This window comes from Passer montanus, unplaced genomic scaffold (assembly GCF_014805655.1).
Source record: "Passer montanus isolate IOZ18808 unplaced genomic scaffold, ASM1480565v1 scaffold130, whole genome shotgun sequence".
Classification (NCBI taxonomy): Eukaryota; Metazoa; Chordata; class Aves; order Passeriformes; family Passeridae; genus Passer; species Passer montanus.
In genome coordinates this window covers 576,126-720,304 of record NW_024359833.1, presented here as the reverse complement: position 1 = coordinate 720,304, position 144,179 = coordinate 576,126, and the positions used below count along the sequence as shown (strand labels likewise).

The window sequence follows — 144,179 nt, the reverse complement described above, 5'->3', positions numbered from 1 at the left end:
CTTATTTTCTTTTTTTTTTTCCTTTTAATAACCTTGAACTGCTCTAAGGACTACATCAGTGCTGCATCTGGCAGTGTGTCACACAGACCACACAGAGAGAAGGGGTCAGCCTGGGGCAAGCACCAAAATTCTTGCACAGCATCAGCTGAGGCTGATGGGGAAATGCATTGGCAGAGCTCAATCCCCCCCTGTCTCACTCTGAGCCTCCAGCTCCCGTGCCTGTGGAGCTCAGGTGACTCTCCCCAGCCCCTCCAGCCGGGAAAGGGCTCCTTGCCCTGGCAAGCAGGGATGGGTGTCCTTGGTGTCCTACCTTGAGCCATCAGCTGGAAGCAGCTGTGGGGGTCTGAGCCAGCAGATTGCCTCTGCATGGGCAGATGTGGCAGCTCAAAAGTTCATGGGGGGCCTGTCCAGCACCTCCAGAGAGGGGGACATCAGTCAGCAAGCCCCATGCAGCAAAATGATGAGCACCAGCTGCTGCAGTGTTGGAACCCAGGACATATCCCTGGGTGCCCTGGATGGCTCGAAACCCTGGCAGGGGCTCGGAGACCCTGGCAGGAAGCCAAAGACACCTGGGAATCTGATCTCAACTCATGGAGCAAATTACCAATCTTATAGGAAGAATTACAGGTCACAAAAGTTTAAGTAGCATAGTAGCAATCACAGGGTGAAAGGGAAAAATTTTGGAGCACTGTACAGGTGGGGTTTGGAACTCTGTGCATGGGGGTCAGGGGTTCTAAGATGGAGGGATTTGGGTGTGCCCTGTCCTTCTTCTTTCTTCTCCCTGGCATCCATGTTCAGGATGATGTTGGCATTCACAGATTGGTTTAGAGTAGTCACTGTCTAACATAGGTGATAGGTATTGGAAAATAACTGTAAACATCGTATGGGTAGTTTTTAGTATAAAAGACAGCACCAGCCCAAGAGGTGGAGAGTGTGCCTCAGACAGAGTGTGCCTCAGACTGACCTGCAGAACAGACCTTGGCAGGCCAGACAGAAAATTTTTGAGATAAAGAAATAATAAACAACCTTGAGAACGTGAACCGAAGGCTTCTCGTCTCCTTCTTCAGCTGCTGGATTGGGGAAAAGGGACTTTTAACAGAGACACACCTTGGGATCTTCTCAACCAGACCAGACCAGAGCAGATCCCGAGACTGCAGGAGGTGCCCCAGTGGGTCCTGACTAGAATTATGCCAGCCAACCCTTTGGTCCTCTGTCTTTGGTGCTTCACTGAGGAAATGGTCTGAATTTTATCAGTTTCCCTGTTGTAGTGGATCGAAGTAATTTCTTTCTGTTTGCACCAGAATAATTGTCATCTTCAAGTCTATATCAAAGTTCCTCCAAGGGTTTTGGCTTCTTCTACAACAGTTGGACATTTTGTTTATTCTAGGCATGCCCAAGGGTTCCTTCTTCAGTTGCTGATTGACTCTGGCCAAACCAAGAAAAAACCCACAGGCTTTATCTTTGAACTGTACAGTGGAGTGATCAGGACTGTGGCAAAAATTTACTCCACTGTAAAGTGAAGTAAATTTTTTTATTTGTAATTAAGATCGTCTTTCCCTGGTGGGTGACATTTGGCAAATCACTTCACCTGCCTTGTCTCCTCTTAAACTGTATTAACTCATACTCTCTCTTTTTTTTTTGCTGTAAGGTCAGCAAAACAGATTATGTGCTTTGGTTGCCCAAACCTTATCTCCACCTTGCCTTCAAATAGTAAGAATATAGAAATGAAAATATTCAGGCAGGACCAGGACATTTCTACAAAGTAGAAATGTGTTACTTTGTCTGTGTAGTTTGTATTTCCACCATCCTGCTCTGTCCAGCAGATCTCCCAGGGACTTTCTTACTAAACAATAACTGAAGTGGGTACTTTCTTGGGTCTAAATGTTGAAGCATTTAGAAATAAATTATTAAAGGTGCAGCACTCCAGAGAAAGAGTCTGATTGCGTTGTTTACAGTGGGTTGTATTCTTGCCTTACTGCAAAGAGCAGTAGAAAATTATTTGTTTTGGGATCCTGGCGTAGATATTTTCCAGAGGGACTCAGCTGTCATAGCAATCCTGCAACGTGCACCCAGGAGCAAAGGGCTCTGGTGTCAGGGTGACCTGGTGGGTACATGGCACACTGCAGGGAGCAAAGGGGTTCAGCTAACCAAACAGCTAAACTTTCATGAGGCAGAAGTTGTGAGATAAGTCATTCTGCTCTGGAGGGGGAAAAAAAAAATGATCTTCTTGAAAGCACAGCTGAAAGTACGCAGCATCATTAAAATGTGTCCCATTTAATTGCTGTGTGGGTGGGATGGTCTACCAACAATCTGCTGGAACGACATCTTGCACTTATCTGAAGCAGATAAGCTCTTGCCTCTGTCTTTTTTATTTTTATTTTTTTCACTGTAAAACAAGGCGAGTAACTCAGCTAGAGAGTCTTTTAATTACTCAGTGCTGGGGCTTGAGCAGTGTGCTGCTGTCTGACAACCTTTCTTTCGACTCTAAAAACCAGGGACTTTTATTTCATTTTTCACCTCACAAGTGCAGAGCCTTGAGCCGACTTGTGGTTTCAGGTGTGACTGTTACAGAAGTCCTGTCTCTGGGATTTGTTTGTTTTTATCTCTGTGCTGCAATCTTCTGGCACAGAACAGGCAGAGGACACTTGCATCCTGTCCCCTTGCACCAGGGTAATTCAGCTGTATGAGGGAAATTCAGCTGTATGTGGGTCACTTCAGCACAAGTTGTCAAAGTGGGAGCTTTGTCAAAGTGGGTTTGAGTGAGGAGTCTCAGCCCAGCATGAAACAGGACAGCAAGAGCTTAAAGGGTAATTTTTTTTTTTTTTGAAAGACTAAAATATTGGGTTTATGCTGTCTTTTTTTTTCTCCACTGGCAGAAGGTCTATGCTGCAAGCTATCACATTTTCCGTGGTGCCTGACTTCATGGGATAGGAACATACCTTTCCCTCCACTTAAATCCAAAAAAAAGAAAAAAGGCTGGCAAACTACAAGTGCAACAAAAACACAGGAGCAATTGCATGTAGATGAAGAAAACACTACACTGCAGTAAGCTGCAGAATCAAAATAGCCTCTTTTGTACCCCAGAAAGAGTAAAGAATCAGACTTCTTCTCCTTTCTCTCTCTTCTGTGCTGTTTTCTTTGTGATGCATATTCTTATGCCTGTGGTTAAGAAAAACCCAACAAAACCAAGTCACTGGACAGGCATGCACCAGCAACCCTTATTTCTAAATCTCACATTCTCTCTTTAGCAGCTGTTTCTGCCGCAGATATTAAAGTTCTGCTGAGTGAACCATGAAGGGGAAGCACTCTCTCTCATGGGCAGTGTGTGTTTTGCAAGTTGGTGAGGAGCTTTCTGAGGCTCTTCTTCTCCTCATAATGTGAATTTCTGGTGGTGTGGTGGGAATGCTAAAGGCTTGTCCAGGCTGAGAAACAAGGTGTTTAATGTTAGAGCAGTGAAACACATATCTTCCAAATTGCATCTTTCAGTGCACACAGCAGCTGGGAGAAATTCCTGTCTTGCTATCTTCTTTATATTTAATTGCGGTTCCTGGGGTATCAAGGACTCAGTGACTCACTAGGTTCAGGAGTTATGTGAGTTCATGAGTTCAGGGAATCATAGAATCACATGTGTTGGGAAAGGCCTTTCAGATCAGCGAGTCCAACCATTAACCCAGCACTGCCAAGCCCAGCGCTAAACCACATCCCCAGGAGCCACATCTACACATCTTTTAAATCCCTCCAAGGATGGTGACTCCTCCACCTCCCTGGACACCCTGTTCCAATGCTTAATAGCCCTTTCTGGGAAGAAATTTTTCCTTATATCCACTCAGCAGGGCCAGCACAGGGCCGGGCACTGCCCCGCTCCCGCTGCCACCCACGGCTGGCACAGCCCAGGGGCCATCGGCTCTTGGCCGCCTGGGCACCCCTGGGCTCTGTCCGGCCCCTCTTGGCAAACCACCCCTCAGGAAGCCCTACAAAGAAGCCAAAATGCAGACAGAAAAAGATTCAGCTGCACCATGGTAATTTTATTTTTCTCTGAGCTCCTTGGAGACCCTGAGCTGCTCTCTGGTCACAGCTGCTGGATAAGTTGGTGTTGTTAGTGCTGAGTGGAAGTCACACTGGAGATCAAGGAGCTCCCACCACACCAGCTCTGTTTGCCATTGATGGCAGGCCTGAACACAAGCCGGCTCCCAGTGTCCTCACTGGCTAGGCTGAGCAGAGTTCCCTTTTAAACCTGGTTTTAAAAGTGAAATAAAAGAATTTCAGACCTTTGCCTTCTTGGCATGACATTTGGAGACCCTGAGCTGCTCTCTGGTCACAGCTGCTGGATAAGTTGGTGTTGTTAGTGCTGAGTGGAAGTCACACTGGAGATCAAGGAGCTCCCACCACGCCAGCTCTGTTTGCCATTGATGGCAGGCCTGAACACAAGCCGGCTCCCAGTGTCCTCACTGGCTAGGCTGAGCAGAATTCCCTTTTAAACCTGGTTTTAAAAAGTGAAATAAAAGAGTTTCAGACCTTTGCCTTCCTGGCATGACACGCTGAAGCAGAGATGGAGCTGCTCATTTGGTGGAGCTGTATTTAGCCCACCACCAGGCAGAGCAACCAGCTAGAACTCAGCCCTGCCCTGCAGCACTTCACAGCCTTCAGCTCCCTCAAGAGTGCTGAAACTCAGGCAGACCTGGTGGAAACTCTGGAGATGGCTTTCCACCACCTGAAAGGCCCAGGAAACAGGGAGCCACAATTGATCAGGTCTAGCAGAGCCAGAGGGGAGGTGGCAGTGGTTTGCTGCTGTGGGAAAAGCAAGGAAAAACAAGGTTGTCAGGTGTACAAACAGGAGTTTTATGTACAACACACCCAGAGCAATTCCCTTCTCTGCATGGCAGCTGTGTCCCAATTTGGAAATCATTTCCAGTCTGTGGTGGGAATGGTGAGAAATCGGGAAAGTGATGGATTTGGAGAAAGATTGTGAAGTGATTCAAGAAGACCATGAGAGAGATTTTCAAATACTTAAGAAGGAGAGGTAGAAAAATAATGGAAATCTCCACAGCTGGAGGGGTGATGAGCTCAAGCTGTGGTGTAGAAGCTTGGGCAATCCTGCAGCAATGAGGCACTGGGAGAGGAGGTGGATACATCCTTATTCTTATAACCTGCTCTTAAATACATCCCCTCTGTCAGGGGATGTATTTAGGAGCAGGTTATGAGAAAACATTCACTGGGAATAACCTAGACACAGCTTGGACCCAGAAAATGGACTTGATGGTCTCCTGAGGTCTGTTCTGGTAGACTTGCCTGCCTTTAGTAATGGGTGATGGCAAGAAGTGTGAAAATTTGGATAGGACCAGTTGCTAGGCTGAGTTTGGAGGTCAGTGTCAAATATGCCCTTCCCACACCTACCCCTTGTGTTGGAAAGCCTGCTGGTTTTGCACTCACAGGGGCTGCTTTCTTCTGTTTCCAGGAGATGGATGCTCATCCCTGGATTAATCCATGAATTCACAGCTCACACCACCACAGCTTTGTGCTCTGCCAGAGGGGCCAAGGATGTGCCCACCCTCCTGCTCTGAGTGCATGACAAAATCAGAGTAGGACTTATATGCATGAAGGTCTCCTTGACCTAGATAAACCCATTTTTTTCCACAAACATAGTGAATTTGCCCTTTCTTCTAAGTGCAGGTTAGCACTGGGCACAGAGAGCTAAAAAACCATTTTGTGCTCACACAGTCTGGGGTGCAGTGGCCTTTATGCCCTTGAGTGATCAGCTCTCATGAAATGTCCAGAGCACTGGAAGGACTCAGCAATCTGGACATGCTGGAGCTTCTCACCAGTGTGTCATTCCAGTGGCATTCACCAGTGACTCACCAGCAGCATGACAGTGGTGGCAGCTGCACTAATGCCTGTGGCTTCCCTCACACTGCAGCACAAACATTTTTACAGTTATTATCTTGAAAATAATGTTTGAAGTGCATGAGCTCTCTCTGGAGAAGCTGCTGCCTTGTTGCAGCAAAAAGCACATTGCTGCAATATCTGCTGCAAAAAAGCACACTGAGCTTGCCTCCTCTGATGCACAGTGCCCTGTCAGATGGGGATAAATACTGGTGACTTCCACAATAACTTCCTAATGCCTGAGAAGCCTCTTCAAGGTTCATTTCCACAAGCTCTGCAAGGCAGCAGAGAGGATAATCCAGGGGGAAAATGGAAAGGCAGACCTGACAGAAGAGCAGGGGTAACACTTCAGTGCCAAAAGTGCAGAAAGTCCTCGATGCTGCTGTTCTGCTTTCTGTCTCACAGCCCTGGCTCATTCCAGCTACCACACCTCATCCAGCCACTCCTGGAGCATGCAGACTTGTGTCTCTCTGCTTTTTTCCCTGAAAAGCCATTTCAGGAACTGCTTGCTCAGAACAGCAAGGAATACCTGTCTCTCCCAAGGGAGGGGAATGACACTGAGCACCCTGGAGGCAGCACCTCTCTGGAAAAAGCCCAGCATTATGTGAATTCATGAGGAACTTCAGGGAATCGTAGAATCATGTGTTGGAAAAGGCCTTTAAGATCAGTGAGCTGCTTTTGGGAATCTCTGAGGCTCCAGATGGAGCTTCCTGAGGTACCACTTCCACCCAGGGGAGCCTGCAGCCACAACCCCCTTCTCCACAGATCCAGCTGGGCTGGGAGCTGCCTCTGAGGTCTCACAGCTCACCTTGCAGGGGAGCCTCAGCACCTCATGGTCACCTTTCCCAAGAGGATGTGACAGTAATGTGAGCAGCATCACCTCCCCTGATCTTCTGCAAATTAGGACTTCAGTTCCCTAAACCATTAGAGCAGCTTGCCCTTTTTTTTTTTCAGCCTGGGTGATGGAATCTGAAATGCAGGGAACTCTCAGAACTCTGGGCCTGTGAGCCAAAGCTTAGAATTAAACACAGGATTGGATCTGAGACCTTGGAAAAGGCTTCCAAACTTAGGTGCTAGCAGTGAGAATGTGGGTTTATAGCTTAAAGCAGAGACACATTAAATTAAGTGGAAGAAAGTTTAGAGTTTTACAGTTTCAGATATAAAAATTAAAGTAATTACAGAGGTAAAGAAGGAGTTTAGAATGCACCACTGTAGGTTTGTGTGTCATAACATGATTGGCTAAGAAAGCTTACACTGTAACATGGGTCCATAAGATGAAATATTTCAGTATTGGGTCAAAACCAAAAACATCCTCATTGGCAGTGTTTTATTGGTCAATAACTCCTTAAAACGTCTTGTAACTCAGGGTCTTGTGGCCTTCTGAACTATGGGGTAAAGATGTGAGCTGAACTCACCCTTCCTGTCTAGGTAGAAGATAAGAGCAATAAACCACATCATCAAAAACAACTGAGGTCCCATCTCTAACTCATTCAAAAGCCCTTCAAAAATACCCATAACTGGGTGCTTTGCTGTTATTAATTCATTGTAGATCACAATCCCACCAAAAAATAGCACTAATCTTCTTTAACTCTGCCAGTGAAGAACCTTTATGGAGAGAGAAACAAATACAGGTAAAAAGTTGGAAGGTTGGTCTATTTCTTTGTTGTTTGTTTTCTGGAAAACAACCTAGGCAGAAGAACATCACTTTAAAAAAATACCCAGTCTTGCTGGCTGAAATCTGATTTTGATTCTCAAAATGCCAATTTTCAAAGTAAAACATCTTATTTTCTGCGTGAAGTCACACAGTGTGCTGCTCTCATTCATACCACTGCAAAGTGTGGAGGGCTTATTTTTTGTTTCCTTTGACTATTGCAAAGTAAATCTAAGTTTTCTTCAACTCTTCAAGGAGAATAAAAAAAAATAAACCTGCTTCCATAACATCTATCCAGGCCTCCTATAATTACAATATCAACTGGCTCTTTTAACTTTTGTGTTTACTGCATTAACATAATGAATTGCAGTCTGACTCCCCTATGGGAACAGTGAAGTATTATTGCAGTATAAAATAATTAATTTTTTGTTAATTAACAGTAAGCTGGAGGCAGGTCCACACAGTTCAAACCCTGAGGAAGAGCCACCAGGGAGCAGGTGGAGGTGCCACTGTCACCTGCAAGAGGTGGCAGCTGCCCCCAAGCCTTCCTTCCCCCATTTCCTCAGGGACTCTTACTCCCATTTTGAGGCTGGGAGTGGACATTATCCCTCCTTCCTGCCTGAGAGGTTGGAAAATCCCTCACCTGTAATACAAAAGCTGGAGGAATTTCCAGCAGCATCAGTGCCAGCAAAAAAAAAAGAGGGCTGGGGCAGCGTGTGTGTGTGTGCAAAAATCAATGTTGTGCTACTCGGCTCTGCATTTTGCAAGGATAAAAACCCACACTTGCTTGCTGATGGGAGTTTCTCTTGGCCTTTTTGCAAAAGCAACACCACCACACACTGGTGGCCGGGGTTGTGCTGAGACAGCAGAGCAGCTGGGCACAGTGCTGACAGACACAGTGTGCCCGAGGGGCAGCATCTTCCCTGCAGAGAATGTGGAGGGGAATCTTCATTCAGGGAATCTTCTTCAGGAAGCCAGCAAGTCATTTTCAAAGCCAGACTGAATTCTGACCTCTAAACCAGTTCCCCCCTCTTCATCTCATCCTGGTGCAGAGCAAATGAGGGTTGCATTAACCCTCAGTGCTCATGAGGGTTGCATTAACCTTGAAAGAGGAGCCCACTAAAAGATTTGATCCTGCCATGGTGGGCTGACCCTGGCTGGCTCTCAGGAGCCCACCAATATTCCCTGTAACTCTGCCTCCTCGAGTGAAGGGGGAAAATGAAGTGACAAAAGGGTCATGGGTTGAGTTAAGGACAGGGAGGGATTACTCACAAATTGCCATCATGGTCAAAACAGACTCAGCTTGCGGGAATTAATTCAATTTATTGCCAATCAAACAGATTAGTATCATGAGAAATGAGAAAACCCCAAAACCACCTTCCTTGTGCTCTTCCCTTCCTTCAGCTTCGCTCCAGATTTTTTCCTACCTCCTCTCCCCCAGGTGGGATGGGAATGGGGCTTTGGCCACTTCATCACACATTTCCTCTGCCACTGCTTTCTCTCACCCTGCTCCACCTTCTCCTGAGTGCTTCAGTTCTTCATGGACTGCTCCAGCGTGAATCCTTTCCACAGGGAACAAACTGCTCCACCATCCCTTAATCCAAAAACACCTGTTCAAAATGCTTCCAGTTCCTGTGATATTTATCTTAAAGCTTGTCCCAAGGATGTCCAGTCTACCATTCCTCTGTCAGATGTCAACTGGAAGGTTCTAGGTCCTCCAAATTTACCCAGCTGTAGACAACGGTTCATTTAACCAAAAAATCCCTCTCCCCCCGCCAAAAAAAAGAAACAAAACAAAAATCTAGTCCTATTACTTGCAGAGAGAAAAGACAGAACATGAAAGTTCACACAATAATGAAAAAGAAACAACTAGTGTCTAGGTATTAAGCTAGACATGGTAGCTAATGACCTGCCCCAAAATCTTTGAATTCCCACTCTGTCCTCATCCTCTTTGTATTATTCTTGTATTTCCTACACTGCCTGCAAATGATTAGGAAAAGCAGCAAGCTGTCAAGAGAAAATGGGCTGAGGATATCAAGAGGCCATGAAGGAAAGAAAAATGTCTGAGGGCTCAGATTTCTGCTTTAGATATCATCATTCAGGACCTTTCACTAAATCAGGACAATTACACCTTTTCCCTCGAAAAAAGCAAAACCCCCAGCTCACAGCCTGGTGGAATAGCTGAGGAGCAGACAGATGGTGTTCTCTGCTGTTACAGTTAATAATAGGCTGTCAAGCCTAAAACCAGTAAACAGCTCCAGCATTGAGGCCAGCGGGATTTCTTCTAAACCTCTGGATGTGGAGCAAAGTGTGTCAGGAGGAGTGCCCTGCTTTCTTTCACTGGGCTGCTCCCCTTTGGGGCAAACCCCCCCTCTCCTGATGGCTCACATGGAGAGAAGATGTGACCCTTTCACCACCTCATTCCTACCAAGCTTTTTTGGAGCACGGAGGCAAAGAAGATTATCATTCCAGATCAGGAAAATTGCCTGGTTTTACCTCCATCAGGCAGAAAGCCCTTAAGTCACAGATTAGTGGCGTGGCCCAAGGCGGAGCAGTGGGTGGTTTTTTTGTTTTTTTTTGGTGTCCACACAGGCTTTCCAGATCAGGAAAATTGCCTGGTTTTACCTCCATCAGGCAGAAAGCCCTTAAGTCACAGATTAGTGGCATGGCCCAAGGCAGAGCAGTGGGTGTTTTTTGGTTTTTTTTGTGTCCACACAGGCCCACAAAAGGGGTGCACACCTCTCATTTTGCATTGGTCCTGGCCAGCAGCACGAGGCCTGCCCTGGTTTGGATTTGTGTCTTTTTGGTCAGGTGAAGAGCAAAGCCAAAGTGTTCCAAGGAGTGGCAAAAAAAGGAAAAAAAAAAGTGTTGGCATGGAGTTTCTCTTTTCCACTGAGGGGCACAACCAGGAGCCCCACTCTGAAGCCTCTGCCATGTTCAGGCCTTGATGCACTGTGCAAAATCCCAAATCACGCTTAAAGACAGTGAAGATTTGAGGGGAGTGGGAGGAATTTTGTATTCTTTTTGTTCATCTTCTGGAAATTGCAGCTACATCCCCTAATCTTCACCTGTATTACTGTCCAGGTTTACACTTCTCCATCTCTCTGCTGTGTCCCAGAGCTGAGTGGAAAGCATCTTTCTGTCCACCCTTGGAGAGCTGAGCCATGATAAAACCTGTAAAACCTGTATGTCGCTGTAATCTAACCCAGGCTGGGTTAACAGGACTCAGAAACACTGCTCTAGATTGAAAGCTCCTCAGAGCAGCACATTTCTCTTTGATCAGGGGTGTAAAATGGCTTAGCCTGTTGGTGCTGTGACATTGTTTTGGACCTTCAGGTAGGGCTGATATAAAAATAATGGGTGGTTTTCATTCTAGGTCTGTCCTGTTCAAACAGGTAGGATACTGGGGGGGAAAAAAAACCCCAAGAAACCTCGAAACCAAACCAAAAAAACCCCATAAGCAAATAAACAGACAAACAAACAAACAAAAAAAGCACATCAAAAAAAAGCAACCCAAAAAGAGTAAAAAAATACCCAAACAAAACCCGCAAAAAAAAACCCCAAAAACCACAAAACAACAACAACAAAACCCCCAAACCCCAAAAAACCACAAAAACCCCACCAAGACCAAACAACCAAAAATACCCCCCAAAACCCCAGAAAAACATTATTGGCAAAAGGAGTGGCAAAAAAAGGCAAACAAAAAAAACCAACAAAAAACAAACAAAAAAAAACCACCAAACCCACACATGCAAAAAAAATCTTCACAAAACTCCCACTGTAAATCTGGAGAACTGTGCTGATGTAAGGCAAGGATAAAACTGCTCATCTTTCCTGCAGAGCAGCTCTCTGTATCTTTGCTGTACTTAAATGTGTTTCCTTTCTGCTACGCTCCTATTTCAAGTATCAATTGCTAATTTCTGTCCCAGCAGTAACAGAATAAAAAGTGGAGCTTGGAATTCACAATGGAAAAAAAAAAACCCAAAAAAACCAAAAAACAAAGCAAACAAGGTCCTTAAACTGGACAAACTCAATGTCAGTGTTAAAAATCTCTGTGTGTGGAGGCTTCTACCATTTTGATGCAGATTTAAATAGAAAATATTTCACATATATGAGTGTGTGTTTTCTTTTGCCATTCAACTAACAGAACTTTGCCCCTTACATGCAGCTCAGATTTTCTTCTGCTGGAATTTGAAGTTATCACTCATGCACAGCTAGAGAACAGGACTAGGAGCAGAATCACAGAGTTATTACAGCTGGAAAAGAGCTTTGAGGTTGAGTCCAGCCTGTGGCTGATCCCCACCTTGTCACCCAGGCCACAACACTGAGTGCCACATCCAGTCATTCCTTGGACACCTCCAGGGATGGGGACTCCAACACCTCCCTGGCAGCCCCTTCCAGTGCCTGACCATCCTTTCCATGGAAAAATTCCTCCTGATGTCCACCCTGAACATCCCCTGGAGCAGTGTGAGGCAGTTTCCTCCTCCTGTCAATTGCCTGGGGGAAGGAAGCCAAGGTTTAGATCCTAAAGGAATGATTGCACAAATCAGCATTTCAGGGCAGGATTTTCCTCACTGTTCACTCACATGGGCCAAGGCAGGCCTGTGAAAAACAGAGGGGGAGCAATTTTGTGAGTGCTGCAGAAGGAAAGGGAGCAGGGTCAAATATTAGAAATGTGTGCCCACCACAGTGCTGTGAAAAATCAGGAAAGGAAAGGAAAGGAAAGGAACGGAAAGGAAAGGAAAGGAAAGGAAAGGAAAGGAAAGGAAAGGAAAGGAAAGGAAAGGAAAGGAAGAGAGGGCTGTGTACAATCACACGGAAGAGGATATAAGACAGCAGCATCTTCCTTGAGTTACATCTTAGGGATCACCCACTGCCAGGGATTGTTCATCTCACCATTTTCTGTGCCAGCCAAGTGCCTGAGCAAACGAGAGGTCTCTGTGCAGAGCACCAAGCCTCCCCTGTTTTGCACAGGTGAATTATGAAAACACTCATCCTGAGGTGACCTCCCTGCCAGGGCTCAGCTTCGTTACCAATCCCCACTGGCGGAGGAAGAGGAAACTTGGAAATTCAATTGTAAAATGCCCACAGGTGGACTGTTGACTGATTCATTCAAAATGATGTTTTGTTCGATCAGTCAAATAATTGGGAGCCTACATGAGCAGGTACTCGAAGAATTAAACTTCCTGATATCCATGGGCCTGGCAGGCAGCTTGAGTAAAAGTGAGTTGTCTCTCCAAAGAGTTTTTTCCAAGCTTTTGTGGTCCACAGGACAAAAAAAACCAAGGAATGGGTCCAGGGAAGGAAAAGGCTGAGGCATGAGGACAGTGTGGGGCTGGAAGGCGTGCCAGACATTGGCTCTGGTGACAAATAGAAGAGCCAGCCCTGTGCTCTTGATTCCTGAGAGGTGCAAGGAAAAGTGCTTCAGGGCTCTCTATTCCATATGAGATTTCCTCCCTCCACTTCTCCCGAGGTGGGACATGATCCTGTCCTGTGCTGAGAGGGATCATCCACACAGGCTGAAGGGGAAAGGATGGACAGGCAGGACAGCTGTTTAACCCACCAGAGAAAACTGGTGGAGTTCAGTGAGTTCAGTTCAATGACCTTCTAATTTTGGTCCTTCAGAAAAACAGACCCAGAGGATGCAAGGAGGAGATTCTCAAAAGCCACGAGCTTCAGCCCAGCTTTGGTCTGACTGCAGGAATTTTACTCCTGACTACCAGGGGAACAGAATAAAGCCAGGAGTGAGCAAACCCCACCTTTGAGAGCAGCACTGTTCCTCCCCTCCAGGGCTGAGCAGAGACACGTTTCTGATGATCAGCAAAATGCCTGCATTTAATGCCAGCCCAAGGGGGGGAGAGTGCTGGAAACCTCACAGACACCCTGGGATGTCACAGGTGAGCAGGAGGCTGTGCTGAGCCAGGGATGAAAGGATAAATGGGGCAAAGGCAGCGCTCACAGGGACTCTGACAAAGACAGGAGGAGGGAAGGAGGGAGCAGGAGAGCTCAGGGAACAAAAGGATGGACTCTGCTCTTACCCAGGCTGAAGCAAACGCTGCTGCAGTTTGTGATAACTGAGCGTGGAGCTCAGGGGGAGAGGGGGGAACACTCCGCTTTTGTTTTTTTGTTTATCACAGGTGGGTGTGCTTACACAGCAGGTGTGCTAACCTGGGCAGCACAGACCTGGGTGCAGCACCTGAGGAAACAGAAAATAAAACCCAAGAAGTCCCAAACCAAAAGGATGGCACCAGTAGGATCAAATTGTACAACAATTTGAGGCACTGCCTGACTTCTCCTCTGCTGCTATGAGGTGCCCACAGTCATCATCCTTTAGATCATTAGCCCAAGGCTAACACTGAACAGTGATTTAAATAAATAAATTCTGGAGAAGAAAATGCATTGCTTTCCTCTTTCTTCTATATTTGTAGTGGTGAATGGACCTCTAGTGGCAACAGCAAAAATCTCCGATCAAGGAGAAATAAGTTTTGGTTAAGGGGATATGGTGTAGATAGAAACCACCTGAACGAAGTTCAGAATGAAGAACAGGTACCTTGGGTAGTCAGGCACAAGATTTTAACTTGTGAATAGCAAGGCCATAATTATCTCTGTATTGCCGTTAACTGTGCAGTGGTCTTTGCTGGTTTTGCCAGAGCAAATAATAGTAATTATTTGTGAATTAGCCATGAAAAACAATAACAAAATTCCCCCTCAGAGCTGCAATTTATTTCTAATTATTTATAAACTAAAGAATGCATTAGCTTGTTTGGGGTTTCTTGGTTGTGGGGTTTTTTTGTTTGTTTGGTTGGTTGGTGGGTTTGTTGTTTTTTTGTTGTTGTTGTTGTTGTTGTTGTTGTTGTTTTTTGTGTGTGCATTGTTTTAGTTTGGTTTGGTTTTGTTTAAGTGGTTTTTTGGGGGGATTGTTTGGTTTTGGGGTGTTTGTTTTGGGTGGTTTTTTTTGCAGTTACATTGAGATTAGCTTTTCTTCTTGAAGCGTCAATTTTTACCTTTGAAATATGAAAGAGTCTGGAACAGTGCAGAAGATCAATAAACACTCAAATCATATTCATGACAGTGGAACAGCATTGCAGAGGTGCCCAGCTAAAAGATATTGTGTGCTTTACAAACTCAGGTGAGTGCAGGGGGGAAAGGCTGAGCTCAAAATCCAGATTAAACCACTTTTCCTCCAGCTAATTCTCTTGCCTATCATTGCAGTTACCCTTGAACTTCTCATTAGAAATGGGGCTGGCCCATGAATTCATGGCAAGTAGATGATATGCAGTTTATGTGTCGTATCCAAAAGAGAATCAGAAATTTAATATCCTAAGTCCTATTAATTTTCAATAAATCATTAGGTTTCCAAGAGGTTAAGTTAGATTTGAAAATTACAGCAAGGCAACTGAGATTGCTGGTTAAACCTCCAGCCATCAGAATTCACCATTTTGCCAGAGTAGAAGAAACAAAATTGTTAAAAAAACACTGTTGCAGCAAGGTTTTTTGGGGTCAAGAAAGGGAAGGAAGAATGAGCAAACATAAAGGAAAGATGGAGAAAATAACTAAAATAAAAATATAAATCCAGCTATATATACACATACCCATACTCTAAATAAAAGTGCCCATTTGTGCCAATTTGGGATAGGCTGAGGCGTGTTGTCCATCACTAATATCAACCACAGGTTTCAGTTTTGCTTAAAAATTGCACTTTGGGCTCAGGTTACAAGCTGCCTCCCACCTATGACCAATGAAATCTTGTGCACGGGGCTCTCTGACCCTCAGTGGTGTCCCCACAAGTGGCTTGAACCTGTCCCCCCACCTGCTTTTAATGCCACTGGAACAGGGACTGGGGTTCCCAGGGCTTTGTAGACAGCACAACAAAAAGGTTTGAAGCACTATTCCTCCAGATTCCCTTCCTCAAGGCCCCTCTCTGGGTTTCTGGCATCTTCTTCTCTTTGGCTGCAAAGTCTTTGCTTGTCAGAGGTTTTATTTCTGGTGTTGACCTCAAAAACCAGATCCCCGCCTGAAATAAAGCTCCTTTGTGCTCCCACAGAAGGACTGAGCACATGAGATGTTGTGGGGGGTCCTGCTGCAGCTCAGCTCTGCATAAAGCACTGCTGTGCCTCCACAGAAGGATCTGAGTACTTCACTCTTCCCTTCTCCTTTCATTTTCACCGGAATGGGGCAGGGGCAATACTCCTTTTCTTTTCAGGTAAGGAACTGTTGGACCAGAGAAAAAAAAAAAAAAAACCAAATCTCATGGAAAACACCCACCAAAGAACCAAAAAAAACCCCAAACCTCATGGAAAACACCCACAGCAAAGAGCTGAGGGGCTGTGCTTGTCCTGCTTCCCCAGTGCCACCACCCTGTCCATCCCTCACCCCTGGAGGGCACTGACGTGTGTCACCCACCTGCAGTGACACCACCCAAAAGAGAATCAGAAATTCAACAACCTCTTAATGGCTCCTCCAGCCAGTGGGTGGCTTTTGGAGCCATTATTTGCGTGGCTGAATTGCAGAGTGGAGCCTTGATGGTGCTGCCTCTGTCCATGTCCTTGGACATGGAGAAGTGCTGGGTCTCTCTGGGCGTGGGAAGCAGCACTGGAAGTGGGCAAGTGTCCAGCATGGGCGAATGTCCCCCTCTCCAAGGGCTATTGGTTCACTTTATCTGGCTGCAGACACGAGGAGTCAGTCTGTGTTTTCATTTTAAGTCATCTTTGCAGCTCACACATCGTGTCCTCCTTGCTGGCGTCCTCTCCCAGGGAATATTCTGGGGGCAGAGAGAGCAGTGCCAAAGAGCAGGCACCCCAGCTCAGCTCCAGCAATATTCTGCTCCTCTCTTAGACTTGACATTTGTCTTTTTTTTTTTTTTGGCCCTTTTTCACTGCTGACACAGCATGAAGGGGTGGGAGGGAAGCATGGCTGCCCTGGTGTTACACACCCTGCTGTCCACATCTTCCCCATCTCTCCCAGCCCATCACTGAAAACACAAAACCTACACAATGAGAACATCCTAAAATGTAACTCACTAAGAAATAAAATTTTTAGGAGGAAGACAGAGAGCTGAAGCAACAGGAAACCTACTGCTGGTCCACTACTGCCTAAACATCACATTTCTCATTTCAATGTAGCGTCTCTTGCCAAAACTCTTCCTTCTTATGTGTGTACTTTTAAAACTTAAGGCTCATCTGAACGTAAATGTTTTTCTTCAAACCTAAAGATTATCTTGACTCTAAAGGAGTTATTTTTTCCCCACTGGTTTTTTTTCGTTTTATAAGGGAAAAATCAAAAAAAAAAAGGGAAAAAAAATTGATGTCAAAATTGTCACATGGCCAGAAGAACTAAGTGCAAAGATGTGGTTCTCACAATGTTCCAGGCTTATTAATCTGAAATACAAGTAAGACACTGTGAGTTCCAGCAGCTCTTGTCCTCTCCCTTGTCTTTCACCACACACCTTATTGGGAGGTGCTAAAATACACACGGAGGAGAGGCAGATTCAACAGCAGCAAAGTGGTGTGGGAGGACCAGCCCCACTGAATGCCAATGGCAGCTCGGAAACCAGAGCCTTCTTTGGTGTCTTGAGGTTTTTTAAACTCAATTTAAATCTGCAGCTACCTGGCTAAATGTGATTTGCAGGGCTTCTGTGGCCCTCCACACTTCAGGAACGTAACAAAATGAGACAATCACTCCTCCTCTTCACCAGTTTGTGCTGCTCTGGGCATGTCAGGCATCCTTGTGGGAGTGGTGGCATCACCAGATGCATTCCAGTACCCAAATCAAGCTTCTGAGCCTCTGAAATTATCAGGAGGTCACCATAATCAGAAAAATATCCTGTTTTGTATCTGTTTGATGATACAAGTTGGCTGAACCCTCTGGTGTGTTAATAAGCTATTAAAGACCATATTTGCAGTGTAATAATAATTCAAATATCACCAGTGGGAATCTGACCCTGTGTGTACAAATCCTTGTATGACAATTAATGTAGTAGGGAGATGTGCTCCTAAAAACAATTAAGATATAATTGGATGAGTTGATCCAGAAAACATATGGTTGATTTATAAGAAGGCAGAGGTGGAAGAAGCAGCCACTTTCAACATGGCACAAATTAGAGCACGAGAAGAGAGTACACTGTGGCACGCTAATTAACTGAACTATTTAATGTTATATTTAATTTTGTTGTTATCACGGGGAGAAAACCACCTAATTACACGAGTTCACAGCCTCATTTTCACCTTCACAACTCCTCATGTGGTCAAATGATCTCACCCCCAAGTAGATGGCAAAGCAACCCCTCATTTTTTTTTATGTGCAAGGATGCCACCACTCTGCCCTTTCTCTCTGTGTGGCTTTGTTTGTAATTTTTTTTTAAATTATTTTTGTGGGATTGGGTTCTCGTGGAATAATTTAGCACAAGTGAGAGCTCATCAGGTGGTGGCAGGGGTATGGTTTGGCAGCACTCAAGAGCTGCTGGAGATCACACAAAAGATGCCTGGGGGACAGCCAGCTACTAGATTACACACTTAAGCCTTCCTCCCCTCTGCCTGGCCAAAAGTTGTCTCCAAAAAAAAGCTGACAGGAAGAATAGCCTGGGGATTAACCTGCTCTTCTGGGAGAGAACCCATTTCATCTCCCCTGCCCTGCTGTGGGCATCCCTCCTGTTCAGGGCTGGATCCCTCCTGCTGGCTGTGAAGTGAGGTGGCCATGAAACCCAGAGCTGGGCCAATGTCTGTCTCATCTCAGGTGCATCGTGGGGTTTTCTTGTCTGTGAAATAGCAGGAGAAGCATTTCCTGCTTCCAAGCAGTTCCTGAAGAGAAGAAAGAAAGAAAGACGAAAGAAAGAAAGAAAGAAAGAAAGAGAAAGAAAGAAAGAAAGAAAGAAAGAGAAAGAAAGAAAGAAAGAAAGAAAGAGAAAGAAAGAAAGAAAGAAAGAAAGAGAAAGAAAGAAAGAAAGAAAGAAAGAGAAAGAAAGAAAGAAAGAAAGAAAGCTCATCACGTGCACAAACTCCACCATAAAAATGCAGTAAGGATAAAAAGTAAATACTCCAAGAGGCCTAGAAAGAAAGAAAGAAAGAAAGAAAGAAAGAAAGAAAGAAAGAAAGAAAGAAAGAAAGAAAGGTCATCACGTGCACAAACTCCACCATAAAAATGCAGTAAGGATAAAAAGTAAATAAGGTCTCCAAGAGGCCTGAAATAATTTGTTTGAGGAGTGAGTATATCCTGGAGGAATGGGAAGTAGGTGCAGTGGAAACACCTGTGGGTCTCCTGTAGCTGGGAGATGCCTGACACTGTGCAGAGGCAGTGCTAAAACATGACAAGCACTGGTCTTAAAAACCTCGTGCCAGCTGTGTTTGGACCTCTTGGAGTTAAGAACAGGATTGTTTTTGGGGCTTGGGGGTTATCCAAAAAAGGGCAACACCATCAGGGCTGTAAGAGCCCTTCCAAGAAAACCCCAAATCCCAGCGAGCAGTGGGCTGGGCAGTGAAGGCTGCACTCCCTGAGAAGCACAGGATGAGCTCAGCACACCTGGAGAAATCATCATGTCCATGATGGGCAGAAAAACACCTGGGTCCCAAGAAATCCCATCCTCTTTTGACATCCTCTCCCTGGCAGGAAAACAAACTGGGACCACGAGGCGCTGGATCCACGCTGGTGTGGTGCCTCCACCCTGGGCAGTCTGTGTCTGGAAACCACTGGGGACAGAGGCAAACTTCACTCAGAATCTGCTGATTTTGGCTGCCTGGTGTCTCCTGACACCTGTCTGGGCTGCAGGAGAGCAGCCAGAGGTGTGGATTCCTGTTGGGCACAGCAGCTTCTCCTCACGAATCCTTCTCTCCTGAATCCCAGGCAGATTTCCCCCTCAGGAGCAGCATGTCCTGTCTCAGTCATCCAGAAAAATTTGGGTTGCTGCAAACAAAACTTTAGATAGGGTCTATTTGTCCTCCCTGTGTCTCTAGCCACTTCTTCCAGCTGCACTGGGTGTGACATGAGGAAATTGTGCAGATTTAGCAGTGCTGGCATCAGGTTCCCAAGAAACATCACAGTGCAGTTTTTCCAGCCTGGATTGCCATAAAGGACAGAAATCTTGCCTTTCCTAGGGGAGTGATTTACAAGCCCAGAGGAGACAAATTCCAGCATACACCAAAACTGGGACTCTTGGAACACACCTGAATGCATGCAAAGTGCATTTAATTGAGTCAGTGTCCCTTTGGAAATCAATTAACTGCTTAAGGGGCTTGACTGCTGTTGCATGAGGAAGAAAATTCTAAAATTAACATGTACTTTGGAGCTGAATCAGCCACACAATTTCGTATTGGCAGGGCAAGCTGTGTTTGCAACTTGGTGCATTATATTAAAAAAGTGAGCTAAAACATAGGTACCACAGCAAAAGAAGTTCTGAAGCTGAGCAAACTCATTTCAAGCCCTGAAAAAGTTGGAGTTTTCTTATATAACAAAGCAGCAGCTGAAAGAATCAGTAATAAATAGGTGTCTTAGCCCATATCTTTGGCTGGTAGAACATGCAGACACATCCATTATCACCTTTTCTCTTTTTATATGAGCCCTTCCACCTCTGGCTGTTGCATCAAGAATGGATTCAAGAATCAGAGGAATTCACAGGAGCTGCTGGGAACATAGAGCCCTGCATTTTGCATATGAAATACCCTTGGTAACAGATAGTCCTGGGCAGTCTGTGTAATTGCTGGTGAGTGTTATAGGAAGTTTTGGACCACTGTCAAGTAGTAAATGCAAGTGAAGGAATAATACTTTTAGGAGTTTTGTCCCTTTTCAGTGCCGAGGAGTGAGTCAGTGTAGTCTGGCAGCCTGTGAAAGTCACATTCCTGATTATATTGCTTGGTGAAGAAGAGATTCCTGATGTCATTCCCAAGTTTGGTGAGACCCAAAGCCAGCGTGAAACCTTGGCCACCAACCAGGTCTGCCTCCAAACTCTGCCTCCTTTCCCTACACACATCTCTGGTGTCTCAAATTGCATTTTCCTAAATGAGGCTTCCTCTGTGTGCTTCCTTTTAGGGAGACATTGCTCAGTGAAGCAGAGATTACCTGGGCATAATAAAAAGTCAATTTGCAGCAATATTCAGATAAAGACTGCGTTCAACATTTTTTATTCAATATTTTTATTGATTTGAGGGACTTGAAAGTCTGTTCATTAGTCTGTAGGTTGTAAGTGAGTGGGCCTGTGAGCTTTGAAAAACAGGCTGAGGAATTCAATCTGCTCTTGACAGAGTAGGAAATTAACCTGGGAAAAGGATGAAGAAAGTAAATTAACTGTCTCAAAAAAAAAACCAAAAAAAAAAAATCTGGAAGGAATAACCAATCGTGCAAATACAGGATAAATATATCTGGGGCTTTTAGGTGGTCACAAATTACACGTAAGCCAAGAGTGATACAGACAAGTTATGTCTGGTTGCAGGAATACAGCACTTAAGTCTAACACATCTGAAGTCATCCCTCTGCTTCTTCACACAGAGGTTTTGCCTGTAAAGTACCTATTTGGTCGTTTTGTGGGCATCAGATTCCAAGGAAAATGAGGGTCCACAGCAGCAAATGCAAAGGAGAGCAGCAGTGAGATTGAGAGTCTGGAAATGCTGACCTGCAAAGACAGAAAAGCCTTGGTGGCTGTCCAGCTCCGAGGACAGCAAAGGGAGGTGTGGGAGATGTCCTCAGCTGCTCTGAGGGGGAATGGAATAACCTGCCTCCCATTTCCATTGCAGATGGGACACGAAATTATGCTGCCTGCTGCAGGAAAAGGTTATTAGCTCAGGAAACAAAACATCCAGGCAGCAGGAGCAGCTGAGCCCCAGGGCAGGGTGTCACACCTCCACCTCTGCAGGGATTGAAGAAGAGATTAAACAAACATCCACAACTCCAGCCAGCCTTGGGGCATGGCCGTGGAGCAGACATCTCTTCCAGGCCTGTTCTCCGGTTTCCTGTTGAGGAAAAAAATTGATTTTTTAAAAATAAAGCACCTCCATCAGAGGATTACTTTGCTCCTCTGTTGTGTGAATGGGTTGCTGATGCTCAGGTTCACTGCCTGCGTTTTCCTCGGGATCCTTTGTGGATGTGGCATGGCAGAGAGCCCCTGAGCAGGGTTTCCTGGCTGTCTGACCACTGTGAGCACCTCCCTTGTTCGCCCCTGAGTTACCACAGCTCAGCTGGAGCCTTGGCTGGAGCCCCATCCATCCTCCCCAGCTCTGCCTACTGATAAAGAACCTCGGGGAAAGTACACTTTTGGAAAGACCACACTCCTCTCAACCCCTTGGTGTTGAAAGTCTACATGGAAGCAGAACGCTTAATTACACTTACATTAACTTCTAATTAATGAGTCTTTATTTCCCTCACTAAATACTCTCACATTATTCAATTCCTACTGCCAGTTCTTGTGAAATTAGTAACTGGGAGTGCCCAAGTTGGAAATCAGGGGCTGGCTTGCCAATTGCAGGGAAATCAGTGTGAAATCAACAGTTTGGAGCCCTGTGGTTTGTGTTCCTGCAATGGATTGTTTCCTCTGTGCTGGGCGTTCAGATGCAAGACCACAAAAGCCAATTTAGATAAGAGGGAGCTTTGCAGCAGTTGTGATAAAAGGATCCAGAAACCAGGGCTGGGGAGACAAGAACAGTCAGGAGAAGGAGGAGGGGGCAGGGGGAATTTCCTGTTTTACACACACGAAACAAAGCAGCATAAAAGCTGCATGTCTCACCCCAAAGCTGATAAACATTTTTCCTGCTCTTTGAGCAGCAGGAGGAGGCACAGACACATTGCAGGGAAGGATGGCAAACCATCACTCCGTCCAAAGACACTGCTGTTAACAGGATGACACCTGTCCACTCCGGTAGCAGTGGTGTTTTTAAGGACTTTGTTGGAATTGTTGGGTAGGAAAACTCCTGTTCCATCCATCAGTCTGGGTGGATAAGGGCCCACATCCTCAGCTGCTGTCCAAAACCATGATTGTCTATACAGATATGCTTCCCCAAAACAAAGCTTAGCTGCCTGCCAGCAAAGTTCCTTCACTCTAATTTTGGACTGGAGATAGGAGAAACATTCCCAACAATGTTGCTGTGGCACTTGGATCAAAATCAATGTAATCAGGGGGAGTGGAACAAGGAATTAAACAGGTTGTTTTTTGTTTTTTTTCCCTGGCATTTCTTCTTTTCCTTATCTCTCTGACTCACAGCCTGAAAAAAAAGTTGTAGTTAGAATATCTTTGGGTTTGGTAAGGTTTGGGATTTTTTAATAAAAAGATATGCAGGTGGAGAAAAACTCCAAACCACCAGCCTGGAAAGCACAGCAAACCTTCTGCTTTGGTATTTTCTTCAGGAATAAAAAAAAATAAAAAAAAAAAAAAAAAAAAAAAAAAAGTTTTCAGGAAGCCAGCTTAGTTCAGAAAAGCAGGCAGCAGCTCCTGCTTCCCCTTCTACCACAGCATTTCTCATGGCCAAAGCAGCTACCAAGGACGACCCCAAAAGTGTTATATTTTTTTTTCCCCCCCTAAGGATTTCAAGTCTTTGAGGTTCTCCTTGCGCCACTTTTGATAGAATCACTGTTACCTCACTTCTCTGGCAGCAGCACCTAGCAACCTCAATCATTCTGGCAGATGTTATGCAAACACACAGGTCCATTTGCACCCTCCTGCATGTCAGCCCCTGAGCTCTCCGATTATTGCCGGGACTTATTTGCGTAGCTGGTGAGTGTTACTGAGCTACCTGCCTTTCAAACACCCTCCTCTCAGCCAGATCTCTCAGAGAGCTCCTCCAAGTGTAAGCAAGCCAAGACTTGGTGGAATCTCTCTTCTTCAAACTCTCGTATTCCCTGAGAGAGTGTTGGGTTGGTTTTTTTTTTTGGGATTTTTCCCCCTTGCCTCTTTTCAAAAGTGGAGGCACCAGGGCAGATAGATGAGGAGAGCTCAGCTCCCTCTGAGCACTTGCCCATCAGTGTGTCGTTTATATTCCCCTCGCTTTTAGAAACCCTTCTCAGGGCTTTGTTTGCTTTTCAACTGCTGCCAAACATTGTCCAGATGGTCTTAATGTCACATCACTGTAGGTCTTTTATTTTCTAGTCTGTGCCCTGTTTTGTCCTTCCTTCCAAGCCAATGTCTCTAAGACTATTTTGGGCCCCTTACTTCATTTCCCCTCCCTTCTGTCCATCAAGCTGGGTGAGTCACACTCATCTGTCCAGGAAACCTCATCTATTACCCCAATTGTTCTGGGCTGAAAGGAGGAGAGGAGCAGCCATCTCCAGATGACATTGTTTATGCCACCCCAAAGCAGCTCACCAAGGGTTTAGGTACTTAATACCAAGCAGTTGCTCCACACACACACACAAAAGGCTGCCCTAGCAGCACTGACTGAACCTCCAGGAATGTGCTTTGGAGGGGGAGCATCCTGCCAGGAGCCTGCAGTTATCACATGCCAGTGTGTTTTTCAGCAGTACCAGGAGGTCCAGTTCTCACCTACACACGCACGCAGGAGGAGCCCACGTGTGCCAGCAGAGATGTCCAAGCACAAACACTGGGCTGAGATTCAGCTCCTCGTACAGGGTGGGTAAAGAGAGATGCACACAACCCTTGGGTCTTAAATTCAGGGAAATTTCCTCAGTTTTCCTCACCAAGATGATCATTAGAAACCTTCGTTTCCCTCCTGGGTTTTTCTCTTGCACTGCAAGTAACTGTCTGCCCTGGATATAACTCCATCACAATGAACATTTGTCCATGCCTTCAGTCCCATTCTCAGGGAAGAAAGCTCTCCTGACTTCTGCCACTTCCTTCCAAATTCTGAGGACATTTTCCCAAGGCTATTGGTTTCATCATTGTCCTTAGTTCTGATGCTCTCCTGCCTGCTCGGTTTTGAAATCGAATCCTGGCCAAACATTGCATTCCTCCAGAACAGGCAGCTCTTTCTCTGTAATGTAACCATCAATATCAGCAAACAAGAAGGAAAATAAATTATCTAAGCCTCAAGGAACAGCCACTCCTGCCCTTCAGAGGCACAGTAGAGGAGACATTTGAGTTTTGGAAACAAGGCTGTGCAGGGTGACAGTGCAAAGCTGTAGAGCCCATTGCAACCTTTAGATTAACACTGCTCATTTTTAAAAGAATGGGAAGTATTTCTGATTTTAAAAAGAAGGGGGGGAAAAGCCTAACCTCACCTGTGTCATAACGAGCTAAAACAATCAAGGGAGCTGAAAACTTAATAAATAAAGGACTTGACTGACAGCATCTTGGGAGTGCCCAGGTTGTGTTCAACCCATCAGACTTTGTGAGACATGAAGCCAAATTCTCACATTGCTTACCTACCAGTGCGGGTAAAATCCCTCCTAGTGCCAGAGAAATAACTCTGGAACCACACACTGGCAGCTTCCAGGAGGTGAGCCTGGTGTTTTCTCTCCCATCCAGTTCCAGGGTTATGAAAGCACTGCAGAACCTCCCGTGGGGGGCCTTTGTGTGCTTACCAACCTGTGCAGCAAAAAGTGCTGCAACCAGCAAGTTAACAAGACAGCAAGGTGCTGGGGGTCATAAGGTCTGCATAGAAATTAATTTTGGGAAGGAAGGAAGTTTTCTTTTTCCATAAAAAAAAAAAAAAAAGAAAAAAAAAAGGAAGAAATCTAGTTCACAGACACTTCAGGTCGACCTCATTTTTTTTTTCCTAATAGCACACAATTCCAAAAAATAAAAAGCACCTGCAATCATTCAACACCTCTGTGAAATCAGGGCAAATCTTGGGCTTTTCTTATTTTCCAGAGTAATATAATACAGCAAGTTCAGACCAAAAGATCCTTCCCAGCCTGCCTAGTAATCTCCTGAGAGCCATCCCATACATCCTAACACAATGCTGTCAGTTGGATGATGGGATTAAATAGCATCCAGGTTAAAGCCAATGCAATCCAGAGAACAATGATTTCAAACTCAGCAGTCCTGGAAGTGGAATGTGTGGTGTTACTCCCTTTTTTTTTTTTTTTTTTTTGTGCCTTCAGGAATATTCTTCCATGCTGAGAAAATGAGAGTGAAACTCTCAAAAGCCACCCTGCCTGCCTGCCCACCAGCAGGAAGATCTGGGTGGGATGTAACAGCAATGGTGTCAGGAGCCATTTAGGACCATATTTTAAGCAGAGATGTATTTTACAAGGTTTTAATTAAAGGAAACTGAATTTATTTTTTTAATAAATCTCTCCAACCTTCATTTCTTGCCATGTTATAATGATAGAGGCTTGAGACTGCAGAAACCAAAATACTCAGGCACAAACAACTGGCTTTGGACTTTTCACTCCCTTCTAACTCTGTAACACAACTTTCATTTTTAGAAGACAGAGTCAAAAATCCTGAAAATTTTGGTGAAATCCTTACACTCTGTAAATGGCACTGTGTTCTGCTGGGCACCTGCCTCAGGGTCCTGGATCCAGCCAGGATCCAGGGCTCTGTGGCAGGGTTGCAGACAGCCTGTCCTGCAGTAAGGATCAATATCAGTGCAGCAGAGGAGAAGCATTTATAGACAGGAGAATGTACAGAAACAACAAAGACTTTGGCCAGCACAGGTCAGCCAGTGATCTTGGGACAGCAGCAGCAACCTGCAAGGGTTTTACGTGCATGGGTTGGAAGGAAAAGCTGATTTTTGAGGCGTTACCCACACACTGAATAGGGAAAGCTGAAGCGTGGCTCAAACAGACAAATCTGGTGAGAAACCCAAATCAGAAATTCCTGTGAGCAGTTTTCCCTCCACCTCCACAAGCCCATCATTACGGTTGCTACTGTAATTATTGTGGTTGTTGTTATTATTTCACCAGTTCTGGTGTTTACAGTTAATCTCCATCTGCCAGGCAGCTGCTGCGGAGCTGGGATGCACAACTGCTTTGGTGACCCCAGTAATTACAGAAGCACTTCCATGGCTTCTCCCTTCCCCAGACACCCCGGAGATGACATCCCCGAGACAGCAGGCGACGAGGTTTGCTCTGTGGCTGTGGATCATCACGGAATTGTTTCCCCAGCTCCTGTCACCGCCCTGCAGAGATCGATGCGAGCGGAATGAGAAGCAGAGCTCTCCTCTCAGACCCTTCCACTCCTGCTGCTCACAAAGGAGGATGAGCACACCCCACGTGCTCCCGGCACTTGAGGCAGGGCTCGGGGAGCCTGGCAGGCGAGGAGGAAGGGGCAGGTGATGGCACACGGGTGGGGAGGTCACCAGCAAACTGAGCCTGCACTTCTCCAGGCGCTTCTGAGAGCGGAGCCGAGCTCACTCAGGGGCAGCTCTTTGTCAGGAAATACAGGGTTTTTTTCCCCTGAAGGACACCTTGCATTGTGCTGCCTTGTGCTGAATCCCTTGGGCCAAGCAGCACTCAACCCCAGGAGGCAGAGCTGGGGCACAGGTCCCCCATCCCTCAGAACTCTCAGCCCTGCCGGGTGAGGCCACTCAGCTGAGCAGCAGCTCCAGTGGTCAGCCACACTTCTGAAATCATGCACACACTGAGCTCCTAGAGGTTCTTTCTTCAGGTTTTTTTTTGCTCTCCAGGCAATAGCAGCAGTAACTCCCAGAGCTCCACAAATTTATGAGGCGCAGCTCACGTCGCTGCAGCCACGGCTAGAAATGTTGGGGAGCTGGATCCAGACAGCTATTTACAGAGGGACACAGGAGCACCTTCCAAATCGCTGGAAATGCTCCAGGCTGACTCGTTTTGTCACTGGAAGAGAAGTGGCAAATCCCAAAAGATGGGATTTCAAATAACCTGGGCATGTTAATCTGCACTTCTGAGTACCCAACAGGGCTGCAAAAAACAGTGGCCAGAGCCTCTGGTCAGATTTTTTGGGGGGTACAAAGGGAGGTAAACCCATCACTCAGGGGAGGGGTGGTGATCCGTGCCAGAGGAAGAGCTGTTGCCTTGGGGGAAACTTCACAAACACTTCAGTCACACGTTCCAGTTCATCAGGAAATTGCTCTTGCAGACACTGCAAGATGCATGTGTGTGCATGTGTGAAGCTAGCAAGATTTTTCTCCTTTTTTTTTTTTTTTTTTCCCTGCAACTGGGTGGGAACAGCTTCATCCAAACTCTTTATGGACTGTGTGGCAGCTACCCAAAACCAGATCTTCACACACCTTCCAGCTCCATGCTCTGGTGTTCCCGTCTTTCCACGTTCATGGTTCTCACTAAGCCTGTCCTTGCAGGGCCACCACCTTTCCCACTTCTTCATGCCCAGTGCATCCCAATAACTTTGTGTCCTGCACCACAACTCTGCCAGGCAGCATTTGTCCTGGCAACAGAACCAAAATTTAGTGCCACAGCTGCCCCCACAAGGGACCAGCACCCTTGCTGTCACTGCCATAGGCTGGGAAATACTCAGGAGGTGACCTTCCATTGTGTTATTTTTTTTCTCATTATGAAAAATATTTTTAATAGTCTTGTTGTATTCAATAAATCCTTCTGGGGGTAATTTGACAGAGTTAATAATCTTCTTTTTCTGCAGCAGCATGAAGTGCTGGAGGAAACAAGGGTTGACCAGTGTGGGTGAGAAAGGAGAAGCTAACAAAAGTTCTGTGGTTTTCTTTTTTTTTTTGCAGTCCCCTTGACGGAGAGGAACAAGCCACAGATGTGCAGTTGAGCAAAATAGGTGTTTTTGTAAGAGAGGGAGCATCACAGCTCTGGGCATCATGTGAGACTCAACCTTTTCTAAACTAAGGTTCAGGAAAACCTGTAACAAGGCTTTGTGCAACAAGAAAAAATATTGAACCAGTGCAAGTCCACTGACAGTTGAAAACTCTTTTTTTTTTTTTGCTGTGGTTATATCTCTGGAAAGGCACAGAGAGGGGAAAATACTCCAGTTTTCAGGCAGCAGCTGGTGGTAGGATAAAATAGGGAAACAACACAGCTACTGTTGGATGCTTGCAAGTCCAAAGGCACGATCCAGTTCTCTGGCACGGGGGAATTTTTCACCAGGAGCGTGCAAAGTGCATGCCCTTCTTTAGGATCCACAGTTAGTGAGGCTCCTGGGCTTCAGAAGGTGAGAAACCAAGCCTGGTGAGGTCATGGAAAAACACCAGGGAAACGCTGCCTGACATGCTCTGCCTTTCCTCAGCCTGTGCTGTTTCTGTAATCCTGACCTCATCCTTTTCTCCAGTGTCCAGCCTGGATCCAGGCACGGTAACTGAAGCTTCCCATCCCAGCTGGCTGCCTCTTTACCAAGCTCCAGAGGAGCTGTCAGTGAAGGCATTGACCCCCTGGCACTTCTGCTGCCTGGCTGAGATGCCACCAGTCTGTAAAGCCCCCTTCCCTCTGCATCCCTGCTCCACAGGGATAACTCAGCTTTAATCCCTCTTTGGCCACTGTGCCACTGTCTGACAGCCCAGCCTGCAGCTCTAGGTTTAAGAGAAGTTGGAAAGCATGGATTCCCCATTCCAAGGTGTCCTCTGAGCTGGCAGGGGTGGGTTTGAGGGGCTTGGTGGAGCAGGAATGCTGCAGGTTCCAACCAAAACTAAACCCTTCCCTCTCAAATCCAGCTCTTAGCAGCACTTTGTCCCTAAACAAAGGCCATCCCTGTCAGGACCTTGAGCAAGTGGCACCCACTGGCTTTGATTTTCCAGGAGATTCCAGACACAGCAAAGCTCCTGCCTGGCAGGTTTTGCATCCATGGAGTCAGCACCTCCCAGCAGAAAACCTCAGCCTCGCCTGTGGAAAGTTTCCAGCCATCATTGCTTTGGAAACAGTGCTTAGGGCAAATCACACTGCCACATCAACACTGAATCATACCTCAGATGCAGATAGAGGCCTACAGGGTTTCCAGAACAAGCTTTCTTTTTTTTTTTTTTTTTCTTTTTTTTTTTCCCACCACGCCTTTAATTTAAAAAAAATCCTTTTTTCACTTCCAGTTCTTCCCAGGGCAATGAGCATTGTTAGAAGTGTTTACATTGCTGCTCTCTGCCAAATCAGCATTATCACTCTCACCTCCACAGGAGCTTCTAGGTGATGCTAGCTACTCACAGGCAGCAATTTCAGAAGCACTAAAAGCAAACAGGATGCATGGCTACATTGAACTATCACTCTGCTGCAACAGGCAAGAATCCTAAATGCTAACTCAGCTTTGTGAAGAAGCCAGAATATCAGATGCCCCCAACCAACTTGCTTTGAACACATATTTTGTTGCTTTTTGCTCTTTCAGGTATCTTTCCCCAGCCACTGTCGTATCAGAAGGTAGGTAGAGAGAACTGAAAATGATCTAAAATACCAGTCCATGTTGTGAAACAGGTTCACAGGGAACATCTCACGCCCCCTTTGCCCACCCTGAGCCTCCTGTGGAATTCGCTTTCCCCACATTCCTGCTCCCTGTGGGAGCAGGACAGCGCTGCCGCAGCTGACTGAAGCAGGAGTCGTTCTGTGGAGGAGAAAACTGAGGAGGATTCATCCCAACCTTGCCCCCAAGCCTGACCTTTAAGATTGTTTTTCCCTCTCCCAGCTGCGTGTGCCAAGTCTCGATATATCATCATCAGTGGGAAACACGTAACTGCGCTGGAGGAGGGAAATAACTGGGAGACATGTGAGCAACTGAGACAACGCAGGGCTGCCAGATCTCTGGCAGCTGCTGGGCTCTGACATGGTGCACATCCAGGTAAATTATCGTTTTGATCAGTACTTTGCTGTGCACACGGGAAGCAGCACGAAACACAGGAGGGATTTTTCACTGCTACCACGTTGTGAGGGAAGTGTTGAAAGCTCCATTTCGCCCAGTGGCTGTTTCCTGGAAGGGGGAGAAGACTGGTGGTGTCCCTCCCAAACACCCCGGAGCGGGTTCAATGAAGGCATTCCCTCAAAAATGCTACACTTACAACTCCAGAACGTATTTTAAATTACCTTTTCCAAACTTTTCCGAAAGCTCTCAACAAAAATAACAGCAGCCCAAACACTGTAAACAAAGTGTCTTTTCCATGCTGAACAGCCTAATAAAGACGAAAAGTGAGAAAAAAAGAGACCAAAATCAGAAAAGCAGTGGGATGTCAAGGCTGTCTCTGTCTGTGGGGACAACTCACGCCTGGCCTGGGTGTCTTGTGGCTTTGGCAAAACCTCTGGCTCAAGCTCTGTCAGGCAGATCTCAGCCCGTGGTGCTCTGCTGGGTCTCCATCACCCTGTAGGATAAAGATTTTCCCTGCTTTTATTCTGTGCTGAGTGGGTCCCTGCAGCTCCCTGCAGCCTCTGGTGAAATGCACAGCGCTGCCCCAGGCACTGAGCTCCCCCAGGGTTGTGAAAACCAGGCTCCCAACACCCTGCAGCCTGCCTGGGGAGCTTTGGCCAAGCTTTGTCAGTGAGATAGGATGAAATATACCATCTTGCGGTGGAAATATTAATTAGTTACTGTTCCTGAAGTGGATTAGATGTTATGGTGTCTCTGTCTCTTCTTATCTGCAATATGGGCTTTCTGGCCCTTCTCTCCACCCCAACCAATATTTTATATAAACCTGGAGTGCAGAGTCTGTGCTGACATGTCACAGGATGAGCCAAGTGACTATCATTCAAATATTTATTTCATGAGAAGTAAGAACATTTTGCACTTTTCTCCAGAACTCTTTCAAAATCAGCTCATTTCTTCTTGTTGGAAGAGAGCCCATTGTTCATTTGACACTAAAGATAGAGCTTTGCTGTTTTCTTTTAAGTCAGCATTTGGAGGGTGGACAGCAGAGAGGGAGTTAAGCTTTATTATGCTGCCTTGTCAAAAGGATACAACATTATGCAAAAGGAATGAAGTGGAACAAAAAAAAAAAAAAAAAAAAAAAGGACAACCAAACCATTCCTTCCTTTTCCACACGCTCTCTCTCACTGGCATACAGTCTCCAAATTATTTCATTCCTCCTTTGCCTTGTCTGGTAGATTGGATTTCGGATGACTGTGTCAATTAAACAGCAAGAGCACCTTGCTGCCTCATGAAGCAGTTCCCTCCTGCCCACAAAACGCCTAAAATTAGTGGGGCAGAAGGGTGGTGCTGTTTGTCTGGTTTTAAATCTGCCTTAAACAAGCGTTATGAACAGCCTGCAGCCCGGAATGAACAACATTCCCCCGGAGTGAAGGCACCAGAGTGTCACACACCCACAGAGGGGCAGGAGGGGCACAGAGAGGTGACACCGAGGTGACACCGAGTGCAGGGGCAGGGACCAGGGCTCAGAGCATCCCTGGCTTCATTCCGGAGGCTGACAGAGAGGGGACTGCGTGATCCACAGAGAGAAGAGAGCACAGATGGCTGTTTTCCTCTGTGGCTTTGCAGGATAAACCGGGAAACGCTGAGTGATGCCCCTCCTGATTTGTTTTCCTAACAACGTGTCCCTGCATCCCAGCTGCTCCCGGGATGCTGCGCAGGGGAGTGATGGAGCTCGGATCAGGTTTAGTTTGGATATCAGGAAGAATTTCTTCATTGGAAGGGCTGTGAAACATTGGAACAGGCTGTCCAGGGAAGTGATGGAGTCACCATCCTTGGAAGGACTTAAAGGACATGTAGATGTGGCACCTCAGGCTTGGCAGAGCTTGGATTTGATGATATCAAAAATATTGGGTTTTTTTGTTTTTGTTTTTTTTTTCTTCCAAAAAGCTTTGTGATAGCCAATAAAGTGTTTCTCCGTGTGTTCCTCATCCTTGAAAGTGGAATCCCTCACGGCTGGGTGCACAGCAAGGGACTCCAGGCAGACTCCCAGTGAAATCCAGAGCTGGGTGTGATTAACTCCCCTGCACCTCTGAGGAACAGCACCGGGGAATTGCTAGCATTGTAAATTGTCTCAAACATGCACTTAGTGAAGCCCTTAAAGAGCAATTACTATATGTTAACTGAACACCCATCAACTGTAAAAACAGCAGTTATGTGGGTTTAATAGGTATATAAAGGAGGAAATCTCACCACCCTGCAATTAGTTCTAAATCACATAAAAAAGTGTAACTTGTACACTTATTGCTTATTAATGCATAAAACATGCACAGCATGTTAAAACATTTAATTAGCACGTACATAACGGGGTAAAAGTTAAGTACCGAATTATCACTAAAATGTTGCTGAGCTCTTCATTAGCCATGTGGAGCCACCCCTCAGCACGCAGGGCTGGTATTGCCCCGGGAATTAGGTGATTTCAGCTACTGCTCAGTGGTTTTAGATCGGGGACAATGATGCACTGCCCAGAGTCATCTCAGGATATTCCTGAGAGAGCCAGAGGGCAGGGGGAAGGGATGCTCCCGAGCAAGCCCTCACCTCCATCAGGCTGTGGTTTAAAATCTCATTTAAAATGAGGTGTGAGCAGCAATTCACACTGCCCTGGCCCCCACCAGGACAGAGAAAAGGGTCCTGCAGGAAGGTCCTGGAGGTGCAAGAGGAGATCAGCTGTGGATGACATCAGCAGGAGGGTTTGTGGGAGTCCAGGGGAGAAGGGAGCCAAAACTGGAGGGCTGGAGACCCCCAGCACCACCGGGAGGGAAGTGAGGGACTGGGTATTACCACGGGAGTCTGAAAAAGTAGGAAAAGCAAGGTGAGGGCTGGCAGAGCAGGGGGCAAGGCTGCAGCTTGGACCTGCAGTCAGGATGGATTCTTGCTGGGGGATCCCAGAGGGAGGAAAACAATATCTGATGTGGGAACGCCACCCAACCCCTGAGTCTGTTGACAGAAGGAAACCACAGCGCAGAATTACCCTTTGTTTAGTCTGGGTCAGCTGCCAGCCTGCACACACACACACACACCACATGAAAGGCAAAACCTGAACGTGTTCCCAGAACATCCTCCTGAAAAAGCCATCTGCTGCTGCCCAAGCTAATGTTACCATCCTCCCCATCACAACCAGCTCTGGAAGAATAAACTCCATTTCCCAAGCCGGACAACATCCTCAGCTCCAAGCTCCAAGCCAAGAGCAGCCCAAGAGACTTGCAGGGTTTCTCTGCTTGCACAAGGAGAAGTGCGAGGGGAGGATGGACACACAAACGCCCTGATTCCACAGGGTAGGTCTGGAAGTGGTTGGTCAAACTGAAAGTCCAACAGGAGAGGGTCTTCTCCTGGCTGCAGACACTCACATGGATGGTTGGTTCTCCCCAAAATGGGTAGAGAAGCCTTTCTTTTCTCAGAAGTTTTTTTTTTAACAGGCCCCAAAGAGGTGTGGAAATTTGTTCCCCCTTAGAAAAACTGTATGGTGTCACTAAATTTGCTTAAATTATTTGACAGTATTTTATTTGAAAATATTTGACAATATTCTAGTCATTACTCATCTAGACAGTAAATCCTAATATATGGTGCCCTGCCAGATTCAAAGATTAAAAAGAAATAAAAATTAAAATGAACATTAAAAAAAGAAAAATAGTAATAAGAAAAATCTGTGTATTTCATGTAGAAAGGTGTAACTTGGAGAAAATATTTAACTGAAATCCTTTCCACTTCTGAACATCTTCAGGCTTAGGCCATGGACAAGGACCCAAGTCACCAGAATTAATTTTTGGGTTATGATAGAATTCCTCAAAACAGCATTCCCTCTTCTACCAGTTCCCCATCTGGCAAAAAGGGATGTTAAACACCTTTACTGCCCCAAAAGCAAGACACAACTTGTTTGTCCTTTGTATAGTAGATTTTGTCTTGTTTAAGATTTTTTCTGAAAGGTTTCTGCTCTCTTCCTACTACAGGAAACACTATAGAAATATTTGTGTGACATGATTTCTTTATGCTATTGTAATGCAAAACAGAGTATTGTCTTATTCCATTTTTCTCATTCCATCCTCTAATTACTCTCTTTGAAAGAGCATTAGTGGCAGGGGATGAAATACTAACAGACTTCTGCTCAATCTCTATCTACTGCAGGTGTAAAGAAATATTAGATTTAAAATAACTTAAATGCTTCACGAACAACAAAAGCCTCTCTAGCACAAGTGATCCTCCATGAAAGGGTGACAGGAGATATTTATACATAGTTCTAAGCCCTTGTCTCTTACTGGACTGTAAAGTTTGGGGATTTTGAATGCAAGTTTGTACAACTCCTCCTGCTTTGAGAGACTCAAAGTTAAATATTATAGGTTTGGTGAGTGTTATTCTTGACACAGTAAAGTCAATCAAGAGGGGACTATCACTACCTTTAAAAGAAAAGCATCCCAGCCTGAAATTGGAGACAGCCTGGACTCACCAAAGCTGTGCTGGAGCCCTGCTGTTGAAGAGGAAAACAAGATTCCCACTGCTCAGAGTCAGCTGAAGCCAATCTGGAAAAGTTGGGGCAGAGCAAAGCAGAGCAGCAATGAAACAGCTGTGCAGACAGGTTGTTCAGGAACCATCAGTTTGGATTTTGTCATTTTCTAGATTTGGATTTTTCTAATTTTTTGGATCTGAGCCACAAAGTTTTGGCCAGGATTCAGGTGACCTGCCATGGGACTGGGGCAGTGCTCACATCCTGATGTCTCCAAAGTTCTTGCTCAGTTTGGGCCTGGGAGGGTTCAACTCACACCCAGCTCAAGCTCCAAAAACCATCCTCTGCTTTGAGGTTTGTGTGGAAAACCACTGTGTCAGCACGGGCAGGACCTACAGACAACCCCAAAGGGAGAAAGAAACCAGGAGGCAAGTTTATATCATCACTCTCTGCTTTTGTTTTCCCTTTTCCATCATTAACTTTCACATTAGACATCTTAAAAAAAAAAAAAAAAAGGGGTTGGGGGGGGAAAGGAAAAAAAAAGTATACTGTCAAAGTTTGAGATACTTGAGCTTGATAAAAACCACATTTGTGTGCATAAGAACCAGCCATGAGATGGAGTTCCTGGTATTTGCAGAAAATATGAATGAACACAGAATTAGTAAACTCTGACAAAGCAGAAACTCTCCTGAGTGCTGGGGAAGAACAGCCCAGCTGCATTACACCCCTGATATTTCATTTACAGCATTTGCTGGTGTTCATTTCCAGGATGGGAGCTGTCTGAAATTTAATCGGGACATTTTAACCGAGAAATCTTGGAAACTTGTCTTGCTCAAGGTTCCAATTTTGCATGGAAAATGAAGTGATCACCTCTTCCCTGAGCACTTTAACCACCTGTAGCACAGCATTTTTCCACTGCTGGCTGGTGAAAGTGCATGATCATGCCTCTACTTGAATTCACAGTCTATAATCACAAAGTTTGCTCTCAAGGATCACACTGAGAGGAAAGTCTATTTTTTTTTTTTCCACAGGCACAAACCAGGTGAATTCTCTCCTTCTAAGGCTCTCCCTGAATGCAGAGTTCCCCCAGGAACAGCCCACTGACTCAGAACCCCTTTTGATATAAATTAATGGGAGGGGGAAAAAAACCATCTCCTTGTCAGCTTTCCGATTAAATTACATGGAAAGAAATCTAGGTTACAGCATGAAACCCTGCAGAATGAGGCCCTAATTGCTAAGCATGAACTTTTAAATGGATTAAATAACAACATACATTTAATCTGATGGTAAGAATATAATTATACTCTTGTTTCTGCTGTTCATTGAGTCACTTACATGGGATATGATATCAACACCTGACCACCTGTCCTTCCTGCTTTTGGTTAACAGCACAGAAGCACAACCAGCTCCTCAAGGAGGGATCAGTCATATTCAAAGCTGTTGACCCCCAAAAATCTTTTTTCCTGCCACTGAGCTGAAGAAACACAAATCCTGTTGGCAGCACCTCAACCAACAACCATGAGTTTTGGTTTTATGTCTCCTTAAACAGACCAACTCCTGCAGCCACGTCCACAGCATTTGCCACTTGGCTTCCAGAGCAATCCCACGAGGGAAGGAGGAAGAGGAGCTTAAAGGAGCAGCTGAAGAACAGGGGGGAAAAAAATATAATTTTCTAACCTGTTTTCCAAGAGGGCATTCCTGCAGTATTAGCAAGAAATGCTCTGCAGCTGCAGCAAAACACCTCAAAGGCCTCGTGCCTTTCTGCAGGCAGCATGTTTTGAGTGCTGGATATTTATTTACCTGTGAGAAACCAAACCCTTTCCACTTCTGAACGACAATTTTTACCCAGCTCATGTGGTTTCAACAATCACGTGCCTGAAGTGCTGAGGAGTCTAAGCAGAGGAAAATATGGGGTTTTTCCTGAAAAAAACCCCAAAAAAACACTACATCAAAGGCCTAGTGCTTTACAGAGCTTGCCTGCTAATTATCTGCTGGTTCTTACAGACAAAAACTACCTGCAATGGTTTAAAATTCCTTTAACTGCAGCATCTCTGCTAGAAGCCTGCAGTGACTTCGATCTAAATGATTCCACGAGGACTTGAAGCAATATTTGGCACAGTAGCTAAACACGGTTTCCTTCAGTTGCAGAGAAAACTTTAAATTTCAGTCCAACGTTTTCAGCGCGAGCTAAATTAATTTGAGGCATTGCTGGTGAATACCCGCCTCCCTTTAAATGCTGCTGAGAGCACAACAGAACAGCTGCAGGGAGACACATTTCACTCAGATTTGGAAGTCATGCATGTACTGTTGGCTAGACTGAGCTAAGCTCTTCATTAACAGAAGTGTAAACTCCACAGAGAATTCAAGAATAGAGCTGAGGCATATTTGCTGCTACACCAAGTATTCAAAGAGAGAAATTGTTTGAGAAGGAAAGCGTGTCTCTTCCCATTCCAGCACCTGACTCCATGATTTCCCTAAGCATCCTAGCTGAAATTAATCAGCTTGACTGATTATTTTGTGAAAAATGCATTTTATGAACAATGCCAGAGTAACACAGCTCACACAACTAACTTTTAGGAAACAATTCTTTTTGGGATATTAAAATAGCAAAAAATTTTAACACAAAACTATTTCTCAGTTCTCATCAGAAAAACTAAGTGTTCAGTCAAATCCAAAACTGAATTAGTAGCAAAAGTACTGTAAATTATATTATCAGAACAAAAAGAATGTGAAAGTGGTAGGACTTCCTCTACTTCCGTGGATAAAGCTTTTGTCAGAATGGATTAAAGTGAGACTTGCATTAGGGACAGATTGTTTCCTTCCTGCTCACCATGGGATTTTCTTTTTTTCTCCTTCAGGAGTCAAGACATTGAGCCAGGGAGGGAGCACACCTGATCTGATCAATTTCCACATTCTGCTGGAACAGAACAGATCTGAAATGCAGCAAAAGGAGTCAGTGGTGCTACCTGAGTCTTAGCTGCACACTCTCTCTGTTGCTAGACAGTACAGTGCATTGCATGAGAATTTATTTTATTTTGCTTATTTTTTGAGCCTTTTTTTCCTCACTTTTTGTGAGCTGACAGAACTTTGCTCCAGCTATAAAAAGGGAGAACATCGGCTCAGCCACAAGAGCAAAACAAACCCCAAAATCTCCCCACACTGGCACAATTTTGGGTGTTTTTCTTGATTTGCAGCATATTTTGTGAGTGGTGGAGAGACAGGATTGTAGGACCCAAGCTGGAATGAATGAAATCTGAAACAGAGATTGATATCTTCTCCTCTATGATGATAATTTTCTACATGTTAAGGGCTCTTGTGTGCTGTCCCTTGGCAGTGATGCCTATAAACCTAAAGAGAAAATCTGATAAAATCCATTTTCATTCTGCTAAGAAATTGGTCTCAGTTACATGTTGTGCCACTGAACATACATTTATATGCCTGGTTTTTTTGCTCCTGTCTTTAGATTTGCCTTTTGGTCAGAAATGATAAGACACAGGACAGGCAGAAATGCTGTTCAGAGAAGAGCTGAGAGTCAGTGAACACACCCTCAAAGCAGCTCACACTTGACCAAAACCATGGGCTTGCAAAAAGAGACAAGCTGGAGAAGCCAAGGGTTTAAAGAAGCCATGGGTTTAGAAAAGTCAAGGGTTTAGAGAAGCGAAGGGTTTAGAGAAGTCAAGGGTTTAGAGAAGTCAAGGGTTTAGAGAGCACCAAATAAATAGGAACTGGGAAACAGGCTCAGGAGGGAGATCTGGAGATCAAGAGTTTCATCCTCTTGCCAAAAGAAGGATTATTGATGGCACTAGACCAGGCCAGTGGTGTTTGATCTCTTTGGAGCCAGAGAGCTGACTGTCACGGAGGAAAAGTCCTGTGTTCTCAGGAAAATGCTGGAGGAAGACTTCAGGGTGAGGAAGAGAGCAGAAACTTGGGCCAGCTTCCACTGAACTGAACACCAGCAGTTGTGCTGAGAAGTTTTCTTTGACAACTTTCTCTGACTTTTGCTGTGTAGGCTCACATGAAGTTAGGAGTACCAAAATTTCACACCCACTTCCCAAAGAGTGGATTTTCCTCTGGAAGCCCCACAGATCCAGACTTGTAAGTGACTCTGCCAAGCTTCAGTGCTGTCCCTGAGTCACAGGTAGCCTCAAAGGCTCAACTCTTCTCCAGGAAGGCTGGATGCTTGGAAAGGAGGGAGATATCAGCCTGATATTCCCATAGCAACTCCTGCAAAGCCTTTGCTCCGGGGTGGATACAAAGGCAAGAGCTCTGCGTGGGGAGCATTCAGCCACTGCACCTCCAGGCTGGAGGGAAATGCCAGCAGTCAAGATAGCAATAACGAGGCAAACATTTACCCAGGCTTCATAAGCAAAGGGAGGACAATGAGCCTGGGAACAGAGTGTGTGCAAAATCCCACTTGTCCCACGGCACAGATGTCCCCCGGGAAGCCCAGGGCTCTCAGCTCAAAGAAAGGGACTTGCCCATTGAGGCAGAGGGGTAATAATGTGAGTAAAGGATCATTTTTAGCAGCCATTCCCTTTTCTTCTTCTTCCCTCCCTCTCCTGTGATTTCAGCTCAGCACAGGGTCATCAACACAGGTGATCCAGGACATGAAAGGAAATTAGGGACAGACAGGGTGAGACTGTCACTGTAGTGACAGGACAAGGGGGAGAGGGTTAAAATCAAAGAGAATGGGTTTAGAAGAGATTTTAGGAAAGTTCTTGGCTGTGAGGGTGGTCAGGCACAGGTTTCCCAGAGGAGCTGTGGCTGCCCCATCCCTCAAGGCCAGGTTGGACAGGGCTTGGAGCAGCCTGGGATAGTGGGAAGTGTCCCTGCCCATGGCAGGGTGTTGGAACAAGATGATCTTCAGGGTGCCTTCCAGCCAAAACCATTCTGTGATTTTATGATCCAGCCACATCCAACCTGATGCCTAAAGATGGGGCTATCAGCTGCTTTGTTTCTAACTCAACACAATCCTGGCATTAAGCTGGGTGGGAAAATGCAGCTGCAGGAATCCAGAACTCACCCCAAGATCTTCCATTATTACACCAGTGATGCAATTCTTATTAGTGATATATCACTGAGCAGCCCTTTCCTCTTTTAATTTAGTGGAGGTACAGGTAGGCTCTGGGCTAGAACACATAATGTGCAAATTACTTGCAGGTCTTTCTGAATAAATTTTTCCAGAGATACCTGAAAAAAATGTAGTATATGACAGCCCAAAATGCATCATTCCTACCCTTTCCCTGTAAACACAGGTTAAAGAAAAAAGCATCTTAACAGGGAAATATAGCATTCTCTGCTTTTTGACTCCTAGGGAAAAAGGCATGAGCATTTAAAGCTACCAGGTGATCAAAGGTTTCATGCTGATTCACAGCATACACATTCCTTTGAGATCCAACTCCTGAACAGCCAAAAAGCTGCTTAAACTGGGGAGAGGATCTGATTAAAGCACAACCAGACAGTTAAAAACCAAAAACCAAACCCAAAACAAACAACAACCACCTGACATCTTACCAACAGGCATTTAAAAACCTGTATTCAGCAAAGGAAGATTCTGTGACAACACCACCAGCATGGCTTTTGGAGAATGGGAATGGAGAATGGGAACGGAGAATGGTTTTTGGAGAATGAGAAAATACACCCAGCTCCAGATTTTTTGGGTGAATATTCAGCTCCAGACAAGAACAGCCTCAGTGCTGGATCCAGCAGCTCACCAGATACTGGGGAACGCAGTATTGCAACAGCTCATGACAGGGCTGAGTTGGTAATCCAAACACCAGCCTTTCTCCATCCATTTTGATCTTCCCATGCAAAATTTCCTCATTTCTATGTTTGGGTTCAGGAGGAGTCAGCAGAGCTTGGCAGCGTGCCCCTGACCTCTAATGGGTTGGGGCACACTCGAGGCATCTTTGGGGGATGCTGTAGACCCTAGACCTGTGTGAGCTAGGGCAAGTCACTCTCCATGACCTGGAAATCCAAAATTCCCTGTGGAGCACTGGGGAAAAGGCTGCAGGAGGGGAAAAAATAGGAGTTTGCTCCCCGCCAGAGCTGCCAAGTGCAGAACCAGCAACTTGCAGGGACCCATCTCCAGAGCAATATAAATATAAAAACCACACAACACGAGCAAGCACTCTTAAAAAGTTTTTATTAATTTTCATTGTTTTTTTTTTTTTAAAAAAAACAAACCCGTCAGTGCAACAGTTCAGTATCCCCTTCCTATCCCCCATCAGTAAGCAGTAATTTTAAAATCAGGAAATACCGAGTGCTGAAGCCAATGGGTTAGCATTTTGCTATTATTTCCTTCTGTCAAACTCTGAAAAAGTCCTCTGTATAAATTAAACAATGAAAAAAATGTTATTTTCAATTCTATGTCATTACAGTCAACAGAATCATAATAATGCACCTAAAATGTGTGTCCACAATATATCAGGTATACATTTTTGGGAAAAGAAAAAAAGGAAAAAAATATGACATTCTAAGCTTGTTAAAAGGATAATGGTCCCATATTTTTTTATTACAGGTTAGCAAAACAAAATCCAATGGATTACAATATTTACATGTTATTTGAAAAATTATTCATTGTTAAAAGCATGTCACAATCATTGTTTCTTTTTTTTTTTTTTTTTTTTTTTTTTCTTTTTCCTTTTTGGTAACCATTACAAACACCCAATCCAGGTATGGAACTGTTTAAATATATTTGAAATGAGGCCAATTAAAAAACAAATACAGACACAAAATGTGTATTTTTAGTTGTCCCTCCAATGTGTCTTTTCTATGATGTTCCCTCCCTATAAAAAAAAAAAAGAAACCAAAACAAACAAACAAAGAAACAAAAAAAAACCAACAGAAAAATAGAAAGAATCCCCCTAACACACAATTGATGAATCCCCAAAAGCAAAACACCATGCTTCTCAAGTAGCACTTATTCCACAAATGCAACATTTTTGCCATCGCTTTTAAGTGAAGCTCTCCAGGACACAATTTCCTGGAGAGCTTCCTATTTTCCCCCCTCCCCCTCCCCCTGATCCCCCCCAAAAAACAAAAAAAACAAACGAAGACACATGCATTTCTAAAACTAGGTTTCAGTCAAGTACTTTCTACTTTTTGGAAAGAAACTTTTTTTTTTCAGTTTTTTTTTTCTTTTCTCGTTTTTCTTTTTTTTTTTAATTTTTAAATTTTAATTTTTTTTTTTCTCTTTTTTTTTTGTTCACAATCGGAACATACCATGGGCACCAGATCCTGTATTGGCCGCTCAGGCAAAATCCCCAAATTTGAGTTTATATAGGCTTTCTACCCAAGGAGTAGTTTCAGGATCAGCCACTTAAGGTATGCAGGTTTCCTATCCATTCTACACTGCTCCCCTCGTGCTAAAAAGCTAAGGAGGAGGGGAAAAAAACTCAGTAACTCCATCCACTGAATCAAGAGTTAAAAGTAGTTCTCCAGGCTCAATGTCGTGTGTAACCAACTCACCTCCGCTTGCAAAAAGATGTGTTAACAGACACCCCTCCCTCCCACCACACCAAAACAAAAAAAACAAAACAGAAATACAAACCAAAAATGATAAAAAAAAAACCAAACAAAAAAAACCCCACGCACAAACCACAGACGGAATTAAAATTAACAAAAAAAAAAAAAAAGAAAAGGGGAAAAAAAAAAAGGCAGCCAATCTCAACGAAAAGTTACAGTTGTGAGACTGATAGATGTTAATATGACAAGCAACAGAACGGTTATGAGGACCCATGTGTTTGGCCCATGAGCTGCATAGCTGTGCTGTAAGTTTGGTTCTTTAGGTTTTTTTTTTTTTTAAAGTTAAAACTTCTTTGTTATCTCCATATGTTTAAAATTAACGAGGACAACGACGACGACGACAGCAACAACAGAAAAAAGGTTCTATTCACAAGATCTAGTCTCCTTTCCCTGTCCCCCACTCAAAAAGAAATACTCATTTTTACATGAGAAACTTAATTGTGCTGTATTTGTAACACCTCAGGCTGATAGAAAACAAAACGTGTGGCAAACAAAACCGCACAATCAGTCACATGAAATCTACCAAATACTAAAATTATAACTGAATACTAACAAACAGCTTACCTGGAATAAAGGATGACAATTCACAAACAGTTATCTAGGAATTAAAGTATCTCTCTCTTTTTTTTGTTTTTTTTTTTTACTAAAATAATTAAAAAAATCACAGTATTTTAAGAAATAAAACCCACACTGGGATTTTAAGCACAATTTGTTTTTTCCTTTCTTTAAAACTTATTTTTTTTCTTCCTCCATTCACCACCTTGCCCAGCAGTCTCTCTACATTTAACCACAACAACAACAGGTAGTACTGACAAATGCAGAGATCTCCCTTGGTTAATTCTGAGGTACTAGGAAACAGGTGACTGTTTTAAGCAAAGCAGTTTCTGTTTTGTTTCTTTTTTTTATGTTTTCCTTTTTTTTTTTTTCTCCCTGTGGTTTTTTTTTTTCCTTTTTTTTTTTCCTCTTTTTTTTATTTTTAATTTTTTTTTCTTTTCTAAAGCAGTTGCTTTCAGTCTGGAAAAGCGTTTTACGTATTAAAACTAGAAAAACGCACACAAACTTGTGCGTCCAAAAGTTGTCCCCCTACCACTTCTTCCACTCTCACGACGCTTCCACTCATAAAACAATCGAAGTCTCCACTGCAAAGCACGATGTGAAATGTAGGAAAAACACGGGGAGTTGCTTCATTAGTCCAAGGATGAGCGTAACTTCCCATCGTCAGATCCAGGAGGAAAACAAAAAGATGCAGTGACGTAATGGAGCCACTTATCCCATCACTTAAATAACTTTTAATATACACACACTCACACAGGTACCAGTGCTTTGAAAATAGATCATTCAGTCCTAAAAGCAGCTTTATTTCTTCCTTCTGCCCGCCCCGCCCCACCCCAGTCATCACTGTTCAAGTACTGTCGATCAGAACCACACCAAACTCTTATTCTTATTCGTTTTTGGCCTCCGGGGTGTCTAGGAGAGGTTGGTCGGCGGCCACCACCATGCTGACAGCTGTTTCCCCACCGTGGGAGTAGTCCACCACCATGGCCTCGATGCCTTCCTTCTCCTCTGGCAGCGTGCTGGCCGCGTCCTCCACGTCCTCCTTGGGCTGGCTGTCCTCGCCGCCGCTCCTGTGCTTGCTCTCGTTCAGCGCCCTGCGGGGAAGGGGAAGGGCAGGAGAAGTCAGGAATGGCAAAGCCAGCCCTTGCCTGTCACACGAGGGACAGCAGCAGGTCACTCCCCAAAGAGGCAGCCACGCCACTGGCTCCAAAGGAGAGGCGGAGGGATGAAGGACATTCCAGCCCTGAAATTGAATCTTCCGTGCCGGGAGAGATTTGGGATCAGAAGAACTCAAAACTGTGACACTTGAAGCTTATTCCTGTCCCTCAGGTTCCTTGCAAACAAGACTTAGGAGGCACCAAACAAAGGCACAGGAAATGAGTGCTTTTCCCAAAGAGTCAATAAAATCCAATAAAACTTTCCATAGGTTGCAGCATTTCAAGTACTTAAGCTCAGACTTACACTCTGTTAAGTGTAAGAGAAGTTATTGTTTCTCATCCCAACGCAGTTAACCCACAATATTGTATTCAGATGCTTCCCACATCTCAGCAGCCTTGAATGAAATCTACTCTTTGAACAAACTCTGGCTAGGAAAGAGGTCTCTGCTACCAACGAGACCTACATCGAAAGAAGGAAACAGATTGCTCCAGAGATTTCTATCTGTGATGTGTATCGTCCCACAGTGTGTAAACTGCCGTGGAAAGGAAAAAATTTTTGAAAAAAATCAACAGCACACTTAAGGGAAGTTAATCCTGGCCAAGAGGCATTCACCTAGGGACAATGTTAAGTTTTAGAATCACGGTTAAACCCTACAGTTTACAGCCACGCTGGGCAGCAGAGTAAAAAAGAACGCAGAGACATTCGATGACCATCCAAAGACAGATTTGCTCTTCACAGAACTGTGTTTGCAATTACTGCAGCTTTTTGGGAGGGCAGGGACGGGGTGGGGGGAGCACAGAGAGATCTACTGACACCTCTGGCTGCTTGGCAAGGGAACACAAACCAACTCACATGCCATGCCTCAGCACGTGCCGCTCCCACTCGGAGCCCTCGGTGAAGGATCGGCCGCAGAACTCGCAGGGAAAGCGTTTCTCTGGAGCACTGCTGTCAGGAAACATCATGGGATCTGGAAAAAAGACAGCGCAGCCCATGAGCTCAGGAACGCCAGGGCAAGAAGGGAGTTGTCACCACAGTGGTCCTCTCTGCTGCACCTCTCACTCCAGGGAAGCAAAAGGACTTTCTTGTCAAATAAGTGGGGAAATGCAGCTGCTGAAAAGAAAAGTGACACTGCAACTACAAATCCCACCCTAGGTCTTAAAGCACCTCTGCAAAGTAAGGGTAACAAGTTACTAGACCTTGCTCCTCTATTTCAACAAATGAAGAGACTGTGGAATTTAAACTCTAAACCAAAACTGCAAAGCTTAGGAAAGCAAAATCCAAAGTCCCCACTCAAGTCCATCCATAATTTTGGAACTGGTAGTACAAATTGTAGGATTTGGTACATTTAACATGTGATTCTTGTAATAGCTCATGAGGCCTCATGGATTAAGTCCTGCATCTTAACTGCATAGGTGTTTCATGCTCATCCTAATCTCCTATACAAAGAGCTTGGGGCCTCATTTGCAGAAGTGTCAAGCACCTTGTAATATGAGTGAAGTCACGGGCAGCTCAGGGAATGACATTCCAGAAAGCCAAGCTCCATGTGAACACAGCCTGCTCTGACAAAAGATGAAACATTTTCTCACAAATTAAGAAGATCACCACACCAGCCATTGAAAATAATTGCATGAACTATCTCACTTGATTCTTCTGCTGGAAATGAGACAGCACCATCTGCTCAGAGCATTAATTCCTTAGCAGGGATTATCTTAAGCAAGAAATCAACGGAATGTCTTTCTGACTCCTCAAGAACCACATAATAAAAGAAAAGGGATTTTGCTTAATTTTGGTTCTGATCTCTGCTCACTTGATTTCTTCACTCTCAGACTTACTCTGTTCAGAATCAGTCTGTGAAGCCAAAATTGCTCACACATTCCCCATTACCCACACCTACGTCCTGCAAATGCATTTCTGTGACACACTTGTCACTAGTTAACCTTTACTTCAGTTTTATATGGGATAGTTCTTGACACAACTTTTTGGCCTCTTCCCATGAAAGGCAAAAAAATCCACTTTGTATTTCTTATTGTTGGGAGTTTATTTATTATGTGGTTAAATATCATAAAGCTGCTGCGTTGGGGAACACCAGAATGCAAGCAGCAAATGCCATTAGCTCAGTTTACATCTGGATTTTTAACACCTTAATCATGGCACAAATGTATAAACACACAGACTAGTCATGACACAGAGATAAATATTTTTGGTGGAAAATACTTTTGGGGGCAAATGCTGCTGATGTTCTGTATAACAGTATAACTATGGATGGGGCTTGGAGCAACCTGGGGCAGTGGAAGGTGACCCTGAGCATGGCAGGGGTGGGATTGGATGCTCTTTAAAGGGCTCTTCCAACCCAAACCAGTCCATAATTTATACCTGCAAATCCCATTAAGTTTAGCAAGTGTTACTCCAGTAAATCCACCACCCCTTCAGACAACACTATCTTATTCATCCTACTGCCCAGTAATTTTTGCCTCTGGGGATGTGAATTTGGGCTACTTCCCTGGAGGATTATCAGAAGCTGCTCTTCTCTGGGTCCTGCAGAGGAGAAGCAACACATTGCACACAGCCCTGACCTCTCTGTGGTTTTGTTCTGTCACACATACAAACACTCATGGACATTTAATTTTTGCCCATTATGGAAAAACACCCCTTGATCTGCTGAGACCAAGACTTAAAGATCAGTGACAGCCTCTTTGAGACACAGTCCTACCTGGGCAAGCTGATCTTGGCATGGTCAGTGCCAAAACACTTCATTTTCCCCCACACATCTCCTTTTACTCTATATCCTTTACCACCCCTTCCTTTCCCATCCAAGAGTGCAGCTCAGCTCTGCCTGTCCACATGGACAACGGCCTTTGTTTCGTCCAGCAGCCCACGTGAAGAAGCCACAACTTTTTATTTGCAGCCTCAGTGCTGCACAGAGCAGCTCAAGTCAAAGTGGTGAATCCAGGGAAGAAATCCTGATTCTCCCAAAGTCACAGAGCTCGGACAGATGCTTGGAGCACACAGAGGCACTCCCAGCAAATCCCACTTCCTGCTAACACCACAAAGGCTAGAAATGCCAGATGCACCCCAGCAGCACCCAGGACTGCCAGTTTCATGTGGTTTGAAAGCTGTGACAGCATCAGCCACTGTGACAGGCTCTGTCTGAAACCACAGGTCTGGATCTCTGCTACCAGGGCAAACCATTTCTGTGTCAGAAGGATCTTCTGAAAATGCCTAGGGAGATGCCAGCATGCAGCTTAGCATCCTTCAGCTCCTGTCTCACTGGGATATTTTTCCAAAATCTTGCACCTTAAGTGTGATAATTCACACAACTTACCTAGAAAAATGCAATCAATACAACTGGATCTTTTCTAATATCCTTGTTGTAGTAAGTGTTTTCTGCATTTTCTACCTATTTTACTATAATCTATTACAAATGGTTAAGAGACTGAAAAGGATAAAAAAAGCTTGAAAAAAACAATGGTGAAACATCAACCCTACAGGCCAGAGAAGAAAGAAATACTGCAAAGCAAACCTGAAAATACACCTGATTTCTTTAGGCTGTCACCCAAACAAGCATGCAGAAATCATTTCAGCCAGTCACAGATTAAAGAAAACAGAGACAGAGGTGAAAAAAAAAAAGAGTACAGCATCATCAAAATGCTGCCTTGCTTAACTCTGAAACATGAGGATAGCACATCTATTAACCCTTGAACATGTAACACTCCAGGCATGGATGGTGATGTTTTTATACTTCCAGGGTGTAACCTAAAGCCAGTTCAAACAATGAACTTCACCTTGGGCTGCCCCCCTGCCCGTGGCACATGCACAGGGATTTGTGAGGCTTGGCAGAGAGCACTTTCTTCTTGGTCTGGGCACCAGAGCCTCCAAGGTCACCCCAGCACCTGTGCCTGTGTGTAATGCTAAGGTAATCCTCACAAGGACAGCTTGACTCCTCACCCCCTGCTAGCTGTGGGTCTGCACAGGACATTAATCAGCCTGCTGCATCTGCAGCTGAGGTGAGCTGGGGCTTCAGTCAAATCATGACACAATTCCTGTTCCAGCCACAGAGGAAGCCGAGAGGGTCGGAGCTGTCCCTGAGGAATGCTGAACCCTGAGATGCACACGTGGAACTGACACCCCTCCTCTGGTTTTCCTGCTGCTCTGCCTCCAAGACCTTGTGCAGGGTATTTTTTGTTAAAACATGAATGGTTTCCTACCCAATTGGCTTGCATTCTCATTTAATTTAAAAGCCATCACTGACTGCTCCTGAAGTGCTGCTGATAAGCACAAACTGAATTCATGCTGCAGGGAGACAAAATAAAATCCAAGATGCTGGGGTCTTGCTGTTAAAAGGTAAGAAGCACGATCTGAACCCCCTTAGTTCTGTCAACTACCTGTGAATCCAGAAATGGGAATTTTTCAATGCCTGAAAACATGTACAGAGATACCTTTTTTATTTGTGAAAAGCTGTTGAGTGAGTTTGAAATGTAAAAAAAACAGGAGGAAAATGTTCACCAAACATGGTGGTGTGCCTTTAGCTGAAGTACACAGAACTTGGCTAAGTGGAGCTGTCAGCATCAAGAATTGGGTGACCTGTCCTTCAGACCAGGAGGGGACTAAAGATATTAAAGAGTTGTTGCATTATATGATGCATTGTTGCACCAGAACAAAACACAGTTACACCAGATATTGAAATAACTTTCCTTTTGTGGGAGAAGGTTGTTGCAAGGGAAACCCTTCATTTAATTATCAGAGAACTTATCTTTTCTCTACTAATCTAAATACAACCAAACCAAAATTATACGGCCTTGCTTTGTTGAAGTCAGTGGGATTAATCTTTGATACAAACCTAGGCACATATTTAAATATAAAATGGTACAGACAGGTGGGCATGGATGTACCCTGGCTCTGGAGCTGCCAACTGCAAACAGGACTGACTGTCTGACAAGGAATGCTGGGCAGAGAGGTAAATAACAGCCCATAAAGCAGCCTTCATCCCCCACCTGGGCAGTGCCAAGTGAAAGCTGAAAACTGGTTACCAAAACAGAAAACCTGACAGGCCACTAAAATACACTTAGATAGTTTTGCAAGCCCTTATAGATGGTATCTGAACAGGCAGATTAGTCACAGATGCTATCTGTGCCTTCTCATGGTGTGTATTCTCTCTGAACAGACAAAAAACTTGTAAGGAGGATTAGAAACACAAGATTCCCACAGGAGCTGTGTCCTCAGGAAAGCCACACTCTGTTACTATTTCTGCAGAGTATGTGCTGTCCACTCAACAGCTGACCTAGCATGGCTGGAATGGTGAGGCAGGTTGCAGTGCCCAAAAAAATCCAACAAAACCCCCCACAACACATCAAAGAGCTGCACTGACCTCTCTCTTGAGCCTTGGGGCTTAACTCTTCTTCTTTTTCTTCTTCATCACTGCTAGAGCTCTCTGTTTTCCCTTTCATTTGCTCCAACTGGTCCAAGTTAACCCGTCCAACCAGCTCAAAATTACGACTCACCTTTGAAAGAAACACTTCTGTTAGCACTCAGCACAATCACCAACCAGCCAGGAGAATGGCCACAAATGTAGAAAAAAACCAAGTACACCCCAAAGCCAGCTCCGCTCCGAGGTGACATGCAGTCCCCATAATTAAATTAACACTCATTTATTTCCAGGGGCAGTGATTCTTCCATTGCTGTTTATTCTGCATTTCTCATTTCTGTTTTTTTTTGTTGTTGTTTTTTTTTTTTTATTAATGAGATTGGGTAAACCCCCTCACTTCTTCATCCAAGAAACGGAAAACATCGAGTTGTATCCTCATTTTTAAGGCATTATTCAACTGCTGTGATCAAACACTGCTACCACACATCCACGCTGAAGGGAAACTCTCTGTGACGAGTTCATTCAGCTTCATTCATGAAAGGATGGCTCTTTTCCTCACTAAGCACATGGCTGCTGTGTGGCACATACACTCTCACTCATTAATAACAGATTAATTTTCATTACGCCCGGGCTGCAAAGTGCTTTGCAAACTGATACAGCAGCCTATAATGGGAACACTTCACCCAGCAGTCAAATTCAGCTAACCCTGGGGTGAAATGCACCAGCCACTCAACAGCTCACAGCAGCAGTATGAAAGGAGCAGCTCAGGGCACGGGAGTCAGGAACCGCTCCACATCCAAGAGGAACAGCAGAGGAGCAGCAGCAGCCCAGATTTACAGCGGAGGCGGAGAGCGTGGAGCGTGACCAGGACACTAAGGCTAATGCTTGCTGCATGACAAGCGCCCTCTGAGCTCACTGATCACTGCTGGGAAGGGTTTTGGGCTCATCTTTCATGCAGAGAGACAGACAGCCCTCCAGCAGCCGAGGCGGGCAGAGGGGATGGAGAGGGAGCAGGCTGAATGAAAAACCAACACCCCCTGACTGCTCTTTACCCCGCTGTGGGAAGGGAAATGTGAATGATCCCTAGGAGGATGTAAAGCAGGCTGCAGGATACATCCAAGCAGCAAAGTATCCCGAATATAGAGGTGTGAAGGGTCCTAGCACTGGGTTACAGACAGTTGTGATCAGGTTCTCTAACTCAGCACATCACCCACAGTGGTTTAAACAAACAAGACCACGTGCAAGGCACTTGATTCTACTCAGCTCACGCGAAGGGACACTTTTTAAGGTGCAATATACAACCTGAGTAGAGTCTGACCCCAGAACTTAAGACGTAAATTGGAGAGGTGCAATTCACCCACCAAAAAAGGGGAAATGATACCTGAAACTACCAGCACCACCACTGCAGGTCCAGATCAGAAGGGAGAGATAAGTTAAGGGAATAATCATCCCAGACTGATGCACTGTGTCAAAAAACACCAAGCAATAGTTCCTCCTGCATACAGCAGGCACCAGGAGGTGTGGAACTCCTTCTGTACCATTTGAATTGCAGGAGACTCTCCAGAAGTAATAAATATGGCAGGAGATCCTAGCATGCCACCACAAAGTTTGGTTTTATAAGATGGCGCAATAGTTCCTCCTGCATACAGCAGGCACCAGGAGGTGTGGAACTCGTTCTGTACCATGTGAATTGCAGGAGACTCTCCAGAAGTAATAAATATGGCAGGGGATCCTAGCATGCCAACACAAATTAACAAAGTTTGGTTTTATAAGATGGCCAGGTATTTTTGAGCATGGAAACTGTTGTTGTTGTTTTGTTGGTTTTTTTTTTTTTTTCCCTGGGACTTCTGCTGCTAATACCTTCCATACACATTTGGCTTTAAGGAAAAATCATTCAGTCAATGAAGCTTTTAGTGAGGACCTTGGGCAGCTAAGCTCCAAGAGGGGAAAGCATATAGCTGCCTCCCCTGGAAACCTGCCAAGGAAGCACTCTAGGAAATATTCCAAAACACATCCCAGTTCTAGAACTTAAACATTTCTCAGATACAAAAATTCAAAGCTAGCAGTCTGTGGAAAGCCTTTAATGACTTCTCAAAGATTGGACCTGATATGCTCTCAGGTAATCCACAAAAACTCCAAAGCAGTCTTAACTGAGGGCCTGGTTAGACTTGCTGTTTATCTTTCCCTTGTTAAAGGTAAAAGGGGATGTATAGACCTCTTTGTTATTAAAATATGCGAGGCATGTCATGCTGCTGAAGTTACCAGAGCAATCCTGTGTTTGGAATCTCCTGCCTTTTACAGGGGCTGAATCACACTGCCTTGGTATTGTTCCACCACTATTTCCCCACCCCCCTTTAGATAAACCCAGCATGCACAAGAGCCTTTTCCAGACAATCACACTCTGCATGCAGCAGTTTGCCAATTCTGATCAATCTGAACAGCTTCAGAAACGATTATTTTTCAGTTTCTGAAGAAACTAACAAACAAACAAAAAGATGAATAAAGGGAAAAATGAGAAAGGGAAGCGCAACACAGGATTAGTTTTCAGATTTGGGGAGGGAGAGGAAAAAATAACCCCAGTGTAAAGCTGGCTGGTCAGGCATGCAAATTAAACCAATTCAGCATTTGCAAAGACCAGAGTGCCACAAATTGAAGCTCATTGGGTCCTACCTTGTGCTCATCTCGAAGGTGAGCATCCAGCTCCTCTGTGTGTTTGGTCTCATAGTAGCAGAGCTGGCATTTGTAAGGTTTCAGTTCATTGTGCTTCTCTATGTGCTGCTGCAAGCTCTCGTCACTGGAGCAGGTGAAGGTACACTTGTCACAGCGGAAAACGACTCCCTGCAGGTACTTGGACAGCTTGGAACGGCAGACCTCAATGGGAACGACCCTCTCCTCTGTGGGGACAGCACAACACCCGCTTAACAACACCAGGAAAGCAATCCTGCCTGCCAGGGCAGGGTTAATCCCCAAAAGCCACAAAGGCAGGTGCCCTCTGTGACTGGTGAAGAGGATGGGAACAAAGGTTTGGGGCCAAGTGAGACTCCATCTATGAGTCAGAGCCCAGGAGCACAAACCCAGCCGTAAATCAGCCAAGACCAAAAAAGTTTGTTTTTGTTCAGTGCTTGACAGCAGCTGGGAACTGCTTCTATAAAAGAGGGGAGCTGCAGGGTGTGCTTCCCAAAGCATCACACACTGCTGGCTCCACAGGAACCGAGCTGGTGTCCTCACCACCACACCCAAACCTGCCCTCTGGGGACTGAGGAGGTGAGCAAGGCAGCACTTCTCCCTGGGAAAAGGCTGAGCAAGTTCAGCCAGCAGCAGAAACCTCCTGAGGTGCCCAGGGCTTTCAGAAAAGCCCAAACCCTGCAGGCATGGTGCACTGAAAACGCTCTTGCTGAGTTTTTAAACTCTGCGCTCCCTCTAACAAAGCAGTGATGTTTAACAGAGCAGCAATTAATTTCGGTCATTTGACATCAGCCAGAATCTGATGTGCCTCAACACTCATCCACTGTGGTTCCCTCCACGCTGTGCACACCAGAGAAACCCCAAATCTGACCCTTCAGCTGAGGGTCACCAGCAGATCCTCACTGAGGCTTTTGTTACCCAAACTGGCATTTTTGAGCTAGAACACTTGAAACTTAGCACTGCTCCTGCTTATGCACTGCATACTAAAGGAGGGTTTTTCGATCCTCCTCATCCAGGCTCATCCCCAAGGACAGGAGGAAAAAAAAAAAAAAAAAAAAAAAGAGGTCTGAATCTCTCATGGTAGACATGAAGGCTGAAGGAATGTGAGACGTGGCAGTGCACACATGGATCTGAGCCAACGGGCCCTTTCTTCTAGAGAGGAGGGTAAAATTACATCCAAAGACAACTACAGAAACACACACTCCCTTTACAGCAAGACTTTTTTTTTTTTTTTCTACAGCTCAACAAAATATTCCATCCTGCCTAGCTTCTCCCTGAGCACAAAACTTATCTACCTCGTAACTTCCTCTTTTTGAAGTTTTCCCCAAGGCTATGCCTTAACCAAAAACAAAACAAAACCAAACCAAACGCCCAAAGACTTATGATTCTTTTCTACACCACCAGCAGCTCCTCTAACTATAAAGAAACCAAATAGTGGCCATTCAGGGTGGAAACAGGGGAGGGGAGAATAGGGTTTAAGACACAGCAGAATTCAAAGCTGTGCTGCTGAGATCACTAGAGAAACTTTTTACAAGGTTGTTGCAGCTGTGTGCTTTTGGACTCTGAGAAATAAATGACACAGTCGGTTTCAGAAGTGAAAAAGCCAAGGGAAGTTTTCAAAACCAGAAATACTAATTAAAACATTTTAACATTCACTTTTCCTCTAACACCTGGCACAGATTAAAAACACTAAAACACGTTATGGTATAAAACTTTAAATCTACCAGCCTGAAGTAAAGAAGCATTTTCTTATTCACATGAACAAAACCTATTACCTCACAGGCACACACACAGAGTCCCCAAATCAAAGGCAACACAGTAAGAGAAGAGCAAAATAGACAAAAATATCAACTCTAGATTGAAAGATTTCAATTTCAGGAAATTATTTATAATTTTTACAAGATGTATTCATGTCAGTGAGCTTCCTCCAAGCTATGATTTTGGAACTTGCAGGACTACCACGACCTGGAATTTCTTAAGGTGATGCTCTCACCTGCAGCTTGCCCCTGCAAAGCCCTGTTTATTTAATTACTCATTTAGAATGCACTTATCATGCCTGGACAGCCAACAGAATTGCAGCAAACCACAAAGCCCCACACAAAAATTGAAAAGGCAGCTTCTTTACCCCTGTGAGACTTCTTCAAAGTTCCATCTGTGTCTAATCAAAGACTACTGCAGACACCTCACAAAAAGATGTCCCAACTCGTGGAACAATTTTGCAAGAGTGGTAATTAAAAAATTAACAACAAAATAAACACCTAACAAAAGCATCACCTTGGTTTAAGAAATCCAATCCTTCCACTAGGCTGAAATATTCAGGTTAACTGTATCAGGGAATTAGCTGAAAGGACATTAATGACTAACTATTCCCAGTACTGTAACTCAAAGCAGACATACATTTTTTGGCTCAGAGCATAGGAGAGCTCAGTCCTTAGTTGTAAGGAGAAACCTTTGTTCAGCAACACACCAAAGCATATATAACTCAATTCCTTCCCTCAAGGGTAAACAAAAAAAACCAACAAAAAAAACCAAAACAAAACAAAAAGAAAAAAAAAAACATCAAAAAAACAAACAAACAAACAAAAAACCCAAAAAAACCCCCAAACAAACAAACAAAAAACAACCCCAAAAACCCCTCCAAACAAACCCCTCAAAAAAAACAAACCTACCACCTAGACACAGACCAATTACTTGGTCATCCTGGGTTTTGAAAATACACATTTTTTGCCTGGAAATCCAAACTACACTCACAGAACAAGTAGAACATGGATTCCAGCAGTCAAAGGTTCTGCATGCATCTGTGAAGTCGTATGTACAATGGAAAATGCCAGAAAAAGGCATGTGCAAGGAACAAGTGCAAGGAACAAGGATCTTCACCAAGGGAGCCTTTGGGGCGGTGGGTAAATTTGAAAATTTATCTTAAAGGTTACTATTCAAAACATATGGGTGTTAGTCTCTTATATGGAAGAAGAATATCATCAGGTTCTTTAAAGGAAGGATAAGGAATAAAAATGCCCAAGGACTTAAAGGTATAGCCAACAGTGAACTTGGCAAGTTGGATTCAGCCCTGGAAAAACACCAATATACTTCAAAATGCATGAGGGGAATGTTACTGGAAAGGAAAACATCAGGAGAAAAGATGGCCAGGCACTGGAATGGGCTGCCCAGGGGGGTTTGGAGTGCCCATCCCTGGAGGTGTCCAAGGAGCACCTGGAGGTGGCACTCAGAGCTCTGGGCTGGGGACAAGGTGGGGACTGGCCACAGGTTGGACTCGATGGCCTCAGAGCTCTTTCCCAACCTAACTGATTCTGTGACACACCAATTGCATAAATTGAAGTCTAACATGCTGCTAGATCAGGAATCCTGTCTGCTCCTGCCTGTCATAAAGACCAGGAAGAACCAGAGAGCCAAACTTCTCCTGCAGCAGCCTCTGGCCGTGTCAGCCCCCTGGGACAGGACACCTCCAAGGGGTCTGTGCTCCATCTGCACCCACAGGAGGGAGGGTGAGCTGCCCTGGCACAGGTTTGGGGCAGGTGGTACATCAGAGAAGCTCTTAGAACCTCTCCTTCTTCACAGAAGGCAAATTCCTTGCCTTACATTATTTTTTTTTCCCCACTTGGCTTCTAGCTGATACTGCTTTCACCCTGTGGAATTCAGCCTCTGTAGCCACTCATTAGGAGGCAAATGTATTCTCCATTTCAAGCACATGCTGCTTCACCAAGGATTAGGGGTGCAGCAACTTGGAAGTAATGTAGGAGTCATGCATCTGTAAACATGCCTTTTGCACAAAAGGAACATTAACTATGAATGGATCGAATCCTTCACTCCTGATTTTACATACTGCACCACTCCATCTACCTCAAAACTAATTTTCTTGGGCTGCAGCTCAGGGTTATGCCCTTGCTTTGCCAATGCAATGGCCATAAAACAGGAAGGCTATCTCTGACTACACTGACAATCACTCAGCCTCTTTTTCAGTGCACATTAAATCTTGTCAAAACCATCTGCTTCAGCTGCCACACAATTAAACACAACGGCAGAGGGCTGTTTTTTAGCTGGATATATGCACCAGAAATCACTCTAAGTATGAACCCTGGATACGTGATGTCAAAGGAAACCCTTTCGTGGCCTCTGAGACTCTTTACCAGCTATAATCCCATTTGCATTAAAACTTCCTTTACTCTGCTCTTCCTCCCCCCAGCACTGTGGCGTGAAGACCATTATGTCCTTTTGCAATAAGGCTTGTTCCAGCAGCAAAAACTCTTTGAGGCTGGTTTGTGCAACTGAAGCAAGTCCTACAGAAGAAAAGATCCACAGGTTCACTCACCCAGGAGGTGACAACCTCCTTTCAACTGGTCAGAAACAGCTCTGCACAAGGAGCTGCTTGACCTCATGAAGTGCTCTTCCACTTCTCCCACTGGACATTCCCAGCTCCAAACCTATGCATGATGGAAAATACCCTAAACCCATCCAGTTCCCTCTGTTTTAAAGGCCTGGCATTGTCTGCTGGAGCCCTGGCATGGCCACAAAATGGAGAAAACCGGGCAAAATCTGACACAGCAACACCTTCAAAGGCAGGAAGCAAAAGCCAAAGCATCGGCCAAACCCTTGCAACCAAATATGTCAGCTTTGTAGTGTGCTTTCTGAATCACTGACAGGTCATTTCCCCAGATGTTCCCTCAGAGCAGCCCTGCTAGCAGAAAGAAATGTGAATTCTGCCAAGCTCACTGAGCTGGTACAAGAAGGACTTCAAGCTACCAGCACTGAGAAGTGGTATACTACATGGAATTACGACAGCACTTGTCACACCAGAATCTCCTCCAGGAAAAAGATGGCATGCAAAACCTGTGTTTGCTCACCACCAGTACCCCACTGTGAATCTCTGCCCAACCTGCAGGCAGGCAGAGTGCCATCCCAACACATGGGTTTGGATTTCGGCAGCCAACAGACCATCCACAAGCATCAAGTGTGATAGCTGTGGGCAGGAATCCCAGCCCAGAGAGCCCAAACTGCTGTCTCTTCTGAGCTACCAAGCCCACAGTTAATAGAATATAGAAATCCCTACTCCCACTTTTAGCAGGCTTAAAAAAAAACCCCATAAATTTAAAAACGGAGAGGTGTAGACAGAAAAGGAGTCTTACAGTAAAGCGAAAAATGAGATAATTATTTTGTTCCTAAGAACACAGAGGAGAAAACACTCAAGGAATTTATCAAGGGATATTTTGAGGCCTCTATGGTTAGCTGATAAACCTTTTGGGTGACTTTATGATAGCAAGGCCTTTAAGATAACAAGGACATGGGCAGGGCACAACTCTGGCCTAGATCAAAGTTGCAAATTAGGGCAACTCTTTCTAAACAGGTGTTTGATGGCTTTTCACCTCCCTTGAGGAAAACCTTAAAAACTATCCCAAATCTGCCCCAAATCAGCAACGGCAAACTTCGAATTTTACAGGAAATAAATCAGATGCATCTTATAGAAATGAAGCAAAAAGACAATCAAGGGCTAGCGACCCTTTTGACATATCTGTCCTCGCATAAAGAGAGAGGAAAAATTGAATGAAACCAGTCTGAAATATTGAATGAAACCAGACCAGGGCCCTGTCCAGCAATCCCCTGACTGGACACAGACACGGACATGGATGTTTTTACCTCTGTGCAGAACTATGTGGTCGATCATGTTGCGTTTGTATTTGGTGTGGTAGAGACAGAGAGGGCAGCGAAGGTCTTTGGGTCCTTCCTCGGGGACTGCCGAATGCCCGGCCTCCACGTGCATAGTAAAAGCAGATCTGTGAGAGAGGGGGGAGACAACGGCAGCAGTCAGGAGGGCAGCAGCGAGGTGCCACAGCTCTCTGTAAGGGACGTGTGGTGTAAAAAGGTGCAGATGCCACTCAGCCCTGTCCGCGCGGCCCCGCGGAGGGGCCGCTCACATGAGCGACACATGAGCAGAGGAATCTGCAGGCTCCTTGCCCTCAAAGCAACAAACACCCGTTGTGACAAGATATTCTGCTGCACGGGCTGCTCCATATAGTCACACTGCTATAGTCAAGATAGCAAAAGAATTCCCATCCTTCATGCTCATTATCTGTCTTCAGGCTGAAACGTTCAGTGTTCTTTCTCTGGCGAAGGTTGAATTTTTTGCAAGTTGAACAAAATCCACCAACTGTTCTGGACATGAAGAGGGGAGGACAAACTTATTTCAGGCAGAAAACATCCTTAACCATCTTGATCTAACCAGCTAAACTGTTTAGATTGTGGGTACCAAAGGGATTCATGTTCATGGTGAGTTTGTCACTGAGATAACTTTCAAAGCATCAGCTGTAGTGATCTGAAAACCCAAGACTTAGAATACTGTATTTATTAGTGTGAAAGAATTAATGAATACTTCACAGTACTTCCGAACCAAAAATTTCATGCTGGCATTACACTGGCTCCATCCTTAAAAGTTGCAAGAGATATGCATAACACAAGAAATTAACTCTACATCCATTTAACCACAAGCCCAACTACTGAAATCAAGAGCTGTCTCTAAACTTGGGGCACTTGGTTATTTTTCCCTAAGGCAGTGATAAAACTTGCAAAAGCTAAGGGGCTTGACACATTGAACTAGAGTAAAAAGTGGCTTTGGACCCAATCCAGCACTCACTGAATTCTGCAGGTATATTTCTATCAACTTTGGTCACTGCTCTCATGCTTTTAAGTTTCTAGGGTGCCTTGAAGAGGGGATTGCCATGTTTTTGGTGGGTTTTTTTGCCTCATCTTCCCCTTTTTTGAGACAGAATATACATTGCTATGAACATGTTTAAATGCTTCCTGATTTATTCATAATATCAAGGTGAAAGAAAATGGAAAGAAAATTGAAAAAACTTGGAAAATACAGAGAGATTGGACCTGTAAATTTCTGGTAGTATTTAAGACAGAGAGCAATCAGCATATTAAACATAAGCAGGAAATTTCAACATGGGGAGAGCAAAGATGAAGCAACAAAGGGTAGACCTATGTAATTAGAGGCTGCTTCCACGTGGATTCTCTCAGGTTTGTGCTCAACATTTTCTTCACCAGAACTCCTTCCCTTGATCCAGTCCTACTGTTTACTGTCACTCTTAACAAGTTTATGACCTCAAATGTCAGCTCAGGCTGTTATTCTCAAGGACCCAGCACATCAGGAAGAAATGATGAACTGCACAGGTGTCTTTTTTCTCTTTTCTTACACAAGTGCAGCTAAAACCACACACACAAACAAACACACAAGGCGCTGAGCCTTTAAATTTAAATAATTGGATTTTGTGAAATGTCTCTGTATGCTATCAGATATACTAGAGAATAGCATCTTTCTATCATTTAAGCTAGAAAGACTGGGGGGAATATAAAATTACATGAGGAAGGTTTCTTCAGTAAGGTGAAATAAATTCCCCTGTCACCGCTGGACACTTGATTGTCCCACGTTTCATGCTGGTTGCATGTGGAAATTACATTATTTCTGCAGAGAAAATTTTCACACTTAAGGACAAAGGGATTATGAAGTGATAGTTTTTGATTCTCAGAGAATCTCAGAGAAGTAAGGAGGGGTGCAGCAGAACTGCCACTTTGGATTTCCAGAGGGCAGACTGGCATGGTTAGGGGATTGGTTGGGAAAGTGCCCTGGGAGGGCTTCCTGGAGGACAAAAGAATCCAGGAACACTGGATGTTCTCCAAGGAGAAAACCCTAAAGGTGCAAGAGGAGATTGACTCCATGTGCCAACAGAGAGATGTGTCTGGAACTCGGGAAAAATGGAGAGTTTATGACTTTTGCAAGAAGGATCGTGCCAAGCGGACAATGGGGATGTTGTGAACCTGTCAGCCTCAAGTTCCACCAGGGAAGATTTGGATTGGATGTAAGGAAAAATTTCTTCCCAGAAAGGGCTGTCAGGCATGGGAACAGGCTTCCCAGGGAACTGGCTGAGTCACCACCCCTGGAGGGATTTAGAAGATATGCAGATGTGTCACTAAGATTTAATGCTGGGTTAATGGTTAACTCCATGATCTTAAGGGTCTTTTCCATCCTCAACAATTCCATGACTCTGAAACCTCCTGCAACTGTGCTGCTGTCTGCAGCAGATGGTACTGGCTGTTGCAGGAGAGAAGAAAATGGATTACATGGATGCTGCTGTGATCTGGGCATGGCATTTCCTACACTCCTCTCCCTGGTCAGCAGTGGCCATGTTCCTGTTAGCCATCAAAGACCTTTTCAAGCGCTGAAAAAAAAACCCCTTACGAGCTCAGTTCATCTGTTTAGCACAGTACTTACTTAAAGCCTGTGTAAAAGGAGCAATCTTTGCACTTGAAGAGCTTCTTCCCTCCGTGCTTGTCGCGGTAGTGGCGCCGGATGCTCTGTATGTAACCCGAAGAGAATTCGCAAAATTCACAGTTAAGGATGGCTTCCGCTTTTTCCACTCCTGCAGCGCTCCCAGAAAGTGGGATTGGGCTGATGTTGTTGTTGTTCCTGGCCAAAGCTGCAGACTGGTAGTGGTTCAACTGCTGCTGAACATCAGGAGGCTCCGAGTACGAAGAGTCTGCAGGGAAACAGAGCGGAGTTGTTATTCCAGGTGGATCAACAAATCTAAAAAAAGGTTTGATGATGCCTACTCCAGAACCTACTGGCTTTTGGAGGGGGTTGACCAAGCTGTTGGGTTATGCAACTAATCCTGCTTTCTGAAGGGATTAAGAGGTGCGGCACTTCTTAATCTAATGTAATGTGTATTCTACAATTTATAAGGTGAGAAATATAAATGACGCTTTTTTAGATCTGATTCCGGGAGAAAATGAGTGGCACATTTAAATTAAAGTAGTCTAAACAAGAAGCCTGATTTTAAGACACTTAATTTTTGAAGGTAAAGCCCTTTAATCACACTGCCAAATGTTTTATGTGTTTGGCACATAAATCAGACCAGATCCTCTCAAATATCTCACGCCAGTTCACGCAAGGTGAAGATCTGGCACAGGGTACATGTAAATAACCTATCTATATGGAAAAAAAAAAAAAAGAAGAAGAAGAAAAAAAATGGATACTCTTCCCTACTCATGCTGATGATGTTAGAAATTAAATCATCATTGGAAAAAAAAAATATGTTTAATCATAAATTCCAGTAAAGCAAACTTTCAAACTGCTGCTTTGCCATGCTGAGAAAAGAGATCTCTGAAGACACATCCCTTCTACAAGCCAGCAGAACTCTGCCAGACCATTTTAATGGCATGTGGAGGAGCAGAGTCCAGAGATGTCTCAGTACTGAAACTGAAAGCTGTAATATGTTGGTTGGATACCCCAAAAAAGGAGTGGGGGGAGGGAGGGTGGTGTTGAACCTTTCCCAACACACTGCTTGAATGTGGAGGTTAGGAATTCATCTGCTTTGTTCTACATAACCCACAGCTGCCCATGAATGGCACAAATCAAAGCAGATGAATAAAGCACAGATGAATTTCAGTGCAATTTTCCTGAATAGAAGACAAAAGGCTCTTTTCCTAAGCTTTCTAGAAGGGGGGAAGAAAAGCTAGGAGAGGGGGGGAGGTGGGAGGGAAGTCAGGACACAAACTGTACCAGCCACCTCCTGCTTTGATGTGTGCTTCATTTTCCAAAGCTGAATTCCCCAAGGCTAGATATGTAAGAATTCCCTAACAGACACACATTTGTGGGAACCTAACACCATCCATTCCAACCAATTAGTATGGGGAAACAAAAGGCAAACAGGCCCATACAACACTGAGTGTGGGGACTTCTCCACCTGTCTTCAAAAGAGCAAAATGCTTGCTTTCTTTTCCCACTACCACAGGCGGGGGTTACACATGCCCAAGAAATGAGTAACAAATAATGATAATTAAAAAAAAACCCAAACCAAACCCCAAAACAAAACAGGCACAGCAGGTAAACATCTCCAGGCTCGCCTGGCTTCACCACAGCAGAGAGGAAGGCAGAGGCATGAAAGATTCTGGTGAAATGAACGAAATATGGGGTTGTTTTTTTCTCATCCAAGCCCCATCAGCTGAGTGAGGCTGGATTGCGACGCAGCATTTATCATCCCTTGCTTCCACCACTTCCACAGCACGTTTGTTCACCAGGAGGGCTCACAGTGAGCTCCACCTGTTTAAATGTCAAGGCTTTCCTTCCCTTGCGTTTGAAGCAGGCTCCCCACATCCTTTACTTTGGCACAGGGCAGCCCTGAGGAACTGCAAACCCTCTGCAGAAAAGTCTCTCTTCTCTCAAAGGCAGCAACTGTGTGCTCACCCTCCTTTGGAACAGAACCTTGAGGGCTCAGAGGGGATTTGCTGACTCACTTCTCTGGGCTACCAGGTTCAGTGATTCTAAAAGCTCAAAACACAGTTAGACAGATCTCCTGGCAAGGGTAAGGCAGCCTAAAAACAAAGTTCATAGCATTTGAAACAGGGTTTTTTTGGTTTGTTTCTTTTTTCTCTTTCTTTTTTTTTTTTTTTTTTCCTTTTTTTTTTTTTTTTTTAAATGTGTACCAGTCAAATTGCTCTTGTATTGAAGCCTACTTTGTGGTTCACTTGTTCCCCTCCTCAGGAAGAAAGGATCAAAAATTTCCACCACATCACCAATGTTCCTGGCCAAAGTCCCAGAGATATCCATGGCTAAGAAAGCTACAGGTCTAAAAACCATTCTTGTCAGGAGAAGGAAGCCCTGCTGTTGTCTGCAAGATCTACTGTACTTCAGATGTTTTTACTCCTCCTATCATCCGGTGTCTATTATTCCAGCTTTCGGACTTTCCATCAGTTATTTACACAGTGGAATCTGGTATGTGAAAACTGCAGAAGCAGATAGTTCCATGTCAATTCCCACACACAAAACCAGGAAAAAAGCTACATCAAGTAGCTTTCCCTGCCATCATCAATAGCCAGAAGAAAATTCTACCTTTCACACAGGCTCTCCTGTGTGAAATATGCTTTCCCTGCCATCATCAATAGCCAGAAGAAAATTCTACCTTTCACACAGGCCCCCCTCGCAGTTTTTCAGTACATTGCTTCATTACACTTAAAAGAGTTATGACGTTTAAAAGAATTTTAAAAAGCCACCTGAAGAGTTTTTCCAGTGGGCTGTGCCCTCGAACAATGGCAGCATGCAGGGCCTGGTGTACTCCTTGCCTTTTCCCAGGGCAAATTCTTTCATTACACTTGCTGCAGCGCGAGATTTAGCACTTCCTGAAGGAAAACACTCCGGATTAACACATGTGCTTCTGTTGGTGTCTGGGAACCAGCCTGCCAGACAGCTCTCCTGGCATGAAGGTGCAGCCCAGCTCCACCAGGAACACCCTGGACAGAGCCCAAGGTTGACTGAAAGCACGGGAAGTTCTTCCACTGGGTTCCACTGGCCCCACCTCCAAAGATGCATTCTGGCACACAGCACACAGCAAATGAGAAACAGGGGATGGGGGTGAGCTTTTGGGTATATTTTTTTTTAGAATTTATTTTTTTCGAAAGCAGTGTCTTAGAGAAGGACCAAGGGATGCATATCCACAGTCACAGAGCACTGCTTTAAAAACTGCATTTTTCCTTGCTCTGCTCCTGCTGGAAGAGTGGGTTGATGTTCCAGACACTTTTTGGAGGTGCAACAACAGGATGCCAGGCTGGGGGATGAAGGAAGAAAGGAGCAGAGCTTTTCCTCCAGAACTGACCCACAAACTGAGTCATGGACGTACACAATGCAAGTTCCACCTCTTCTTTTTCCTGCACCCCCAAGCACAAAGGGCTGGGTGCACTCTGATAAAGTGTTAACAGCCTTGGCCTAGAGCAGGAAGAGGGTTTAGCCATCCATGTCTGAAAAAGGTAAAAAAAAAGGCCCTAAAAGCCTACGAAATCAGAAAGCAGAAAACATTTAAAATAAGCAAAAGGAAGATGTAAGAAAATTTCTATTAAGTACATGTAAAACACAGCAGCAGTGAATAAACACCAGTGGAAAGGAAATTAAGAAAAATGAAACACCAGGAAGTACCATTTACATTTTAAGGAAAAAGGCACTTTTTTTTTTTTTTTAGTCAACAGCCTTGAGGCTGCACAAGAAAATAAAGCACATTCATATATGCAATGAAAGAGAAGAAAATGGAACACTTAGCCCTGACTCATGTGAAACAATCAAACAAACAAAAAAAGCCCACACCCAAAACACTGAGACTCCTTTTTAAAGACCAATTTTATTCAGAACGAATGGAAAGACTTCACTGTGCAACTCCAAAAACAAGATAACAGCATAGGATGATCTGAGATAAAATGAAAGACACCTACAGTCGTGTCAAGAGGCAAAAATTAAAAGTGATTGCTGCAGTTAAAAATGGAAAGAACAGCGGCAACGCTGCGAATCTCAATTTTGAGATTTTACATATGGTATCTACCTACAAATTACCTGCACAGGACAAATAACAAGGCCAAAAAATAATGTGACCACTGCCAGAACCCATGGATCTAAAAGGCATTGTCTTCCCTTAGGATAGAAGAGAGTTTTTATACCCAAAATTCCGGAAGTTGAAAGGAAAGCAGGAGAAATTATTGCCCATGTGGTGATTTATCAACACAGCTGTATCTAAATTACTGCTGCATTCTGGTGAGAGCACACAAGCAAGTCTCACTGTGTCCCTCCAGGGGCATTTCCAGAAAGCTCAGAGCACTAAAATCCATGGTCAGGAATGCTGTCACCCCAAAAACTTCATCCAGAGTGCAGTCCCAAAGACTGGCACAAATGAATCTGCCAACAAATCTGAAAGTTACTACCTCAGCCAAAAGAGCAAGGCAACACAGTCATGAAAATTCAGCTTGATTCCTTGCATACCCCAGGGTCACACAGTGGGGAAAAAATGTACAAAGAAAATACACAGTGAAAACCCACCACAGAAGGAAAATGAAAATCCAAAGTTTCATTGGATCCTGTGTAGCATACAACACGCTTGAGATACCTAAACTGAAACAAAACTTTGGGATCCTTCCAGGTGAAAAAAATGCAGTTTCGGATCGTGAACTGAAAACATAAATTTACACAAAAATTCAGTGATGTTTCAGTTGTTTCTAGGTATTTTCAGAGGTATCAATGAACACCATATGGAAGAGCAAAACGCTTCCACAAGACTCCTGAACCCAACAACAAGAGGCCAGAAATTCACCCGGACACGTCTAAGCAAGAGACACCGAGCAACAGCTGAGAAACAAGAGGGAAAAGGAGTTATTAGAGGGAGGAAATTAGAGCACTGCTCTACCCTTTTAGGGTGGACAGAGCCAGACACATGTAATATAAACACTTTCATGCCTGCACAGTGATGGATAGGGGTGGAGGGAGGAACACTGCTCAGGAAAAGCAGCTGTTGGAGTGCACTGGAAAGTGACGTTATTGACTTTACAGAATTTTAATAATTCAACAGCTCAAGGAGCAGGAGGAGTCACTGGGAGATAAAAGTGAAGACACCATGATCTCCTGGTATATTCACACAGAAAACACCAACCAGTCAAAAGAGACCAGGATTTGTAAGAACAGTGAAATTGGGGACAGAGATGTTTGGCTCATGAGATAAGGAAAAAACCCAAAGGGAATGTATAAATAAAAGAAAGCACTTAGTAACGTTTTGTGAGGGGGAAAATAAGGAAATTAAATATTAATACAGGCCTAGGACATTCTGGATCTGTGAGGAAATGTTCTAGAGAGACTAAGAGGAAAATATTTTGAGTGCTATTTAATTTTATCCAAATTCATTCATAAAAAGAAAATTTCTGCGAAAAGCAAAAAATCCAAGGATTTCAGAAAAGCAGCAGCCTCCTCTGGATAAAAATTTGTGAAACCAAGTAAAGATGCAATGCTGCACCAGAGAACACCAACAAACAACATAAGGCAAATTGCTATTTTAAAATGCTTAAGACAAGCGTAAGGGCGGAATTTAGGAGATTTAGGAACACAATCCCTTCCAAAATTCAACGGGACTCAAAACCACCAGCTGACTGAGTGGCAGGATTGCACATAGCCATGAATGGCAACAGCTTGAAAAGTGGGAAGGTGGCAAAGCAGGGTGCCACACAAAGATTGTGAAGACTGCACACATTTGTTCACTTTATGCCACACAGCACTGACCTGGAAGGAAGAGTATGTGGGAGGGTGAAATGTTCTGGCAATAAATTAAGCTGAAGGGAGGGGAAGATGGAACAGACTAAGACTCAGAGAGATGCAACTGAACATTCATGAAGAAGCTCAGGGAAGCAGACAGTGCAAGTCTTGCTCACTGCATGTTTAAAAACAGAGTGTGAGCCCAGCCCTCTACCTAAATTCTGATTTCTGCTTAAAAACCTTTACATTGCCAGAATGCTATGAGTGAGAGATAACAGAAACAAGTTTTGTGCCCTCACTTGCCCACTCCCAAAGTAAAAAGCAGAGAGTAAAGACAAAGTAAAGGAAATAAAGCCCTGGAATAAAATAGCCATTCAATGAATTTATACACCACTACTACCCCAAAAATAAAACTCCACAAGAAACAACATCAAGTCCAAACCAAAACAATAGAAGCAACCACCAACCAAAAAAAAAAAAAAAGACCCATGCAAAACAAAACCAAACCTTGTTGGTGGAATTTATTTCAGCATTATCTCTAAAGACCACTTCTTGGATCATGAGAGACCAGTTTTTGTGAGAAAGATGTTACATGTATTTCTAAGCCTCAGAAGAGAGCAACGAGAAAGGCACATGAACTGTGCAATCTTGTTTATTCAGAGGAGGTGAGAGAAGCTACATCCATATTTCTCTGTAACTCTGAATTTCCTCTGAATTTGTGTGCATACCACAGCTCTGACTGGGACTGAGACAGCACTGAGGCTATGAGGCTTCTTGTGATAATTCCCAAGTAACTTCCAAGGGACATAAATTTCACCTATTAAGAAGAAAATAATAATTTTTATCATCCGAATCACTTCCACAGAGACACTCTCACCCTGCTGCCTGTACAAGAATTTTGGAGTTTCATAGTTGAGATCCAGAGTGCCTACAACAGTCTGTAAAAGATGGTGTATTTGAAAGTAGCAGGAGCTAATTAAGATCTATGGAGGGGTAATATAATTAATGAAATAAGTTATACCACAGATTTCTGTAAGAAGAAAAAGATCAGTCCAGGAGATCCCCATGCCCCTCTGTTTCAGAGTATTCAACACCACCAGAAATTCCCATTTGCATGAGCTTTCAAGGCAGGCACCACCCTGCTCTGCTGATGCTGTGATTTGGAAGGACCAGTTCAGTGCTCTGGAAATGCCTCTCCATAACTTCCAGTCATCCCTTGTTTTCATCTCTTCTCCCCACAATATTTCTTTCCTGGCCCTCAACTCAATCTAACTTTCCTGTTCTTTAGGTGGCTTGGCCACTTACTGGTCACATTTAGGCTGCACAAAACCCTCTCACTGCAAACAGAATTAAATTCCACTGCCTAAATACAGGATTGCACTTAAAACCAGGATTCCTGCTACTTGTCAAACACTGGGACCTCCATGATCTTACCTATTTCCATAAAACACATAAAATAAAAAGTCTGTCTAGCTATTCCTTATTCTGTTGAACTCAAAACTCAAACTTCATAAATAGAAGTGCATTTAAAAAAGAGGGGAGCACAAACAGAATTGGAAATAGCTTTAGCAAGACCCTGATTAAACCAATCTGCTAAAAGGGCTGACTGGTAACAGGCTCTTTTTGGAATTTACAAAGTTCTACTTCAACTGATTCTTCACTCAAGACAATAATCTACCAATCAACTTTTCATCAGCAGCCATTTGATCCTCCTGCTATTGTGTTCCAATATTTCATTCTCATTTTTAAGGGCAATTCATCAGGTAATTTTCACATTTCCTTCCCTGTATGATCCTCTACACATTTTTATTCATACAAATAGAGTTTGTATGAATAAAAAAAAAAAAAAGCTTGAAATGGAGGAGGGGGTAGAAATAAATTTATCAAGTGATACTTATTGGCATTCTGCTTTAAAACTGGCCCTAAAATTACAGTGGCAGTATGTGGGTACCAAGGTTTCATTCCAACCACAGAGCTCAGGAACCTGAACTTGTGTAATTTGTTCTGGAGACCCCCAGCACACGCCTTGACATTATTTTTATTGCCAACAGAAAGTCCTCATCTCTATCACCAGCTCTGAGCTCAGAACACTCCGGGCAGTGTTTTCAAGCACTTGTAGTAACAATGTTCCTTAAAGAAGAAATAAAACCAGCTACTTAAATGTCAAATCTTGGGCTGTCAACGGTGATGATAACACACATCCATTTCAACAGAGCTAAAATGAGCAAAGAAGTTTTACCTCCCTGCCAAGCACCAAATCCCTCCAGCATGTTTTAAATCAATGGGATCAAGTGGAGTCTCAGGTGACAGGGAGGATATCAGTGAGGCTGACAGAGAAGGCTGTGATATGTGGGTATGATGCTGTGCAGAAATGCCCTCTTGCACACCACCCGTGGTCAAGTCACACCCTGTACCCCCTTTCATGCCAACAGCATCCTTTTCTCTCTGTGTTGAGTGATCACAAATTCCCCAGACACACAGGATATCTGCATCTACCACTTTGTCCTTTATCCTGAATATGAAAACCAGAGCCAAAAGAAAGCAAAAACCTCAGGAAAAAAATCCAAACCAAAACAAAACAAACCCAACTCACAATGGGAGTTAGGATACGCTTCTTTCTTTCACTATGGGTGCTATCTTCTTTCTGCACCAGATGTTTCTTCCTTCATTAATTTCTTGACCTGCCCAGACATTTTGCCTTCTCCCAGGCCTAGGCAAGCCTTCCAGGGCCATCAGAGCAGGGTGGCCAGCTCCACACAAGGCTGACACCAACCTTCTCCAGCTGCAGGAGCTCCAGCCTGCGCCCTGCTCAATCTCAGCTTTGCCTTCGCCCATGCAGCTCAAGCACCAAAAAAAACAGCACCAGAAAAAAAAAAAAGAAAAAAAAAAAAAAAAAGCTGACACTCCCCTCAGCAGAGCCAATGACATCTCCCTCTGTTCCACCAGCCACAAAACAGTTCTCAACATGCTGCAGGAGAAGGCCAGAAGCCAAACAACTATAGCCCAGTGGAAGCGAGCTTCAGAGAACAAGGTCATCCCCCCAGCGCCTCAGGAACTTGGAACAGTGAGGGGTTTGTTCAGTAAAAGTGGAGGTGAACAAGCCCTGTGCTTGTTCCACCAGCCCCTGCCAACCTGATGGAGGAGGAAAGCCCTATCTGATCCAGCATCTGATATTTCGCTTAACACTGACCACAAGAAGCAAGAACACACCAACGATTACCACAGGGTTTTAAAAGTTTTTTAAAAGAGGCAGCGTGGCCACTGTGGGAAAAAGAGAAAGCAAAGTCTGAGGGGAAAGCAGGAACTTGGTTGCTTTAGGTTAGAGAAAAAAGGAACACAGCTGGGGGAAATTAAAAAAAAAAGCAGCCTGCAGGTAACACAGGTTAATCTGATACTTGTGAGCATGAGGCATCACCCCTGTGGGGCACAAAAGCAGGGGAACAAGCAGAACAAGCAGACAGCTCTTTGCAGCCCAGCTGTAACTACAAAAGCAAAACCATCTTCTGTACTGCAGTATGCAGATCACCATCTTGCATCCTTAACATGGAAGCAATCCTTCCATCTCACCTGGCAATTAAAGCAATTAGCTGCTGAAGCTCTGCCTGAATTTGCCCTGTAGTCACTGCTGGCTCCCTGCCCTTCCAGCCACACTGCAGTGAAACTTCAAAAGAGTCTTTGTCCAAGCACTCCTCCCAAAAAAACCCCAAACCCAGAACTAAACACATTCTGCTCTAATACCAAGTTTTCTGGCTGTGAGGACTGACCATTGTGATTTTCCCCAGACAGCAGCAGCCACAAAACACAAAGGCACACAAGCAAGAATAACAGAGAAACAGCACCAAAGGGGAAGGGACCGTCTTAGGAACTTTCTGCCCTGACTGCAAGGTTAGGAAAATATCCCTTATCAAGAGTAACAGTGCACGTGAATAAAAATAAGCAAGCCAGCCACAATCCATGATATGGATTTAAAAGACTCAACAACACCAACAACAAAAAAACAAAACTGGAGAACACAAAAATCAGGGTAGTATGTCTGGCCACATGGAAAGCCTGCCTCTCCTCTGAAAAGGTGGAAGGCAGAATCATGACTCACTGGCACCAGATTTGTGGATTTTCCTGAAATGGTGCCTTGCTGCCCATAGTTCTCCCCTCATCCTGGTATTAGTTGAAATTGCTTTAGCAAAACCTGCCAAAGGCCCTCTGCACCCTTCAGGAGTTCATCTGTGAGGCAGCACAGAAGAAGACATACAGTCTGATTATGCACTATCTGCTTTGGAAAAGTGCACAGAAATGGGAAGGGACTTACAGTTCTGGAACAACAGTCCAAGAAACAAGACTTAGTCAAGCAGTTTTGTGCCCAGCCTAGCTCTGGCAAAGCAAGCAGATGTATTTGTATTTCAGTCTCTAGATGAGGCAAAGTTATTTTCCACTGGCAAAGGGTAAAGTTCAGGAAAAAAAACCTGGAACAGGGCACTGGATGTTTCACTTAGCAGTTTTCAATGCATTTGCTGTTGCAATTAATTAAATTTAATTAAGATGTTGACATACCATGTACTGGGAGACTCAAGAAATCTTCTAGTTCTGACCTTACTTACATGTGTTTTGTGACTTGTGCTGGCATTAATGACAAATCCTGTTTGGTTTGCACAGCAGTGAAAAGCATAATTATTGAGCTTCAAGGGTACACAAATAGTGTGCTGCTTTCTATAGATCAAGAACTGGTGGCCAGTAAAAAGAAATGGTCTTACAACCACAGCAGCATGACTGAGGAGGCATTAGAAACCACATCCAGGTCTGTTTAGCCTGGCACTTTGCTGCTTTATTTTGACAATTCAGTATTCTTAAACACTAAAATTTTAAAAAGCTGTAATTTTGAATTACTGGACACAGTCATGACACAAGGAAATTTACGAGGCTCCAAATCTGCCAGCCATGTGAATAAAGAGCAGTGCTTTGCTCTACAACATGGCTAGGCCAAAGGGGTTATTAAAAAAAAAAATAAAATAAAGGGCTACTCCAAAAATCAGTAACAGCATCCAGGGCAATTTAGGACAGGTATTTCACATGCTCTCAAGAAGGCACAACATGAAGCTGCTCATCAACTCTGTTAAGCCACTCTGCTTTACAGACTCTGTGGCAAGGGGCTGAGCTTGTGTGTCTCTCTGCAGTTTGTGAGAGGAGAGCAGATCACCAGCCCCTGACCACAAAAACACATTTACAGCACCGCTCACACAGGCAGAGTCTGTGGCCACGTGCTCTGCCCTCAGCTGATGATCCCCCTGCACACAGCTCCTGCTGCTGTGCCGTGTTTTCTCACACTCAGACACACAATTTTTGTGTGTCTGCTCCGTGTCTTTGCAGCTCTTTCTTATGGAAAGGGATGGGAGCATTCCAGCGTGGTGCCTTGGAAATGCAGATTGTTATTTAACTTTTTTTTTTTCCGTTTCCATTGCCTTGCCCTCAACAGGAGCAGAGCTGGGAACACTTACCTGTGACACACACAGCCCCACAGGATGACACCACCATCAAAATAAACCCCAAAAAACCCTATTCTGACCAGGGATTAACACAAATAGAAGCTCTTATTCTCACTAAAGCTGAAAGAACATGGAAGCAGATCTTGTGAGGAGATTCATCCAGTCCCCAGTTTGTTGTAGTTCCATTTAAAATTAACTTTTGCTGCTCATGATCTCAGAACTGTTCAGGAACATTTTAGTGTAAATTTAAAATAAGTGAATTCAAACAAACAAGCCAAACTCTCATGCAAATATATATAGCAAACCCCCCACCATTTCCTTCTTGCGAGACAAAAAACACCTGTGAACTATCAGGAGAGTAAAAGAACATTTTACAATGGCAACCTCATTGTGTCAACAAGAGATGGACACTACAAACCATTCAGTGCCCCTATACTATGAAAACTAGAAAAATAGCACTCATGAACAGTATTTTCTAGGATTTTTTTTTAATGACTGTTTTAAGAAGAACACCCACAAACCAAAATACCATCACTCCACACCCCCCCAAATAAAACCACAGAGTGCTTTACTTCTGGTTAGAAGAGGATACAGTGAAAGCAGGTTCTTTACATATTAAAATATTGCCCAGCAGGCAAAGAGGGGTAGGATAAAAAAGGCAGGATCTTCGAATGATGCATCTGTAAAAAAAACTTTCTCTGCTGACTCATCAAGAGTGACACCATCACCTTCTTACACCACTGCCCTGAGAGAAGCACACACGCTCTGAATGATTGTTATTAATTGGAATTAAGAGGTTGTTGTGCTTTCTAATGACAGCTGTCACCAGAATTACAGTTGGCAAGGATGGGTCTACCCAAAATGTTCAGCACCTACTCCACTTCAGCTCCAGTTCCATGAAAAGCCCACCAGGCACCCCAAAACACCTCTGGGATGTGCAGCTGAGTACTTCAGATTAGATCTGCTGCTGCCAACACAGAACTGAAAGAGATGAGCCACAGAAATCTGAGTGCATTCACCTCTTTTAATGCATGGATGGATCCAAAAGAACAAAAGGAACGTTCCAAGAAAGGCCCGTCAGGGAACAATTTTTGCAGGGAAAAGAAGCATCACAGAAGCTCCACTGGGTTGCTGCTGCAGAGCAGCTCTATTCATGCACTTTGCTGTTACAATTCAGTACCCTTCTCCCTCTCCCACACTTTTACAGAGCTCAACAGCCGACAAGATGAGTCCTGCCAGCTCCCCAAATCTCCCCAAAACCACCCTGCCGTATTTCCTACTCCAACCACAGCATTAATCCACAGGCAGGAGCAGCTCCTTTCTGCAACCACTTCAATGACACAAGCCTGCTGCACGCCCATCAACCCACAAAACAAGCTCCCTGACAATGGGATGCAGCCTTTTGCCTGCCTCTCACCCCAGCCCAGGTTCAGGGCTGCCTCCCTGGTGCATTAGCTTTGATCGCGGTTCACACCGCGGGTTTTTCACAGACACCAACAGACAAAATCCACCTACTCCACGCCACGTGAGCCCTTCCTAATGCTCCAGCTGGGCACAACAGCGCCTGCATTTCCTGTTATTGGGACCAGTTATTTCACCTGGTCTTGCACACCACCCGGGCCACGCAGGCAATGATTTATTGCCTTCTAAAAACCCAAAAAAACCATGCGATGCGACAAGAGCAGCCACCATTAACCTGATCTGCAGCCGACTGTACAATGTGGAAAAACTACTTAAAGCAGGCTATTCCTTCCTCAAGCAATGCTGAAAATGCTAACACTATTATTGTAACACCTGTACTTGTCTGATGAGCTCCCCAGTGGGTGGCTTCTATTATTGTCAAAGTGACTTAACCATTAACCCCATTTAAAGATGATCTAGCTAATTGGGACAAATTTGGCCTTGGTCTCAGGTTGTAATACAGGTCTAGGTAAGAAAGTCAGCCCAATGAAATGATGTTGTTAACAGAGTCATCGTTTTAACTATTTCTAGGAAGAGCTCTTAAAGGCTGCAAAATTATCCTCTACAGCAGGTATCCTGAATTTTAACTCCACTAATCAAGAGTTTGAGCTCCTGGGATAAGCAAAATTTTTAAAAAAGTAACTGAGCCATCCTTCCCAAAACTGAGGATTGTCCACACACCAATAACAAAAGATTGCTAACACACAAGAAAGGCTAGGATAGACACTGAAAATTATTCTCCACTTCTTAAGTCAGTAGTGGAGCATTTTATTTTAAAAGCAGAAAAAAAATAAAGCAGTAGAACACATTTCAAGATGTACTCGGCTTGCTGGATTAGCTTAAGCCAGCATTAGGAAAAAAACTCAGTAGTTGCACTGTTCCAGACAACCCAGTGACAAATAGGTTGTCTGGGAGCAGCTGGTCAAAATCTCTTGTTAAGATTCTCATTCTGACCCAAAAAGTGACTTACTAAATCACAAAATATTTTGCCTTTTTTTTTTTTTTGTTTCTTCAAGAAGGTATTTTTATGTTGTTGATTTACTTCTTTCAATTCCTTTCAGCCATTTTCTGAACTTCTTTTCTTTCACTCTTTTAATTTCACTTTTGGTTTTTTTAAGTTATTTTTTTGTCTGATGAGAAAGAAAAGAAAATAGGAGACCAGAAATACTACAAAACAATTGCAGATAATATCTACCTCCCATTCTTTTTTCACCAGTATCCCAAGCAAAACAGCAAAAAACAAAATTCCTGCTGTTTAGCAGCTAGAACCACTCAAGCCTCTGTGGGAAAAAAAAAGTATTTTCCCCTCTTCTAACACACCTTCCATATATTCCAGTTCTTTGAACATCTGCAAATATTCTCCTTCCATGTCAATGAAATCCATCCAGGAATTAAGGCTGGGTTTTCTTTTTTCCAAAGAGCTCTTAACTGGTAGGAAGTGACACCAAAACATGCCTCATAAGCTACTACTTAAAAAACCTTAAAACTTGCTGTGAATACCCCACACTACCTGTTCTATTTTCTCTGTTTAAACAGTGTCCCTCCCTCTGCTGCTTTCCAAACATCTTCTACACACCCCTCCAGCACCAGGGGATTAACAGCTTTCAAAAGAAGCACTGGAAAGGAAGCACTGCTCAGGTTCTCCTTCCTGCAGCTGAATGTCTGAAGGTACTTTTGGTGTCCTCTGTACAACAGACAACAACAGGAATTACTCCTCCTACTGTTACTGGTTCACATTTTAAGCCTAATCATGTGGTTTCATCAGAGTGCTCTACTCACGAGATTAGATATTAGGAAAAAAACTGTTCCCTGTGAGGATGGTGAGGCCCTGGCAGAGGTTTCCCAGGAAAGCTGTGGCTGCCCCATCCCTGGAAGAGTCCAAGGAGAGGTTGGATGGAGCAGCTGGGATAGTGGAAAGCGTCCCTGCCCATGGCAGGAGTGTGAAAGGAGATGATCATCAAGGTGCCCCTTCCAACCCAAACCTAAGAGTTCTATGAATTCTGTGATTCTATGAATATAAAAGAAAATCAGGAGCATGGATGGAATTTGAAGACCCCTTTCCCACTGGCTACGAATGGAAATTATGAGTCTGAAATATTTTCTACAATGTAAATCCCTGCCAGCAAAGCCAGCAGTGACATGTTCCAAAGTCAGAGGGAACAAATAATTGCAGCATGAACTGGTGAGGGCCTAAAGCAGATCACTTCCTACAACACCACGTTTAACTCTTGGGTTTTGATGCAACTTCTGGTTTCCTCTTAATGACCATACGAAGATGCTTTTGGTGCAAAGCTGCCTGCTGCAATTTGGTTGGCAACAAAAATATTAAGCGGCACCTTAGACAATTAAATTCTTGCTCTGAGGCACCTCTTACCATTAGAGTCCTCCACTTCTTCAGCAGGAGTGTGGTTCTTGGAGGTGTGGTGGGCGTGTGAGGCTGCAAGGTTGACAATGCGGGGTCTTGGTAGTGTCAGTGCTTTCCCATGCACTTTCAAGGAGTGCTCTTTCAGCTGGCTGATTGTCATGGTGGAAAATGAGCAGGAGGAACATTTGTAGGCATGTTCACCTGGGTGAGCGAAATACAGGCAAGTCATCAGCTCACAAAAGAAACAAAATGGGGCCCTCACACTTCTCTTACTGAACTTGGCAGTAAAATTCCCATGGACTCTTCAGCGAAAAGACTGATCCCAAAGGAAACAAGCTATGCATGCCTCCCTGTTGGAGCAGTCTGGAGTCTGTGGGTGTAGATAGACACCTGCTTTGGACCAAAGTATCACTTTCTGGCAACTGCAGATCCTTGTACAGCGGCTGATGTCAAGAAAAACAGAGACCAGACTTTCAGCATGCCTGTGTTGCATGGTATGGGAAGAGAACAGACTCTGGGATGAAAATGGAGCAACTTAACCACGGCACTTCCAAATTTGTTTGGGAGCACAGCAACTAGAGATGGTGAAGTTTGTTTCTGCATGCAGCACATCCAGCGTCATTATTAATGAAGCAAGAAGGACACTACAAAACTCCAACAAAGGGCCCTCCACAAACAAAAAAAGAAAGAAAAGGGAAAAAAAATTAAAAATAAAAAGCGCGTGGTGTAATTACATTTGGGAAAGGTTACAGATTTCCTTATGAAAAACCTGCCATTAGGCAGCATCAGTCTTCAAAGAAGTGGCAACAAAGTCAAGGCTGGTGAACATGGCAATGCCAAGGACAAAAGGGTGTATCTACCAGGCTGTGTGGAAGTGTGTTATGAGAAACCACTAAAAGAAGTGAAAGAACAGAAGCAATGCACAGTAGTGGATTTAATTTTGAATACATTCCAAGCCATAGAGACAGCAAACAGGGGGAAACAAATCCTGATACAAGATTTGTTTTGCACGGAGGCATGGAGGCAATTGGAACACAAAGTGAAACCGTCCCAACACAAACAATGTGATATTATACACAGGTGCCAAGTTATTGTTTTGGAAGTGCCACTTCCATGTAGAAGAGTAACACTGGCCACATATGAGTTGTACATAAAGTGCCAAAACTAATACAGGAGCAAAATATTCATGAACAGCAACAGAAGAACGAGAGTTTTGGTAATGGATGAAGCAGAAAATGTTTTCCACCTCTTGACAAACCCAGCAAAGAAGGTTCTCAAGCAGCACTGTTTCCCACACCAGAAAAAAGTAAACCAAAAGAGAACGTAAAAACACACGTGTTTGCAGCCATTCAGAGTAAGCACACCTGAAATGATTAGCAACCATACTCCACAAAACTCCCACCCCTGTCTTCCAGAAAAACCATGCTAATCATCAGGACAAAATACAAACTCTTAGAATGCCCTTTTTTGGTGCATCTGAAAGAGAACAGATCATTCGGAGAGTCTGAAGTAGTGAAACAACAAACTGCCCTGTGTGTTTTTTCAAGCGACATTCCTCACCTGTGCATTGTACGAGTTACATATTTCCTTTTTACAAACAGAAATACAACATTTCTTGAGTGGCACGCACAACGAGTTGCTCAATGGAACACAATAATTTAAGGACAAAAGATATTCCAAGGTTACAAGATACCAGTGGGATACAGATATAGACCTTCATGGCTTTGTCAGTGTAAGAGATTCCTGGATGACAACGTGCACCAACCATTAACTTAAAAGCACCACAAGACATTAAAGCAAATAAAGGATGACTACATACCAAGCAGCCTAGACACACTAATAAATATGCCCACTATTCATTTCCAAAAACATGAAAGGATGTGCCTGATTGCAGAGGAAAAGCTGTTTTGGCTTCTCCTCTGCAATCAGGCTGGCCGAACACAAGTCTTCTGCACTTTTTTGACTGCTAGTTTTGTGTCTCACCAAGTGATCATATTAATACACCTACAAATAAATAAATGTAAGCATTTATGTAGTGGGTCTCAATACTTGATATGCACTCAAAGCACTATGTTCCAGAATAAACAGAAACTGAACAGGACCAATGCTTTTATGTCACAATCACCCATTTCTGCATTTCCAGAGTAATTGCTGATTAAGAAATTGGTAACAAGGATTCCTCAAAAACACAAGCAAAAAAAAAAATTTAAAAATTAAAGGACAGGGGAAAAAGTTCAGATGAAAACAACGGAGAGCCCGTTTAGAGTAACTGTAAACTGTTCTGCTCCATGCCAAAGGAGATGGCACACACTGGATGAAAAACAAATGCCAGAAACACTGGTACCAGCTGTCACACAAGAAAGGATTTTGTAGTTCACTGAATTTTGATCCAAACCCAGAAAATGAGGCAGAGAGGCAGACTGAGTGAAACACTTCAGGATTCAGGATTTTATGGACTTTTAAAGATATCCAGGAGAGTTCAGAAAAAATTCAGGAGGACCGAAGTTTTAAATTCTGAATAAATGGGTAATGAGACGATTGACAATTGAAAAAAAAAAGGGAACATAAGAGAGATTCAGTGAACCACCATGCCATTAAAAAACTGGGGAGTCTGAGGAAGTCAGACCTGTTTGTTCAGTAATACATATTTCTGAATGACTGACTCAAAACACACCAAAGCAAAGTTCTGACTGAAAAACATACAAGCATCTTTTCTGTGACGTGACCATCCATTTGGTAGAAATGGGACTGAGGCAGAAACATCTATAAGCCTTTGGAAACCCTATTACCCAAGCCACTGTGCAAGCACTATCTAGGCAACCATGAAATTGTGTTCTTGTAGAATGCAAAACATGGCCCTTCAAGGGGTGTCTGTCCACTAAACAAAGCTCAGAAGCATGAATTCCTAATAAATAAATCAACAAATTACATGAAGAGAAGTGTGAAGTAAATATTAGTTGCATGGTAACTTTGGGTCTAAAAATCTGGCAGGTTCAAGCAAGGAGCCCAGCTGTGTAATAGCATGAAGAAAACATTACTTAATGGTTGGTGAAAATAAAGAACCATGGCTCCTCCATACAGGATGTGGGATTCTGTGAACTGGAACTGCTGTAGTTGGATTTCCTAGGAGGGAGAGAATGCCATGGTCCTCCTATACAAAAGGAAGGTGGCAAAAGTTGAGCTAGTCTATTTTATACATCCAAGTACAGAAACTGGCACAAGCTCTGTGAAATCCAAAAAAAACCCCAAAAAACCAGGAAACAAAGTAACCAAGCATCAGTCCCTCCTATATTTCTGTAGATGAAAAATTCCTTTGGATCAATGGCAACAATATTTTTTTTGTTGTTCAGCAGACAGCTACAAATTTCTTATGCCTTTTCTCCCCATTTTTCCACCTTCCTCCTCCACCCCAGTGTATATGACTTTGAGTAAGCAAATAAAAAACATAAAAGAACATACTTGTGGATCCTTTTTATCAGAAACTCCTGTTCAAAGAGTTTCAACTCACAACTTTTAAACAGCTGGGTTGGTTTTCAGGTTTACAGACTGATCACTATCCTATTATTTGCACCAGAGTGCATGTTTGGATTGCAAACCAAAAGATAACCTTTTGATGCAGGATGTGTGTGACGGTGCCAAGACTCTATGGCCAAGGAATAAAGATGAGGAAATCCTCATCTTTTTAATAATCACAATTTCAGGTGACCTATCACACCTACTCTGTGTGACATATCACCTTCCCAATTCCTGTTCCTCAGAAGCATGTCTTGCTCGCTTGCTGGTATGGATTCCATACTGAAATACAGAGATTTACAAGACAAATCTCCACGTTTGGTAACATGGATTTTGACATTCTCAGTCTGTTGCACACACACCTGACTCCCAGTTTTTGCAGGGTTTGGTTTTAAAAGGAAAAGGAAAGCCAGCATAAGGCTCTACCAAAAACCAAGGTGCTGTTCACAGTCTTTTCCCCAGAGTCACCTAAAGCACAAACAAAAATGCAAAGAGCAGAGCAATGCTCACTGCCAATTTCGTTATGGCATCTATGGTATAAGTGATGAAATCCACTTGGAGAAAAGCAGAGATAAGGAAAAAAATACCATTCATGTGAGACAAAGGAGAAGAAAAAAGTTCTTGCAGTACACATCACTTTAAATCCTTGCCTTTCCCATTACCCAAGCCCCCACTTAGCCCAACAGATCCCATCGGCTGCCCAGCCGCAAACGCGGCCTTTGGGAGAACCTTACCCAGTTCTGGTGACAAAACACGTGGGCTCAACCCAGCATCTGCCATCAGCCACAAGAACACACTGGGCCATTTCAGCTGCAAGACTGAGAGGGAAGGACTTACCAGCGTGAGCCTTGAGGATATGGGTTTTCAGGCGGCTGTTGTAGGAGGACTTGAAGGGGCAGAGCTTGCAGCGGAACGGCTTGTGGTGCCCGTGGTGGGTCTGCATGTGGCGGTCCAGGCTTGAGGAGAGACAAAAAAAGAAGACAGAAAAGGGTCAATTGTTTCAGCTGTGCCTTCAGAGGCAAAGCAAAGCACTTTACAGCAACAGCAGAGCAAGTAAGGGTCCTTTCTCACACTCTCTCTGCAACAAATTCAACAGGTCTGCCTGCATGAATCTAGTGTCAAGGAAAGGAGCAGAGCTGACACCAATTCTGTATAAACAGAGAGCAGGCCACCTAAATAAACTTATAGGGCAAGATTAGTGTAAATTAAGTTCTGCATGAACCAGACTGAGAGGACCAGCTGAAGAAACATGAAACAGGCAAGAAATTATTTTCTTATTGAATTATCATTACACAATTTTTCTCCCGCCAAACATTTTTGTGAAAATAGATATGTCCCCTCTTGTCCTGGTGATCAAGAGTAAAAAAAAAAAAAAAAAAAATTTTGTTGACCAGCTTTACTGAGGAAGCCTTCTTTTGGTTACAGCAGCAAAAGCAGATTAGAGATCCTGCTCTAGGGAGGGTGCCAGCAGGCTACAGTTGATGAGTTCCAGGATTAAAAGGCAGCAGACTTTCAGAAGCAGCAGTGTAGGAGATTCTACATGAAGCTCAGCAGGAGAAGAAGGGGTGGCAAAGACCAGCCCTCTACTTTCTTCAGGGAAAATGGAAGTACCAAGAGCCTGAATACTGTGAAGTGATCAAAAACTGCTCTCGACACAATTTGTCCTAGCAGCTCAGTAAAGTTTGGAGGAGAAAAAAGGACGCTTCCCACATTTTCTAACAGAAGATCAAATTCATTCTAACTGAGTGAATCCTGCAGAGCTCTGCAGTTCCTGTGCTGTGGCTGACAGACATGAATTCACTGTCTCTGGGTGGCAGGCAGGTAGTCTGAGCCCAAGCTGTAAATATTTCCAGCACAGCCTCTACCTTGGACACGTTTATGCTTTGTGATCTGGTCTTAGCTTGAGTCATCCCATGCAGTGATGGAACAACAACGGGGCAGAGACACTGCAGGAGTTGCAATTTGCCAAAACTGCCCTCCACCCCCACCTCAGCCCTAGATGTATTTCAGGCGTAGTTCTTTTTATTTGTCCTAAATTGTCCTGCTCTTTTACAGAGCATCAACATGTAGCTCAAATAGCAGTTGTTCCAGCCCTGTCACACTACACAAGATTCCACGTGATCTTCAGTCCCACACTGACAGGAGCCTGAGCCAGAAAATCCCTGTTTACGAGAGCTAACACTGAAGCCTGTGTATTCAAACATCTGATAACAGCAAAAAAAAAAAAATAGAAAATGAACTTGTATCTCCTCTCAGGGTCACTTCATACAAATCCAACTTAGCAGAAGTCCAGGATGGAGTTTGGGACAAGACAAAATGCAGAGCTTTTCCAGAGAAATGGGAGAAAACATCTCCTAAATGAGTAAGGCTTTGAAGACTCACAGTGAATACTTCATAGAACAAAACTTGTTTTAAATAGCCTCCAGGGAATGAGATTACTTAACAATTAAAGCAGACTGCCAAAGAGGTATGTAATACATATTAAGCTATTATAAATATATATACCTTAAGGTATTCAACATGGCAGTAATTAAAACTGTGTTCACAACCACACAGTTTGCCAGCTGCACTCTTCCAAAAGGAGGTTTTAAAGTTTTGGTCAGATTTGGGAGAATAGTAGGCTGTTTAAACATTTGGCTTGGTTTCCTTCGCCGACTTAATCTCCCAGGGGAATAATTGCATCAGAAGCAAAAATAAAAGAAGCAAACAACTTCCACAAGAGAGACCACACCTATTATCAAGTTAGGTGGTGAGTTCTTCCCTGCCATCCACCACTTTTTGATGCAACCATCCTGCAGCTTCTGGGACATGACTTACCCTCAGCAGGAAAAAAGAGTGACTAGACACCAAACCCAACAAAAGTCTGATTGTTGAAGCACGTTTGCCAGGCAAACAACAAGGCTGCAGGGGCTCCCCTCAGCTGCCAGCCTTGCCAGAGCAGGGTGGGATACACCCAGCAGTGCATCCTTCCCCCAAATCCCTCTCCTACCCTTGGCTGCTCAATCCTCTGGACCTTTCCAGCTGTGGCATGAATTTGCAATGCTGTGACACCAGCAGAAACTTTGCTTTTTAACACAAGGAACTGAAAAATGTCTTCTCTTCCACCTGCATTTGATGGCAAAACAGTGACATCACCACCAAATTTAAGGGTGCTGCATCAAATGAGCGCCTGGATCTGTCTCCTTTTGTTAAAACAGTGAACAAGCAGCTCTCTCCCCAGAAATTAAGAGGAAACACAGACCTGTGAATCAGGTCCAGGGTGCCATTGGAAAATGTATCACATATCCCATTTTTTGGGGGGGACATATATATTTTTTATTATTAAAATAATTTTTAAAACTAACAAACTTAAAGCTAAGTAAAATCTCAGGGAAACAGATGATAAGAAATGTGACTATTAATGATTATCGTATATCAGACAAGGAAGGCAGGATGAGGGAGTCACTCATTCAGCACACTGTTATGAATTTGAAATATTTGACTGAAATTGCATGCCATAATTAAGAAAAAAAAAAGTCTCATTTAAGGTAAATTTATGGCGCTGTTTAAACATTAGAAATGGAAACTTGACCCACAAAAAACTGTAGTAAGTACAAATAAAGTAGCTCTATGCAACAAAAGTTTTTTAAATATGTAAGATTAACTTTTCTTGGCTTGTTAATTCTCATGCATTTGACAAAAGTGGGCATAAGTGGTGGGCTGCACTGTTTGCATTCTGAAATAATCCTTATTCTTTGGCTTGCATGCTTCTCCCCAACATACAAAAAGAGGGGAAACACAAATTCAAGAACACACAGAGGTGCAATCTTTTACAAACAGCCCACCATAATGGCCAAAGGCTTTGCAGAGTGGAAAATATGCATAAACACCACATGTTGAGAAAAGTGTGGCTCAGCACCAAGCCAGGCGAGCTCTCCCTCAGTGCCAGCCCACAAACCAGCACTGCCAGCTGGCAATTCTTTAGGAAACCCAAAAAAAAGGGGAAAAAATTTTAAAAAGGGAAAAAAAATAAGCCCAAAAAAAAAAAAAAGAAGCCACGACTTACTTGTGCCTGAAAGCAGAGACAAAGGAGCAATACTGGCAGCTGTACTTGTCTTCCCGGGCAAACATGGCCAGAGCCAAGTGACTCCTCTCGTGGGATCGCAGACCCTGCATAGACATCAAAACCCGGTCACACTGGCTGCAGTGGTAGCCCCCAGGCCTGGCTTCATCTTCCAGGGATGCTCCATATTCAGCTTCTGTAAATTCCACAATGCCAGGGTCTTTGGCTCCCTCAAAACCCTCCATCAAAGTTGTATTTGAAGGATCTTCAGCTTCCTGCTAAAAAAGACATATCCCCCCAAAGCCATCAATTCTCTCTCCCTTCTGCCCCTCAGTCTTTCCCCTGTGTTCACCAGAATGTCCAGGCTTCCCACTGCATTATTTCTCTAAACATGTTCCTACACAAGCTCCACATCAATGGCTTTCTGAAAAAAAAAATGACCTATTCTTGGGAGAGAAAAACGTAATCACATCTATTATATACATGCATGCATATGTTAAAATGAAAAAAAAGTCTCACTCCTTGAGCAAGTTTGTGTCAGATCATGCAAAAACCCAAGAAACCTATCTTTCCAAGACATGGTCTTGGTGTGAATCTTCTAAACTTGATCAGAAAATAATTAGTAAGTTACAGATAAGTTAATTTTAGTTTATTTTGCTTTAGCTACCCTGCAGACTAGTCCAGCTGTCTACTCTTCAGTAGACTTTGTCCATCAGCATCAAACTCTCAAGAAACAAGCTGGTAGACTAAGACCCTAGAACCCTCCAAAAATATAGAGCAAACAGAAAAAGTCCTTTTTTAACTCTCTTTCATAACCTTCCTTTCCCATTTCTAACCAGAGCATGCATTTGTGCAGCTACTTAAGTAACCTGTAAGAGGCATTTCCAGCACATTCTTTAGGCTGTACCTTTCATCAGCTTTTGTTCCCTGATGCAAGATTTTATTTACTCAAAAGAAAGCACTGACCCTACACAAGCATCACTTGAGAAGTGAGGAGGAGAGGGAAAGGACTCTCAGGAGAAAAGCATCTGAATCTGTCAGGAGTGCCAGGTGAGGAGGTAAGGAAAGGTCAGTGGTAGTGCAATGAAAGCTCTCTTAGGTGGGGAGAGTTATGCTGTGGAGGACAGGGTTTCATCACAAAAAGCAGATTATGTCACCAAAAAAGGCCTGTCACTCATGCAGCAGGAGCCTCTGACAAGATCCAGCTCCCACAGCCTTGCTTCACTTTCACTTCCCCTGCCAAAAAATATCCTGGAAACCAGACTTTGGAACACCACGTGTCCTTGGAGATGTCATAGGAGGCACCCCTTTCCACAGGGAGAAAGGAACAACGTGTTTGCACCTATTCACCTGGAGGGGATCACTGGCTCAGCTGGCCACTGAATGTTTTGTTTGGAGCCAGCGTGCAAATTCCATGCGGAAAGGTGCACCACAAGCAGCTTCACACATTTGTTTGTGCACACTTCCTCTTCCTAAAATAAAAATCATATACATACAGAAAAAAAAAAAAAGGAAACAAACAACTCTTTTTGAGCTTAAGTAGAAATGTAGCCCACAAAGTAGCTGAGATAAAGTTTCCCACTCATAAACCATCTTATGGTCATCAACGACACAAACTCCTTTGTGGCTGAGAAGAAATGAGAAATAAAGAGTCTTCGTGCCCCTGGATCGAGAGTGAGAAAAAGTTAAAACATCTTGAAATGAACCAAATGCACTTCAGAAACTTAGTGTTAGATTAAAACATCACGCTGAACCGGAATGCCCAGTTCAAAACCCATTCAGCTTCACAAGAGCCCTCCACAGGTTATCTACGAGGCCTTTATTTTAAACAATGCAAGTAGTTTCAGCCACTTTCAGTCACCTTTCAGGAATTCTTACCTTCACAGTGGCCGACACAGAAGAGACATTCCCGTACTGGACATGCTTGCGGAGGTGATTACAGATGGCTCGAAGTGTTGGATGGACTTCCACGCAAAACTTGCACTTGTAGCCAACCACCTTCCTCTCCTTGAGTTTTGAAACGTCTTCCAAGTGTCCAAAGGCCTGTTTGAGCACACAAGCATAAACCACTGAAGCAGGTTTTGTCACCTGAGCATGGACCAGACTTTAGACCTGATGCTACACTTGATGTCCAGTCCTGCAGAACTGCAAGCTCAGTTTCTGCTGAGATCGTTAATTCCTACAAAGTAAGTGCACAAGACATCTGTGCAGAGGAAACATTCAGTTTATGGCTAACAGTGGTCCTCTAGAAGACCATTCTGGTTTGGCCTGAAACCTGTGCCTCCTCCTCCTCCTCCTCCAGGACCCCAGAACTTCCCCAACTTCTGTGCAAAGCTTTTCCTGCGCAAGTGCATTTTTTTTTTCAAACTGAAGCAGAAGGAAGGGGGTAAGTGGGCAAGAAAGGGAGAAACAATTTGTTCCTCTCCTTGTGAGGCACCTGCCCAAAGCTCCTGTCACCAGGCAGATCCGTGTCATGCTAGTCCTGAGTGCTGAATGAGAGAAAGGACTGAGAGAGAGAAGGTTGAGAAGAAAACTGATGTGTTATTCAGAGGGACATGGAAGAAGGGGATGGGACATTTTGTAGAGAATCTGTGACAAAGTACATGGCAGCCTTGCCACAAAAGAACAAGCGACTGTCAGACACAGATGGCCCTCCAGAAGTGTGGGAGGGAGGAAAGAAGATAGAGAAAATACTGAAGGAAGCGGTAGGAAGGAACAAGGTTTCCTACAGAACCTAAGGGAGGATGGATGAGGAAATTAAAGCAGGATGTGTAATTGACTTATGGAGCTCACTGGCACTCTGAGTCATTCATTAGCCTGTGGTCACTTGGCTGTCAAAGAGAACATGCAAGTGGGCATTGGTGGGCTCCCTGGTGGGGAGCAGGGGGCAGAGAAAGAGACCAGACACACAAATCCTTACCCTCTCTTGTTTGAAATCTGCAAAAGCACCATCTGCATATTTCTGCTTGCTCAAAAGCTGCTTCCTCCTCTCCTGACGTTTGGCACGTTTCTGGAATTCCTCATTGTGACCATTCAAGTGTGCAGTCAGCTCTGCCGTGCTATGCAATTTCGTATCACAGTGCTTGCACTGGTAGACAGGGCTCTGAGAGCGGGTGCCGCTTCCAAGTATGGAAAAGTCCCTCTTCAGATCCTTGCTGTGGTGGTCAGTGTAATGCATGCACAGCAGCTCTGCCGTGCTGAAGGACAGCTTGAAGCATTTGATGCACCTGAAGGGAAGCCACTCGATTTCCTGAGCCTCAGCCTCCACCTCAGGCTTTTCAAAGTCGTTCCTCTCCTCGGCTGGCGCTGGTTTTTCGTGCTCGTCAGCATACACGGCAGTGAAATATCCCCCCAGCTTGCTGGCGTGCTGCTTCTTAGGGAAAACACCAGGGTGACGCTTCATGTAGTGGGACACGATGCCCTTCTTGCTGAAGGACTGGAAGGAGCAGAGCGAGCACTTCTTCTTCTCCACAGCCCTCCTCAGCTCCTCGCTGAGCTGAGGAGTGTCGTCCTTGGGAGGAGATGGAATGATCACTTTATTGGGTTTGTCGCTTACTGTCCTGGAGGCTGCCAGGCAGTGAGTGTAGTAAGCATCAATGTCATGTCTTTTCTGGTAGTGTGCCGCGAGCCCTTTGCGGATGGGGTTGGTGTAGGAGCACAGAGCACACTTGAAGAGGTTGTTCTTGCCCTCCGGCTGCGCCCGGACGTTGTTGTGTTTGATGCGGTAGTGTCTTGCTATCCCCTTCCGGGTGGAGCAGAAATATTTACAGAGCTGACACCGGAAAACTGTGTGAGACACTAAGTGAGAACTAGAGAAATGAGGCGCCGGCATGGACACCTCTCCAACATCCTCAGCAGCAATTTCTGGGGAGGCCTTGATTTCCGTCACCATGTCTGGCTCCACTGAGGCAGACACCTTCGGTGGTGACTGGGCAAAAACATCGAACTCGGGTTGATTGTGGTACTTCTCATAGTGGATTTTCAGCTTCTCAAGGGTTCCGTGGGTGTAGGGGCAGAGTTTGCAGCGGTAAGCACCATAGCCCTGCTTGAAAATCCTGCTTGTCTCTTCCACGTCGTTCTGAGCTATGTCAGTCGACTGCTCCACGTCATGCACAAAGTCTTCAGCAGTGACTTTTACTGACGGGTGCCGCTTCTGGTAGTGTGTGAGGACGCCATGAATACGTGTGTTAATGTAGGGGCAGTGCCTGCACTTGTACACAGCCCCCGGGTTAATGTCTATGTCCTGAGCAAAGTCTGCTGCCTTCACTTTCATGCCAGGATGCTTTTTGCCATAATGTGTCAGGAGGCCATGCAGGTTGTTGTACTCAGACTGGCACACTGTACACTGGTATGGAGTGGAGGAGATGGCAGGGTTTGCGGAAGCCAGCTGCACAGTTTTTTCATGGGAAAGGCTGGGATCCTCTGCACACTCTGCATCCTGATCCATCTGTGGTGCTGCTATCTGGTCTTCAGATTCCATCCTGACCCCACCTTCATCAGGCTGTGGCATGGTTTTCTCAGCAGTATCTTTCTCCTTAATGATATCTAACAACACAGATTCATCCCCATTCATGGCCCAAGGGTGAAATGCTTGGTAGTGATTGGTAATATCCCAAATAGAAGATGCTTCAAAAATGCAGTCTCTGCATTTATAGGTCTTCATCTCTGTTGGCATCACTAGGGCAGGAGGGGAAGGATCGGGACCTGCCCAGAGCTTGGTTGCCATGTAGGTATAATCAACATAATGCTCGGGATGCCTCCTTTGGTAATGCACAAGCAAGCCACTCGGCTCTGTGTGTGAATAAATGCACCATTCACAGTGATAACCAGCTTCTATCAAGCCGTCCAGAAACGCCCACCTCAGTATGGATGTCACCGTGGCCTTCAGATTGGGGTGGTCCTTCTTGATGTGCTTCCTCAGTGCATAGAAGTAAGGGGAGGTGTAGCTGCACTGCCTGCACTTGAGGGCTCTCAGCTTGGACTTGTCGCGCTCGCTGCCGGAGGCGTGGGCGGGCAGGCTGCCGGCCGACTTCTTCTGCCCGCGGTCGCAGAGGCTCCTGATGGTGGCCGTGTGCTGCCTGATCACGTCCGCGTTGGCCTTGAAGTCGCGGTGCTTCTTCTGGTAGTGGATGAGCACGCCCTTGACCGTCCGGTTCCCGTAGTCGCAGTGCTGGCAGAAGAACATCTCGTTCTCCGGTGGGCTCACCGAGCTCTCGGCCCCGCCGCGGCCCAGCTGCTGCATGGACACCGGCGGCCTCTGGATGCCGGGGGGCAGCTCCCCCGCCCTCATCATGGCTGCGGTCGGCGGGGCCTGCCTGATGTACTTGGCCGTGACCTTGATCTCCGGGTGCCTCTTCTGGTAGTGGACGAGCACGCCCACGACGGAGCGGTTGCTGTAGGAGCAGTGCTTGCAGTAGTAGAGCTCAGTGGAGAGGTCTGGGGGCGGTGGCGGGGGTGCTGGAGGCTGAGAGGCCAAGTTGGAGAGTTTCGGGGAGATGGGAGCGCCCAGCTCAAACGACATTTGGGCGAGGGCAGAGCCCCTGTCAACAGAGACTACGCGCATGGTCTTCTGGATCCTGAAATATGAGGCCTTTTCTTCGGGGTGCTTCTTCTGGTAGTGCACCAAAACTGAATGCATGTTAGGGCTTGCAAATGAACACACGTCACAGTCATAAACAACCACAGTGTTGACTGAAGGTTCCTTCTGATTTTCACATTCAGGACTGAAACTCTTGGTGGCACTTTTGTTAAAACCAGCTGGCACACCAGTCCCGCGAGCCACGGGGGTGGAGGTTGCCATAGTTTTTGGAGCAGAATTCAAGATCTCTCTGAGTGTCTGAGACTCTGTGTTCAGCCCTTCTTGCTGCTCAACAACGTAGCTTGAAAATATCATTGCATTGTTAATTTTCACTGTGGGATGCATTCTTTGGTAATGCGGCATCAGGCTTCTAACATTTGGGCTCGTGTAAGAGCAGAAGCGGCAGCGGTAGATCAGATCAGAATGATCAAAGTTCAGTACATTCATAGCTTCAGGATGATGCTCCCCATAATGCTGCTGCAGGTCCTCAAAATTTGTGTAGTCAATGTAGCACTCGAGGCACCGGTACACTGCACTGTGATCATTGGGATCCAGGATGTACCTAAAGCTGAATTTGATGTAGGGATGCATTCGCTGGTAGTGGGTGCTAACACTCCTGGCAGATTTGTTGCTGAAATCACAGTGTTTACAATAGTAAAGCCTGCCGGAGTCACTGAACTCTGAATTCTCGTTGTTCTGGTCGGTACCGTACATGTTGGACTGGCTGCCCAGAACAGAGGCATTAGGGCTCTGATGGTCCTTCATGCTGACAGCAGAGTAGTAGTCCTCCTCATCCTCAGACAGAGTGAGCTCAATCTCCGCCCCGTTGGTGGAATTGTAGTCGTGCTGCATGCTCCTGAAGCTCGCCTCCTTCTGGGAATCATTAGCCTCTCTGCCCCACATTTGCTGGGATGCGTAAGAACTGGAAACCTCTATCATTGGCTCTGTTTGCTCTTCCTCTCTGTCTAACTCCACTTCTATCTCCACCTCATTGTCCTCCTCCTCTTCCTCGTCATCCTCTACGTTAATCACAGCATCCTCCTGCTGTTTGTTTTGGCTGATCTTGCTCTGCAGGTTGCTCGCTATTTCGTCAATTCTAGTTCTCTTTTTCACGGGAGAGAGATCTAAAGGGAAGTCATTTGAGACCTTCCTAGGGGCTTTTGCAACAAAGTTATTTTTAGACGAGAGCCCAAGGATGGAGGTCTGGCTCTTCTTCACCGTGCTGGCAGAGGGGTGAGCATCTGCCTCGCTCTCCTGCGGCGCGTTTGACGGCGGACCATCGTATTTTGGCAAGTTGTCACAGAAGGAATGCTTGTGCTGCTGATGAACTCTGAGGCCTTTCAAAGTGGTGGTGGAATAGTTGCACAACGTGCACTTGTATGGATGCTGTGAATGGGGCTGGGGGGATTGCTGCTGCTGCTGCTGCGGCTGCGGCTGCGGCTGCGGCTGCGGCGGCGGCGGCTGCACGGGTTCCATCATCCCAGCTGACTTCCTGCCGTTGATATTCCCGCTCTCGTAGGACACCGCGCTGTCGTTCAGGGACGAGGCGATGCTCTCAGCCTGGGAGTTCATGGTGTCCCAGTCGGATGCTGTTCCTGTGTGGCACTGCTTGTGGGCGCCGAGCTTCAGAGAGCTCTTGCAGGTGAAGGGGCACTCGTCGCACTTGTACACGGCCGTCTTCCCAGACAGGTGGATGTTCTCGATGTGACGGGAAATACTTCGGCGGTGCATCGTCAGGAAGGGGCAGAAAGGACACTGGAACCTGTTCATGTATCTTCTGAAGGGAATTCCCTTTGTTTCCAATAGTTTGTTGCCATCAGATCCCATCAGCTGCTCTGCAGACATTCCTGAGGTCTGGTGATCCATGGAGTTTAAGCCATTCTCGCTGTCCATTTCATTTAGCTCTTCATCTGAGCTGGAGTCATTTAGCATACTGCTTGTTTCCAGGTCAGCAGAAGAATTCGTCATATCAGCAATTCCATAGCGGGATCTGTCAGACAAATTAACCATGCCCGAGTTGTGAGGTGACTTAGGCTTCATTTGAGGGTAAGACACAGAAGAAAACTTTGAAGATGTAGAAGAGTTGGGCCTGATAAGTGAATTGCCCATAGATCCCCTGAAGTTTGAGACATTAGCACTCGACATCTCACGTCCTGTTGTGTTCATGGACATGTAATTCGAGTTTGGAGAGGCACTCTGGGCACTCTTACTCTGCACCTCAGGTGCGCTGGTTCCATCCTGCTGCTGCCTCAGGCTCGACAGGATTTTCACCATGCTGCGGTGCTTCTTCATCATGTGGTCACACCAGCGCTCCCTCCGAGGTGTCTGGTAGCTGCACCACTCACAGCAAAAGTTGCCCCTAGACTTGGTCAGGGGCTTGACCATCGACTCCAAAATGCTCCGCTCCACCACCTCTGCCGGCAGCTCCTTGCAGGGTTCCTGCACTGGCACAGAAGCAGACGTTGATTCAGACACAGCAGCAGCAGCAGCAGCAGCAGGAGCTGAACTCTCTTTCAGGTTGTTTTTGTGATACATTTTCTGGTGCTTAATAATCCTCGCACGCCTGGGTGACTTGTAGGTGCAGAACTGGCAACTGAAAACTTTACCAAACCCTTCATGCATCATGATGTTGTAATTTAGGGAACTAGAAGCTGGTGGCCCCACTGAGCTCCCCCCAGCCTGCGCTCCATGAACCTTCCGTGTGTGCTCTATGAGGAGGTTTTTGGAACGGAAGTAACGCACACAGAACTTGCACTGGAAAAACTTGCTGGTTGGTTTAGGGTTTGGAGCCATATGCTGGCCATAGAAAGTCTGGCTCTGGCTATAGTAACTTCCAGTCCCCATCTGACTTGTTGCATTTTGCCCTAAAATGAGAATTAAGGTGTATATGTAAATTTGTAAATAAAATAAAAAGGCTTTTTCTTCACCCACCCTGTATGCTTAAAAATGTAACCACACCCTGAACTGACAACAACCATTAGAGCATTCCCTCACTTACTTCTGGTAATATCTACAGACCTGGCAATGGTCAGAAAAGTGACCATTATGCATAATTTCTATTTATAAATGACTGTGGTGCACAGTTTTGGGTGGACAGTTTCCAAAATTACCTTCTTGGGGGGAAAAATAAAACTAGTTTCAGTTTGAAAACTAACAAAAGTTGTAATTTTGAGGTGGTTCATCATAGTGAAGAACAACCATGAAAAGCTGAAAATGAAAAATCTGTATGAAGAACCCAATGAAAAGAAGCTGGGAAATAAAACCATCCTCCATGCTTGCATTTGCAGAAAAAAAACAAAAACAAGCGCCATGGTCAGAGCCAGTATGGCTGATGCTAGATATCTGCTTTGCTGACACAGCCACAAAGATAATGCAGATTTTTAAGCCATAATAAAGGCGGAAACTAAAACACACTGAAATAAGACATAAAATAGGGCATAAGAGCTGAGATCTTAAGAGCTGAGATCAGTCTTGGAGTTGAGATTTACCTGCTATGTCATCTGCAATTGCGAATTCATCCTTTACAGAAGAAAATTCAACCTCGGTCTGGTTGCTGGCGTTGATGGAACCAGACCTTGGCTGGGTAGGACTCTCCTCAGAGACATCAGTTGGCTGCAGGAAAGCAGTGTGAACATCCTGAATGTGGGCTTTCAGGTCTTCGTAGGATGGAGCTCGAAAATCGCAGCCATCACACTGCAGGACCTCCATGGTTCAGGATGATCTTTTACATTAGAAAAACCTGAGAGAGAAACACGGGAGAAGGAGAGAAGAAGAACGATATGAGTTTGCAGCAGCGCTTTTGGAACAAATCCTGGAAACACCAAGGTAACACCAAGCTTTTGATGACTCAGTCACTTGCAGAGATTCCACAAACACAGCGGCGTGGAACTCAACCTTTCCTTACCCTATCAAGAAGCGTCTACTCAGATCCACAAGAAGTCCTATCTAGGTATCCCCACAAGCTGCTGACTCAACTCCGTGAACAGTCAACTCTCTGACAAGTGACTACTGATCCAGAGGACTTTGTCCCCTTGGCTTTTCCATTACATTGGGCTGTTTTTCAGAATTTGGTCTTGTTCAAAGACCACAGCCCATGTGCAGAGAGATGGCACATTACTCCCAGCCATACAGTGGGATTCACAATCAGAAGACTTCTGCCTTCAGGAGACACACTCCAACCTTCCTGGAAGCTGCCAATTCCTGCCTCATTCACTGCCATGGATCCAAAGTTTTCACAGGGAGAAATCTGTCTTTCTTACAACATAGTGTCTGTCCTGATACGGAAAACCCAGACCTAACAGCAAGGTTACACACACTTACACAAACCCAGCGCAGGATACTGTGCTCTGCCCTACCTCCACCAAGCTTTTAAGGGCTCCTCCAGTCTTTGTTAAAATGTTTACAGTTTTATTTCAGCCCATCCTAGGGAGGAGACCTTTGTGCCTTGGCAGTCTGGGGGATGGAGACAGCCGGAGGAAGAAAAGGACAGCAACGGGAATAACCATACTGAACCAGTACAATGGAAACATGAGCTACAAAGACTCAAGAGCCATTATGACTTCCTTGATTTATCCAAAAGCCCCGCATACCTTCAAGTACAAAGCAACATAAGACACAGTGAAAGAACAGAGGTTCAGTTGTGACAATTAATCCTGCGACAGAGGGGTTGCACTGCCATGAAGGACAGGAGACACAAAGCACAAGCCAAACAAAAGACTTGGACCCTCCTACCCTGTGCAGAGCTTAGGCACAAGAGCTACCTTCCTCTGCTAACACAGCAATTGCCTCTTTAAGATTCCATCTGCTGGAAAAGGATGACAAAGGGAATGTTTCAGAGGTCCAAGACACAAGGACAGCCCACAGCAATTTAAATCCCATGTGTCTGTTGTATGTGGAGTAAGAAGGAAGCAACCTACAAAGTGAGGAGCAAGCTCCAAAACATTAAGGCACAGAAACAAGAGAGGGTACTGCACCAGGATTTTAGATGAGAGAATGCTTCTTCTGATAGCCTGCTAAAATAAACTTCTAGCTAGTCAAATTCCGGAGCACAGAGGCTCTCCTCATATTTACCTACATTACTTTGCAGGCTGCACCGTGTCCTCTCTCTCCCCCCACTCCCTCTCACCACCAATAAAGAAAATGAACGCTGCACCAGCTTCTTTTCAGCTAACAAAGTTACAATGATCGAGATACTCAAGCTTTTATGTGCAAGCACCAGACCAAATTGTGTGGAAGAGGTTGCTATCTGCTCTGGATCAAATTACAGCAGTGAGTGAAGCCCCACCCCACGTCTCCTTTAGCACAGTCCATTAGACCTGAAAACAAATTTTTCCATGGAGCAGACGACTCCTGCATTTAGAGCACTTCACAGAAAAGCAGATCATCCAGTTTTCACTACCCATCCCCCAAGCTTAGTCCTTTCATCTCAGCCAAACAAGCCACAGCTCCACTGAATGTGTTTATCACACTTTCAAGAGATATGAGCCCCTGCGTCACTGAAGCTTTAAGACTCACTAAGCTGCCCTAGTCCTCTGAGCTTTGGGAGCAGCCATTTTAGCTCAGACAACTCCTGCACTCAGAGCCTCAGAGCTTCTTGCCTGTGCACAACATGGCCTCACTTATCTCAGCTTCAGCCCAAGCACACCAGCCTTTTTTTCTTTTTTTTTCTTTTTTTATTCCCCCCCCCCTTTTTTTTTTTTAACTCCTCCTCCTTAGGTGATGCTTTAAAAGTCACCACCCCTCCCAGAACCACATCTCCCTTTCTCCTGCATGGCTTGCCCTCCAAGTCGTGCCTCTGCTCTCCTCCCCCTTTGCGCCCTCCTCAAAGCTGCGCCCTCCTCTCCTTCAGCAGAAGGCTTGGGCTTCCCCAGACCACCTCCTCAGGGTTGGGTTCCCCTGCCCCATGGGTGACAAAATGTGGCTGTTCTCTCCACAAGCACTGCGCCAAGACGCTGGTCCAAGCTGTCCTACACGCAGCTGAGCCTCGCAGGAGCAGGAGGAGGAGGAGGAGGAGGAGGAGGAGGAGGAGGAGGAGGCACGGGGGAGTGAGGGGGGACAGCAGGCGGGGAAGGCTCCAGCCGGGCCTGTCCCTGGGGAGCTCTCTCCTGCTTGGCGCAGAAGACACACCACCCCACTGCCCTGCCAGATTCCAAAGTCTAATGACCTTTGTTAATCACCACCCAGCCTGTCTGCATCAGCAAACCCTGCCAGCAGACACACCCTTCGCACAAAGGCTGTAGCTATGCCTTTTAAGAGAGGTTCTCTGAAAGCTCCATTGTGTGGAGGAGATGAAAAACAACGCGGGCACACAAAAATCTCACTCTTCCCCCCCCCCTTCCCCCCCCCCCCCCCCCCCCTTCAGCCCTCCCCCTCCTCAGCCCCCCAAAAACTTCAGACCCTTTAGAAACATCACCACAAAGCGCTCCAAGCTCTGTCTCTTTTGGAAAACTTCAGGCCAGCTTACGAAATAGAAAACCAGAAGGGAGACCAGCACTGAGGATATGAAAAGGACAATCCTGGCAACTCCAAGAGGGTGAAAACCACCACCATCCTCACTCATCTCCAGCATGCACTGCTGCTTGGAGAATGCATCCTCAAGGATGTCTACACAAGGTTAAACCAACCACTGTGTGGTTGAGAGATATCATTAATAGCTGCTGGTTACAAAACTGATGGAGACTCTCTAATGGGTTCCAGCTCGAATCTCAACAGGGTCTGCACCACAAAGGCAAAACCAAGCCCAAGAAGAGGTTATTCCTACTGCTTCCAGTGAGGAACAAACATCAGGTACAGCTGAGTGGACTTCAGTGTGATGTTTTCACCAACCATCACCTGCTGAGAGCAGGATCCCTTCCTTAAGGGATTTTGCTCACCATTTCCATGCTCTTCTTTAAAATCCTGCCATTGCATAAGGGCTCAAAACACACACTGCCAGTTTCAGCTCATATATCAAAATAAACTGTAACACAATGTGCATCTTCCTTCTTTTTTGTCCGCATGGGACATGACACCAGGAGAGACTCACCTGGTGAAAAGAGCAAAGAGCACTTTCAAGTGCAGATGTTAAAACACTGTCAAGACACATCCCTAAGCCACGGGACAAAGCAAGGTTCACACGTCTCCATCCATGGTCAGCTAAGCTAACTCATTCCATAACCCTTCACGTTTTCAGTAAAAAAAAATTAAGAGGGGAATGGAGGTGGAGTGAGACAGGAGTTACCAAATCTAGTAACTCAGCAGCAGAAGTGTGGGAAGAAAAACCCAAAGCAACCAAACAAAACCACCATTAAATGAATCCATAAATCCCAGAAGCCCTTGAACATATTCACAAGCAATCTCTTGAGACCACATTGTGTATAAATAATATGTGACTTCTAAAATACCCTTACTAATGCAATGCTAACCTCACAAAACATTATTAAAATGCCATTGTCTGGCTAATTTGCATTTACAACGTTCTCTTAAATATGGAGGTATTCTCATTTTTCTTATGAGCAAAAAGCTTTCAAAACACTGGGCAACAGAGATTCTCAAAACCACCGTTTTAAAGACACAAGGTGGTCTGAAATCATCTACAGCATCCTTCTCTACACTCATAAACGCCTGAGAACATCTGAGACACAGTTGCATTAGATTTTGAGGTTTTTAAAAATCCAAAACAAAAGATAATTGTGCTTGTTGAACAACAGCAATTACAGAATTTGGCAGCAGCCAAAGTAGTACAAATCATTATGTTTAAGTTTGGTTTTAAAGCTTCAAAATACAAAATTAATTGTGAAGCCCAAGGCACTGACCTCAAAATTGAGCTTCTGTGGTTTGACTACCCATCCGTTATATTTTGAGATGGAGTCAGCAGAGCTTCTACAAGTTAAGGATCTGCACATGCACAACCACAACTAAAAAGGTCAGTCAGACCACACAACACCCCACGAGCTTCCAGCTCAGCATTACTAACACTGCATGTGAAACAAAGGCATCTCCATCCCTTCCTCTGGTCGGATGATCAGAGCCCTCTCCGTCCCTACAACTGCAGGCTGCACTCATTTTAACCCAGCAAAAAAGGTGGAGCTGAAGAGAAAATTTCCTCCCCCAAGCATGGAGCAGGGAAGTGGTTGAGTCACCCTGCCTGGAGGTGTTTTAAAGATGCGTGGATGTGTACCTTGGGGGCACGGGTTTAGTGGGTGAACACAAGCAGCGTCAGACTCCGTGGTCCTCGAGGTTTTTCCAGCCTTCCCCACCCTTCCAGAAATTAACACCACGGAAATGAAATTTGCCGGCATGTAATTACAGATAAGACAAGTTTTTTAAATTCCCATGAGTAACACCTCAGGCATTTTTCCCTGCTGGAGAAGCATGGGTTTTATACCAGTGCCTACAGCTGTGCTGAGGACCTTCCAGCCCTGCTGCCTGGGCTCCTGGCCAGGTTCAGCCCATGTTCACTGGAGATGCAGCTCTCATCTTTGGATTTGGGGTTTTGGGCTTTTTTTTCCCCCCCAATTTTTTCTTCTTAAAACACTTTTTATATAATGTAATATCACAACAGCAAAAATGAGGACTAAACAAAGAAAATCGTAGGAGTAATGCAAAAACTGATACATTTTGAGAAACTGGAAACCTGAAGGCTATTCCAACTGGAGGAAGCCAGCCTCACCTTCCATTTATGAAAGGAAACCCCATAATTAATTAAGAATTCAGAGAATAAATTCAACTATCAACTACAGTCAGGTAGACCTACTCAACTCATGGATCTTTTTCAATTACTAAATTCCAGTCAAGCTATTGGAATTCTTGGTCCTCTGAGGACTGTTTTTGGAATTACTTCTCTGACCTGGTAACAACATAAACTAAACTGAAATACCATTTCTTTTTCACTATTTTTTTTCTTTTTATTCAATACAACCAAGTTTTGATAGAACTCCATGGGTTGGGTTGCAACTCTATGTCATATACATACTTTGGGGTTCATATTTTCTTGTGAAGGAATTAATGATAAAACTGTATCACTGGTTACAGCTTTAATTATCAATATCTCCATACATCCAGTTTTGGGTTGTTTGTTCCATTCTGAAACTCAACAATTAAAGACATAAGAGATAGGTCAGCTGATGCCTGTGATTCCATTCTTGCAGTAAATATTTCCCTTGACTTACACGGAAATGTATATCAAAATGTAAAGTATTTTCAGGAAGAACTTTACTATTGAAGATTCAGTACAAATCAATAATAAAAACAATCTAAACTGAGAAGACACAAACTCATTTTCTTCCAAAAATGTCCTTATCCAGATACCTGAAAGACTGTTTGAGCCTGAAGTGAGTTTCAGATCTGATGTCACAAATGGAGGTCTTCTATACATGCTTTGTACATTATCTTCCAAACTTTTCAGAAATCTCCCTGTCTTGGAAAATAGGATGGCTGGCACCCATACAGTAGATATTTATTTATGTTCCTGAATACAGACACCAATACCACACTAAATCTATCACAGCTTGCAAAATCTTCTACAATAAAAAAAATATATAAACCACATTATTCTTAAAGCTCACGGAAGAGATGATACTCACTGCTGCCAGAAGCATGGTTGGGTTTGGTTTTTTTCCCAGTTCAAGAAAACAAGGATTCACAGAACTTCTCACATAAATGAGATTAAATGGGTCCAAACAATGGATGTACTGGTATCAACTCAACTTATTCCCCATTATTACGACTTCTCAAAAATGGGGGTGGAAAAAAGGCAAAACAAACAAACAAAAAATCCAAAACCCCCGAAAAACATGGTTATTGAATTTTAATGCCTATTAGCCATCTCACTGTAAGACCACTGCAGAAAAAAGGCACACCATGGATTTTAGAAGTGTGAAAGGAGAGCCACAGATAGTGGCACCTATCTGTCTGCTTCTGATAGAGCTTCACTGATTCAAGCTACCTAAGTGCTGATGACTGCTTCTTTTCTCACAAATAATGTTTCTTCTCTTTCTTTCTGTCCTGGGGTCCACATACCTGTTCTGCTAAAAAAAATACATTAAGAAGTCATCCAAATGCCTGAAGGATACTTTCAAACTTCAAACTTTTGAAATAAAAGCAGATTGCAAATAAAATGCCACAATCTTATTAAATTACAACCTTAAGACTGTCATACAAATTACAGTCCTGGCCTTTTTTGTCCCTCTTTCCTTTGGGTTAGCTGTGAGGCAGTACATGACACAGAGCATAGGCAAGAGAGTCTGAGGATAAAGAACTTCCCTGATGAGAAAGGCTCTCAAACATTAAATGCTCTTGCTCCAAGCAAGGCTAGGATGGGTTCTTCTGATCTTCTGAATTACTTTCATGGCAAGTTATTAATTCCTACAGAACTCAGAAAGACACTAAATATATATATATATATGAGAATCTGACAACTGGATGGTCTGAGTAGGACTTGTTAAGTGTGAGACTTAATCTGCTGCACAAAACTAGTTTTAAGAGGGAGGTGAGACGGGATGGGGCAAAAATTCAGAACAGAAAAACAGTGGTTTTGCCACTTGGTTCCTGTACTGGCGGGACATGGGCCAAGTCACTCACCTCCCCAACACAGCCCAGCCTCTCAGTGCTCTTCTCCACAAACACAAGGGGCAAGTGGGCTGGCCCAGGCGAGGAAAACAGACACCAGAGCCAAGCAGCTTGGCTTTTGTACCCTGCTCATTAGTGCTCCCCATATGGCACAATGGAACTGAAGGCACTGGGGTCTGGGGTTTCTAATTTCCAGCCAAGAGCGTATTGTTAATTACCTCGAGTAATGCTGCTGCTGTGAGCTGGGACGGAGGTGCAAGCCCCGGTGTGTGCTGAGCTGAGAGGGAGAGGAGGATGTCAGTAGGTGGTGCTGAAGAACACGGCAGCACCGTGCCCGGCTACTCCAGGAACAACCTAATTCCTCCTCATGCATTGCAAATACCTTCCAGGAGCTTTCGCACAAAGGATGCATTACCAGCCTCACCCGGGAAGGAGCAGGGGAGGAGCAGGCTCCTCAGCTTGGCACGACCCCAGCAAAGACCTCATCCTTGCCAAGAAAAGTCGGAGCTGTCTGAAAGGGGGTCCTGCCAGTGGCAAATTAGATATGGCAAACCCCACCACATGCCCCTCTGGACGGTGGAGTGAAAGAACAGTCACAAAGTCTGAAGAGAGAAGAGATTATCTCCTGATAGCCATCTGCCCTTAAAACACCCTCCAGTGCCTTCAGGAGTAATCTTGCCATCATCCACCCTGAACTCCATGCTCCATTCCATGGTCACTGGTAGTGCTGAGAGCTTTGGAGAGGACCAAACCTCAGTTTGCAAGAAGCCTCTGCATTTTTACAGAGGCTAAATGCAGCTTTATAAACTGGTGACAGAGCTAAACCATGGGAACACAGAAACTGCTGGATTATTTTAGGGGCCACAGAATTTTAATCTTAAGAGATCTGAGATTAGACCAGCCAACACAGCTGGTTTAAAACACATGCAGGCACTCAGAGTGTAGTCACAGAGGTGAAAACCAAGTCACTAGCACTCAGAAACCACAAATGCAAAGGGCAAAACTCTGCTTTGGGCCTCCTACTGAAAAAAATGTGATGCCAACTCATGCCAGAATATCGCTAGTGTGAAATATGTATGTGAAAAGTTGCTTTTCTGGAGTCATTTTACTCCTTTAAGTGCAGCAACTGAAGTGGATGTAGCCGTGGTGACAAAGATTGAACTTGGCTGGTGAGAGGAGTAATCTTCCAGCCAGAGATCACTTCCCTAATTTGGCACTCCGTTACCCTGTTTGGTCACTCAGGACTCACTAAGAGAAGTTCACAGGGCAGCTGGGAACCAAAGGAACATTGCCTGGATCACATCCAAGTGAGCCATAGCCCTATGCCTGTCTGTCACACCCATAAGAGCTCAGCTTCCTGAGGACCCTGGGGAGTCAGAAGCCTTCTCCCCAGTCCATCCACAGATCTTACATGCTCCAGAGGTACTTTAAAAGTGCAAGAGAGCGTGTGGAGAGAACGGAAAAGGACATTCAGAGGGATGGTTTTAACCCCGTAAAGCCAGAATTCATGTTCTGTACCAGCCAGCAAGGCTGAGTGCAACAGCACACCACCTCATGCAAACCCAAACCCACCTCATGCCTGACTCCAATTATACAGCAAGATCCACTGCTGAAACCCTGCTGGAGGGCAAGAAAATGCTGATTAATGAAGTCTAAAGATTGTTCATCTCTCCCAGCCTACCCTTCAGAAGCACATGTTTGTTTGAGGAGCTGCACTGACACCCTGGCTATTTTAACACTGCCTTTGTCTCCAGCTATCCCTCCCCTTCCCCCAAGCTTTCTGCTATATTTGACATTTGCAGGGCAGCAAGCAGAAGCTTCTCTGTCCGCCAGTTCATTTCCTCAGGTAATACAAATCCATCACTGACCCATTTATAATACCAGACAGAATACACAGTTTTATTTGCCCACTGACTCACACGCAGCATGGCAGCCAGCATCTCTGCCCCAGGTAAAAGAACACACACTCTTCCAGCACTTGACAGATCTCAGACCAGTGATTACCATTAGGCTGACACCTTTCTCCATGACAGCCCCTCACAAGAGTTCTTTTCCACCTGGGCAAGTGAAGGTCCTCTGTTTTTGTGGTGGAGGCAGCAGGATGCTGGTCCTGCCAGCTGAGAAGGGATGCTGCAGAAAAGGAGGAACAAGTTGCTGCTGACACGTTGCCCAAAATACTTTGCCCCAGACAACTTCAGAGTTTGGAAAATCCTTTGGATTGCATGTTGATGTGCACTATGAGTGCAATATCCTGGGTCCAAATGAGAACCTTGCTGATTTTACTCCCCATTTTCACTCACTCCTTCCAGGAATCAAATTTTTGCAGCTGGTGTAATAGTACAAAGCTCAAGTCTTAAAATAGCACTCTGGCTCATAATCGTAATCATTAATGTGATACATAGATGGCAGACAGGCTCTAGAAGAAACCAAGTGGAACATCTACAGTGCACTTCAGGACTGGAGGAAAGGGAATTCCGGGTGATCCTGCAATTATGGATCACAACATTTGTGAATCGACCAGGGTTAATGAAAGTTCTCCAGCCAGAAAGTGGTTTAATCAAAGAGGAATTAGAAACTATTACATTAAAACAAGGAAAAAGCTGTTAGTCTCTGTCGATAAAAAAATATACTTCATTATACAGGTAATAATTAAGAACAATCTCCCACACAAAAAGAAAAAAAAAATCCAAAACCACAACCAACCTCTTGTTAACCTTACTGCTTGTCTTTCCAGTAATAAATATCTTGTGTCCCTGACTACTATGAATGCATTCAAATTAAGGAGAAATCTAGTATTATAGCTCAGTTTTCTCAAAAATTGTAAGAAATTGAACTTCCTAATGGAGTTCTTCTGTCCTAGTTTAATTCTTTTTGCTTTAAATAAGCTGTTTGAGGGTCAGCCACTGATATCCAATTTCTTTTTCTTTCTCCTAAGAAATACTCAAACAGGAAATGGATCATAAAGAATAAAAAAAACCCTGATTTTCTTTGTAATAAGGGCTTAGATTATAAGCAACTGCACCCTTCAAAAGCTACAATCCTTGCAAATATGTGGACATTACAGAACTCTTAAGAGTTTTTTTTTCTCGTCTGCAAGTCCATTACACAACACCTTATTTTTTTTCAGCTGTTGCAAATGCTCCGCATTTAATGACTTAAAATTCAGCAATCTTGGAGCACTTAAATTTATCTAGGAAGGCAAAAAAAATATCTAATTTTGGAACAAAATAATCAGTCTCCATTGTCATAAGACGACTCTCATTTCTGAAGAACCATTCTCACATGGCTTTAAAGATACAGGAAGACACCTGATAAAAGAAAAAGTGAAGCAAAAACTTCACTCCAGAATATGTAAACAATTGCCAAACTACATATATAACCCCCAGTGTCTCTCGTTGCAAGGAAAGTTCTGTTCAAGACTAGGTTGTCAAGATAAAAAGCATCTCTTGAGGTAAAAAAAAACAAACCAAAACTAAATCAGCCAACAACTGAGTAACCTGGAATCTGCACCCAAATACTTCACTTTTGCAAGAGAGAAGAGGAGACTGGAAGAGATTTTCAGTTTTCCTCACCTAAAAGAGGAGAAATCTTGGGAAAATTCAAAAAAAAAAAAAAACAAAACTAAATCAGTCAACAACTGGTGGAATCTGCACCCAAATACTTCATTTTTGTAACAGAGGAGACTGAAAGAGATTTTCAGTTTTCCTGGCCTAAAAGAGGAGAATTCTTGGGAAAATTCAAGCTGAAGGGACTTTTTAAAAAGTACTTACATGTGCCCCTAGTAAAAATTTGAACCGTCTCCAATTAGGGAAAAAACAAACTGCACTTAAAACCCCACCAAGATTCTTAGACAAATTCAATCAAAGGCAGCCCAGTGGCAACTGAGGCTTTGTCAGGATTTTGGTCTTGTGCATAATAAGAAGCAATAAAGACAAGCCTCAGGAGAACCATTACATAAATGGCCAATAAATGGTCTTCTAATAAGACCTGGCCTCAGAAAAACCCTTATTTTGTTGCATTATTGAAAATTGGTGAGACAGTGGCTCTTCAGGACAGGCATTCTGCTTTTGGCTACGTGCTTTGGGACCCAAAAAGGGTGTTTGGAACTGCAGTGCCTCTGTCTAAATAACTCCATGGCTAGGCAAACCTTGACATTTACTCTGCATGCAAAAGTGGACAGGAGTGGGTAAGATATTTTCAAGCTAAGAAAGATGGAAAAAAAAAAAGTTTCAAAATATGCAAAAGAAACCCAGATTGAAGCCCCGTGGTGGTTGAAAATCAATCTATAAAACAATCAAAACCTGATGAGATACAAACAGAATTATGGAATTTAGCTTGACTTTTAATCTGGGAAGTTCAGAAGTAATGGAGTTTAAATTCTGGGAAGCTCAGAATTATGGAATGTAGCTTGCCTTTTAATCTGGGAAGTTCTGAAAGCAAAGGAAGGGTTTTCTGGCTCTCAGCAATTCAACAAAGTGAATTCACCTATGATGATGACAAAGGCACATGTGCTGCATTCCACAGCTCCAAAGCAGATGGGTACATAATTCCCATTACCTTTACTGATTATTGTAGAACCATTTAAAAAAAAAAAAAGGAAGCAAGTTTGACTTAAAGGGAAGGCACTTAAAACCTCCCCAACTTGCTGCTTCACCTAGATGTACATCTAAGTACTTTCAGTAGATCAAGTGTCATTGAATCCTCCAGCTCAAGCAAATTTTAAAATAAAGCAGGATTAAGTTCAAAGCAGAACCACATAAAGAATTCTAGTTTGCTCCTACTAAAGGAATAAATATGGAAACAGGCAAGCAAGGAAGAAAAAACCAAACAAGCAAAGAAAACCAGAAAGCAAAACCTAAAGAGCAAAGACCTATGTTAGACTCAAGTGTTAATAAAAAAAAAAAAAATTATGGTGGTTGAAAGGGACAGGGTGTATCTTTTCATTTACAAATAAAGAAGAGACAAGGATATATATATATATAAACATATATATATATATATATATATATATATATAAACATATATAAACAACATATTCTCCTTGCATCAAGTGTCCAGCTACATGAACAGCTCTTCAGACACAGCATTCAGCAACACCACTTGCCAGTCAGGTGGATCTCCTCCCTGTTTCTTTCATCCCAAAAGAGGCATACATGACACCAGAATTCATACAAAGAGTGTTCTGAGACATTTGATTTGTTTTCAGCCAACGTCCTTGAACGGTGTGGAAGAAAAAAAAAAAAAAAAAGAACATAATGTGGAGAGACAAGGATATATATATATATAAACATATATATATATATATATATATATATATATAAACATATATAAACAACATATTCTCCTTGCATCAAGTGTCCAGCTACATGAACAGCTCTTCAGACACAGCATTCAGCAACACCACTTGCCAGTCAGGTGGATCTCCTCCCTGTTTCTTTCATCCCAAAAGAGGCATACATGACACCAGAATTCACACAAAGAGTGTTCTGAGACATTTGATTTGTTTTCAGCCAACGTCCTTGAACGGTGTGGAAAAAAAAAAAAAAAAAAAAAAAATAACATAATGTGATTTGCAGTCCACTCTAGACTTTTTTCCCTTTTAAAAGTCATTTGAATAAGAGGCATTTGCACTTTTTTTTTTAATTATTATTCATTTCTAGCAACAAGCATTCATTCAGGCGTGGGTTCTTGTTTGCAGGAATGCACGCAGAGTCAGAGTTCCACATTAATTTATGACCTCATTGACAAAGTGTCTATGGGAGAAGTGTACAATCAGTTCTGCGCAAATTTCATTTTCCCTTCTGCCGTTTATGGAACACTGGAGCATGACAAAAGACAGGATCATATGTTTCAGGTTTCCATTCATTTATCACAGACAAGTCATTAAGGTCAGCAGAAGTGACTTGCTCTCAGAGACAGCAAAGGCTGAAGTATCTCCCTGGTTTTCAAACAGCTGCACATTCAACATGAAATCTGAAGGCTCACGATTTCAAGTTGCAGATAAGAAACAAAAAGGCAGATATCTCTAAGTCTGTCAGGCAGCCATATACTGACAGTCTGTTCCATCCAATCACAACCTATTTATTTGACTCGCTAAGTTCAGGCCACACTTGATGGTGGGCTCTGGCTGTGTGGAAGGCAAGCTGAGCGAGTCTGCACCCCAAAAAAAGCCTTCCTCCTTTACCTGGTAGTGCAGAACCACAAAGAAGTGAAGCAGCCTGGCCCCAGGTCACACAGCTGGTCTGTGGCACAGCCAGCAGCACAACGTGGCTTTCCAGACTCCAGCCCTTCCCTGTGATGCCACTGTCCCTGGAATCCCAGTGCCAACTTTCCACAAGAAATTAAAAAAGCTCTCCAGCATGGCAGAAGTGGTAATTCCAGAAGGAAGGGTAAATCAAAACACCACACACAAAGATACAACCGATGCTCTTTATTTATCTTTGTATTTATTTTCTAGCTGGAGTTGCCATTTCCACCTTTCTGCACAGAATCCAGGCCTTTTGCTGAAGAATTTAGGTCAACTCGGCAAAATGTCTGCAGAGATGCAGAGAAGAATGGAGTGGAGATGGAGTTTAGGGTTGGTGAGCAAGGTCTAACCCTCACATTACTTAGCATTGCAGTAGAGGATGCACACGGTAAAAAACGTGGTGTTTTGGGGAAGCTTTTTATGAGGGTGAGGAAGAATATTTGTTTTGCAGGGCTGGCAGCTAGAAAAACTGAAATTCTTGGATGATCTGAGAGGCTTTTCTCAGCTAGAAAAACCGAAATTCTTGGATGGTCTGAGAGGACTTTGCCCAAACTGCTGAGTCTTTCTTCCCAAACTCTTCTAAATAACCAGAAACATAATAATAATAATTCTGTTCTATCAAATAATCTGCACAAAATGCCATCAGTTCTCACTAGCAGTCACCAAAGTCACCTTTATGGCACCTTCATAAAGATACCTGCAAGAGGAACTCTCTGGGTCTTCCTTAGTGTCTTTTTTTAAGCAGGAGATATTCAAGACCATAGAAGAGGAAGTTTGATTTAATCAGACCTCTCTTCCACACATGCTAGCTGGAGCCACAAAGCATGTGCACACTTCCACTCCACCCTGGCTGACAAAATTTATGACAGCAGCAAACCAAGCAATTAGTTTTCAAATGCTGACAGTTGCACCTATCCTTCATTGTTTGTATATCACCACAAGCAAGATGAAGGTATTTTACAGATTTTTTTTAAAAAGTGCTTCGATTGCATGAGAATCACGTCCTACAAAACCTTTAGGCTACACATCACCTTCAGCCTATGTCCAACCAGTATGTGAAGCTACTATGGTTTTTCTGAAAATAAGGTTTTTCAATAAAATAAGTGTTCCCTGCTGGGAGTCTGGATGTCTGAGAAAACACATCTTTCCAAAAGGCTCTGTGCTCAGAGCCATGCACAGCCTACCAAGGACTCCTGATCCCATTTCATGTGAACCCAAACTCTGCAAAAGGAGCTTACAGACACAGAGCAGCCTCTGTAGTAATCCAAGATACTGCTGGCATTCCTGCTGAAAGGAAGCACACTGAGCATGCTTCATCCTATGTCTGCAGAGCAGAACCAGCCTGAGCTCTGCTGAAAGCCAAGTGTGTCATGGGCAGCTGTGACTGCTACTTTGCCTGGGCAGAAATGAGGAAAAACCACCTCTCCTGTGGGTGTTTTGGGTTTTTTTTTTCCCTGCCTGTAGCTGTCAACTGAGATACACAAAAATTCTTGGGGCAGTTGGAAGACACCTGGCTAAAAACTCACTTTGCATTTACTGCGAGGTTAATCTGGGCACACCATGCAGTCAAAAGCATGGGCTCCAATCTTTCAGCACACCTCAGGCAGGTAAGGCTGTGCACAGCTGCCTCCTGCACACAGTTTCTGTCAGGGTCACCTGAGAGGAGAACAATCCCATCTGCTCCACACCCAAACCCTGGAGGAATCCTGGATTCCCACCCTGGCCAGCCCAGCTCACAATCAGGAGTTGGTGTGAGATCAGATCAGCACTCTGAAGCAGGCAAAAAAGGGTTAAATCTTTCTCCTTCTTCATCCCTCTCCACATTCATAATTAATGAAGAATCGTATCTTCCTGGGTTCCTAGACTTGTTTGTCTGAGTAGAGCCACCTTTTCTTTCAAAAGAGCATTCCCTTCTAACATAACTTGCCTCACTTTCCAAGCCGTACTCCTGGCACTAAGCCACACCTTTCTGCTTTTCTGACACAAATTTTTCTTCCTGGTCTGTCCACTGTTTGCCTCTCATCCTCCAGGTCTTCTAGAAAGATGATCTGATCACCTGCTATTTCTGCAGTCCAGCAGATAAACACGTGAGCAGCACAGCTCTGAAGCCAAAACAGTTGGTCCTTCCTTTCTTCTGAAGGTGTTTGCCATCCCAGTCACTCAGCACTAAGTATGACATAAAAGCCACCGCTTTCCTCTCTTAAGAAAGGAGCACATTCTCAAAAAAGACTGCTCAGCTCAGACCCCCCTTACTCAGCAGGGCAGAGAAAATGTGGGAGAGAGAAGGGAGAGCCGGGAAGGACGCACAGCAAACATCACCAGGAATGACTGGCACTTGTCTGTCCCTCAACCTTCTGCTGCTGAGGGGGCCTCCCTGTGCACACCAGAAACTGGCATCCAAGGCTACAGAAGCCTTGCATTTCTTCCTCTTTCTTTTTGAGGAACAAGGCTCCCTTTTTGGTTCTCATTGTCTGCTGCCCTGGGCTCTGTAAGCGATACAAGCGTGGCCAGCCGAGGTCCTGCGTATGTGTGTGCGTGTGTGTTTGCTATGTCTGGATCCTCAGGAAGGCAGCCTGGTATTTTATTTTTAAACTTTGGCTCCCGTTGCACAGCCCCACATATAATGGCTCCCCTCCTGAAGGTTGGATAGTCTCCTGCTATCAGTTTTCAAAGAAAAACAAAGCCACCCAAGCCAACGCCACCAAGAGAACAGGAGCAAAGTTCTCGCCTTAAGGTTTTCACTCTCACATAAAAAAAAAACCCAAAAAACCAGGAGATCACAAAAAATATTAAGCCATCAGTGTCATCCCAGCCTCATGCTGCTGCATTGTTGCAAGCTGTAAAATATTGTGCAAGTCCCTGCAACTGCTGTGGTTTTAGAGACTTCTCTAGGTTTTTATTTCTAGAAATTTGCTGGAGCTCTGCCAGTTTTCCCCAGCTGAGGACCAGACCTTTGTGTGGATCAGTGCTCACTACAGCCTTTTATTACGGAGTGGAGGGTTGAAAGAGGAGTGAGTTTCTCCTCACCTGAAAGCAGAACGTGCAGTGGATCTCGCAGGTCTCAGAAGGTGGAGGAGGCAGAACCCAGACAAGATAATCAAGGACTGGTTCTGGCTATTGTTCCTCCTTCCTGGAGAGCCTGCCCTTCAGATGTGTGGCAAAGCTGACAGAATAACTGGTATCATGTACCTCTAAGCCACCTGCACTACAGGATCATTTCAGCAGTGAAGGTTCACTGTCAAAAAAGAAAAATAAAATTGTATCCTTTTCAGCTGAGCACATGGAGCCTGTATCTGTAGGCTTGATTACCAGAAGAAAGGAAATGTTCAAGATGAAGACAAAAGGACTTGCACCCATGCCTGGGAGGAAAGATTTGACACAGAACATGGGAGAGAAATGGAGAAAAAGTGGTTTGTCAAGAGGAAGCAATCTTTTTATATCTTATCTTATCTTTGCTTGCATTTCATGATAGGACATCACTAATCAAGAGTGTTATTTACAGGTTAAAATAGTCACTCAAGCCAAAAACAAGGGGAACAGCTTCAACATCTTTCTCCTTCTTCATTCCTGATCTCCCTTCTTCTCCCACTGGCCTCTAGCTCCTTCAGTCAGACTGCTGCCATACAGAGCTCTGAATCTTGAAAGAACCCTTCCAAAACTGAAACTATAAATTAAGAACTAAAAACAATCCTGTCAATTAGGGAATCAAAATTTCTCCTTCATCCTGCTGTAGTAATTGGTATAGAATAAAAAAATAATTAAAAACCAAAAAAGCATTTACAGTGAGGCTTCTACTGCTGACCTTCAAAACCAAACTAATGAATTATTTTTCCCCTGAAAATGACTTGGTTTTGCATCAGTTATCAAAAAAGAGGATCTAATGATAGTGCTTACTGTTAAAGTCTTTTATAAGCACAGAAGACAAAAAGACATAATCTCTAGGTTTCCTAGATTTATCACCCTTGACAGACCAAAGCCTAAGATTCTGAGAGATGACTAACAAAAAAATGAAACCAAATTACTACTGAAATTGCTGAGACCCACAAATCTACTGAGAAGCATTTACAATAACAATTCTACTGCTAATAATAATTTCAGATGGCTTGGCTGGGCTATCTACAGTAGAATGTTAGGTTACCCTAGGAAACTGACATGTTGACAAATCATGATTGGGTTTTTGTGCAACAACCTCCTCTATGGTAACTACAGGACAAAAGCCTGGTTCCCATCTGTAAGACCAGGACTAAAGTTTGGGGTGACTAAAGTGCTGCCAAATTCCAGAGGAAACCAGAGATCTTCCTTCTGGGGGGATTTATTTATCCTTTAGAAATTGCTGTGTGACAATCTACAGTAGCTCTGTCACGATTTCAAAAAAAAAAAAATCTATTTCCTTTTTTTCCTCTGGTGTAGAGACAACAGAAAAATGCATCAGACTGTGAAGAGGAAAGAAACTTCCACCAATCTTCTGCAATGATTCCACTTGGGGAACAAAATGCATATCACTTGTCCATAGTTTTAAGCCTAAAATGGAGATATGGAGCACTGCCCAGTACAGATAATCAAGCCTTAACTGATAACTACAAACCCACAGCCAGCCTTATCATCTCGCCTAATTTGGTTTATTTGCTTCCCGTTCCTTTGCCAGGTGTGGAAGAAGCTTCTTGCACATTGTGGTAGAACACAACCACCTCCCTGGACTCCCTGCAGCTCCACATGGCAGGATTCTCTTCAAATGGGCTTTAATCCCTAAACTGAGATAGCAGCACTGGGAGTCCTCCTGCTGAAGGTTCAGCTTCTACAGCCACACACTTTGTCCACAACCAACTCAATCAAACTTGTCTCCTCCAGCATCTGAGGAGAAACTAGACTTGACCCCTTAAAACTCCTGACAGTCCACCAGAAATTCCAACAGCTCTTTGATTTTTTCCCTGCAATTCAATTAGAAATTAGGAATTGTTTACATAATGAGCATCTTTCTAGTCTTAGCTTCCAGCCACTGCATCTTTTTACAGCTTCATAGAGACTCCAGATTCCTGTAGCACTGTACACAGGCAGGCAAATTGGCTGCTTTTAGTCCTCCAAATATCACTCCTGAAAACCTCTGAAAGGGAGGAATGGACTATCTGAGAGCTCTCATGATGAAACACAATTTTTCAGGCTTCAAACCTTTACCATCACAAACTACCATAGCTAGTTCACTTAGCTGTTCAACCATTTTAAATATTTACTACTAAATATCTATCTACTATCTACCTTGCAGGATCACTTTTTCTTTTTAATTTAAAAGGAAGACAGGAGTCTTCCTTTAAGTCCACACAGACTGCAAAGCCAACAGAGGTCTTGAGTAAGTCCCAGACCATTTTTATTCCACATTTTCTGTCTTTTACAGATACAAACTGAATGACGAGCTTTTAGGTCTGACACATAAAAAAAAATATAAATTCCTGGCATAGAAAACAGACAGAAAAAAGGAAAAGCCTCTTTAAATCCTGTCAGATACCCTTCTTGTATGACCTGTGGGATGCTTTTGTTTGGAATGGAATGGGTCCAAAATACAAAGGAAAACCCTTGCTTATCTCTTTGGGATCAGGGCTCTCAAAGGCACAACACTGGTGTTATTTGTTTGATACATCAAAGCAAGGTCATTACTTACTTCAGTCCTGGAAAGATCCAAAAGTCTTCTGATACACCAGAAAAGCCAATGGCCAAGGAGATCTATGACTCTCCTGCACTTTCTGCATTGGTCCCTTTCTCCTAGAGCTGCAAAAATCAGGTGCCTCCATCTGGATGATCCCTGAGACACTGATCCATTCTCAATCCCTTTTACTTAGTGAAGGGGAAAAAGACCAAAAACCAACCAAAACCAAACCACAAAATAGATCAGACATAGACCTAAAGATGGTACAAACACATGTTTTTGATCATTTGTCTCCTTCAGCTCAGCTCCACTGAGAACATTCCATGACAGCCCAAAAGTCTGTTGTAGTCTTTTAAGTGCAATTGATAAATTCCAAAGTTCAAGTTTTGTCCACAGGAGCTTGAGACAAGACTTTGCTTGACCTAACAGGTGCCTGAGAACCCAAGCACATTGCTGTCATTCAAAGTTTCATGCAAGCCAATCCTCCATGCTTCCTCTTTGATTTAGGCCACAATATAGCCTCTTTTTTTTTTCTTTTCCCCCAAAAAAATGATGAGCTTTATGACTGGCACAGTACTCTGAATTTTCAGAAAGCAGAGATTGGTCAAGCTGTCTTATACCTCTAGGAGTCATATTACAAAGAAAATAATAAAAATATCCCACAAAGATAAGATCTGCCTAATATAAATTTGGGAATATAACAGCTTCAAAGGATACTTCTCTCAAGATCTCCAAACCTAGCCAAGATCCTCTGCTCTCCCTCCTGTTTCCTGAAGAGGTGAGTAAAAGCAGAAGAATGTAAGACATAATTTTGCAGCCTTCACAGATACACAGCTGACCTTTTAATCTCTGCTTAGTGCCAGGCTGACACTGTTCTTTCACTTTTAGACCCAAAACTTTATCACTTGAGAGAACACTCCTCCTTTTTTTTTTTTCTTTGAGAGAGAGAGAGATTTATGTGCAACCAAGAGATTTTTTTTTTCCTCCTTGTCCTCACACTCAGGGATGGATTGAAAGCTCACTGAACTCCTTCCACCAGACATTTTTGGAATATAAACATTTTTGATCACTCTGTCCAAATAACACTGACTTAGTTTAGACACAGTCTGCAACCATGGCTGAATAAAGGAGCAACACTAGTGGTATTATTTCCTGTCCCCAATATTATTCCCCTTAGGTCAAAGAAGCTGGAAACACATGCTGGTGGTTTTTGGGTCAAATCCAGCATGGCACATCCTCTGGGATGGCTTTTCAGCCTCTGCTGAGAATTAACAGAGGGAACAGTGAGGTGGACTGAGAGCTGGCTGGAGGGCAGGTCTCAGGGGATGTGATCAGTGGCACAGAGTCCTCTAGTGCTGTCCTCCAGGTTTGGTACTGGGTCCAGGATTGTTTAATGGCTTGGGACAGAGCGTCCCCAAAACTGGGAGTGGCTGATGCCCCCAAGAGCTGTGCTGCCCTTCTCAAGGCTATGGGTACAGCAGAACCTTTTGAAATGTGAAAATGCAGGGTCCTGCACCTGGGCAGGAATTATCCCAAGCACCAGCACAGGCCAGGGTGATCTGCTGGCAAACAGCTCTGCAGAGAAGGACCTGGAGGTGCTGGGGGACAAAGAGCTGTCAAGGAGGCCAAGGGGATGCTGGAGTGCCCTGGGAAGGGCATTGCCAGCAGGCCAGGGAGGAATCCTGCCCCTCTGCCCAGCCCTGGAGGCACCTCTGGAGTGCCCTGTCCAGCTCTGGGCTCCTCAGGGCAGCAGGGACACCGAGCTCCTGGAGCAGAGCCAGCAAAGGCTGTGGGGTGGGGAAGGGCCTGGAGCATCTCCCATCACCAGGAAAGGCTGGGGGAGCTGGGGCTGTCTCTTGGAAAGGGACAAAAGGAGTCTGGACCAAACGATCTCCAATGGACACTGCCCAACATGACCCTTGCTGTGATTCTGTGAATTTCCACAATTGCTTCTGGACGCTAAACACTGCAATCATGGCAGCCCAGACTTTCAAACAGGAGAGTCTGATGACTTTCTGATGTGCTTTTTTTTTTTTTTAAAGTGGGCTTCTAAAGCAGCAGCTTTGTTCCCAGTGCATGCTGATGATGGACTGTCAGCATCCTGTGGAATTAATTTATGTCTCTTTTGGATTGACAGAGTCGTCTAGGCTGTACGTGGGAAAACAAAGGGCAGAAGGGATCTCATGGACGACCAAGACTGGTTCTGTTATCACAGACACAAATCTAATCTCCATTAACTTAAAGAAAAATAGCGTGTTTGCTAAAAAAAAAAATACAGCTGTTGATCCCTGAGCCAAGGAATGCTCGATTTTAAGGAAAACTGGTTCCATATGAAAGCTTTCTGATCATGGTGCACCTATAACTGCTAGCATTTCCTAGTCCCAGTGACCATGCAAAGAGGTAATATACAGAGATCTAACCAGCCAGGTTACTGATATAAATTCTACACCCCACCCTCCAAAGGATTCATTCCTCAGCTGAAATACCCCTTGAGGCTGGAAGTCATATATTATAGTTCTGAAATATGAAGTAACCCTCAGTTCTACCCAGCTTATCAAAAATCCCTGTCCTGCTCTCTCCCTTCTCACATTTCCTTGGCTTCATTATGCTTTTAAAAAGGGAGATTGCTACTAAAACCCCAGTTGGGTTAATTTGACAGCTGAAGCATGAAAAACCACAAGAATCTCCCAAGCAGAAGGTTCTGACTGACCCAGTAATTTGATCAGTCCAGCCCTTCCTATGCAAAAATCCCATCAGGAACACAACTGTGAGGTATCCCAGAACACACAGACTATTCAGGGGACACAGGAAAAAAAGAAAATGAAAAGAAAAAAGAGAAGAAAAGTACAGAAGAAGTCTCAAGCAGGAGGTCAGAGTTCACCAGATTTAAAGACCCACTGACCTTCCTTCAGGATAGGCTTGGTCCCACATTCCAGGCCTGGAACATTTCACCAGTTTCCTAATTACAGATTTTCTAGGCAGGCTGCAGAAGCGAAAGTGCTCCTTCAACACCAGTAGTCCACTGCCACATTTTCCTATTACGAGCTTGTCAGCCTGCCAGTGCAGAGAACTTCTAGAACTCCTCCTTGCTCTCTTCCCACAGAACACAAAGCAGCATATTCCTTCAGAAGCCCTATTCAAACTCCCTTTCTTCTCTATGAGCCTGCATCTTTGAGACAATGGATAAGAGGAGGCGGACCACTTCCGCCATTCATTTGCCCAGCCTGCTGAAACGTCAGATCTGTCTGATCTTGCAGCAGAAGCATTATCCTTTGTTCTGATCAGGTTGCACAAATAGCTGTGCTTGTGTGCTTGTGTCAGTCGCAGAGATTTTTCTTTTTTTTTTTTTTCCCCTCTCTTTTTTTTTTGTTTTTTTTTGTTTCATGACCAATATGATTTACGGCTCACACAACACACCGTGTTGCGGTTTTGTTTTCCACCAGGCAGCTCTCCTACAAAAAGCTCAGCTCAGCAGTAAGTGCTGAGAAAGAAGGGGAAACTGCACAATGCTGTTGCTGCATGTGTCCTACACAAGCGTGCCAAAATATTCCCATCCTCACACAAAGGAGCACAGAGTCACCAGAAGCACCTGAGCAGGCTTGAAGGAGCTAGAGAGGCACAAGATTATTGTGACTTCCCACCACTTCTCTGAAGGCTGGGCAACTCCTCGTGCTCATCAGCAGCAGCTGCCTTTGCGTGTCCTGACAGCTTACTGCTTGCCACACAGACAAACTGGGCTGGCCCCAGCCACCCCCACCTCTGTGGTGACATACCTCTGCCCAGAATTCACACCTGGACTGCCTGCAAGCCATCTGCAACCCAAGAGACAAAGGGCTGGCCACTGCCAGGTCGTGTGGTGTTGTCTGCTGAGCAGTTCAGTTTCCCACACTGCCAGAAGAAAAATGAATCGCCAGCTTCTACTGATAGAGTCCTGAGCTCTCAAGAGGTTACAAAATGTGGCTTTAATTCTCCCTTCCCCTTGTTCTACCATAATGCACGCTTGCTTATGAAAACAGTTGTTATCATACATCCTTCCTCTTCCTAGGGCAGAAAACCAAATCAACCAGAAAACACAGCCAGTCAAGTTCTTCAGAACTTCAGCACATCTGAAAGCCTCATTCAGGTTGGAGGTTGAACTTCACCCACTACCTCCAAATTTCTTATTTTTTGCCTGAGTGTAAGTATGTACATAAATATGCTGTCTCTGTTATCAGGTAAAAGCTCAAATACCAATTTCTGGCTTCTAGCCAGCATTTAAAAAGCAAAAAAAAAAAAAAAAAAATTGCTAATCCATGGTTGCAATGGAAAAAACACCTACCACAGGGAAAAAATCCTCCTGCCTTTAGCCAAATCTAATCTAATCTTTTCTCACAGCTGTAATATCACTCTGAATGCTTCACTACCTAACTTTAGCTTCGCATAGGGAGCACGGGGAATTACTGATACAAACCTTTTGTACAAGGCCAGCCTGAAAAAAAAAACCCCAACATGGGTGGCTGTGTTTAACATCCCTGAGTTTGCCATCAGGATCAGCACAGTTCCATGAAGATATTGCCATTTTTAGCAACTACGACACCCCTCCAAAACGCAACAGCATTACATGATTTCTGTTCCACAGAGGCTCTGATGTTCCATCTATTATCCCAGTCTTGCTTTAGCACATATTTTATATTAGAATGCGTTCCAGGAGGCATATGGCAGTAGAACTAGGTCAACCATTAACCAAATAACAGGAAGCTGCTCTGCAGAGCACACCCTTCAAAGCTCGCTTAATGAGCTGGCTCTTCAGAGTGTGTCCTTCAGTAAGGTTGAAGCTAACTGTTCCACAGGATTTTCCTTAAAAGACACAAGGTCGTCCAAGGCAGGTGATTTATGGACACGACAGACTCTGAAGAGCCATCCCAGAGTGTAAAAGCATCTGGGTCAGTTGCTGAGACGAAGAACAATCCACAGTCACGTGCGAGATATTGAATACCAGGAACCTGCTCCAAGAATTTCCTCATCTTGGATGTGAGCAGAGCCCATTCCACCATGAACCTGCTGCCACAACTTCACAGGAAAAGAGCAGAGCCTTTGTAGACTTTGTAGGGAAGGATACCATCACTAGATAAAGATTTAGCATCTCTCTGCCCAGATGAGTCAACTCCATGCTTTTGCAACATTTTGGGGGAGAAAAAAAAAGGGCTGATATTAAGACTTGCAAGTCAGTATCTGCCTAAATTCTTCATGTCTTCTGCTTCTCATTGATCTCATTGAGATACACGGATTTAACACCATCTGCCAAATCCAGGAGATGAAAAAGCCCATCATCACTGCTGGTATCTCCATTTGTTCCACCTCAATCTCACCAATTTCTTCCTCTAAACATTCCACATTTCACAGCAACCACAGATGCCCAAGGTTTAAAGAGAAGTTTTTAGGACTGAGAGGCATCAAGCATCACAGAACGAAATCCGTGAGTAACATGGAAGTTAGAAAAAGTTCTGATTCATATTATACTGTCAACAAAGCAGTAGAGATGGCCTGATCAAGTTGTTTTTAAACAAATAAAAGGCAAACACTTGCCAGCACTCTAATTGAAAGGAAGTTTGCCACTGATATCCATCACATAACTGTTGCAATAACACGATAACTCAACAGTCATGTACCACAAAGCAGTGTAAACTATTCAAATTCAAAAAAAGTCACCATCCAGCTATGTGACTACAGCCAAATCTTCACACTAGGTGTATACAGATACTAATATTAGTTTTCTGATACTCTCATAAAAAGTGGATATCGTCTCTTATCTCTTTATCATCTTTCCTCTGGACACCATCCCTGCAAAACAAAACACTCAGAGGTCCTGAAGTCATTATTTACCCAAACAAAACTAGCAATAAAAAAAACCCCTCTCTACTCCACTGCCAAGGGTAGGCTTGCATTTCTCCATAATTTCTAATAGGAATGACTGCTGTAGGCAGTCCATCTTGAGATATATAGATATATAGATATACAGATATAAAGAGCTTCCCCAGTAGTTCACATCTATCCTTCTGACAAAAATAAAAGGCAAAAAGCCCTCGTCCAAGAGACATTCTTCTACTAGAGCCTCCACAACTGAGAACTTCTCTGCAACCAAAATGTTTGTGAGGTGGGAACTCAGGTCCATCTTTCTGGGGGTGGATCCTGCTGGTTCACCAGATAATAATTCCAGTTCCTAATTACAGGCACAGGAAACGATAAGGCATCCATGATGACTGAGAAAACAGTCAGTGTGTGTGATCATATGTCCCTGCAGATTGCTTTGTATCTCAAGCGACAGCTCCTTGCTGAAACAGGCTAACTCAGTGGAAGACTGCCAAGCATGCTGTGGTGAGATTATCATCTTAGTAGTTATTTATAATAAACTATCTTCAGCAAGTAGCACCTTTTCCAGTAGGAAAAAAGTCAAGGACAATGCATTTTCTTCGCAGTACGGGGATGGTCTATGAGAAAATGTGCAGACAATATCTGGTGGCATTGTTCATTTGTGTACGAGGAGGCACTTCTGATGAACATTCCTCCAGCATGTTCTGAAAACTGTTCCAACACCACCAGGAAAAGCACAAAATTACCAGCCACTACAAAGGAGAACCAGCAGTGGAAATTACATGGGTAGACAGAACAGTTCCCATACTTTATTTTTTTTTTTAAATCTTTATGATTTGCCTGCATCCTTGATACTTTTTGATGATGAAACAGGCACACCATGGCATATCTATGGAACCAAGAAGGAGCTCTGCCCTGAGAGATGATGTTCAAGTCTCATGTAACTCTTTAGTGCCATTTATTTTCAAGTGCCCCATGCAGAAGTGCCAGAGTCCCACAGCTCCAACCAAAAAAACCTGAACGGGGCCAGCGGAGCACTTTTAAGGATGGAGTTACTGCGGAACAGAACAAACAGTCCTCACACACAAGCCATGTTTTATAAGCATCCCCTCCTCCCATCACCAGATTGCAACTGGGAAAACATACCTGTGGGCTGGCTACTCCCACTCCAGTTCTTAGGAACACATGAAGAAAGTCATGCTCTTGCAGGGCTGCCACAGAACGGCACCCAAGACAAGGATTCATTCAAGGGCATCTGTAGTGCATTATCTGAAGATCCTGCTGAGCAGGCAATGGAAACCACCAGAGCTCTGATCATGAAGTTCAGCTCTGCTGTGCCCATCAAGGAGCAAGCTCTGGTATCCCAGAGTTTTCCCAGGCTGCATCTACGGGAAGATATCTCCAAATGTTATGGGTGGGAAAAAACCCTAAACCCGTTGGCCAAGTGTGTGATTGAGCTGACAGAAGCCATACCACTAGATTTTTTTAAATGCTCAGAAAACTTACTTAGAAATCTTTCTTCTGCAGATTTAGATAGACTAGCAACAATATTTGGCTCTTCAAAAAAAACACAAAACAAAACAAACCAGAAGGGTGTCACATGTTAGGCAAATGCGTTCTGAAAGTGTTTTCAGGTAAAAAATAAAGCAGGAAGAGTTACAGTAGCTTTCTCCAGTTTCTTAGTAATTACAGAGTTTCAAGGTCTACACAGTATCACGGCATTGCCCAGCTGCAGTTCCATGTTCTCAAATGGTTACAGATTTTGGACAAACTGTGTCTGCACTAAAGCCAACAGCACCTACAAGGGAGCTCCATCTGAAGCCCAGGACTGAACTCTTCCCTTTCCCCAGATCTGCTCAGCTCTTCAGCCTCCCCCCAGCCCCTCTAATAATCAGACATGCTTTTGGAGTGCACTGCAATGCTAATTGTTTTGTGTGTTTTTTAAAAAAACTTCAGCCTCCCCCCAGCCCCTCTAATAATCAGACATGCTTTTGGAGTGCACTGCAATGCTAATTGTTTTGTGTGTTTTTTTAAAAAAGAGAAGCATACACACAAAACAAAAAAAATCAAATCAAAACAAAAACAAGGAAAAAAATCCACAGGTTCAGGAAGAGAGAAAGAAATGAAACCATATTGGGCTGAAGTGTCCAGATGACAAAACAGAAGGTAATTGTTCAATACGAAGCATGAAAGCAGCACAAAAGGACAAGATGCAGAGGGGGGTGAATTAAAAAAAAATAAAAAATCTATCTGGGCTTCCTGCACTGGCATGAAATGGCTGCTTTCCTTCTTACTGCCAGCTCCCATGCTTCATGTTGACATTACACATCCTGTGCTGTAGATCCACCCCCATGCTGATGCTTGCCCAACAGAATTATCTCCTGCGTCACAGCAGTGGTAGCAGAACTGCTGGCTCTGCAGATCCCAGAGCACCACTTCAACGCTTAACACACGCAGCAACTGGACACACCACCAGATATCCTGGGTTGGTTCGTGGCACTCTCGGTGCTGCTCTGCTTTGCCTAACCTTCTGCTAAGCAGCTGGCCTGATCTCTCTCCCCTTGGGATCAAACCATGGAGTTTTATTTTATTAATCTCTACCAAAACGCAGGGACGGTCTGGAGCCCTCGTATCTGGTTTATCTCCAGCAGGGTTGCTGAAATGAAAATGACCTAAAAATAACTGGAAATGCTGCTTCACACCAACAGAGAACAAGCTCTTTTGGAGTAAATATTTAAGTGATCTGCCAGATGAACCACCACAGCAGCATGAGCCACATGGATAGGAACTTGTATTATGTACACACACACAAAGGTACACAGTTCTGCCACTGTAAAAGGACCTAGGTTGCATTTTTCCTGATCCAAAAATCTTGTCTTCAACAAACCATTGCCATGTTAGTATCTATTCAAGCCAATCCCTTAATTAAGAGGAAAAAAATGAGGGGAAAAAATTGCTTCCAAAACCACCACAATTAGTGACAAGGCTCCAGAACACGTGAACATCATCCACAGACAACACAGCAAGAGGAATGTTCTCACTAGAACATCTGCAAAGTCACATGAACCAGTACTTCAGGGACATGCCAGCACTAATTGAAGTCAAAGTTGAGTATTTATAACATACATGCTCCTGCTGTCAAAATACAAAGAGTGAGAACGAAAGAAGGAGCACACGAATGAAAGTGAAAGAATTATCTAATGCATATGCTTCCGCTGAATCTTGCAAATCTGCTACAGCCATGCCCTCACATGCAACCACAAATGAGCATCTCGTGTATGTAGGTGGAAGCTGTTGAAAGTTAAGGGCATCCTCAATTCAAGATGTAATTTTCAAAACGCCTCCCTGAAAAGCTCCACGAGAATTACTCCATGCAGCTAAGGATCTGATCTTCAAATGTTTACTCACACAAGGAGCTGCAGTGAAAACTCAGAAAATCAGGGCACAGCGACTGTTCACATGAATGAGCTCTTAGAGCATAAGGGCTCTAGCTCCCCACCATGTATTATCTACCAAAGGCACTACGGTAACTATGAAAATGCAGCAGTGGTGAGGTCTGACCTATTAAAAAAAGCCTTTGTTAACATTCCTAACAGTGGCAGCGAGCAGTTACAAAATAAATAAATAAAGCGCACATGCCTGCACACCAAACAAAATCCCAGGAATGTAAGAGGAATCCTGTAAAAGTTGCAGTTTTGCTGTCTTCCAAAGGAAATAGGAAGCAAATCCACGTAAAACCTAACTACAATAAATCATTAAAATCTGATCTTTGTGGCTGCCACCACAGTACAGTGCTTCAAAAGCACAGATGGGTTCACTGCTCAGGTTGCTGCACACATGCATTTGTCTGATGGATCTTTTCAACCTAAAGCTCCAAACCTCTGCAGGCTGGGGTGTCAAACACACTCAAAGAGGATGGCACTGCCACGACCCAACTTCCTACATGTGACTAACTTCTGATGTGGAAGGAGATCACAAACCGCCTTCTTCACATCACCTGGGCAGCTAAAATGTTCTTGTGGTCATCCATTACTAAAAGTCTTACTGAGACATGAATAACCCTCCAATCTGGATGTCAACAGATCAGCAGGTATTGCCTTCAGCTCATAAGCAGACTGCTTAATTCACCTGTAAAGAGGATTAGATGTCTTCAGCACATCAAGGAAAAAAGCATGAGAACAGGCGGTGTGACATTTCAGCTCCATCTATCTTTAAAATTTCCCCAAAGAGCAGGATTTTTTTTTTTTAATGTCCCATTTAAGTTACTAACTCATCATCATATGACTGGCCTCCACTGCCATGACATACAAAACTTCAGTATATGGTGACAGGCCCCCTAGAAAGTCATTCCACAACCTGAAACATCATCTACCCTTCAAACACACTAAAAATAGATTCCTCACCCCCTTGAGGTCTCAGCAGCCCATCTGATATTACAGTACAGTATTAACAAACCTATGTAGACATGAATTCTTAAAATAAATATCTTCAGAGATAAGACCAGAATACCAGCAAGCAAACTATATTCCTGTACACCAACTGGTGAACCTGTGGAAGCACTGAAGAACCATGGAGGGCAACAACCACTCCATGTTCATTTTTCAGGAGCACAACTCGTGCAACTTTTGGTCAACCTGCCTGACATCTTGCCAATCAACTTCTGACTGTTTGAAGGACATTTTCTGACTACACTACAGCCTCAGCAGGTTTTTTGGGTTTGTTTTTTTTTTGTGTGGTTCCTTGGGAGAACAACACACTGAAAATCTTTGTCCTCTCCCCTGCCCCATGGTGGAAGGAGAGCAGAACACTGGTGGAGGGCGTGGAACGGAAAGTTTGCTGTAGTCTTTTTTATCACCTCTGCAATCTGATAATTTTAAAACAATTCAGGTTTACTCATTTGTTCATGCAAAGACCCAAACACACTGACTGACTCTCTCAGCAGCCCCAGTGAGTAACAGAGCGATGTCCTTGGAGCCAGAGATTTCAGGTCTCACACATGCACAGCTTCTCTGGGAGGAGAAACCCGTGTGCTCTTGAGCAACAACAGCTCCTTCCCAACCCACCAGCATGGAAACACACCAGGAGAAGCCACTGAAGGGTTAAACACACCCATCCTGCATGGCAGAACATGGCCTTGGGTCACATTTACCTAGAGAAGGGCTACTGGAGTGCACACTGGGCTGTTTCACACCATATGCCTGATCACAGACAAGAGAACTTGGCCTCTGCATGACCTGGCACAGCTGAAAGCTGATATGCTTTCTCCCCACTGCCCGCCCCCAGCAAAGATAAAAGGTCATTTAGACCAAAAGGAACCTGTCCACACTGACTTCAAGTTACATTAATTCAACTTTTGGGATGCATGCTCCTGGCCAGGAAGCCAAACCCCTTCTCGCAGGGCTGCAAGCCACAGCCATATGACAGGGCAGGAACAATTCAGCAGTCAAGGAGCTAATTAACCAGGCTGAGAGCTGTCTGGCTGCTCTCGATTTTCCATCAGCCATTTGTTACATTTTTTACACTTGTCAAGCTATTTAGCTGAGCATGATAGAAGCAAGGCTTCAGAGGTCCCACATCCTGCAGCCCGAGCCACCCAGCTGCAGAAAAAAGGAAGGGGAGAAGCTGGAATACAAAATCAGAGCTTCCAATCAAATACAGAGAGAAATAATTCCAAATTTGTTCACATCGACATTTTATTTATTTATTTGTCTTCACAGTGCCACTTGTCTCACAACACAGAAGAAAAGAAGAAGATGACTCCGTTGGCCACTGCCTTCCAAACTTTGCTGCATCACCAACTAAGTATGTACTGTGTACACATAAATGTATTTATCCATACTCACCACAAGCCAACAACACACTTGAGAAGACAGGCTCAGTCAGAATGACAGCAGTGACACAAAAAAAAAAAGGTGGCAGGTAACCACATCTCATCTCTCAAGGGCTCGCCACGAGAAGAGCAGCTCTGCTCCAGTCTCACACACCAGAACCACTCACAAAAGGAGGCTTTTCTTCCCTCATCTTGGTTTGTTTTGACACACACTGCAGCAGAATCCAGCACCAGGGTCGTAATTTCCATGTTAAATCCTAATTATGCCTATTTTACTGGGTAGAGGGTTAGATGGATCAACAAATAAAAAAATAAGCAAGATTTCAAGGGCTGGACAGCAATTCTTGGGTCTCCTTTCTTTTTGGTGAGAGAGACCCAAAAACCTTTAACAAAGAGCCACATGCCCACAGATCTAGCTGAATCTGACTAGGATTGAAGAATCCAAGTCTGAGTTAAAATAAATAAATATCCATGGACCTCTTAAGTTCTCTTCAGCAGCAGTTTGCTCAACTAGAGATGAGCACTCACTGCATTGTCCTCAAGACCAGCACTCCTCAAGCTATTCCAAGTTTAGCCCGGACTACAGTTCTCACTTTGTTTAACAAATCATGACAATTTAAAATTTAAATAGGAAAAAAGAGAGGAAATTACAAAGAAGTTGTTAAACAATCACCAGTGACATAAACCACCTTCACCAATCCCTCTAAATTTCTGACCCAGGATCTATTTCAGCTGTCCATTTAACAGCAACAGGAGAGAGGCAGAAATGAAAGGAAAAAAAAAACAACAACCAAAAAAAAACCAATCAAACCAAAAAAACCCCAAACAAACAGGAAAAAAAAAAATAGAAAACCCTAAAAATGCACAAAGAACAAAAAAAAAAGGAAAAAAAAGGAAAAAAAAGGAAAAAAAAGGAAAAAAAAAAAGAAAATCCAAAAAACCCACCAAAAAACCCAAAAACACCAAAAAAATACCCCAAAACACCAAAAAACAACCCTACCAATTGTTTTCAGCATCGTCAGCCAGTTGAACTCTGACTTTTGGACCACAGCAAGGCCTTTATTAATGATCCTCTCCCAGCTACACAATCAAGTTCTCCAGCAACTCAGTCATTAGAAGGTAAATGAACCACCCTCCACATCACCATCACACTGGACCAAAATCTCCCTTATCTTTGCTGTTTATTTGACAAATAAGGGGAGAAAATTTAAGAAATTTAAGAGAAAAATTAAGAGAAATTTAAGAAAATTTTGTCTGCTGGAGGACAGGCTCCAAGTGTTACATTCCTCCCATTCTGCTCTTTTCTTTGGAGAGGTCTGGGGACCGTGTGTGGGAGGAATGTGCTTGCCTGGCCCCTGTGATAAGTGGCCATTGTGTTTTGAAGCATTTGCATGACAACAGTCCAGCCCAGGATGACCCATCTTCTTCCCAAAAGGAATATCCTGTGATGCCTTCTTTCCACAGGCACTGATACCATCCCAAGCCACTGTTTGAACCCAAGAGCTGCAGGCGGAAAGGAAGGGTTTGCTCATCCCAGCAATGCAAAAGAAGCCCCCATTGTCCTACCAGGCCACGGAAACACTGACCACATGTGCATCAGAAGATTCCATTTTTAGCATCTTTCAAAACAAAGTCTTCTCTTTCACATTATCACGAGCACACTGAATCCTCAGTCTTCCTATATCATTCTCTGCAATGTCTGCTTTGTTTTGTCTTGAAAAATCGTCCCCCTGCCTCTCTACCCCATGCCACTGCTCTGTTAGCAGCAAGTTTTCCACTGCACATAATTATGGCATGCCTTAGCCTACTTTTTTCCTGTTTGCTGAACGGCTCTGCCTATTTTCTACTTGTGCTGATGCTACCATTTACTTTTCCTGACGCTCTAATCCTTGTATCCTTTGAAGGCCTGACTTCCTCCACACCACGACAGCAGCTGGGGTTCTCAGGCCCCTTTCCAGACCTTTTTAATAGCAACTGTAATGCCACTCTGATGAACATCCCACTTCCTAATCTTCAGGTCAGCACAAAGCCCGCATCTGTAACAAGTGCTGCAAACACAACATCCAGGGCTGCTGAGCACCCATTATCTAAATGACTTCAAGTTATTAATTGCATATTCCTGGAACTGGAAGGAGAAGGAAAAACACTGTCACATAATGCAAGCACTTAGCTTCTTCACACATAATCCCAATTAGAAGGTCTTATTTTCCACCAGGAAGTAACAAGTGACACACGTCAAGAACTGAATTCTTAATTTAACTGGTTCAAAACTAATAGAAGTAACCCAGAGAATCAAGTGCTTTCCCAGAATTATTTGTCCTCAACACACACTGGCCCTGCAATGATTGCTACCCTAATAAGCTCTAAATAAGTCCTTCCTAATCACTCATGACATTGATGCTGTGCCTACAGCTCTTTATGCTGACACTATTAAACAAGTATTCTTTAAGAGACTGTGTTTGACTCCACTCAAGAACAACTCCTGAACATCCTGAGGTCTCCTATTTCCATCTTCTTTCAATTACCAGCTAAACTCAACTTAATTAATTGCTTCTCCTGATGGATCTTAACATCTTCTACCTAAGAAGCTGCTTTTAGCCCAAGCCAAAACCCCACTGTATTCCCCCTAGACAGCAGCTGTGGAGGTCCATAATTGTAATTATGGACCACAAAAACCAGACAAAAACAATGAGACTTCTGATCAAGCTAAGATACAATGCATAGCACTGCTGCTAGGTCTGGGAGTTATTTTCTGATAATGAGTGTATCTCAAAAATGACTAAAAAGCAGTCCAAACTAATGATGAGGGAAAGCTCTTTTCCAAACACTGCTTACAGTTCCTCCAAGCAGTGATTAACCCAGGATATTGTGAGTTACTGCAGTAAAATATGTTGCCTCAAGCTGACCAAAGCAACTGCACCAAGACCTTCAATTCCCAGACAGGTAAAAAGAGCCCAAAGGAAAAAAAAATACATTGTATTTAAGACTGTGTTCAACTGTAAGACACCAAACACAATGGCTCCCCTTCCCTTATCTCAAACTCTCTCCTCTTCCTCAAGTTCCTTCAGAGATGTATTTATGCTGCAACCTCTGGCACAGCTTAATAAAGCTCAGAAGATGAGGGGCAGCAAAGGAAAAAAAAATACATTGTATTTAAGACTGTGTTCAACTGTAAGACACCAAACACAATGGCTCCCCTTCCCTTATCTCAAACTCTCTCCTCTTCCTCAAGTTCCTTCAGAGATGTATTTGTGCTGCAAATTAATAAGCTGGCACAGCTTAATAAAGCTCAGGAGATGAGGGGCAGACTTTTTAGATCTTTGGTATTGTTTTTAATGTTTTTAAAGTTGAAAGAACAAAACAGAACAGAACCCAGAAACAAGAGAACTCACACGACTTTGTAGCTACCCTATGTGTTGACCTTCCCAAACACAAGCTTAAAGAAGAATACTTCCAAAACTATGGATGCAAATAAAGACCACTTCTATTAAACCTGGTCCCCTAAGTTTGGAAATTTCTACTAAAGACCTTTTTTTTTTTTTTTGCTACAACCAACAAGACAATTATCATAAGTCGATCTATCTCCCTTCCTCCCCCTTTTTCTTCTTTCAGCACTGGCATACAAACCATGCTATTTTAACTTCTTTCCTGTTCTCCCAGTTCTTCTGGAACATTTTATTTTCAACAGTCAACTCATTTGGAGAAGTGCCATGCTGAAGTTCAACCGTGTACAATGTTAACTGTGTCTCTGCCAGCAGCTGAGGACTTGCATCACACCACCTTCTCCAGCACCCCTTGATTAAACAATTTGAGTTCCTCTCTCTGAGAAGTTAGCAGAAGGTTTAAGCAACCCTCACTCCCATCACGCTCCTTTTATTTTTTCCACCTTCCCTCTCAAAAATCCTTCTCACTCTCTGAAGAGTAAGATGGAATTTCTCATTCTCCCCTCAATTAACACTCAGCAGACCTCCTGCTCACCTCCTGTGGCCCAGAGATTTCTTGGTTGTTTAGTACCCTAGAGTGAAGCAACTGCTGGAAAAGCAAGCAGGCATTTGGACTGATGAAGTTCAACATCTCTGCTGAAGCCAGCAATTGGAAGTTCATACTTGAACACATCAAGTATGCAAGTTAAGCAAACCATACAGTTCTGGCACTGGTAGCAGATCATATTCATCCAGAACAAGTTTGTAAAATATATAATCTTCTACTTAAAAGTATAAAAATATCTGTTAAGAGTCATAATAAGAGAAATACATGATGCTAAAGGAGTATTTCCATTATTTTTCTTCTATAATAGACTGGAAGTGTAGCAAAATAGAAGGAAACAAAATACCAAAAACAACTCAACACATTTGGCCTTTGTAGACCTTTCCTGATCTGTGGAGAACATTTCTCCATCAGCAGCTTCTTCCAATCCCTATTTCACTGGGGACTTTTGCATTTGTCCCTAGGTTTGCCTGGTGAAAGCTTCAACACGGGACAATATTAGTTAATGAGTAGTACACAGTTATTCACCAGTTTTACACTTTCAAGTCCTTTTTATGGAGTTTCTTACTTCAAAGCAGTGTTGTTCTGCCCGTTTAAGGAAATTATCCACAACACCACACAGAGAAAGTGTTACAGTACACTGAGGTAATCTCAATTTATATTATAACTCCACACATGTTGTTTGGAATAACGGGAAAACCCAATAGGAAATGCTAATCCACACTGGGTTTCTGGGAGCTCCAGATTTCAAGAGACATCTTTTGAGCTCTTCTGAAGTAATCTTCCTCAAACTGTAAGTTGTACTATTATAAGACTTAAGTCCTTCCCATTTCCTTTTTAAGGCTAAAATTAAACTTGCCCATTCCTTGGGGCCCAGAGGAACATCTGCCAGATGTCCAGACATCTATGTTGAACAATAGTCATCTACTTGTCAACTCTCTTTTTAATCATCCTTTTATCGGTCTTCATAAAAGCCAATTCCTCTTTTAAGTCAAAGTGCACAATGCTAACGAATTTTGTTATAAAGGTCACTGGATTGGAATGATCGTATTTTTTCCATTTCCACTTGCAGTTGCCTTGCTTTCCCTTTCCAGCACCCCATTATGTACTTATATTCTCCACACTCCAAGCATAAACATTATTGTATTTTTAGTTTTCTTCTTGCAATAAAATAATATTTTTTAATTATGGAAGGAAATTGTAGACATGACATCTCAAGTTTCTCAACAACATAACCTGGTGTGAAGCTAGTGAAAATGTAAAATGAAATCAAGTAATTCTTTAAATGTTTTTAAAGCAGTGGTTCATAGGCTATGTCTAGTAGGTGTGAGAAAAGTGATTAAGAAAAGCATATTTTAAATACTGGAGAATAAGCTACCAATGCTTACTCTTTCTATTAGAGATTGGACCAACAAAAGATTCTGTGTGCCCCAAACCAAAAGCAATTGAAAGCCATTGTCTGAATGAAGAAATTTATGCCCGATTAGGAGAAACATCCATGTCACCACCATGGCATGAATTAAGATCATCTTTCTGGAGCTCCTTTAAAAATCAATGGGTTTTGGGGTTTTTGTTTGCTTGGGATTTTTTCTTTTTGGTGGGTAGAATTATTTTGAGTTGGTTTGGTTTGGTCTTTTTTTAATAAAAGTTCTTCAGCTAGAATTTTAACAGCAAGGTGAACTTCAGTAGAATTATTTTGAGTTGGTTTGGTTTGTTTTTTTTTTAAATAAAAGTTCTTCAGCTAGAATTCTAACAGCAAGGTGAACTTCAGTCTGTCTGAGCAGAACCACAGCAAGAAGCACCATCAACAAGAATGTAATTCTCTGAAGAGGTTTCAGTCTCAGAGTGAGGAAACCCAGGAGAAAAAAAAAAACAAAAACCAACCAAAAAAACCCCATTAAAACTACTGCAATGTGGTTTGGTTTTCTAGGGCATTAGGAAGCCCTCCCAAAAAGATCCTGATCTTAAGTCTCAGAGCTGTTCTTGGATTGCACATGCCACGTTCAAGGGCAGGGTATCTGCAGGGCACCCTGTAGTGCCAGCACTGGGCTGACCTCCCCAGAAGTAAGAGGAGATTTCACAGCTCTGAACCACAAGCACTCTGCATACGGTCCATATAGGGGATGGATATTTGGGATCTGACCCAAATAAGCAAAGGTCAGTGGGCAATTCTTCAATTTTTCTTCAACGGCCAACTCAGACCTGTGCAGAGGTCTGAAAAATCCATCCAAAAAAATATCACCTCGAGGGGGAGGAAAAAAAACCAAAACGCCACCACAACAGCAAAACCAAACAAACAAACAAACAAACCCCCAAAACCAAAAGCAGTCAGCCTCTCCTTTTGTCAAAATATAAGATTAAACATACCTGATATGGTATGTTCCTTGGCCTTCTTCTGAAAGATGGAGGCAACCAGAGAATCTCAATAATTTGGGTGACACATCAGCAACCGGAACTTAAGAAATGCACAGTTGATAAAGCAACAATATCCTCCCGAGGTATATTAGATTACACATTAAAACATTTCTTCCACAGCAAAAACAAAACGAGGGCATTGATTTTTAACCTCTAAGACGGATCTCAAGTTCATCACCCGTCACTGCAATCCTCAAATCTTTCTGGTTTTTTGCACATCTGGGAGGGTGCTCTGACTCAGATTCACCAGGTCCCCCATCCTGCCTCTTAACATCTTCCCATATTTGCTCTCAAACACCTCGGAATAATCAACGCATGGACATCACTGACACCCTTCCATGGAGCTGTGCCTTCAAGCTCAGCAGCACCGCACCCCAGTATCCCCCTCATGCCTTTCAGGATGTGTTTTGAACTTTTCTGAGGAACTGCATCTACTGTGTGCAGCCGATGTGCAGATTTCAGTGGGTGGGAAATGACCCGAGGCCTGCTTTGGGTCTACTCAAAATTGCTTCAGATTAAAAGGTGGGTTAAAAACAAAGCACACGAATTCCTGCTCAACTGCTATCTCGCTTTAAAGATCTCAGGTTTCCATAATGACATTAAAATCACAGTAAGAATGTTGCTGTAAGTTTTCAGGAAAAAACAGTATTTTATGACACCAAAAAGACAGCTGTGAAAACTGTTTTGCTTTTTCCAAGAGAAATTATGTATGTTATGATGCTCTGAGGAACCTACTAAAAGCTTGCCAGCATCACTTTAATGCAACCTAGTGAGTGGGGAGAAATATTCCATCTTAATTTAAAACACATCCAAAAGAAGGAATGGTCTTGAAAATGAGATGTTAAAAATCCCAAAAATTAGGCATCATCACCTAGGAAAAAAAGAGACATTTCATGATACCCTCTGGAAGAACCTGAGCAGCCTCAAGCTGCACGCACTTACCTCCAAATGCTTTCAGAAATCTAAAAATATATGCTTATATACACTATTTACTTGGCCAACTGATCAACCTCCACAATCCTGTGGTCTTTAACCAAAGAAAAATATCTAGAAAGGTGACCTCCGCATGAAAGCATCAGAGGAAAAAAGCCTGAGGATGTGTTTCTCTGTGTGAAGGAGAATCTGAGCAATTTCCTCCAATCCTCATTTCCTGATAGCATGAAGACAGCGAGAAGACCCATCACAATGTTGTGCATTGAAAAATCTGAAGGGGAAAAACCTTTAGGGGGAAAAAATCATGATTAAGCCAGCTCCTGCCCAGCAAAGCCTCGAAACATGGAGAGACATCCACAATGTTAGGAGCACTTCCCATCTCAGCTTTGTCTACTCTCTCTCTCTCCTCCATTTTCTGGTGGAGCTAGAGAACATGACATGGCTTACCTGACTCAGATCACAGCTCTCTGCCAAACTAGTCACTTCCTCTTAGACATGCAAGCAGCTTCATGAGACAAACAGACCCCCACAGACGCACACACAAAAGCAGGAGCGGAAAGCACTCAAAACTTGGAGGTCCCTCTCCCCCTCCAAACACCAGAGAAACAAATGAAACTTTTGCCTTTTTCTCGCCCCCCCAAAAAAAAAAAAAAAAAAAAAAAAAGAAGAGGGAGGTGAAGGGGAAGGGGGGGAAGGAATCCTCTCAGATCACAACTACATGGAGCTCCAGGAGGATCTCTGTGTGAGGAGAATGGAAACCACAGTGCTGAGGGGAGCCGGGGGGCACGGCAAGGGGGGGTGAGGAGAAGGTTACTCCAGAAGACATAAAGAGCCTGTGGACTGTGTGTGTGCATGTGAGCGAGAGCGAGGAGAAGCTTTGTGTGGTGGAGCCTGGACTGGAACCAAAGCAGACAGCTTGCAAATGGAGGACAAGGGAGATAAAGAAAGGGAAAGAGGGGGAGAGATAGGGAGAAACCTGCTCCGGGTGGGTTGAGAAAGGGGCAGGGGAGAAAGGCGCCTTCTCCCTTGCCTGGTTTAAAGGTAGGGACACGGGGAACTGAGCAAGTAGAAGTGGGCTCCTTCCCCTTCCTTTCTTCCCTTCTCGCTCTCCTTTCTCTCAAAGGAGAGCACAAGCGTGTGTAATGGCTCCTGCTCTCCAGCTGAACGCTGTCCTCCTCCAAGCCACCTCCTGCGGGCACCAGCAGCCCCCCCCCAGCCCCGACGCCGCCGGGGACCCCCGCATCCCAACTCCGGGAGAGCCCCGGAGGGGGCACCAGGGCCGGGGTGAGGGACCAGCGGCGAGGAGGGCAGCCAGAGGGGACCAGGAGAAAGACGAGGAGGGGGAAGAGTGGATGGGAGAGAGGGAGAAAGAGAGCAAGAAGGAAAAAAAGAAAGAAAGAGAGAGAACGAGAAGGAAAGAAAGGAAGGAAGGAAGGAAAGGAGGAAGGAAGGAAAGGAGGAAGGAAGGAAGAAAGAGGTCACCCGATTGCCTGGGTCGTGCCAGCACGGAGCTTTTCTCTCCTCCGTGTGTCTCCCGTCTCTGATCCAAGTCCACACGCACAGCACCATCCAGACCTCGCACACACACACACATATCCTTCTCAAGGCACCCCCCACCCCGAAAGCTCGGCTGGTATCTCAATTAATTAACCGCCTTCCTCCTCCTCCCACCACCACCACCACCACCACCAGCACCTCCTCCTCTTCTCCTCCTCCATGCAAGAGACTTCTCTCTCAAACAAAACACCCCGCTCTCGCTCCCCTCTCTTCTCTCTCTTTTTTTTTTTCTTCCTTTCTTTCTTCCTCCTTCCTCCGTTGACCGAATGAATGGATTTCAGAGGAAGGTGGTGGAAAGAAAGACAGGCATAAAAGACCAAACAAAATAACGCACGCACAGACACACACACACACAACAGAGAGACACACACACACACAAAAACGAGAGATGATCTCTCCAATGCCAAACCAGAGATGGGTTTTAATTGCAAGAACTTACAGGAGCGTCCCGGCACTGCTGCTCTTGCTGCTGCCTCCTCTCCTCTCCTCTTCCTCTCTGCCTAGCTCTTCTTGTTATTGTTGTGGAAGTTGTTTTGTGAGTCTCATGTGCTCCTTGCCAGGTCTCAGCAATGGAGGATCGCCATCTTTCCCTGCTTTTCCCCCCCTCTCTCTCTCTCCCTCTCCCTCTCTCTCTCTCTCCTTCACTGGTTTGCTGCAGCTGCAGATGACCTGAGATATCCGTCTCTCTCTCTCTCTCTCTCTCACCCTCTGTGTCTCTCTCTGAATAATGAGCAACCAGAGGGAGAGAGAGAAAGAAGACAATCTCCTCTCCTACCACACAAAACGCAAGAGCACCAGGGGGTGCAAGAATCCTTTCTAACAACAACAACAACGTGTAGGGGAAGAGGAGGAAAAAGAGAAAGAAAAGAGAAGAAAAGAGAGGAGGAAAAGGCAAGAAGAAAGAGGAGGGAGGTGGAAGAGGAGGGGGGAAAGCAAGCAAGCGAGAGAGATCCAGCAGGCAGACAGATGGAGGAGAAGATGGTAGTGATAGAGGAGGAGGTGTTGAAGATGAAGGAGATTAAGAGGAGGAAGGTGGTAACAAAAAGTTAAGGTTTGGGACACTGAATCACTCACAGGCCAGGGAGGAGGAGAAGAAGGGGGAAAGATCTGAAGATCTTCCCCTTCCAAGCTGTTGCCTTCACAAAGCCTCCTGTGCAGGAGCGCTCAGCAGCTCCTGCGATGCTGGGGGAGCCGCTGGGATGGAGCGCTCTGCTGGGTCATAGCTCTCTTCCAGCCATGACAAAAACCGGTTTCTGCATGCAGATCTGCCCCCGAGGTGATCCCTCAGACACATCCATCTAGAGGCTAATCTTCCCTGAGCAGGGTAAAGAACATAAATGGAGCTGGAGGTTGCAAAGTATAAAACCAGATCTACCACGTGGTTGGTTTTTAATCCCCCTTCCAGCTCGCATTTGATGTGGAGAAAGGACACTCAAATTGTCCATTTCTGGCACGTATTTTGAAGTCTACTCCTGGAAATAAAGACAGTCATCTCCAGGTTTTTTATTTCTCGCAAGCGTTTGGGAGAAAAGAGAGCTTGCACTACTATCACCAAAATCACTTCTACGTTGGTGAAACGTTTTTTTTGGCCGCGAAATAAAATAAATAATTCCACTTAAAACAACTTTTATGCCTCCCAACACCTAGTTGTCTGCCTCTTTGTGACTGATTATTTAAAGCCGTGGAAACTAACGATCAAGGCTCACAAAGAAAGGTATCTGGGTGATGAAGGCAAGCAGACAAAGACAAAGCGGCTGTAGCCTGCATTTTTTATTTAGTCTCGTTTCTATTAAGCATTGTCCTGAGCTACTTCTTTTTGCTCGACACCCCCACCTCAGCGCAACCTCCTCCTCCTCCTCCTCCTCCTCCCCTCCAGTCTTTCCACAGCACCAGGTCAGATTCTTTCTGGGGTTATGTCTAGCGAGGAAAGGGGGATGGGGGTGGAGGGGCGGGAGGAATTAGGGTTTACGTGCAGACTCAGTAAATCAATACGCGGGAGTGAGGCAAAATCAATTTGAGCGCAAGGGCATGGCTGGCACTGGAACATCACTGGGGTTTCTCCAGCTCTCCAGTTTTGCTTGGCTGGAAGAGAGACTAGAACCACGGAGCTCCGGTTCGGGTGGGAGGGGGAGATCCTCCCCTGCTCCGAGGAAGTTACATGGGAGTGGGGAACCTGAGGTGATCTCCTGGAAATTCTCTCAGTTCAGCTTTTTACTGACTTCTGGGAGAAGCCAGGCGTGTTAGAACTTCATTGTCTCTCTCGAAGACCAAACGCAGGAATACTAGCCATGGCAATAAAATAAAATAATGAAAATCGGTCGCCCAGGTGGTGGTCAAATATTAAACCCATGCATCCTCCGATCTCCCCATCCGCAAGAATGCTGTGAGTACAAAGCACACACGCAGGATCTCTCCCATTAAATCTTCTTTTTCTTTGAGCCGTGCAAGTTAATGACTAAACAGGAGAAAGATCTTCTCCCTCCTCCTCCTCCTCCTCTCCCCTCTTTCCGCTCCCCCCCCTTCCACCCCAAACAAGTGCTGTGAGGAATGGGAGGAAGGATAATATCTGGGCAGAAGGAGCACTGTTGGATTTAGAGAATCCTTCTCAAGGAAAAGGGGAAAAAAACACCAAAACTGAGGATTCCTACTAAGACTCCTGGTTTCATGCAGACAAACGGAGCGGACACCTCCTAAGAAGCTGATAAAAGAACATTAAGGAAAAGGGAGGGACTGTCTTTACTGCTGCCAGAATGTGCATGTGTTCTGCCTGCAATTTTCTATAAATCATCCCCATCGCAGGAACAGAGCGCCTGGGCTTTGCAATCTTTGACGTACCATCAACGCCGAGACAGATAATTCACCTCTTTGTCTCTCAGCATTTTAAATTAAAAAAAAAAAAACCCAAGCAAACAAACAAACAAAAACAAAAGGGGAGGGGGAGAGAAAAACACCCCAAAACAACCTAAAAGAATTAAAGATAAATGAAAAGAGAGCGAGAAAGAAAGAGCAACCCACAAAACACGTTGCTTCTGACCAGAAAGAAAGAAACTGGATCTTCATGGAGATAGTCTGGAAGTGTTTTCCCGCCCTATCCCCCCGGTCCTTGGGCGGGGGGGAGGGGGATTCCATCCCTCTCCGGTGCCGGAGGAGCCCCCCGAGCCCTCGGACCGCTGGCTTGGCTCAGGAAAGGGCATTTGTGGCTACCGAGAGGAGGGGGGACGAGCCCGGGGGGTGCAGGACCCTCCGCGGGTGCTGGGAATGCGGGGGGACCCTCCCGGCTCGCCCCGGCAATGAAGAGGTTAATCTTGCTGGCAGCCCCCCTGGTCTTAATTAGCCCGGCGGGTTAAGTGTCCCATTAAGTGTCCCATTAGTTTGCTGCTCTCTGGGTGCTGGCGTTTGGGACGTGGGGCAGGGGGCCGGGATGTCCCGGGATTCCTCCGGGATGGAGCCCCGCTCCCCACCCGCGGCGGGGAAGGTAGAGGGGAATTTCGGCTTCTTTCTGCCTTCCCAGCAAAGGTGGTGTCCCACCGCCGTGTTGGCTTGGAGCCGCAGTGGAAGGGATGATCTTGGTTGGAAATAAAAGAAATTGGAGCCTTTGCTCATTTGTCTGGTCCATGTTCCACCATGAGGAGCCAGGGGAACAAAAATCCAGGGGTGAGGGGAAAAACCCACACAAAAAACCCCACAAAAGAATCCCAAAACCAACCAAACAACTGTTTTTGTTTTGTTTTGGTGGTTTGGGTTTTTTTTGTTTTATTGTTTTTTGTTTTTTCAACAAAGAACCAAACACAAACATCTTTCCAGCCTCCAGGATTGACTGCATCTTTCCTCACCCAGGTAACCTGACCAGCCTGAGCTCGGTCCCCAGCATCTCACCCCTAAATCTGGGGCTGGCTGTTGTGCAGTGAGCCAGGTTTGCATGGCCACAGCTGTGTCCTGCTCCTGCAGCCCATGAGGGCAGCACAGCGAGCCCCAGGGCAGCAAAACCACAGGCAGAGGGGAGAGAAGATGGTGTGGAAAGATCAAGACGATGCTATTCTGAATTTCCTTTCCTCCTAGCCCATTCCCCCCCAGCCAAAAGTGTTTCTCCACGGGGTCTAATTTCCTTCTCAGGATGGCAAACTGGTAAATTTAGCATGGACAGTGAACACAGCCTTAGTGAGCAGGAGACATCAGGAAAGCAATGTGGAAAATAGGACACTGAAAGCACAATCTTTGCACATAGTCAGCAGTGAAGCACTGTTGTCAATGTCCGCTCACAGAACTGGAAGAGGCTTCTCTTTTTTCCTTCCAAGATTTTGAAGAATTTCTTCTTCCTTTTCCTACAACAAGTTTGTATGAACTTGTATTTATTCTCCTCTTCTTCACAGCTGTTTTATCCTACCAGAGCTAGGCTTCAGAATCTTTATGCAAGAGGCAAGTATTGTATCAGTCTGTAGAATATTATGTTCTCCAGCTCTTGAGAAAATTTCACTTTCCTGTCTAAAAAAGATTAGTAATGTGCTGGTCTGACTTTTACCCTGGTAACTCTCATATTTTTTTAACCTCTGAGATCTTCCTTATTGGAAGAGGACTTTGAAGAGAAGCTAGTTGTCTGGAAGTGCTGAAGTCTATGAAAGACAAGGGACATCATCTCATCAAGAAAATTTTCTTTAAGCAAGTACTCTTACAGACGGCAGAGTATTCAAAAAGGTTTACGTGTAAATAGTGCAAATCTAGGCTCTTAAGGACTCTTCAGTAAATTCTCCTATTAAAACATAAAACTTTTAACTAGATTTGAAACGCTTTTCTTTTAACCTGGCAGAGCTCAGACTGGGATCTCCAAGAGCAAGCTCTTCACGGTGAGATCACTTTGTCTGCAAGCACACCCTAGAATGTAGTACCCATGTTGAAAACCCATAGAAAGACGTATTTTCATGCTGCTGAGAATGCTTATGAGAAGTGCCCTGGTGAGGACCATGCTGGGTATTGGAAGTCACTTCCCTCACTGATAGATGCATAAGTGGCAATTATTAGAAATAGAGGTTTTGCTCCCTTAGGGAAGCTGAATCCTTTGGCAGTCGAAATGCTTGAGTAAACTCACAGTTGGGTTTTTATACCTGCCCCCAGTGTTCCTCAGGAACTCTTGACTAGGACCAGGACGCAAGAAATCACTTTGCAAAGAGAACCAGTCCTTCTCCAAAACCCTTTAATTGAGGCGTGAGACAGGAGTAATGGATGGGTGGCGTTGGCAGGCTGTGGTAGACCGCAAGGTGGGTTTGGTGGGTGCCACAGGTCACACTTCCCCAGCCTCAGGACATGTCTGAGAGTGCAGGCAGCAGGAAAAAAACTTGCGTTTAGAGACCAGTGAAACTTGCAGTAGAGTTAATGAAAAAGAATTCCTCCAGTGTTAAAATTAACTGGGTTGGAACCAAACTAAACACATCCGCTAGTCACTAAAACGTGAACCACAAATGGCCCTAGATCTTCATTAAGTAATTTGTCGGCATGCATCCACTCTTCAGTGATAAGTTTGGTTTAATAAAATAATAGAATGCAGTCTAGTCAAAAGGATGTTTCATCCACCACTAGAATACAAGCAACAAACTTGCAAAAAATCTGCAATTGCCATGACAAGGATTTCTAAGGAACTAAAGGCACGTCCTGACTTCACTTAGTGCTAAAAAGCGGTGACCATGAAGCTTAATCAAATTCACTTCTTTTTTTTCCACTTTTGGAACCTTTAGAAGCAAAATATTCTTTGCTGTAGGTGCAAATTAAGTTTCATGAAATTCAGTCCTTCAAAAGACACAGCTGGATTTCATTTACCTTCAGCATGGCTTTAGATGGAGTCAATGAGATTGAAACTGCAGTCATTTTACATCATCTGACCTTTGGATGATGACAACAGTTTGCAGGTTGGGATATGGTATCCCAATATTGCATTATGCTCACTGCTAAGAGGACTTCAGGAGAGAAACATTTTGATTTTGTCTTCAGAGGAGAGAGGTACTGAGTGATTTGTGAAATGATTTTGAATTTATGGGTTAGGTACAAATAGTTTCTGGCTATATTTACTGGTCATTTTTCAGAGTGTGCCCCCCTCCTTGGGTATTTTACTAGATGTATGCAATTCAATACAAATCTATTTTTACTTGTATACCCCTGAGAAAAGCATTTCCTTTTTTTTTCCCCAAGACCTAAATACAACCCTTGTATCTCTTGATATGTCTCTCCAACACCTCAGTATTTTTGAAACTTAAGCTCTCAAATACTAGCCAATAATTTTTATTCTGTGTGTCCTAACCAACCTGTATAATATACAGCCTCCAAAAGGCCTGAGCTCCCCTTCCTAGCTGGTTTTCCTGATACCTAATTTTTCTAGACACACCATAAAATTGATCAAGGCCACCTCTGGCTTTGTAGGGAAGTACCTGCTACCACAGAATAATCTGTCTGGTATATGCAGTTTGATGACATTTTTATTGATACATTACAAAGTTAGACCAAGTTTCTTCTTTTGAAGCAACTCCAGCAGGTATTTTCATTGCCTGTGGAAGGATTTCAGGCGTAGTTGATTTCCCATCTTGCATGCCTTTGAAGATATAAAAAGGAAACAATGTATTTTATCTTCTGCTTTTTGAAATGCTTCAGTTTATAGTTTATTTCCTAATGAAGTTGTTTCTTCGTCAGCTTTTGCTGAAGTCCCTGCGGTGCCCGTGGGTCAATTCCAGTTCATTTTCCCTGGGAGCAGAGGGATGCACACTGCAGAAAGTGGAACATTGCTGAAGTGCCTGCCAAAGCTCCATTCTTCTAATAATGTCGTTTGTTTTGGGCACACCTTTCCTCTCTCTGAGCTTGTCACTGCCGCTGCTGCTCTGGAGAGGTTTTGACAAAATCCCTCTGAAGATTTTGCTCAGGATTTTGAACCTGTGGCCAGCACGAAATCAAGGTCTTCCTCATCCATTTGCTGGCCGTTCATCTCTGTTAAAACATTGAATTTTCTCTAATCCCACGTATTTATGGCACTTTTAATTTTTTTTCCCCTCTTCCACATCTCCAAATGATCAGCCAAATCCTCAGCTGATGCAATTTGGCTGGCTTCATTGACTCCAATGGATAAACTGCTAATTTAAACCTTCTGCTTGGCTCATTCTTGCGTCTAATTGGGTTAATAATCTTTACCAATTCCTTTCAGTAATTTAGAGATTTCTCTATTTTCTTGTAGGTGTTATGTAGTGAAATTATGTGTTTCTCTCCATTGGTGTTTTATCTATGATACAGGGATAGCTCATAAAGCCTTAGTCTGTTTTAAGAATTCCATTTATTTTCTGCTCCCCTTTCTGATCTCTCCAGAGTTATTGTCTCCTAATGCCACCCTGACCTCCTTTATTTTAAACCACACTTTTGCTGAGTTTCTCTCTGCATTAATTTAATTTAATATGCTATATTTCAAAGGAACCTTTCTGCAACATCTCACCTATACTCGTATTGTGACAATTATGTAGAAGGCATTTTTTCCAGTTTTTATCTTCACAGCTGTTGTGTTCTCTAGAATAATTGGAGATGCACCATTTCTGATGTGAGTTCATATTTCCAGTGATTACACTGCAGACTGATCTAGTCAGGGTTAGCCAATCTTGTTGTCATGAAATGTGACCTCATATTTAAGAGACTGGTGCTACATTGCATATTAAAAAACAAACAAACAAACAAAACCCTAAAAGAGACTTAAAAAACCCCAAAATTTAAATATCTTTCATAACTTATGGATGTCCTTACCTGTCTTGTGACTGCACATAGTAATGTTTTTTTTTTTACACTAACATATGGAAACAGCTGAGTACATTTTGCTTCCTTTTTTCCAGCAGAAAAAAATCAGGATTTTCCAGCTCTTTTATGGAAACCCAAGTTTTTGAGGTGACTGGGTGGATCCCATTAATAGGGAGAAGGTAGGACAAAAGAAAGATGCAGAAAAGAACACAAAAGAAAGTCCATAAATAGTACCAGCACACTTGGAAAAAAATCCTCACCTATAATTGCAAAAAATATTTCAGCATCCCATTCTGTCTTCAGAAAGGTAACAATTATTTATACATATCAGTCTCTATGTAAATGCCACCTGTCCAATCAATATATTAATATTTGAATTAATTTCAAAAGAAGATGGCAGAAAAAAAAAAAGCCATCATTTCCTCAGTAATGAACTAATTTATCTGAAAATCTGACAACTGCAAGTGGGTGGTACTCCTTTCGGTGTAGTCTTTCAAAAGATATAGCTGCAATCAAGCTGGTACTTATTATTCTAATAGTAAAACATGCCGAGCATCAAAACTTGACATGGAATGTAATGAGAAGTGATATAATTGAGCAGAGATTTAGCAGATATGTTAGTTATGTTATTGTGAGAGTGATTTCTGCTCTGGATCTTGAAAAGTGGGAAGGGAAGGGAAGGGAAGGGAAGGGAAGGGAAGGGAAGGGAAGGGAAGGGAAGGGTCAAAAAGGGGAAAAGAAAAAGTTTCAAATCTGACTTGATTGCCATAGTACCCAGAGAAGGGGATTCAGGAGAAGGCTGAGATGTGGCTGGAATCACATGTTGATGCTTAGTGGGATCAGTCTGGGACAGATTGAAAGGGACATCGTGGGTATTAGGAAATGCAGCAAAGGCAAAGTTTTTCAGAACAGCCACAAAGAAATTATGTGGCTTCATGGAAAACACTAAGGGTTCCTGTTTCGGATGAAAAAGGTGAGGACAATATCAAGTTTGCAGCTCTTCAGAAGGAAAACCAGGTGAATTACATATGTAAGGGATATAGTCAGGTACATTCTGCAGCCAGTTAGCTCCAGTTCAGTTGAGTGTGCACTGAAAATTGCTCCCTGTCTCTAGACTGGATTATCCTACTTGTTGCTGCTTGCCTGTTCTGTTCTCAATGGGGTTTTTTTGCTGCTGGTGCTGTTGCCTGTGGAAGCTTCTCCCTGGTGCCCGGTTGTTCTCCAAGGTCCAAGTGTGCACGTTGTATAACATGTTTCTAGTCATTGTGACTGCAAATTAAATTCTGATAAATGTGCCTCAAACACAGCTGATGCAGGTACTTCTGAGTCTGGAGAGAGCCTGGAGCAATAGCTCCAAGAGGTTTGGACCTTCTCATTCATCTCGGTATGTTCTTAAATTGTCATTCTTCACATTCTTCTAACTTAAACGTCAGCTTTAGAGCTGGGCTCACGTGTTTAACTGTTTCCCTTTTGATCATTTCATAGAAGCCCTCTGAAGTTTTTATTCCCTAATTTCAAAGTGTTTCTTGTGCCTTCCAGGTGAGAAAGTCCAGAGCTACAGTGATATCTGTTTTCCCTCTTGACAACTTTCAAGCTGCAAATGGGAATTTCCAGTGCAAGAACCCACGGCACACTAGAAAAAAACATAGGGACTCCAACAAATTAATTGGTTTGCCTACCTACTTAATTGTCCCTGGGATTAATGTACTGAGTGATTAATTGCCTTCATAGCCAGTTACTCAGGGGTTTCAATGCCTTCAGTGTAAAATCAAGCTGCCATGTAATTTCACAGCAACAAGAGCCCTTTGGCACACCAAGTCAGGTGTGGTTTGGTGGTGAGCAGCTCAAAATGTCTATTCACTCTTGGTCTTGCACTCCTGGGGTTGGAGGGCTGGTGTTAACCAGTTTTCTTCCACCAAACCCTACCTGATTGTGCTGATCAAATGTCAATTCACAGCAGTTTGGTGCTCCAGGAGTTTATTCAGGCATCCATCCTCCTCTACTGCTAAGTCATTGAGTTAAACAATTGCTCTTTGTCCCTTGGGATGGAAGGATGAGCAGAGGAGGTGTGAATCACAGGAGGTGGACACTTGGCATTCCTGGGCAGTGTGCAGCTCCTGTCCATCACCAGGAGGAGCCCAGTTTCCCAGCTGACCTCTTCTTCTGCCAGGAGCTGTTTTTCCTTGGTCTTCCCCAGCAAGCAGGGCTGAAAGCCATCCTCAGACTAAGCTCTGAGATAAGCCACAGTTTTTAGCCTGATGGGTAAGCCCAGCCAGCTTTGTGCTTTCCCTGTCTCATAAGGATTTCTTTGCCTTGCTTAGGTCTCGTCTGCATCAGGAAATGGACCAGCCAAGCTCTTGCAGTATCAATATTTCAGTATAACCAGTCCATTTCCAGTGCAGACAAGCCCTTAAGACTAATCTTCTTGCCTAACACGCAACCCCAGTTGCAGAAGCCTTGGAACATGTTTTGGAGTCCCATTTCACTCCTGGATTATGAAGCCTGCCAAATCTTTTCATTTTGTTCGAGGCTTCCTGCCATTTCAGCGTTGGAGCCCGCCTGATTCCAGATCTTTTGCCCACCAGCCAAGGAGTTTCAGCCAAGCCACATACATCCTGCCACCAGGATGCTCCTGCTGTGCCAAGCTCAAAATCCTCCTCAGTTCTTCTGTCCATGGATGTCCAGCCTTGTTCAAACATTAGCGACTTGAGGAGTGGACATTTTGAGGCCAGAATGTGGGTTTGGAGGTCTATTAATTTTCCTCATTGTTAATTTTCACAAATGGATACAGAGCCACCTGCTCCTGGAGAGTTCTGTGATCTAAGGGCACCAGTACTCACCACTGTCTCTAATCTTGCCTTGCAAGACCAAGAAATTCCATTATTCCCATTCAATCCTTTTCCTAGTTTAACCATCTAACACTGATTTCTTCATCAGCTTACCTCTGTGGAAAGAGCAGGCAAAGAAAACGTTTTTCCTCTGCAGTCCTTTTTTCATGGTTTTCTACATCCCATTATTCTTGCTTTAAGTTACTTTACATATTATTAAATTATGTGAAAAAACCCCAGAACACCAAAACACCTAAGAGACTTGCAGTGATGCAGATAGATGTATCTTATGAAGACACTTAAGTGTAAGTACACATCACAGGGTGAATAGGGTTTTTTTTGCATTTTGTAGTTTTCAGTCTTAATAAGTCTCACACACTATTCCTAATTTTCTTTTTTTATTTTGTATTTTTAAAATTAGATTCCAAGCCAGACCAGCAAGGGCAGGTTTATACGCAGTTTTTTTAGCATTGTGGGAATGCCCTATAAAAAGAAGATTGCAGCAGACACAAAAGTTTCACCGTATAGCAGTAACTCCTCTTCTCACTGTGTAAAATTCAACAGCACAAAAGAATCCCACTGCTTGAATGTTCTCAGGTAGGAAGTGCAGTAACTCCTGCTCATCCCTTTACTGGGGAAAAAGAAAAATCAGTCACCACATCCAGATCACACTCCTGGCTGTTTTCCTCACAATTTCGACCTCACTTCTGCCAAGTTTTGTCAGGGCCTTCTGCTTACCTAAAATCCTCTGAAATCTAAAATATCTCCAGTACCTGTCAGCCAGGTCTGTCCTCTCTCATTTGTCCCATCCCTTGGGGACCACTCTGAGGAGCAGCATTCCTGTGTCCTTCCCAAGGATCTGCTCTCCAGGAATGTTGCCACATTTCTCTTCTTAGAGAAAAGCAAAGCACAACTTCCCAAGAAATTTCTAAAATTCATATTCTCTAAACCTAAAAAAAAAGATCCAAACAATTCTTATTTCATTTACTACACCTATATTTATTCACAAATAAAATACATTAAAAAAATTATTTGCCTAAAAAAATTAATAATTAAATTCTAACATAAATACGTTAACTCACTAACCAAATAAATATAAATACATATAAAGACTGTCAACTGACAGTCACAAAATACTTAACAAATTCAATTTAAATATAATAACTATAATAAAAAAATTCCTCATCATTATTCCTCTCCTTCATCAAAAACCAAAAATATCTACATTTATTTCCACTGGGATGTCTCCCTATAATATAATATAATATAATATAATATAATATTAATATTAATATAATATAATGTAGTATAATATAAATATAATATAATATAATGTAGTATAATATAATAATTAATCTTCTAATAAAATAGAATCCTCATCATCATTCCTCTCCTTCATCAAAAACAAAAATATCTACATTTATTTCCACTGGGATGTCTCCCTACATCCACCCATGCCTTTCACCTTGCTCCACCAGCCCTTCCCAACTCATTTCTCTCCACTGGGCGCTCAGTTGAATCCAGTTCAGGTTGAAATCAGGGCTGGGAAGGGCCTTGGAGACCAAAGATGTGACCTGGAACAAAGTGTTGGAACCAAATGCTGTAGAGATGAGGAAATGTGTGTCTAGAGGGACATCTAACTTTTCGTGTCTCAAAAAAAAAAAAAAAGTTGTTTGTGAAAGGTAAAAAAAAAATGCTCGGATTTTGAAATGTGAGTGCTGTTGATCATGTTCTTTGGTTTATTAAGAAATGCTCTTGCAAGTGAGGACAAAAATCAAATTAATCCCATTCCCTGCCACTAGTGGCTCTTTTCCCTGAGGTATTGGGAGGATAAATCATTTCCTCTTCTCTCCTTTTCTCTGGAACATGAGAGAACAAGATGCAGTAGCTTTCAATTGATCTTCCTGAGAAGCATGGGTGTATTGGGTCACCTCAGCCATGCAATGGAACACAATTAAACCTATTCTAAAGTACTAAAAAAACACACCACAAAAGGCCACAAATTAATCCAGGCACTTCTTATTTCAGGTTTCTTTTCATTAATCAGTGTGTTATTTTTAATGGCCATTCGACTTAAGTAAAGTCGTCAAAAAAACAAACTTTTAAATTCAAGAGAGGTTGAATATTTTGAATTTTCTTTTTGTTCTATTCAGAAGAGGAGGTAAAAAACCCTC

At 44.0% G+C, this 144,179-nt stretch overlaps 1 protein-coding gene across 8 annotated transcripts; it reads right to left on the bottom strand.

Moving 5' to 3' along the window:
• Nucleotides 1-40,760: 40,760 nt before the first annotated feature.
• On the bottom strand, nucleotides 40,761-132,688 carry ZNF462 (zinc finger protein 462). Of its 8 annotated transcripts, none has more exons than XM_039699172.1 (13): nucleotides 132,500-132,688; nucleotides 91,909-92,159; nucleotides 85,763-91,284; nucleotides 84,721-84,885; nucleotides 82,846-83,120; nucleotides 79,638-79,756; nucleotides 75,297-75,488; nucleotides 60,204-60,468; nucleotides 57,569-57,705; nucleotides 51,905-52,128; nucleotides 49,238-49,370; nucleotides 44,725-44,839; nucleotides 40,761-43,808 (listed from the first exon to the last, which is right to left on the bottom strand). In XM_039699172.1, the coding sequence occupies exons 2-13, from the start codon at nucleotides 92,126-92,128 to the stop codon at nucleotides 43,601-43,603; spliced, it is 7,575 nt and encodes a 2,524-aa protein (XP_039555106.1). In that variant the 5' UTR covers nucleotides 92,129-92,159; nucleotides 132,500-132,688; the 3' UTR covers nucleotides 40,761-43,600. The 8 variants fall into 8 exon arrangements, with proteins under 8 accessions (XP_039555106.1, XP_039555103.1, XP_039555108.1 ...); XM_039699169.1 differs by lacking the exon at nucleotides 132,500-132,688 and adding an exon at nucleotides 131,865-132,099; XM_039699174.1 differs by lacking the exon at nucleotides 132,500-132,688 and adding an exon at nucleotides 131,865-132,099 and having other exon boundaries at nucleotides 82,846-82,949.
• Nucleotides 132,689-144,179: the final 11,491 nt, after the last annotated feature.

Excerpts from the sequence above, each read along its gene's own strand:
- ZNF462 (XM_039699172.1), bottom strand. The coding sequence starts at position 92,128 with ATGGAGGTCCTGCAGTGTGATGGCTGCGATTTTCGAGCTCCATCCTAC. Across the intron at positions 83,121-84,720 it reads CTGTGTCGGCCACTGTGAAG|CAGGAAGCTGAAGATCCTTC; the intron begins GTAAGAATTCCT and ends TGTCTTTTTTAG. Across the intron at positions 60,469-75,296 it reads AGAAGTGGAGGACTCTAATG|ACTCTTCGTACTCGGAGCCT; the intron begins GTAAGAGGTGCC and ends GTTTCCCTGCAG.